The 114,548-nt window shown below is 41.8% G+C and overlaps 2 protein-coding genes and 1 long non-coding RNA gene across 6 annotated transcripts; 2 read left to right on the plus strand and 1 right to left on the minus strand.

Moving 5' to 3' along the window:
• The first annotated feature begins 1,912 nt into the window (after positions 1-1,912).
• On the plus strand, positions 1,913-21,638 carry ELMOD2 (ELMO domain containing 2). 4 transcript variants are annotated; one of them, XM_054990426.1, is made up of 10 exons: positions 1,913-1,992; positions 3,510-3,660; positions 5,144-5,172; positions 6,190-6,287; positions 12,273-12,402; positions 13,486-13,619; positions 13,904-13,972; positions 14,396-14,471; positions 15,864-15,997; positions 16,879-16,978. In XM_054990426.1, exons 2-10 carry the CDS (start codon positions 3,513-3,515, stop codon positions 16,892-16,894), a joined length of 834 nt encoding a protein of 277 aa, XP_054846401.1. In that variant the 5' UTR covers positions 1,913-1,992; positions 3,510-3,512; the 3' UTR covers positions 16,895-16,978. The 4 variants fall into 4 exon arrangements, with proteins under 4 accessions (XP_054846401.1, XP_054846397.1, XP_054846398.1 ...); XM_054990422.1 differs by lacking the exon at positions 14,396-14,471 and having other exon boundaries at positions 16,879-21,638; XM_054990423.1 differs by lacking the exon at positions 14,396-14,471 and having other exon boundaries at positions 1,917-1,929; positions 16,879-21,638.
• A 1,818-nt stretch (positions 21,639-23,456) lies between these two features.
• On the minus strand, positions 23,457-90,549 carry TBC1D9 (TBC1 domain family member 9). The gene is made up of 21 exons (XM_054989989.1): positions 89,803-90,549; positions 69,870-69,980; positions 63,741-63,859; positions 62,390-62,618; positions 59,419-59,680; positions 57,955-58,162; positions 55,452-55,658; positions 51,823-51,993; positions 50,506-50,656; positions 45,531-45,745; positions 44,727-44,844; positions 43,416-43,701; positions 42,337-42,466; positions 40,290-40,388; positions 40,135-40,203; positions 37,821-38,061; positions 35,857-35,922; positions 28,879-28,965; positions 28,041-28,115; positions 26,673-26,773; positions 23,457-25,885 (listed from the first exon to the last, which is right to left on the minus strand). Exons 1-21 carry the CDS (start codon positions 89,927-89,929, stop codon positions 25,184-25,186), a joined length of 3,774 nt encoding a protein of 1,257 aa, XP_054845964.1. The 5' UTR covers positions 89,930-90,549; the 3' UTR covers positions 23,457-25,183.
• LOC129336702 (uncharacterized) lies at positions 74,328-79,881 on the plus strand. The gene is made up of 3 exons (XR_008597736.1): positions 74,328-74,396; positions 79,432-79,503; positions 79,696-79,881. It is a non-coding gene; the product is annotated as an uncharacterized LOC129336702 (long non-coding RNA).
• Positions 90,550-114,548: the final 23,999 nt, after the last annotated feature.

Here is a 114,548-nt window from a genome sequence, read left to right on the forward strand (position 1 = left end):
TTTCAAGAAAAGAGTATGTTAGGCACACAAAGAAAATCCAGAAAATCTGAACTGTCATAAGAAACATCCTGAAGAAACATTGTCCTTGTACCTAAATTACTCAATAAAACAGCTCTCTGTTAAGAACCAAGAATACATGAAAATAAGCTTCAAGGATACTATTTTGCCTGTTACATGAAGTGTATTCTGTAATGCCAACAAATTATTACCTCTGCATTTCCATCTCCTGACTACTTACTCAATCCCTGCCTGTTAAATAAAGTGGTCATTTCTTTTTGAATGTTATAAAGTCTCTAGTGCCATTTCCAACAAAAAGAGGACTTCTGCTTTTCCCCATCAGGTTCCTGGGTTGGGCTAAAAAGCCAAAATTTTATCTGCATGTCAGGGTGGAACAAACAGCCTTTCAAAACCACAAATATTAACTTGCTACTTGGGGCTGCTCAGTCAAAGCAGGGAAACTGAATTTTGATGAAAAAAACTGCTTCACAGTGGGGAGAGTGAAGGGGTGTGTGTCTATCATAATAGGCTATCAGGGAGCACGCAAGCATCTTCCATGAAGATAGTTTTAGGTGAGTAGCTGTGTTAATCTGCAGTAGAATTGCAGAACTTGAGTCCAGTGGCACTTTAGAGACCAACAAGATTTTCACGATAGAATCACAGTGATAGTCACAGTTCCCTTCTTCAGAAACCATATATGGTATCTGAAGAAGGGAGCTTTGACAACCCTGAAAATCTTGTTGGTCTCTAAGGTGCCACTGGATTCAGATCAAGCATCTTGTAGCCAGGTACATCTATACAAACTGTCCCTTTCACGGACCATCACTTCCAAGGTTCAGGAGACACCTTGGTGGAAGGCAAACTCTGACATCTTCTAGGGGGCTTTGTGGCACCTTCAAGCCCAACAGATTTATTGCAGCATCAGCTTTCAAGAACCTGAGCCCAATTATTATTTTATTGATGTCATTCATAGCCACCCTTTCTCACTGAGACTGATGGCGGATTACAATCCATCCTGCCTTCGAGCCGCATACACTGTTCTCTTTCTTCTCACACCTGCGTACAGTACCGTAAACTCAAGGCGGGCTTGAGGGCCAAACAGGTCTCCTCAGTCCTAGTCGACTGGCTCCTCCCTAACTACACCAGCTCCCTCTGAGGCATGAGGGACGAAAGGTGAGCCGACGACAGGCATTTCTATTATGACACAGTCTCTTCAGGGGCGTGTGCGGCCCTCAGCCGGTCTCCTCTTCTTAACAACACTTCCCCTCCTCAGGCGGATTCTCTGCTCCCGCCTTCTTCTCCAGGGGCTGTCCCGCTCCCTGATGATAGGGCGTCAGTCCCATCCCGAGGCCATAAGGGATGCCTCTTCCTCGCCTTGAAGCAAAGCTCGTTCGTGATCTGGGACGGAAACTCTCGTCTGACGGGCGCGCAACCGCCAACCGACGTTCCCTCGCGCCCTTCTCCAACCCTCGTCTTCTCCCCACTCCTCCCTCCGCTCTCCCGATCGCCTCCCGCTGCCAGAACAAAGCATGAGAGGGCTGTAGAGCCTGGATCACCACGCCCCCTTTCTCGGTCCTGCGTAGTTACCTCGGCAACGGCAGCCCTCACGCTTTTTTCCTCGTTGGAAAGCGATAGCTCCGCCTACTGTAGAACCGGCACGCGGGAAGTCACGCCCCCTTGTGACCGTTCGTGACCCTAAAGGCTCTCCGGCAGGCCTTGACCATGGGGACCCTCATCTTCTTCGCCTCCCCTCATGTCATTTCTAATGAGGTGGGCAAACGGGACCGGGGAGAAGAACGAACGAGAGGGAGAGCGAGGGGAGGGAGGAGTCGGCCGTCCCACGCGACAGTTAAATGGCCACCTCCGCGCCACATCACTCACTTCCGGGTGTGGCGGGAGGCGACTTCCTTTGGGGCGGGGGTGCGGCTGAAGGTGAAGCGAGGCTGCTGCCAGTCCTGCTATGGTTTATGGGGCGGATGATGTGACCCAAATCTGGTATCGCGGGCGGGCGGAGGGGAAGGCGGTGCGCGAGCGACTGGGCGCTGCGGCCCGGGTCCCACGTAGAGGGGAGGGGCGGGAGGAAGTGGGGCGGGGAGGGGAAGGCCAAACGTGGTCTCTAGGCACCGGCCTGATATTCGCTTCCGGGATCAGGGACTTTACCCGCGAGTTGTGGTTGTGTATAGCGGTGTTTTACCGCTCGGGCTTGACAGCTTTGTTAAATTCTCATAAAATAACGCCTTCCTGAAACGTTTGCTTTTACGACGTTTAGGCTGTGTGTGTTTTTAAAAAAGCAGCTGAAAGGGGAGCAATAAACTAGAAGTGATATCCTAAATCACGAATTAATCTTGAAGCGTTGCAGATAGCGGTGTTAGTCTATAGAAAAAAATCCAAACGAAACAGGAATGTAATATTCTTTTTTATTAACGAGCCAAAAAAACCCCCACCACATGATATTATGCAATCGTCTTTCTAAGAATTCAGTTAATATGGACTACTTGCTGGCTGTCAGGACTGCAACGATCATTGTCCTTTATAAGACCGTTATGGTACGATTGCCCTGACCTGGATAGCCCAGGTGAGCCTGGTCTCATCAGATTTGAGAAGCTAAGCAGAGTCGGCCTTGGTTAGTAATTTGATGGGAGACCACCAACGAAGATCAGGGTTGCAGAGGCAGGCAATGGCAAACCACCTCTGATAGTCTCTTGCCAGGAAAACCCAGCCAGGGATCGCCATAAGTCGACTATGACTTGAGGGCAGGATTTCTTTTTCAAGATTAAAGTCACAGCAATTCAGAATAACATCAATAGGCTGTTCAGAAAAATTCAACAAAAAGCTAGGATAAATAACTGACTTAGGCTGCCCCCAAAATACCTTAAGTTTGATGCCATGCACAAGTGAGGCACCACTGCAGAGGCCTTTCTAATGGACTTGCATTCACTAGCTGTGGCAGGTGCAGCAATCTCAATCTTCAGACAAGCTCGTACGTGTAGAGGCCCTGTAAACAAGGACCAGCCTATTCTCTGTTAGTCTTTTGCCATGAAAACCCCACCAGGTGTTGCATAAGTTTGCTGTGACTTGAGGGCACCATCATTCCACATGGTACGGTCACCTACAATTCAGTGGTTTTAAGTCCCATTGAGTTGAATGGGAGAGACACGCAGCTGTTGAAAAGTGTTCAGGTTTGGATGAATTGTATCCTTTTGTAATATTGAAGCACAGCTAGTTCTGGGATTTAAGGTTTCCGGAACCAGTGTACTCTACATGAGAATAAGTATTATGAACTTAGTTGGACTAACTTTTTTAGTAACTATATTTTTATATTTTAGTAACTATTTAGTAACTTGTGCATGAAATTGTTGTGAGGATGATAATAACACATTGTAACCACTCTGAGTGAGCATTAAGTTGTCCTGAACGGCGATACATAAATTGAATGTTAGTAGTAGTAGTAGTATGTGAACCAAGTTTTATACAATTTGTTATACGAAGTAATTTTTTTTTATGTTTTATAGAAAATGATTATTATACACTTATGGAACTATATATATAGACACGTCTTTCGATTTTGGCTAAAATGGATCTTGAGACAGATCACTGGAAAATGTGAACTGCAGCGTATTTGTGATGGTTCAAAGAAAAGTGCAGAAAGGACACTCAAAATTGGTAAATATACTTGAAATATAAAGTAATATTTAAGTTTTCATTTTTAAATTTAATTCCTTTATACTCAGGATCTACTAAACCTTGTACCTTTTATGAAGATCTTTTACTTTTTAAATAACATCTGTTTAATTTTTAAATGTGATTGATGCAAATGTGCTAAATAAGTAAACATGGAAAACAACTGACAGTTATAGCTTAACGCAGCCACTTAATGAATGTTAAGTGTTTTAATGTGTGCATCTTAACTATGTACACTACATGGGAATAGTATAAAACTAGAGGTCAGTAGCCAAAGGCTTGGCTGGTTATTTCATGTTAATATAAACACGTTAATAGATTCTGTCCCCCATTCTCCTCTTGATCCTCTCATTCTAACTTTCTCCTTTCATTAATTCCTCTGTACATCCCTCTCACAAGACCTCAGCCCTAGTTTTCTAATCACCTCTACCTCAAGTCCTTTCTCAGACCCTTTGTTCCAGTTTTCTTGTAGTTTTTCTACCCCTTCTTTCCTGTGTCTTGCTATCTTTCTTGCCTTTCTTCAGGATATAAACAGATGAGTCGGTTCCTGTCCCACCCAGTTTGGTGTACTGGTTAAGAGCGGCAGAACACTAATCTGGAGAACTGGGTTTGATTCCCCACTCCTCTGCTTGAAGCCAGCTGAGTGACCTTGGATCAGTCACTCTCTTAGAACTCTATCAGCCTCACACACCTCACAGGGTGATTGTTGAGAGGAAAATTTGTAAACTGCTCTGAGTGGGTGTTAAGTTGTCCTGAGTGGTGGTATATAAATCAAATGTTATTATTACTACCACTACCGCTACGGCATTTCAGCTCAACATTCACCACACAATGGCACTCAAGGGCACTGATTTTCCTCTCCTTCCGTATTCCTCCCATCAGCCCTTGAGATTTTCAAAAAAATCAATACTGAGTGACAGGAGCATCATGGAGGAAACTTCCATAAGATATATGGGTGGAATTTTGTAGTGAATGAGGTGACTTTATCCCCCCTCACAATTTGGTCAGCAACTAATGCAGGAAGCTCTGTTGGTGTATAAGGGGAATTGACAGAGTGAGTGATTGCAGCTCACCGTGCTTCGTAGTGTTTTGTCCATGAGGCTCCTGATACTGCCAGTATCATATTTTGGGAATTTTCCAAGAGATGCTGAGGGAATGGAGAAAGAGAAGATCATAATTGGTGTGTTTTAAATGTCGTCATGTTGATGCTTGGGTAGTGGTATGTATTTATTCTGGATGTAAGTCAGATAGAGAATAGTGTTTTCATGGTTGTGTCTAAATCTGTGTATAAAATAGCACTGTGGAAAAGGATTTGATTGCATTCTTGTCCATTGTTTAATGGGCAAACAGATCATGTAGAGGGTCTTAAATCAAAAGCATAAGCCTATTTACTAATTCACTTTCAATGAACTAAGAAATAAACATTTATGTGAACTGTAGTAACTTGAAAATATTTATTTTGTAGAGTATTCACTGGAATCATCAAAGAGCAAGGTAAGCTATCTTGGATACTATGGTTAAAATACAAGTCCAAGGGTTTGCATGTGTCAAGTGGCATTTGCCTTTTTTTTTTCTCTGAGCAGGACATGGAGTTTGCTATCATAAATTGCTTTTGAAATTCATGGTGTTTTCAAAATTGGTTTGTTAGAACTGTTTGCCAGACACACAAGTGTAAAGCATTGTTGGGCATGCAGAACCCATTGCACAGCTCTTTGCATGTGTCCTAAGAATAAGCATTCTCTTTTGTTTGGGTGTCTTGTGTTTTTCTACAAAGTTATGTTCAAAACTTGGCATTGTTCACAATGTTTCACTAAACTGCCTTGTGGAATTGTGCCAAATTAGATTTCAATCTTAGCTGTGCCAGCATAACCCTTTGATCAATATATCTATTTCTCCATGGCCATATATGTGGATACTTAAGTCAGGCAACTGAAACCATTAACAGACAGGACAGATCTTTTCTACAAACACAGGTTTGCAGAAAAATCTGAATTCTACAACAACAACAACAAAAACGTTAGGGGGTTAAACCCTCCAAAATAATAGAAGCAGTACCTGTTGCTTTAAGAAACAAATGCTGTCAGTGGCTGTTACTAATCAAACATGGAAGTATTGCTGGCCTTCAAGCTTTTGGTTTCTGTCAGTAAAAGGCATGTGTAGAGAGGTGAAAGGGGCAGGGCCCTTTACAGGACTGTTTTGGCCTTTGAGAGAAGATTGTTACAAGCCCTGATCAGTACATTTTCAAGCTTGCCATATGAATTGACTGTTAAGTAGGTCAGATAAATCAATATTTACTTTGGATTTATCACAGAGCCCATGTTCTCTAAGCATATATATATGTTGGCTTGTTCTTATATTATTATTATTATTAAAAGTGTTTGATGGTGACATTTCATCCTTAAGAATCTTCTGACCTTCTCTGAAGCTTTTTGTAGTGGCCACTACAAATAGATGGTATTTCAATGAATTAATCAAAGGAGTACTTAATTCAATTTATGATGTGTTGATCAGGTGTTACAAAGTGCTGTGCATGCTTCTGAAGATGAAGTGAAAAAATATGTAGCGCTCATCATGAAAGAAAAGAAGATTAATATACAAAAGGATACAGGGTATGTCTGCTCCTGTTTCAAAGATACTGTTGTTTGTGACGATGCCTTTTGAAACTATTTTTTTGTACAAACAGATATTTATTGCTTGATAAATCCATCTTTATATAAAAATGCATGTAACTTTGCATACTTTTCTACCAATCTACTTAAGTATGCTTAAAATAAACAGCAGTGTTAGATCAAGTAGCAGAATCAATTATGACAATGATCTAGGGAAAACTATGCAGTGGGGACAGCCAAAACATTAGGGAAATCTGAAGTGCAAATAAAGATGACAGCCATTTATACAGGAATGAAATGACACGAGGAACTAGTGAATTTAGATTATTCAGTCTCTAGCCTTATTTCAAAACAGTTAACATTTTTCAGGTCTGTAGATTCTAATTGTTTGATCTTCTGGGTCCTTCAAATCCCACCATCTATGGTACAAAGCATGACAGCATAGTATAGTGGTTAGAGTGTTGGACAAGGACCTGGGACAACCTGGTTTAAATCCCCAGTCTGCTGTGGAAGCTTGCTGGATGACTTTTGGCCTGTCACACACTCTCAGCCTAACCTACCTCACAGGGTTGTTGTTGTGAGGGTAAGGTGGTTAAGGGGAGAATGTGTCAAGCTGCTTTGAATGCTTATTAGGGACAAAAGAGGGATATAAATATAATAATAAGCTAAGGGATTGCAGAATGGGAGTAATATGCATGCTCAGCTCCCAACAATAATTGAGCTGTGGTGTTTTGTAGCAACTAGAGCCTCCAAGTTAACTTCAAAGGAAGACTTTTATAGAGTGCATTACAGTAGTCTAGTCTCATCATCAATTTATCTTGCTTATATGACTATAGGCCTTAAGCATAGTTAAAGATTATTAAAATCAAATACAAATATATAATCACCAGATAGCAATACATTAAAAATACAAGATCTATAAAATGAAAAGTGAATGATAGTTTACAAAATAAAGGTAAACCTGCATAATTAAAATTCAGCATTCAAATGTAAAGGAGAATCAAAACTTTTACAGATTCTAAGTGCAAATGACAACACAGAATCTCATCTAAAAATAAGTTTGAGATTGATTTTGGCATTTCAGTGAAATTACAGTTGTCAAAAATTTCAGCACTGAGACCATTTTTTTCCAGAACAATGTCTGCCAGTAAATAGGAAATTGCCCACGGCTCCAATGGAAGATGATATTTTAATAAAATGAGAAATATCTAATAGGACCTAAGAGCAGTTAGTTGAGGAAAAACAGTAACAAGTGCACTAAGGTCTCTATCACACCAGACCCACATGCACAAAGTCTAGTCTCTGTGTTGTGGCATAGTTCCAGATGGCCTGATCAGCCGTGTCAAGGTAGGGGACCATCTTCTGGGCTAGACTGAATTAGAAGAAAACGTTTTTTGCTGCTGCATTAGCTTGCTTTTCTAGCATTAATGTTGGATCAAGTATAACCCCTAAGTCAGCAATGTCAGCTGTACCCCACCAAAGGTGGGAGGCACAATGTCCTTCAAGATCTTTACCTTCCCAACTAGCATTGCCTCTGTCTTTCCAGAGTTTAGTTTCCATTTGTTCACTGTTAGTTGTTTAACCAATTGTAGCCAAGTAGCAATTCAGGACTTCTACCATATCACCAGAAGATTTGGATAAGGAGATATAGAGCTGGGTATTATTAGCATATTGGTGACAGCCAACTGCAACACTTCAAATGATTTGGCTTAAGGGTTTTACATAGAGATTGAAGATCATGGGATATAAGATTGTGCCCTTTGGAACCCCACAGGATAGGTCCTACACTGATAATTGGTCTTCAGTGGCATCCTTTTGAGTCAGTATGAGTCTGATTCAGTATCATTCTAATCTAGACATCTCCCAGCTCTCTTCTGGTTGCCCAACTTCTGTCATAAAACAAGAGCCAGGTTCCATCCTAAGGGTGGCAAAAGTTGACAAGGGACAGCTAGAAGTTCACATTCTAAGCTTCCACCACAGCATTTTTTTTGAAATTTTTTTTTGTTACTTACATTAACTAACAATACAAAGGGAAAGAAGGGGGGCAGGGGAAGGAAAGAAAAAAAAAACAGCAACATATAACAACACTACACTACAAATAATGCTTTCCCTTCATACTGCCATTATTAAAAAATTAAAACTTTGTAAGATATTGATGGAGTGGTTGACCTTGCAAAATACAGATTACAATCCAAATTAAGTCTTCCTCCCCGCCCTGGGCCTCAGACGCAGTTCTCTCTGAGCCACTGCAACTGCAGTGCTCGTTCCCTCCCCCCCCCTTCAGACTTCAAATCCTTTTCTTCTTGCTTGGTGTCTTGCTGAAATTCTTGGTTTTTGTCCTCAAAATCCCTTAGCTGATCTGATATTATCTCGTAAGCTTGATCTTTGTAACTAAACCAGATACCTTCCGGAAAAAGCCATTTATACTTTATTCCACGTTCCCTCAGAAGAGCTGCAAACCTTTTATACTTAAATCTCCTTTTCCGAACTAGGAATGGAACGTCCTTCAGTATCTTAACCTTATTACCCAGAAAGTCCAGATCCGCATTGTATGAGTTATATAGGATAGTGTCTCGGATCCTTTTAGATGAAAAATCGATGATGATCTCGCGAGGCAGCTGACGCTTCGTTGCATATTTTGAAGAAGCCCGACGGACTTCCAAAATGGCGCTTTTTACTTCTTCTTTAGTTGCCCTCGCGGGTGTCGCCAATAGTTCCGAGGCCAGATCCTTTAAATCCTCATTTTCCTCCTCTTTAACGTTCTGGAGATGCAAAATTGTCTGTGTTCGTTCCACTTGTAGCCCGATCAGCTGGTTCTCCACCAGCTTTAACTCTTTGTTCGTTGCCCTCATGAGTGACGCATTTTCCCGAGCGGACTTCTCTGCCCCCCCCCGCTACTTCCTTAATGGTTTTCACTTCGCTCTCAATTAAGCCCGCCCTTTGATCTGTTTCATTTAGCTTGTCAACAAAGGGCTTTATGGCTTCGATAACCGACTTCTTCACCAAGTCCTCGAGCGACCCTCCTTTCCCCTGCAGGGCAGCCGAAATTGACTTGCCCAAAGCGGGACTCTGCTTCTTCGCCGCCATTTTAGGGGGGGGGGGGACCGCCGACCAAGTTCTGAAACTCAGCGAGGGGGAAGAAACCCGAGCCTTCTTAGCTTCAGATCCCACCACTCCTTCGCGTGCGCTTGTAATAACAGAAGGGATTCGCTTACTTACAGGCTTCCGCCTAGTTCTGCTCTTTGCCGTTTTCAATGGCCCGGCAGCACTCAAGGTGCCGCCCACGTCTGCCGGCCTCCATAGGAACAAACGGGCAATTTACCCCCTGCATAGATTTCAGGGAGCTCTTCCCGCCGCGTTCCGGACCCTGCCTCCCTCACTGGGAGTCCTGGGGGCTAATCTTCGCAGATCAGCCGCCCGGTCAGGCTGCTCGGGTGCTTCCTCCCGGACCTGCGGAGAGGAGCGTCCGAAATGGCCGAGAAAACGAAACCGAATCCGCTTCCACCACAGCCTTAACAGGGCTGTATTTGAAATCTTAAAATCCCCAGTGTGTTTTGGAATTGGATAGAATCCATGAGGCTCTGTGGGCAGACCATTTTAATTAGGCTGCTTTTCAGCAGGGTGCTGGGGCCACTTTCACCCTTGCCTTGAATAGATAGTGGTCAGACATTGGTTCAAGTTGAATCTCCAGCCATGAAATGAGATCTTCCCTCAAAGGCTCAGTTCAAAAGATTAACTCCAAGATCTGATCTTTTTCATGTGTTGGGCCCATCACAATTTGAGACAGGCCCAAAGCAGTCAGTCTGTAAAATCCTGAGCTGGCCCTGGTGAGAGATCCCACCATGAATGTTGAACTTCCCAGAATGATCAGTCTAGGTGTCTCTAGCACTATGCCTGAGAGCACCTCCGCCAACTAACCCAGGTTACACACTGGGGAACTAGATAAGCAGTAAACAAGCAGTATGCCTAATCTTTGCATAGTTCTTGACACAAGGAGGATACAGTCAGTTTCAGTGATAGTTTGCACTGGGAGTCTGCGGAATTAAAGGATTCATGGAGGATAATAGCCACCCTGCCTCCCTGCCACTGTGCAGGGTTGGTGGAGGCCTCCATAACCAGGTGGAATTTGTTGGGACAGACATACCACATCATTGTATTTCAGCCAGATCTCTTTTATGCAAGCCAGGTCAAATCCCTCTTTCTGTCACATCCTGGAGACATATACAGTTTTTTGCCTTACTCATCTAGTATTGCATAGTATTAGTGCAAAGGTGGGGAAAATAGGATCCTTGTATTGTTAACTGTCAGGATGCTATGGATATTAGATAGGCAGTGAACATCCTTGCTGAATATTGGCCAACTTTGATAAATCCCACACCCATAACTACCATCTTTCACCTGCACTGAAATAGTGCATTCATCAAATGTTGTGCTCCAAGTAAAGATTGCCCCTACTACCACTAATAAATCCCACACATTCAATAAGCCAAAGAGAGAAGCCATCCACAGAGAAGCCATACAAAAGTCCAGGGATACAATAATGATCTGTTGATGATATCATTGCCTTACAGGTATAGTTCTATTTTAGTGTTTCTTCTGGTTTCCAGGTATGTAACTGGTGTCAATTTCTAGTAGCGGCAGGCTCTCTTTCACTCATTGTGTGCGAAGGCCGGTCCCTGGCTTTACATCCCATGCAAAGAGCCATGGGCCAAGATCCCTTGTGCTCTCAACCTCAAGCTTGCCCCAAGAAGCTTGTGCCTTTGTTGCAGACCTCCTTTTAAATGTGTAGCAGCTCCATACTTGTTAAAAACATGAGGAGATACATGGGGTGGTGGTGGTGGACTTGCCTCTCAGCATCCTTTCCCAGTACAAAGAACCTTGTTTACTGCCATGCTGGTCCAAAATCAAAATCAAGAAACAAACTACAGGCCACATAATACCTTTTATTAGGACCAACCAAAATGACACAAAACAGTGTCTGAGCTTTTGAATTTTCCAGATGTCTTCCTCAGGCTGGATGTTATAAAATAGAAAAAGAGGTGGGGAAGAGCAAGAGATGTTTCAGGCCATGATTTTAAAGGCCTTTTCTCATCAGTATCCCTGTTTTCAGTACAGGCAGGTAGAGTAGATATATATTGGTGTTTTCAGTGTCAGGTTGCACTGCAGTTCCTCTTAAGCAAGAAAAAAAGTGTTGTCTCTCCATTGGAATTAAAAATGCCAGTGGTTGATCTTGTATTTCTTTGACACCAAGCAAGATTCACAGATCCCTTGTGTGGCCAGAGCAAAGGGAATTACTTAATAGCCATTGTATTTTGGTGATCAATTTAAAACGTAGCACAAGAGTGTAAAGTCAAACAAAGCCAAACTGAGTAGTTTTATCTTGTATTGTGTGTAAATTCCTATATGCATAGTCTCTTACTAGTAGCTGGGTCTTAGGTCAAAATAATTATATTAGCATAACACCTAGATTTTTTTATTGTTTTATGGTGTTTGGTTGGAGTTTGTGAAGACATTGGAGTCTTCCTAAGTTGATAAGAGTGTAAATTGACAAGATACGTGCAGTAGGTCCAGGCACAATCCCCAGCGTCTCCAGTGAAATGGACCTGATAGTAGGTGCTGTAAAAGACCTCTGCCTGAGATCCTGGAGAGCCTCTACCAGTCACTGAATCTACCAGTGCTGGTCTTGATGGACCAGTGGTCTGATTCGCTATAAGGCAACTTCATAAGTGCCTAAAGAAGGAAAAAATCACAGGAGATTGTTTGATTGTTCCTTCATATACAGGTCAGTTTGTTTTAGGACTGAGCCTATATTACCCTAATCTTTGTCATGGTTCCCGTGGTTTTACAGTAGTGCAAACTTCCTAGCCTGGAAGATCAAAGTGATCATCTACATTTTTCAGAAGCATTAGCAAAATCAATTAAGTTCCATTTTATTGCAGGTCATATCTGCCATGTTTATAGTTATGGGTTTTGCATATATTACAGGTTTGCCTTGAAGCTGCAAATGTGTTTGCTGCAGATTACAGGTTATAAGAAACTTTATTTGGATGTAGAAGATCTGAGAAAATGTCCATATAACTCTAATAACAAAGAACATGAAAAGCAACTAATTGAGGTAAAAATTGTTGTTAGGCTTTAAGTGGCTCATTCAGCAAATTCAAGTTTGTGACTTAAAAGGCATTCTGTGTTCATTATGGTTTATCAGAGTTGCACACTTCAGATTGCAGTTGCCCATGAGGTGCAGCAGTTACTGTGCTTCAAAACTGCTCACCAGTAATAGAAGCTTCTGAATCATGAACAGCAAAGAGAGAGTAAATAGAGAGAAATGTCTGTAATAACAGTTTAGTAAGTGCTCATCTAGTGAAACTGATTAGTATTGGGTTCTGTACGGGAAACACATCATGTAACACATAATTAATTGATGGAATTAATTGCTGCAGGATGTTGAAATGGCTGCTGATGACTTTGAAATAGAGTAGACACTCACGGATGATGAAGCTATAAAGGAATGTCGCTAATGATAATTCAAAGTTAGCACATTCATGTTTAAAGATCATATATTTTTAATTACTGGGAAAATAGAACAGGAACATGACAGTCAAGACCAACCCTGCTTATAAGCTTTGAGACTTTTGCATGGTCATTGTTGGAGAAAAAATGGTAGACCTTGATTTGATCCTGCATGGTGGTACTTAAGTCAGTTGCTGTGGGCAACAGACCAAAAAGTGAATGTGGTCCTGATGGTTCGTACCCTGCATTTGTTGGCAAAACTTACATAATAAATACATTGATTGTAAAGTTGTGTGTTAGTCCAAGCTCTGCATTCAATCTGGTGCTCTCATGTAGCTCTTGAGTGGGCTGCCCTGTTAACCTCAATAGAGGGAACAGATCTAAACCCTTACAGATCTGTTGTTTTCACTTAAATGGGTAGGAAGTCTATGGCAGGCTGGAGAGTGCCCTGCCTATGGTAAACTGCAACATGACTGTTAGGAATGCATTCATTTGGACTCAACCAAAAAAGGGCATTCTTTTTATTATTACGCGTTATGCATGTTGCAGAATGCTTAAGTAATGTAGTTTTTAACAAAAAAAGCATAACATGTTGATTGTATCCTGCTGTTGATTGATACTTAATTGTTGTTCAGAATGAGGATGGGAAAATATTGATAATTCTGTTAACAGAAGCATATTTATACAGCTTTGGAATTTGTTGATGCCCCATGAAAAACTGAAGGCTAGAATCACGAAGCAGTGGTGTGACATTGGTTTCCAAGGTGATGACCCTAAAACAGACTTCAGAGGAATGGGCATGCTGGGATTAGTTAATCTTCTGTAAGTCAAAATACTTTCCCATGGTTTAAAATCAAATGCATCTAGATAATGGAGGGGGGGTATGTTTCTACTGATATAAGTGGGTATTGAGTAGGGAAGTGAAGCATTTAGTTCAGAATACAGCAGTTTTTAAGCCTATTTTCCTATTGTTTATGGAGATTAACTCTATTAATTACAATAATGAACAATGGATTGTATTATGCAGAGGGGATATTCTGAAAAATTAGTAATTTTTATCACTGATGTGATAATTGAAGGAATTTACTTTGTTTTTTATATATCAGATACTTCAGTAAACATTATCCCCATGAGGCGCGTCAAATCCTTACTCGCTCAAATCATCCCACACTGGGGTAAGTTATTCTTACAAAAATAATAAAACAGTCACCAAGATTAACATTTATGGTTGAGGGGGAGGGAACGAGTCCTTTCTGTAGAAGATGCTTTAGTCACAAGTGCTGAGAGGAGCAAAAGAAAGGTCACTCAGGCATATTTTTCATCACATGTAGATTCAGAGATTCTCCTCCAGCAGTTCTCCCTTGCATTTTCTCTCCCTGCTCCACCCCTGTATATTCCTCCCAGTCAGGCCTCAAAACCTATACACAGCCTTGCAGGACAGAGCTCCCTTTTCTTGAGGGTGCTGATATTTCACAGGTAGGGAGGTGTCACCACACTGCAAGTGTGGGCAACAAGAACTGGATTACTTGTGGAAGGAGAGAGAGAAGGCAAAGTAAGTTTCCCCTCTCACTTTGTCAGTTTCTTCCTCTCTGCTGTAGATCTCTTGGTGCTTGGCATGCGCTTCGTGTCCACAGGTTTCTTGGCCAGCTGTCCACAGTCCTGGCTTTGACATTGGTAAGAAGTTGATGAACCTTCGGTTTGTTCTCCCCTCTTAACTTCTCCCCCCCAAGCTCTGACTCTTTTGACTTGCAGCTCAAGGGGTGTCATGCAGCAGTTGGGGATTCAGTGTGGGTTCGGGTCTTCAAAGGCTGAAGGCTGCTCATTGAGAATATTCATCTATGAGCTTTCAGCACGCATTCTCTCAGAGCTGTCCACATATACAAGATAAAAACAGTAAAGTACCTAAACATTAGAATTAAAACTTCTAAAATAATTTTCCATGATTAAATTAAGCATTCAGTGTCCTGATAATCTCTGAGGTTATAACAATTAGTACCTGTGTAGTCTTTATGAGTTTGAAAATAGGCTTGAAAATATGGCAATAACTCAGAAACCAGAGGTAGGGTTCAGCAGGATGTACAGTCATAAAGAAAGAACATTTCCAGAAATTTTAAAACAGCGGATGCAGCTTAGTTTTGTTCCCCCACCCTTAACTCCCCCCCCCCAAATTTAACAAATAGAAATACGAGTATTACTTTCTTATTAAATCTAAACTTACTTTATATATTATGAACAATATATTTTGTATAACTCAGCATGCATGCTTACAATGTTTAGAATATTTATGAAATTTAAAGGTGTAAATTACTTTGGTTTTTGAATTACAAATATAGCCAATATTAGAGATGGAGTACCAAGCATTCTTCATCTGTCTACCTAATACATTTTTTTCTTTCAAGGAGCTCAGGGTGGCAAATGTGGTTCTCTCCCATTTTGTTCTTACAACAACCCTGTGATTTAGAATAGGCTAGCTACTATCCAAAGAAGCATACCTCAGCATCTCTTAGTTTTTGACTGTTTTGAACATGGGGGGAAAAAGGGTTGAAAATAGAAATGACCAATTTTGTTGTGAACTAAAGGAACACTTTATTATCTGGGTTTAGAAACCATATGTATAGAACATCCTTTGTGTATTATGCTGAGATGGTGGTATATTGCTCTGAGACAACAATTACATATACATCATAAAATGAAGGAAAATTGAAATATGATTGTAAATCAAGCTTTCTGCATACCAATTAATTCCAAAATCTGGTACCTGCATTTAAAACTGTTTTTCTTTTATTCACACATGACCACTAACAGTGAGAGAAATACTTTAATTGGCATGTGTTTTGTTTAGATGTAGGAACCTTGGTTAACTGTGATGATATTGTTGAAAGACCAAGGAGCCAAACCATTAAAAAAGGGTTTCATTTAGACTGAGTAGGATTTTTTTCAAAATTGACCTCCTGTTCAAAGCACCATCGTAGGTTGTTCAGTATGACTTTGATGATCTTGGATGTTAATAATAGCTGTCTGCCAAAGAACAATTTCTGTAGCGTTAAGAATGCACATATTTTTCAGATACTCCTATGCAATAGTTGGGATCAATTTGACAGAGATGGCTTACAGCTTATTAAAAAATGGTGCTTTAAAAACTCACTTCTACAACCTGGTTCCTTGTGTGGCACAAATGGATCACTTCCATCAGTTTTACTGTGAGTATTTGTAACTATCCTTTACTAGCTTTTGTGTTCTTGGGAATTGTTCTTCCTGAACTAATTACCGGCCACTAGTTCTCCATGTCTACTAGTAGTTCAGTTGTAGTAGTTCTAGAGATGTTTTAAAAAGGGAATGTAGTATGTTTGATGGAAAACATATTAAAATAGATCCAGAACCAGAAGATGCAATTCCATTCTGACAGCTCAGCTGCAGTATTAAGAACATTTTTCTGAGAGTGATCCCCGTTGACTATAATGGGACTTACTGCCAAGTAGACTTGCTTTGGATTGCTTCCTCAAACATACTACTTTGTAGCTAAATGAAGGCTGAACTCTGAAGGGATTCCTCCCCATCTTCTCTTAATAAAGAAATAGTGTTTGTCATATGCAATGTTCTCAATCTCTTTTTAAATTTATATTCTATGCAAAGTAATCCAGATTAAAATTAGAATGGATTTTCAAAAGTAGTTAGTTTTGGGGGAAAGGGAGTTGTCTTCAAAGGAAAAAAAATCCCAAAAGACATCTGGGTGCATTCAAACACTTGGGTGGGCCAAAAGGAGTTATTTTGATTCCAGCCAGTATATTCAGAGGATCAAGTAAAACTTGTTTTAATAATGTACCTAATATCCTCTTATGGAGCAGACCTCAGACTCCTGCAGCAGTCTCCTTGAAATTTTGCTTAGGTTTCAACAGATCCTTGAGAACAACAGCACAAAGTTGAGGGTTGTTGTGGGAAGGGGGGACTGGAAGAAGTTGCCGCCCATGGCTTCTGAGAATAGAAATGCCCTTAAACTGCACAGTTGTATACAAACCGCTTTTTAAAAAATGTTGCCTACAGAACTGTTTTCTCTCATTAAATGTTGTTTTGGCTTTCACAGGTTATTTGGTGTATGAGTTTGACAAATTTTGGTTTGAAGAAGAACCGGAAAGTATTATGTACTTCAATCAGTACAGAGAAAAATTTCATGAAATAGTTAAAAGACGCCTTCAGGGTTATGATGTAGTTCTTGCCTTATAAAGTGAAAAATAGTGCTCAGACTTTTGAGTACTGTACATAAAAATTATGCACTTGAATGGAATCCTCATTTTTTTAACCAAAAATCTTCATTTAATGATCAAGTTTTATAATTAAAAAAAATCATTTGGGAGTGCTTGGACAATCAACACTTACTTAGGACTACACTCGTTGCTGAAGGAAAGAACTTTTAAACTACAAAAATCTTCACTGAATCATAGGACCTCATAACTTTTGTACACTTCTTCCAGCAGGAAGATGAGACAAGTACTTAGGCTTTGTCGTATTATCTAGTAATAGCTGCTTTTCCAAATATGACTAGTAATCAGTTTACAGCCAGAGACTTTCAGTACTTTTTATAAACAGCTTTGGTTTTAGATTTGTGTTGGGTTCTGTTTTTCTAACATAGGTCATGCTTTTTGTTGTTTTTTTGAGGAAGGGACACACAAGTAAAATTATTTGAATGTGTTAAAATCTTCACTGTGGGTTAGCTGAGATTATTCTGTAATGCTTTCATTAAATTGATTTCATGGAAGTATGTAACTAGATCATGGGATAAAAAAAAACTGTTGGTGAAAGTAGTCTTTGTGTGCCATTAGTAATAATTTCAAGTAAATGTTTTTTTTTGTATTGTACATCTTATTTAGGGCTATGCAACAAAATTCATATTTCAGTTACTGGCCTTTTTTTTGTCTACCAAAACATTCATGACTGGCAGAGAAGCCAGAGAATATCAGAGATCAAAATACTTAAGAGATGACAAACAACTGGCCAGTTAACTGGATTCTTTCTTCTATATATTTCAAATTGTGCATTGAGGAAGGCAACTCAGATGGCCTATTCCTAGACAATAGAGACCATAGGATTTTATATCTATGGTAAATCTACTAATGCTTGTCTAAAATGTGTTAAAACATCTGGTTTGCATCAACTTGTGTTTGGGTGGGGGTTCAAAGCTTAATCTTTAAAGTGCCTTCTGCTGACCACAATTAAACCTTTGGAAATGTGTCTATGTCTGTTGTAGGACAGTTCTGAGTACATAGTGGCTTTTGTTTTAAGAATTGATACTGCAGATTTAGCAAAATACATATAGTTTATCTTGCCGTGATCATTGGCTAGATAACTTTTCAATTGCAATATAATTAAAATCACAGCAAGAAATGGTCTAAAGGAAAATAGGATATCAGACAACTACCTGCAGACATGTTAACACTATAGTCATTACCTACAGCCTGTAGCTTGTAACTAGAACCGGGCATGTTTTTTTTTTTTAAATGGGAAGATCTGATCTAATTTACAGTAAGATTTAATGTCTTAATAAAGTATCTCAAGGTCTTGTTCCTGTGGTGGTAGGGGGTGACTGAGAGAGGAGGATGGGAAATTCACTGTCTCCATCTGTTTCTGTAACCGTTCATTTTTTTAAATAAAAGGCAATTAATTACTACAAAAAATCGTGGAGTGAATTGGAGCGCAACCAGAAGTCCATATGGCCTAGATGCTTCCCTGAAGCTCTGTGGCCTGGACAGCCCTCTCTCTTCTTCACATTATTTTTAGGGTTTTCTATCATGGAGGAAAATAGTTGCTGTATATGAGTCCTGCAGTTGCTGCTTCACTGTATAATTATGTACACAATATCATTCATGTCTGAATACTGCAATAAATGTATTTTTTGCATTATTCGGAGGGACTGTGATCACATATACACTCAAGTGCCCTTTGAAGGGTTTTTAATATCCTGATCAAGAAAGTTGTGGACATTTAAGAAGCAGCAGTTAAGTAAAATATTCCACTGTTATCCAACCTACTGGAACTTGAGGATAGCAGTGCAAGTATGTAGATGTTGTGCCAGAGGAGATGTAAGGGCATGTCTTTGTTGTTAATTCATCACTTTAGTGGTGTACCATGCTGAAGGAAGTTCTACTCAGAAAAAAAGGAAATTTAATTGCTAAATCCTGTGCATCATTTTTTGTGGATTGCAGTATCTATTACTGACCCCAGTGATTTTCTTAGTGTACCTTTTGCATATTTAATTCAGTTTCCATAAGCTACAGGGTATGCTGAATCTGCCCATCTGAGAATACTAGGGTCATAAATCCATTGCGAAGAAGCAAGTTTCTGTCAATGTGATTTAAAAATCTGTAGGAAACGTCAAGATTAGAGATGGGCACGAACCAAAGTTCGGCACAAACTGGGCTGGTTCGTAGTTCGTCAGAGCCCATTTCAGACAAACTGCGATAAACTTCAGGCCGGTTTGTCACTGCAGACAGCCTGGCGCCAATCAGTCAGTTTCCTAGGCCAACGGGGTGGGCTTTCTGCAGACCTATTGACCCAGAAGTGACGTTTTCATGAACCAAATGAACCGGTTCATGAACCGGGGCAGGTTTGTGAAAGTTCGTGGTTTTATGAAACGTGATGAACAACGAACTGCACGGTTCGGTTTTTCCCCAGTTTGTGCCCATCTCTATTCAAGATTATAGGAGTGTTTTCTCTGTCAGAAACATATGAGACTACAACTGTATGAGAAAAATCCATCAATTTCTTAAAGCAGATATGGGTGGAACTGCATACTTTCAATCAGGAAATATTTCAGAAGAATCAGGTGTATGGATCCTGATTCTAAGTTCCAGATTGGATTCCATACCAGAATAAATTTTTAACTTAACATTTTAGTTTCTAGAACAGCTGCAATATTTTGCTATACATAAGACGCTATTTTTGGAACAGGTTAGCTGTTTAAAAATTAAATAATATAAAAACATTTAGTGGGAATAGTTACCAGCAAAGCACCAGATGATGGTCACTAACTTACCCAATTTTACAGTGAGTGATAAGTATCTTTTTTGCCTCACTGGTGCTGTCATAGTTAGAAGTTGTTTGTAACGAGATTTCTCTGGTTTCACAGATACTGTTACATTCTAAATGCTCCATTCCAGCTGGAGTAATGTACATTCCTTAACTTTTGTGTATATATGTATGAGAAGCTATTCTACTTCCTCTGATTTTTTTTTAAATGCAGGGCTGCATTACTTCAGTATGTATTCCTATGTAGATATCTATTGAGGTATACTAATTGAAACCTAATGCTTTTGTTTTAATTCTCTGGTTTCCCAGTCCAGTGTGTTCAGTAGGTATGCTGCTTGTATTTCCTTTAAAGAACACAGCAGTCTAGATTAGTGTTTAAGAGTATGTAAACGATCTATTTTTAGTGCTGTGAAGACATGGACGTTTTTAAAAACATCACTTTGTAAAATGAAGTTTTTGTTAAATATTGCATTGTGACAATCTTATGACAATACACGTGTAACTCTGCATGTTTTTATAAAAGACAACTATTAATTTCATCTTGAATGAAATATAAGAGCTGGCTTACATGTGAGCAGCTGGCTGTTTTCACACACAGTCCTTTACATGGGTAAGTAAAAATATAAAGAAATTAGACTTATAACCAGGTAAACGACAGATGTGACCGTTTCCACAATTTTAACATCTGGAACAGCGCAGCTTTGATAACAATTGGCTGTTTGTGTCTGTGTGCCCTCTCTTGTCTCTTTCATATTCACGTTTCTCTGAGGTAGTTTCAGGTGAATAGCTATGTTGGTCTGCATTAGAAGAGCAAGATTCAGGTCCAGATTCCAGGGTATGAGCTTTTGAGAGTCAAAGCTCCCTTCTTCAGAAGTTTAGATTTTCAAAAGCTTATAATCTGGAAATCTAGTTAGTCTTTAAGGTGCTACTGGAAGTCATTGTTTCTTAGACTTTGTAAACCTGATCATATTAAAGAAATCCAGCTGCTCAAATGAAAGGTTCCTTAGCAGTGTTAAATATTTTAAGCTGCATGTGTTGACAAAAAATGATACAGTAGCTGTAAGAACTGTTAATTTCTTACAGCTGACAGTGTCAAGTTAATGCAGTAGTGTTCAAAGATGTATTCAACTTCAGATATCTATAGTAGCTTTTGACAAAGTGGAGTTGGCAAATGGCACTACAAAAACAATTTATAAATACTGAGTGCTTTTTTATGATGTCCCAATGCTTGATATTGGGGTTATATTGAACATATGAAACTTCTGTATACTGAGTCAGGTCACTGGTCTATTAAAGCCAGTATTGTCTACTCAGACTGCTAGCAGACACCCAGAGGCTCAGTGGGGGGGTCTTCCAAATCTACCTGATTCTTTTAACTAGATATGTTGGGGATTGAACCTGAGATCTTCTGCATACAAAGCAGCTGTTCTGCCACTGAGCCACAGCACTTTCTCACTGCTATTGATATCGTGAAAGGTCGACTCATCTGTCATATGTTCCAAATGTAGAAAAGTAGACCATATGCCTTGAAGATGTCTCTTAAAGCAAGCTTCTTACTTTTCTAAATTATTATGTTTCAATTATAATTACTGTTGGACAAGTGAAATTATATACCTTGACTGTTTATTTCTAGTCTGTATTATTTGCATTTATGTCTCTGAATAATGGTTGTCTTTTGGTTGGTATTTTTGTTACGCTCCTTTATACAAAAGCAGTGAATTGTAAACCTGTATGGGCATAAGATCACTGTCTACTGCTACAAATGTTATGTGCCTGTTATAGTATGGGAGCAATAAAATGTGGTGCTTGCTTGATGAGAAATATGGCAAATATCACGATTAGAAACTCATGGGGAATAAAGTATTGGGGAGGGGGCTAAGCAGAGGTGGCTGATCTCCTGCCTGGAATGCCATGGGGTTGCCGTAAATCAGTAGCGATTTGATGGTTGCTCCTCCTCTACTACCTTTGGTAGGTTATAATTTCACTTTCCTTGTGTACAACCCCCACTTCTATTCTTTAGTTGCCTGAGAACATAAGTAGAGACGGCTAAATCAGAGCAGTGCTCCATCTAGTCCACCATACTGTTTCACTCAGCAGCCAACAAATTTCCCTCTATGGCCAGGCATAAAGGCTGAGACCTTCCCCTGCTACTGTATTGCAGCACTGGTGGTCAGAGGCTTACTGACTCTGTATATGGAGACTGCCTTCAGTCACCATGATTAGTTGCCATTAATCTCACTACCTCTGCTGGCAGTGAATTTCACTATTTAATTACTCGTTCAGTAAATTACCTTTTTCTTATCCATTGAGTGTTCTTGAGTTCTAGTATTATGGGGAAAATAAATTGAAAGTTTATATATACATGTGCAATGTTTGCTATCAAATAACCTCCCCCCCCCTCATTAAACCATCCTCTTCCCTTCCCTCTAACTAAAGGGGAAGAAAACAAAAAGCAGTGGCAAGGGGGGGAAAACCTAAAAATAAAAAAAAGCTTAGAAATAAAACTGGAACAGGGAGGAGGAACATCCAAACAAGTAAGATTTATATTGTGCCTCCACATCCTGTCGGTTAAATGCTATTTTTCCCCCTTCTGTCCCAAACTTCTGTATGTAGTGGAGTGATAATTGTATAGGATAACACATTTTACAGTAACAGTAGCCCTTTAATTCCAAAGTTTCTGGTCTGACATGAGTTCCCACATACAACGGACATGGCTTAAGATCTGGTTGAGAAATGAAAAGATGAGTCCAGGATAATCTGTTTTTCTACCTCCCAACAAAATACTGCAAAAATACTTCAAGTCTATAACATATGAGACAACATCCTTCCAATGTAGCACAGCTCCACAGTTGTTGTCTATAAAATCAATTTTATAGAACCAATTGAGCAGGTGAGTTTGCAGAATTACTTTTTATCATATAAAATGCAATCTCAGGTTCAAAGACTTTGCAGATTTGTCATTCTAGAATCTCACCTCTAGCACTAGAAATGCATTGTTGTATATTCTAAATACATTTTTGTATAGTCTGGTTTTCACTGAGAGAGACCTACCTCCTTATTTATCCCAGGTTTTGCAAACAACAGCACACAGGAATAAATAGTTTCTTAATCTTGCTGCCACAGTATTTTTCCCCTAGAGAGAGAGAGTATCATTTGTTCTTGCCAGCAAATGTTTCACTTGCAGTATTTTGGTCCAATAATGCATGGGCCCACTTCAGTCTTCTTGAATGCTAATACAGATATTGCTAATCAATCCTGGGAATCTCTTGCTTAGCAATGGCATGTATACATAAAGACCTAATACCATCAAGCCAAACCTGCTAAGCCTTAAAGTTACTAGTACCAGTCATATTCCACAGGTAGTCCATAAAGCACTAAAGTCACTTTCTGCAGTTACTTTGTTTTTCCTGCTTTGAGTACTGCTTAAAGTTCAAACATTTCCTCTGTGTGCATATGAGAGGGTTAGAAACATGTTTAAGAACTGAAATATGTTCTCAGGATGACATCTGTGGTGATTTGAATGGCATTCCAATTTCTGTGCTTTGGTAGTAAACCTGTGAATGTAGAAAATACATGGCTCCAGCTTTTGCACTGTGGCAGGAAGATAATTAAAAGCTCAAAATTGAATACAGACTGAACTATCAATTGCAGAGGTAGTTTTTTACTCACTACACACTAGCATGATTTGTTACATAACAACTGAGATTATAGTATGTGGATTGTCACAACAGAAGTTATATCATGAACAACAACCAAAATTTTCCATCTGATATTAGTTTAATGTCTTTTTTTAAAAAACTCTTATTCATGATTACCCTACTGTGGCTAAAACCACTTTGATTGTTTAAATATTTTAAAGAATTAAAGCAATACCTTCAGCTAAAAAAACCCTAGAAAAGTTACATGATCATAAAATACAATAGCATATGTATATTAAAAAAAAAGAGTGATGGAAATATTTCGAAGGCAACAAATAAAGTTCAGGCAGGTAAAAATAAGTCTGACCTAATCAGTTTTGAGTTATGAATCAGCCAAGAAATTTAAAAAATACTGGGCACAATTCAGTTCCATGATGGACATAGTAACCATGTACAGGAAATTTCCATAGGCTTTGTAGAGTACTGTTTCCTCCTCCTTCCTCTATGGAGAGTGTGTGAGGGACAAACAGGTTCTTGTTGAAACTCTGGCAATCCCTGTTGAGTAGGTAGTGTGCCCATGATGGGACAAAATTGTGTGCACTGAGTATTTCTGTAAAAGAAGCAAGGATTCAAAGTGCAGGTGCTCCATTTGTCATTCAACATATCATTCAGTAAATTATTTCATTATACATTATTCATCTATATAATAAAGTGACAGTGTTTTCATTAAGACTTTCAAACATTCAGTTACATTTTCTTGCAGATTTTTTTCAGATTACATTCTTGCTAATAACAGTGCTTAAATTAAGATTTATGCAATTCATCTATGAATATTTAATCTACCATTAGATTTATGATAATGCTTAGAGGTTTACAATTTCAGTGACAGAATTATCTACAGAAAATATGTTTAAAACTCTCACTTTCACTTTAAAAAGGGGTACTCTGAATTGTTTAGGACAGAGCATTGGTTTTGTCAAGGCAGGTCCAAGGCAGTATCTCTGAAGAATGTATTTTAAAAAGTATTAGGAATCACTAGCCTCTTAGAAAAATTATATAAAGAGACATCTATATAATAAAGTCATCCACCAGGGATGCTGCACAGAGCTTATGTCTGAACCCTAAACAAGTTGACAGCATCCCCTTCTACCTTCCCTCCAATCCCTTTATGGGCACGTGGGCTTCAATGCACTCAGGAAGCTCCCTTGCTTGAAAGGACTTCTGCTTTCCCATTCACTTAAATAAAGGGAGCAACTGTGTGCGGACAGAAGAGATACCAACACTCTGCTCCCCCAAGAGAATGGGGAAGACTGTGAAGGAGCTCCATGAGTACACTGCAGCACATGTAGAGCATGTGGCATTTGGAGCTACTTCCAGGTTTTTCCCATGCTTCAGAACTGTTTTAAAAGCATACACAAACATTCACTTCTACATTAAAACCCAACTAATTATCACCATATATCAATTGATAGGAACGCTATTTATACAGACATCACTGACACTGACCCCTCCCCTCCCCCAGTATGTATATTGGCTAGAACAAGCATTCTGTAATATTTTTCACAGAGAAAAAATGCCCATAATTCAAGATAAGTATGGATTTACACCTCAACATGTTCACATCAGCAAGATCTACCATGTTTTGAAAATATCAGGACCTGTGCCTGGCAATAATAAATATGTCATAAAAACCTAAACATTTAAAAAAAAACTCCCTATGAGGCCCACTTAGCCTGACATAGCAGAGATCTCATAGTCACTTGCAGATGTTATGGGCTTCCCCATCATCCTCACATTCTTAGCATTAGTTATCCGTGCCATCATACAGACTGGCTTATCAAAGTACCGGACAAGGGCTGATTCAGTCAAGAGGGAAGCCAAAAATTGCTCAAAGGTGATGGCCCAGTCTCTGTCAATGCTAGTGCTTCCTGGCAGAGAAGTGGTGTTGCTTCGCACCAAAACGGTATCTTCGCTGATGTCTTCACAGTGTAGCTTGTCCTCCTCATGAGAACCTGCACTTAGGACAGAATAGGAAGACATGGAACTGTCATCTTTAGTGTCGTCATCGGAAATAAGCATGGAAGAGCCAGTTCCATTGTCCCTAGGAGAAGAGTCTTCCAGCTTAATGTCTTCCATCTGGGAACCGTCACCACAAATATTCTCTTCATCATCAGCAAGGAAACCCCCTTGGAAAGGATCACGCTGTTCAATGTGATACTGCTGGTTATCTTTCTTCTGGAGCAGAGCATTTTGCATGGCTTTACTGCTGCTCTCAGCCTCTTTTCTAGGCTGCAGACTAAACAGTTTGCCAACCTCACCAATCTCCAACAGCAAACTTGTCACAGCAGCAGTAGCATGGTAAAGATCTTGCTCATTGGGGTCTTCGCTGAACATATTATACATTGTCTTGCACAATTCAATAAACTGCCCCTAGATGCGAAAGACAAATACAATGCTAATGAAAAGCAAGAGAGCAAAACAGTTTATTCTGCAGGAACATTCTTTTTAAGTACTTCAGGAGACAAAGTGCTTCAGCAAACACTGGTGGTTTGGGGATAGGTTAATTGCTTGACAGCACAGCCTGTGAAAGTTGGTACTTGTGTTTAAAAATGAATCTAGAGGTTTTAGATTCTATCTACTGATTGGCCCAATTTAAACAAACTGCTCTCAGGCAAGTTGTGACAAAATAAGGATTTTAATTAAATACTAAATGTTATGTTAAAAGGAATAGAAAACATTCAGGGGAGACAGTGAGCTTAGATGGAGGAAGCTGAACTGAAAAGGGATTGATTATGATGATAGGCCAGCTTGGTATGCTGAGCACCTGGTAAGTAGAAGATTACAAATTCTAAGGCTCCATCACTTTGGCAGAGTTGGTTACACATGGCATTCAATCTAGATGTTACAGTAAAAGCAACAGTAATATTTTGATCCCATGCCCCGCCCCCTCCTTTCACAGGAGGCAAATGCAGGCCCTAGCGAGCCTGGCATACAATTTACAGAATACTAGGCGCTGGATATAGGGTTTTGTTCCACAGACTATGCTTTTGAAAGTGTTTGGTCCCGAGGACAAGTTCTGCAGAGAAATCTTCCTTTGCATGCAGATCACCCTTGCTTGATCATGATGTAAGAAGTTTGTCATAAACACCTAACAAATCTGTTAGTTTACAACTGAATAAAATCTTGAAACTTTTATTTATGAGCCAACAAAACTTACCTGATTTAACTTGGGCAAGTCCTTTGCATTCTTTGCTTTGGATTTATTCTCTTGGCTCCATATTCTAAGGTAGTTTCTGTTGTCTTGAGAAGTCTTCTTACCTATATCATTTTTTTCCACAGAAGAGGGGAAATGATGTAATTGTTACTTCCTCAAAATATTTCCCTCACCACTACATCAAAAAATGATATGAAGGCTTCTGAGAGCCCCCATAGGTATCTGGAAAAGGATTTTCTATTTCCCACACCCATACATTTAAAATAGGGGAGAAGGCCGTTTTTAAGGAAACAGAGGAAGAAAAGCCTCTACAATAATTTATAAGTGTGCTCCTCATGGGTAAATCCAAACTCGGAATACTGAACCAGAAAAAAAATTAGCTATTCCCTGAATACGAAATTGATTCTCTAGTTAAGTTCAGTATTATAGCAGAAATTTGGTAAAATTCAGCCATTGTTTTCTATGAGAAAATCAATCCGGGGGCTATCCAATGGGCTGGGGTGGTGGTGTCATTTTTCAACCAAACGTCAGCAAATTTGCAGAGAACCTACTCCAGTGTCACTCACAGCAACCAGGTACTGGGTCTAGCCAGTGGGGGAAAACCACAAAACAAAACCTTGAGTACCCAGCCATAAGCATAAGGCATTTTCTTGCTTCAGTTTACTTTGTTTTAGGCTAAGTTACAAGAGTGTCCCTTGCTTCAGATTGGTTCTGTTGGACTCTCTCTCCGGGATGAGCTCAGCTTGCACTAGTGAGTGTGCCATGGCAGTCTTGTCCAGTGTGTTTCTACAGTGGGAATCAACTTTGACTTTTTTCCCTACAGGAAAAAATGTGGCTGAGGGCACCTTCATAGAAATGGCCTCCAGGCTCCAATCTTTATGAATCTTGAGGAGTCTTTACAGGACAGACAGGAGTAGGCTAGGCACCCAGAACATTTGGTGAAGTTTGATTTTAAAATGATCCCCTCAGCCCACCAGATAGGCCCCAAATGGACTTCCCCATAGGAAACAATGGCCAAATTTTATCAAATTAATTCCGTATTCAGTATTTTAATTCAGAATAGCAGGATTCCACCAAATCAGCCAAAATTCAGTACTTGAAACCACATTCTGAACCAAACTCTACATTCCTACAATAATCTGTAGCTGCTTATTTTAACGCTTTGATTGACTCAAAAAAGCAAGCGCTATTGAAACTAGTAATTATGACCTCCTAGGGGAGGGATTCTTGCTGTTGTTGAAGCCCAAGATTAGGCAAAATGGGGCACATGGACTGCCTGGCTTATTGGCCTCACCCTACAACTGGTGCCTTGGGAATTTCGTACTCCCAGTCCCTGCCCCATTAATAGCCTTGATAAGATAAAAAACATACCTTTCTCAGTTTTCACACTCACACTAACAAACCCTTCATCTGATCCTTGTTTGCTCTTGCTGTCTACGCCGACAACTAGTAATATTCAGAAAAGTGAAATTAATGTCATTTCAGAAACGTGTATATACACAACAAAAGTACATCTGTGACCACAAGGTAGAAAAAGCTGGTATCAGCCAGGCTCTCTGAGACAAGCACTGCTGGCCACTGAGAACCAACTGAAGAACAGATTCCTCTAGAAGACGACCTCCAAATTCTGTGGAGAATTCTTACACAATATTAGTTGGACCCTTCAGGTTGTTGAAGCGAAAGTTCCAACTTGCTGAATAAAGCCAGAGAAATTCATATCTGCTTTTCACTATTTCTGAAACATCAGTGGTACAGCAAATAAGCCAACACTGGACTCTACCATTTCTCTAGTTATGCAAGATAAAGCAGCACCTAACACTTCCTAGCATAAATCAGACCACAACAGTAATTTTGATATTTATGTTTTACAGCATCTGAATTTTACTTTACAATAAATCCATCTGTTCTCCATAAACTATCTTGAGCAGCTTAATGTGTATGGACCACAACTGTGGGAAAAATGTTAATATCTTTTTTTGTCATAGCTGCCTTGGCAGCCCTTTGGGGGCAGAGAGGTGGGAGTAAAAACTTTATAAATAAATAAAATACAATACTATTAACCTAATGGTACTCGAAGATATCTAATGGAGGCACTGCTCTAGTCATTAGAAGTTAGGTTAGGTTCCCTTTCCCAAGATTCTATTTCTGGGATGTGGGGACAGCAGAAGCTTTGTGAGAGGTACAAAGTAACTCCGATCAAGTCTCATACCATGTGTACACTCTGGAGTGATGTCTTCAAAGAAGTACTGAGTTGCTTCAAAAGCAGAATCTGGCTCTTCCTGATCAGAGGATGGATCTAAGCAAAAAAGATTCAAGTACCCGTATGTGTCAGATCAGTCAATCCATTTGGATCTATTCAATTATGAAAAAAATTATATACACATTTGGGGCACCTACAATAACTAGATGCTGTGAAGAAAACAGGGTTAACATACCTGTAACTTATGTTCATCGAGTTCTTCTGTGCTGACACACATGGGGACTGCGCAGGCGCAGGCCAGCCGCCGGAGAATTTTCTAGAGCTTCCATGGCTCCGAAGGGGCCGTTTGTCGCGCGCCTCAGCGACCGTCTTCCCGCCCAAACGGTCACGTGATCCTCCAGCGACCAACGGCCCCTTCCCTCAGTTCTCCTTTGCCGCCGCTTGACCAACACACTTCAGCCATAACACCTCAAAAACACCAATTTCCGTTACAGCCATCACAGTATTGTGCATTGGAGTTCACAGCGGGGTAGGAGGGAGGGTTGTGTGTCAGCACAGAAGAACTCGATGAACATAAGTTACAGGTATGTTAACCCTGTTTTCATCTTCGTTCTTCTGTGCCTCCACACATGGGAGTGTACCAAGCTTCACACAATAAGGAAGGCGGGGGTGAAGTCCAACACAATTTTATTGAACAAACAAGAACAACAATAAATAGATATGCATATATACATCTATGTAAAAAAAAAAAAACTGTGTAAGGACACATAAATACTCAATATATACATATATACACACCCCCAGGTACATATACACACTTTCACCAAGGGTACCCAGCAGGTACGCCAAGAAAGTCATTCCAAAACTCCCTCAGGAAAAAAGGGAGTGTAAGACAGCCTTGGCCACAGATACATCCTGCTCCGCATTGACATCAACGGCGTAATGCCTGACAAAGGTGTCTGCAGAGGACCATGTGGCTGCTTTACAAATGTTAACCAGGGGCACCCCCCTGAGGAGTGCCGAAGAGGATGCCTGGGACCGCGTGGAGTGGGCTCTGACATGAAGCGGGCAAGCCACCCCTGCCAGCGAATAGGCCTTGCTAATGGCCGCCACAATCCACCTAGACAGGGTCTGTGAGGAAGCCCTGTTACCCTTGTCCTTGGCCCCAAAACATACAAACAGGTGAGGACAGGAGCGGAATTCCTTCGTCCTATCCAGGTAATAGGCTAGGGCCCTCTTCAAGTCTAGGGAATGAAGGGCCTTTTCCCCCTTAGAGGAAGGTTGAGGAAAGAATGCAGGTAGTGAGATATCCTGCGAGAGGTGGAAGGCGGACACCACCTTGGGCAGGAACCCGAGGCAGGGACGCAGGACCACCTTGTTGGGATGAAACACAAGAAAGGGAGGGTCGGACCGTAGTGCAGACAGCTCACTGACCCTTCTGGCCGATGTGACGGCCACCAAGAATGCTACCTTGTAGGATAGCATATCCAAGGGGCATGTAGCCATAGGTTCAAATGGAGACAACATGAGACGTGAGAGCACCAAAGACAGTGACCACTGAGGCACTGGCGCCGACACAGGTGGGTAAAGATTGTACATGCCCTTAAGAACTGGCGGGATCGTGGGTGAGAAAACACCGTAGCCCCCTCAACTCGGGTGTGAGCAGCTGATATCGCTGCCAGGTGGACCTTGAGGGAGGACACCTTCAAGCCCAGGTCACGCAAGTGGCACAAATACTCGAACACAACCCCCAAGGGACTGCTGTCGGGCACCACTCCTCTGGCAAGTGCCCAAAGCTCAAACCTGCGCCACTTGGCCGCATAAGCGCGCCTAGTGGAAGGCCGACGAGCATTCAGGAGGACCCTCTGTACCTCGTCAGTAAAGCCTATCGGGGAGGAACGATCCGCCAAGCCGTTAGGTGCAGCTTCCTGGGATCGTGGTGGACCAGGCTCCCGTTTAGGAGAAGGTCTTGCCGAGGGGGCAGACTCACATACGTCCGTTGGGACATCTGCAGGAGCTTCGGGAACCAAACCTGCCGTGGCCAGAAGGGGGCCACCAGGATGCAGTCCGTCCCGTCCTCCTCTATCTTGCACAGGACCCTGGGAATCAAGGGGAACGGAGGAAACATGTAGTGCAAGCCCTGCGTCCACGTAAACTGGAAGGCATCCCCAATAGAGAGGGGGTCGCTCCCTGCCCTGGAACAGAACGTGTGGGCCTTGGTGGTCGCCGCAGTGGCGAACACGTCTATCACTGGATGACCCCACATCTGGAAGATCGGCCCAACGCACTCTACGTTCAGTTCCCACTCGTGGTCCAGCAAAGGGACCCTGCTGAGGGCATCTGCCCGGGCATTGTCTGACCCAGCCACGTGTATAGCACGGAGCGACACGCCGTTCTTGATAGCCCACTGCCAAGTGAGTGTGGCTTCCCGGCACAGGGCCATGGACACTGTGCCCCCCTGCTGATTCACGTAGTACATGGCAGTCGTGTTGTCCGTCTGCACCAAGACCTGACGATCTCTCAGTAGTGCTGTAAGAGACACAAGTGCGAAACGAATGGCCCTTAGTTCAAGCACATTGATATGGAGGGTCTTTTCCCTGTCAGACCAGACATCCTGCACAGACACATCACCACAGTAAGCCCCCCATCCCAACAGAGAGGCATCAGTGGTAACCGTGATGTCATGGTGTTGATACCCAAAGGGGATTCCTTTAAACAAGTTGTCATCAGACAGCCACCAGTCCAAGGAGGAGAGGATGACCCTCGGGATAGAGAATTTGAGGGACGGAGGGTGCAGCAGAGCATCGTACCTCCGCACAAACCAGTTCTGGAGCGGGCGCATACGCAGCCTAGCAAAAGGCACCACAGAGGTGGCCGCTGCCATATGCCCTAGTAAGCACTGGATAGTGCGCACAGACTGGAAACGGTTCCTTCTAAACATGGACACTAGACCCCTTAGGGACCGAGCCCTCTCCAAAGGGAGCAGAGCCTTACCCTCCACAGAGTCTAAAAGTGCACCAATGTAGGACACTTTGCAGTTGGGCACCAGTTTGGATTTCTCAAAGTTCACCAGGAGCCCCAGGCGTTGGCAAGTGCTAAGTACCAAGTCAATGTCCTGCACCAGCCTAGACTCCGATTCAGCCACGATGAGCCAGTCATCGAGGTACGGAAAGATGGTACAGCCTTCCTCCCGTAGGAAGGAAACCACAGGGGCCACACATTTAGTGAACACTCGTGGGGCAGTGGACAGGCCAAAGGGGAGCACCTTATACCGGAAAACCCTTTGCCGGTAAACAAAGCTCAGGTATTTCCTGTGCTCCTCCCGTATCCCCACGTGAAAGTATGCGTCCTTTAAGTCAAGAACCGCAAACCAATCCCCCTGTTTAAGCAAGGCGATCACAGCCGCCAACGTTACCATTTTGAACTTGGTCACCTTGAGGAAGGCATTAAGGCCCCTCAGATCTAAAATGGGACGTAAGCCCCTATCCTTCTTAGGGACCAGGAAGAACCTAGAGAAGAAACCCTTCACAGAGTCCTCATAGGGCAATTCCTCCACAGCACCCTTGGCCAAGAGCGACACGATCTCCGCATCCAGCTCGGCCATAGTGTTATTGACAGCTGTCAGGGGTGAACTGCATCTAGGCAGCTCAACAAACTCCAGCCCGTATCCCAGTTCAACAATAGTTAAGACCCATGAGTCAGATGTTATTGACTCCCACTCAGAGAGGAGTGGACTAAGTCTGTCCGAAAAGTTCGGGGATACGGCTGGCGCGACCCGTCAGTACTGCCTCCCGGCGCCCTGCTGATCTTTCTGCTGGGCCGGTTGCTGTGCCTGACGAGGCTTGAAGGGCCGACGCCTCCTCTGCTGTTGTGCGGGAGGGTAAGGCCGCTGCTGGTAGGCAGGATACTGCTGGTAGCCCGGCCGCTGTTGCTGGTATCTGCCCTGGTAATGGTAAGGGCCAGACCGGGGAGCGTACCGTGACCTGGAGGAGGGCTTGTCCGCTGGAGCCAGACCCAAAGACCGCGCCGTCTGTCTGTCCTCCTTTTTCTTCTTCAGGGTCTCGTCGGTGGACTTGGAGAACAGCGAGTCCCCTTCAAAGGGCATGCTCTCCACCCTGGAACGCACCTCTTGGGACAGGGCCGTCGACCGCAACCAAGAGTGGCGCCTGAGGACCACCGCCGACGCCATCCCTCTAGCAGCAGTGTCAGCAGCGTGGCTCCCAGCGTTCATCTGCTGCTTAGACAGCCTCACAGCCTCCGTCTGCAGCAGGGACACCACAGCCTTCTGCTCAGGAGGGAGGTCTCGGGTATAGGATGCCAACTTCTCCCAGAGGTACAGCTGGTACCCTGCCATGATGGTCTGGTAGTTGGCAATCCTCAGACCCAGCGAAGCTACAATGTACTGGCGCCTGCCCATGGCATCCAGCTTCTTGCCCTCTTTATCGGCAGGCACCGAGGAGTGACCCGATCGTCGGGGGTTGAACTCCTCTGTGACCAAGGAGGAAGGTGGAGGGTGCTTCACCAACGCCGGCCAGGTGCCCTGCTTGATCTTGTAAAGCTGCTCGATGCGCTTGGATGTTGGAGGTTGATCACAGGGCACCTGCCACACCTTCTCCACAATCTCCTCAATACCCTCGAGCATGGGGAAGCCAACGTACGCCGGATTGTCCCCGTAAATACGTTTGAGGAGCTTGTCCTTGGTCTGGGGGACTGCCGAAGAGATGTCCATCTCGAGAGCCTTGGCCATCCTAGCCATCTGGTCGGCGTAGATGCGGAGGTCCTCGAATGGCGAGTCCGCCGATGGCACTAGCTCCTCAGCCGGCGATGGTTCGGACCAGGACTCCGACTGGTAGCCGCCAAAGCTCCCCACTTCCTCCTCATCGGAACCGAGCTGGGATTCCGGAACCGGGAGCGGAGGGGGAGCCCACGCCGACCTCGATGTCGAAGGCCTCGGTTCCGACACGGAGAAGCCCGCAGGTGCCCCCTCCCATTGGCAACGGTATGGCGAGGGGAGGTAGGAAGCCTGTCGATGCCGGGACGCAGCGGACCGGACTGATCGGACACTGTCCCCGGAACCACGCCGCTCACGACCGACCGGAGGTAGAGACGGACGGGCAGGCGACGGACGGCTCCGACGAGGGGACGGGCTCGGTTCCAGCCTCGGCGACCGAAGGGGAAGCGATGGTCGGCTCCGACGGCGCGGGCTCGGCTCCGGCCCCGACGAGAATTCTGCGGGCACCGTCTCGAAGGCCATCGGATCCGGCACCGGCACGGAGATGTCTTCTGGCTCCGGGGAGCCCAGATGAGGGGAAGGCGTGTGAGGAAGCACGATGACCTCCTCCTGAGGAGCGGGACGCGGCGACCGGTGATGCTTGGTCTTCTTCTTCTTCTTCTTCGCTGGTTCCGAAGAAGACCTCGGAACCGACGCGCTCCTCGCCTTCGAAGGGGACCTCGGCTTCGACCTCTTCGCCTTGATCGGGATCGAACCGGTCGTCGGTTCCGACCGGGGACTCGGTACCAGGACCCTCGGTTCCGAAGCTGGTCTCGGATCCGACCTGGTAGATGACGCGCTACGGGGCGGCCGCACCGGTCCCTGCGCTGGAGAGGCCGCTCTCGACGCCGAGGCACTCGGGGGAAGCGGTTTCGACCCCGACCTCGCGGAGGCCACTGAGCCAGCTCTTGATTGCCGTTCGGCAGAGGGGCTAGGGCCGGCCTTGGACGGACGTAACGGGGTTCCCTCCGACATGACCTTCTGCCACAGCGAGGAATTTAGCCGAGCCTTGCGATCCTGCCGGGCCTTGCTGGTGAAACCCTGGCAGATCCTACAGGCCGAGACATTGTGGGTCTCCCCCAAGCAAAAAAGGCACAAATCATGGCCATCGGATTTGGCCATCTTAGTGCGGCATTTTAGGCAATGCTTGAAGAGAGCCGTAGAGGCCATCTTCAGGGGCACGCGAAAGAAGGGTCAAAAACAGTCCGAGTCAAATTACCGAGTCCACGTCAAAGTCCAAAGCGAGATCCAAAGAATAGTCGAGGTCACGAAGTCCGAAGTCAAAAGCCAAGCAATCAGTTAGAGTAAAGCACGAAGCACAAAAGCACAGAGCAACGAAGCTCACGTTCTCTCCAAGCGGCGGCAAGAAGAGAACTGAGGGAAGGGGCCGTTGGTCGCTGGAGGATCACGTGACCGTTTGGGCGGGAAGACGGTCGCTGAGGCGCGCGACAAACGGCCCCTTCGGAGCCATGGAAGCTCTAGAAAATTCTCCGGCGGCTGGCCTGCGCCTGCGCAGTCCCCATGTGTGGAGGCACAGAAGAACGAAGATGAATACTTACTTAGCACTGGGAAAAACCACTGGTGCTGTGACGATGTGTATGAGCAAATGCACTACACACAATCCTCCAGATCTGCACTATCATAGTTTCTTCTGAAAGAGGCAACACAAAGATGTTTCCGCTTTGGTATATTGCCTGAGGCTGAAACATCCATATATCACCCCTTTCAGAAGAAATGGTGATCATGCATCTTGGGAGGATTTCACATTTGTCCCTTAAGCACTCCCACAGCAACAGGATGGTGTGCTTGTGACACATATCTTTCTGGCATAAGCACAGGATTTTGGCTACACCTCACAGTGATTCCCCACACCTCTCATCTGTTCCTCACTCCTCAAAGTTGCCAACTCTGGGTTAGGTAATTCCTGGAGACTTCAGGGTAAAGCCTTGGGAGGGCAGGTTTCAAGAGGGAAGGGTCCACAGTAGGATATAATGCCATTAAAGTTCACCCTCCGAAGCAGCCATTTTCTCCAGGGGAACTAATCTGTCATTTGGAGATCAACTGTAATTCTGAGAGATCTCTAGGCCCCATCTGGAGTTTGGCAATCCCAAGTATGTGAGAACAGGAACACACACACATTGGTGGTAGCAGACCAAGAAAAGAGCAAATGCCTCACTAGTCTCATTATGAATATCTACAACAGCCCTGCTACTCACCAGGCAAAACATGCATTTTATACAGCAGCTTCAGCTTCTCAGTAAGATCTCCATGGCATGCTGCACCTAGAAGAGGTTACAGCCACTGTATCAACATTACTAACTGATGAAATCTCTGCAACACAATTGTTCAAACATCAGAAAATTAATCTTCAATCAGAATCTTAATAAAGATTCTGTAACTTAAGCCTCTGATGATTGTCTTTTCTTTTAATTGTTTCTGATACTTGCTTTTATGATTTGGACTTCGTATTGCTGCTATTTATTGCTGGGTTTTTAGTATTAATATTGTTTTACGTTATTTATTATCATCATTTGTTTTTACGTATTGTAAGCTATCTTGAATGCTCCGAGGGCAGAAAAGCGGCTTTAAAAATAAAAATATTAGTCCTATTATTTCCATAAATTTCCAACAGAAAGAAAAAATAGAAAAGTAATTTATTGGTTATGTGGCCTCATAATATAATTTAAGATTGCATGACCCAATTGTAAAAAAACTCATATTACAAATGAAGTAGCCTAAAGGGCCCCAAAATTCTTACTTTTAAGAATTTTAAAAATGATATTTGTGTCGATTTCATGATGTGTCACAATTGCATATCTGTCATTTATTTGTAAAATTGCAGCCTACTTTCCATATTTTTAAAAAATACACTGTTTTTGACATTGCTCTGAAACCCGTCTAAGAAAAATACTTCTTTTTTGCTCCCAAGCTCAGCTATACATTTTAGGGATATGCAGATAATTTTTTGTTTCATTTTCATATTTGGTTCATTTTAGTTTTTAAAAAATGATGTGGATTTTTATGATGGAGTTAAAGTTATTAGTTTAGTTTTTGGTTTCCATTGGTTTTGATGAGAAACAAATGTGTCTTCTTTTGTTTTCCATTCAATGGTGAGGACATTCTCAGAGTCTGTATCCTTCACCCATGGGATCTACCATAAATTTCAGATGAGGTTAAAAGTCCATTTTATATGTAATTAAATTTTAGACTTGGAGAAGCAAGCACAGAAAGGTGTAAGAACACAGGCATGCGAGTGAGATTTTTTTCCTTTTTCTGGGCTATGTTTGTTGTCTATTTTCAAACAAAAATACATACAATAAGAGGAACCCTGAAATACTGCAGTATCCTCATCTTGTGCTACAGAGCTTTGTTGATTCCAGCATTTTTCTTCCAGCTAGTATCAGAGCCAGGCTGGGAGTAGGGGCGGGGGGCGGGAAACCACCATGGAATGGCAGAGGCAGAATATGGTTCCCCTTGCTTGTGCATTCTAACTATGTTTTAAAATAAACCTTTTACATGTAAAAAGACAATTGCCCATCTTTTTTTCAACACACCCAAATAAGAAATTAGATTCTCAGATCTCTCCTGAACATATTTAGGAGAGAGAGAGAGAGAGAGAGAGAGAGAGAGAGAGAGAGAGAGCACATAGATATAGTAATATGTTTAAATCTTCATCTCTGCAACATGTACCAACATCATATTCCTGTGCAAATCTTAGACCATATCAGAGCATCATATGAATTAGATAAAATGGACATGGCCCAGGAAAACTTGCTCGTAAGAAACTTCTCACAAAATGTGACCACTTAAAAGTGTCAACAACAAAATATTTGAGCACTATTTCATTGAATCCAATTCAAATGTTACCTGGTTTATGGAATGAAATTTTTAAACTAACCTCAAGTGTCTTCCTTCTTGAAAAAGTAAACTGCTTCCAATACATATAATTGCTTAGAGAAGAAATATATATAGCTCATTTTTCATTATGGCAAATGTGACAGATATAATCACATCAAAGTGATCAGAACACAAATGGTGCAGACTTTTAAAATGCAAAATCCTGCATTCCAAACCATAGATTTCAGAGTTAAAGGATAAGGAAGAGACTTGACCTTGGCAGACCATGCATGAAGGGCTTGGTTTTTTTTTTTTTAAGGCTTGTGTCATACATTCTCCTTACTTAGCCCAGAAACAAATTCCCGAAAGTTGATTAATGAATCTCCATTTTCATCCAATAATCTGAACAAACGTGCAGCCAAAATATCAGAGTGAGTTCCACAGGCCCAAGGAAAAAGGAGAGCAAACATTCCTTTGAACTGCTCAAAGTCAATGCGATACTGTTCTAAATAGGGCAAACTTGGGTCATGGCGGTCAACAGCATTGCTTGTGCCTCCCCAGTAGCAGCTTGTCAGATGCTCCGCCTGAAGAAAACCAAGGCAAAAGCAGTTAATTCTATTACAAGCATCGTTTCAAGTCCAGCAGCAGCACCCATGATTTATGGCACTTCTTGGGTCTTTCAGCTGCTTTTGACCCAGAGGATCACATGATGTGGATCCTTAAATCTGGAGACTGGAGTCATAAATGGACAAGACAGATCTTCCTACATATGAAAAATGCCCCAGGTTTGCAGAAAAATCTGAACTCTAAATCTACATTGGCCAAGTTAAAAAAAACTCGAATATATATTGGGCAGGTTATTATATACATTGGGCAGGTTAAAAAAACCCAAAATGATAAAAGGAGCTCCTGTAGCTTTAAGACTCAATGGTTGTTGCCAGGCAACCATAACAGTGTTCCAGGCTTGGTTTCTGTCAGTACAAGGTAGGAAGAGGGGGCAGGGCCCTTTCCAGTGTTGTATGAGCCTTTGAGGGAGGACTTGCTGGGGCCAGGCCCAGAAGCAACCACCAGATGACTTGATGCCACATATATGACTGGCATGACGCACCCAGGCCCGGCTGCTTGCTATGGTTCAACAGCAGCGCCCCCCCCCCCCCCACACACACTAGTGAATTGTAGTGGTTAAGAGTTTCAGAGTAGGATATGGGAGATCCAGGTTGGAATCACCACTCTGCTGTGGAAGTTCACTGGGTGACTTAGATCTAGTCACATACTCCCAGCCTAACCTACCTCTCTGGTTTGTTGTGAGGATAATAAGGGGGCAAGGAGAAAGATGTAAGCAGCTTTGGGTCCTCAGTGTGGAGAAAGGCATTATGTAAATGAAGCAAATTAATAAATATAGATGAAGATGGACAAGTAAAAGATAAGTTGTTTAGTGGGTTTGAAAGAAAGAAGGACACAAAGCAAGATGAGCATATGGAGGTTGCCAGGAGAACGGAAAGAAGAAACAGTGTGGAGAAGGGGGTACAGAGAAAAGTTAAGTAACCTCCCGAAGTCCTTGCAGATTTGCCACCATGCGACTGAGTCTGACTCAGCCAGCACCACACAACTGGACCATAGAGGGAGAAGCTGGGGAGGGGGAAGGTAAAGATGGGGGCAGACAAAAGTAGGTGGGAAGGAGAGAAGAAAGCAGGAAAACGGGAGAGACTATCAGGGGCAGAGAAGGGAAGTGGACATGGTTGGGGAGGGGGAAATGAGATGTCTCCCGCAAGTCCATCCAGGTTCCCCACTTGTAAATAAATAAATACGGTCCTCTATGTAGAACACCCAAAGTGAAAGACTGCAGACAATGTTTTCCAGTTACAGAATACTATGTCATAAACAGTTGTGGATGTATACTTTTAGACGTGCTAGACTGCAGTTCAGGCTCGCAGTTAGCATGAAGACATGAGGTACACCTGCACCCCCGCCACTACTAAGCAGCAGTCAAGGGAGCGATGGGCAACTGTGGAAATATCTACACAGAAACATTTAACGATTTGCATTGGTAGAAACTGTTTATGAGTGTTTGTATTTGTACAGACTGCTAGATACTCTTATGTTCCAGGCTCTAGGGTTTAAAGGAGGGCTGCATCTCCTATTCAATGTGATGGACCCAGGAAGCAAGCCTAAGCAGGTCTATTCAGAAGTAAGTCCTATGTTATTTAATGTCTTACACCAAGGAAAATGTCCTCAGCATTACAGCCCTTGGGTTTCAACTGTTCACTTTTCTACTACTGGACAGCCTACTTCACAACTGAAACTATAGTGATTTTGCAGGCAAAGAATAAGTGTGCAAGGTTTTATTTGATCAATTATGAACATGAAAAGTATTGGTTCATGGGAATTATATGGTTAGTTTTATTTCCCACAGCACTACATTCACTTTAATTTGGCATTACAATTCCATAGTCACAATACACTTAGCATCCTATGAAATATAAATAGTTGCTCCTGCTTTATAGGTCAAAAGATTCTCTGTCCAGTTACTCAAGCACAGTTTTAAACTTTACCTTCTTCATCAAATGAACAGTTTTTATTTGCTTTTGATAGTAACAAAATAAGTACTTGCAATGCCACTGGACAAATCAGGAACTAAACAGGTATCTCAAATTTACCTTGAAAAGGGCATAGAGTTCCTCGAGCTCATCTATAGTAAAGGAGGTCTCAGTCACTATGGTCCGTACCTTACAAAATATAAAAGGACAAAGAGTTTGGAAAAGACCTGTGCTTCAAAACTCAAAATGGTTGGAAAAGCACTCCAGAAACTTACCACATTACGTTTTGTAGTGTCTTCAAGTGTCTGGATCACCTTCAATCTCTGCTTGAATCTCATTTGTTCAATCAAATCTGCTCGAATGCTTCCAAATTTCTAAAGGGGAAAAGAGGAAAATATCATTCAATTTTTATGCAGAATCTATGTTCTCTAGAGAAGATTTTTATAATGGACAAAGCTTTTGTATCTGGCTATGCTCAGTGAAAGGGAGATGGAGAACAAAAAGTGCAAATTTAGGGATGCAATATCAAGAATATTAGACTCACTTAAGAATCACAGAAATTGGTGGAATTACAGGCTTACCTGTGTGCTTAAATCTGTAAATAGTCAACTTGGATATATCTAAAATTTTTGTATTGCATCCTGCTAAAAATAAAGACACATGCAGACACACAATGCAGGCAGTGCAGACACTGGAAGGGTTGCTTACATTACATTTGTTTATGCCAGTGGAGGTTGGCTGGGTGTCTCACATTAGCAAAGGGTATAATACATTTCCTCAGAGAGCATGGCTATTTGAAGCAAAAATTTTCATGATTTCAGAGACCAGCACAGTGTTCCCATAATCAGGGAAGTCGCTGACAGTTCATTAACATTCCACTCACATGAATATTGCATGTAGTTCTTTACACATAATTAATCTTGCATATGTGCATACACCCATGCCAAACTTAGATCTGCTTTTATAGACGCTTCTGAACAAGACAGATAACATAACACATCTTTTAAACTTATGTCATTATTATTATACAGCTTTTAGCATAAAATGAGGAAGACAGAAGGAAACTAATGTGACACACTTGACAAGGGCCCACACTACTACACATTCTGATCTAACACTTTCTAGGAAGAATCATAGGGCTTGTGTCACACAAGATACGTAAGATCTACAAGCAGTCCGGGCTCATTTTGAGGGAGAATCAGTCTGGCAGTTTCCCCAACAGGTCACGTGTCAGGTGGCCCCACCTACCTGACTTTCGGCCATTTTGGGGCGTTTCGGCCTCGACTGGGGCCAAAACGGCCTGGATCAGGTCGGTGCTGGGCAGGGGAACCTTCCTCTGCCCGGCACCCACCCAATCTGGGCCATTTCGGCCCCGATCCAGGCCCAAAATGGTCACTTTTGGCCCCGTTTCGGCCTGGATTGGGGCTGAAACGGCCCAGATTGGGCCCGAAACAGCCGGGATCCAGGCCCAAACAAGCCCCAAATGGCCACTTTCGGCCCTTTTGGGACCATTTCCACTGGGATCAGAGCCAGAATGGCCAGGATTGGGCCGGTGCCGGGTGGGGGAACCCTCCCCTGCCCAGCACTGATCTGGTCTGTTTCAGTCCTGATCCGGGTCTGAATGGGCCCCAAAGTCCATTTTTGGCCATTTGGGGCTCATTTCAGCCAGGATCAGGGCCAAAACTGCCAGGATTGGGTTGGTGCCCCTGCCTGGCCCCAACCCGAACTGGGCCATTTTGGTCCAAAACCAGGCCAAAACATGCCCAAAATGGCCATTTTGGGCCCTTTCCGGCCTGGATTGGGGCCAAAATGGCTCTAATTGGGCCACTGCCAGGTGGGGGAACACTCCCCCATCTGGCAGCAGCCGAATCCTGGCCATTTCAAGCCTGATCAAATCAATTATGCTAATGACACACTTCTGGTGATGGCAGGGGGCATGGCATACGCTAATGAGTTATGCTAATGAGTTCAGAATGACCCCTGCAAACAGTGAAACATGGGACTAAGTACCGGCCTCTTATGTACCCTTTATTACAAATGAATGCCACCTGTGACTCTGTTCTTCTACATGGCCATAAATGCATTTGCCCCACCTGTGGGATCTAGCTGTTCCCTTTTTGCAGGAGACAAGATGTGCTTGTGTATACCTCATGTCAAATCTGCATGTATGGAGGAGGAGGGTCTTGAAGTAAGGTTCATTCCAGTGCACCTACCTAGCTCCTGTATGCCAAGGATCTGTGCAAACAGGTCCTACAGGAATTTGTTATTGCTTTCCCTCACTCATCTTCTACTGAGAGCTGCTGACATCTTTATCAATAGTACCTCATAAGAAGTTTTGATGAGTCTGAAGATATCCACTTCAGGATAAGGCCCAACATCATCACTGAGCAATGAATGAAGGTGAGGGATTGGTGGCAAAGTGCTGTCCTTATTTGTTACACTGTCCAAATACCTGTGGAAGACAAGAGAAGTCAAATGAAACTCATTCAGGCACATGCAACATGTAACATTAATCCAAGTGTAAAAGTTCTGTACATACCATCTCTCCCCAGATGTTCAGTGTTTAAAAAAATCCAAACTGAAAACTCCGTATTTATACAGTGTAGAGCTCTTCCCAAGAGCCCTCCATATACATTACCTCAGCAATTCTTAGAACCTTATAATGCAGGTGTTTACCATTATGCTCATATTATATGTAGGAGTTGGCTAGAAATAATAGCTTGCCAGTCTACCTACTGGGAGGAGACGAAGGAAGGAAGGAAAGTTGGTGGAATCTGTGGATGGAATTAAGGATGGTATGCCTCTAAGTCACAGCATAAAGTTACAGAACTTGCGCTGGCAGATACCCAGAATCCACAAAATCCAACATTGCTTTTGATCAGGTGTATCAGAAATACATCATTCTCTTCCATTTCTCTCCAATTCTACCATGTGCAAGTTACTACTTTCACTGAACCTGCAATTAAACTCTGCACAATATATAAGCAGCATGGAGGCTATACTGTAATGCACACACTTTGCAAGCATGAGGTAATTCTTAGTATCCCCAGATACAAGTCCTCTATTATCAGAGCTGAGAAAGGTTTGAATAGTCACTGCAAGTCAAGGTTGACAAAGCTATGCCTGACTCAGTATAAGATGGCTCCTTATAATGAAATCAAATAATACTGTGCTGCAAGCAGTATTCTTTTCCAATGCTAGTAGGGAGCCAATTAGTAAGACAGAACCAGATGAGTCAGAATTCTTCATTCAATGGCTACCCTTTCTCTTTATCAAAACCTTTTGACAATTCAGCGTGACTGATTGAAAGGGGAAAGTGCAATGTACTTGCCAAGGGCAGTAACACAAGTGGGATTACACTTACAAGGTGTTTCAGAAATATCAAAGCTTTCAATAAATACCTTCCGAGCACTGTCATAGCTTCACCATCATCTTTACAATTCAGCAGCTTGTCCACATTAGCATCCAGAACAGCCAGCGCTAATTGGAATATCACTTTTATGCCTTCACAGAAGAAACAGTCCACAACCACCACAGCACTTTCAAAGGGCATTACACTAAGGAAGAGTGTGAGGAACCAGGAAAGAGAGATGGTGGAGATGACCCCCAAATCCTGCATACAGTCATAGAGTTGTGGAATGTAATCCCGAGCCAATTCTTCAAACACGCCTTGATCCACCAGGGCACCTGCAGGATATAATCAGTATCGGACAAGTGTGAAATTTGGGCTGATGCCCATTTAGAAATGTATAACCTAAATGGGATGCAAGTTTCTTGACACTCAGAAGTGACAGGGTTCTTTCATTCATCAATTAAATGTCATATCCGCTACAGCTTGTGTGCCTCCCTGCCTTCTGAAGTGAAGAAGGTTCTCACAAAAAAATAAGGGGGTGATTTGAGCTCTCTTTTTCATTTGATCTCATCCAGTTGCTCTCCTTGCTACCACTCCATTCCCATGCCTGGGAAGAACTGCCATCAAAGCTGAGCATTTCCACTTGTCACGCCTCACAGCTCAAGCCTTGACAAGGAACCACAACTCTGCCTTGCGCTTGAGGAGGTGAAACGTTTTCTCCCTTAGTTGACACCTGTACTAGAAATGCTAGTACTGTTTTGTTTTATTAATGATTGGTTAATTAAGTTTTGTATTTTATAGTACGTTTATGTTTATATTCGTTAACTGCCTTGAGTGTTCCTGTTGAATGTTAAAGTCGCCTTGAGATCGTAGGGTGAGTGGTGACTAAGAAATCTAATAAATAAACACACATGCATACATTTTTGCTGTATACATTTCCCTACTCTTGCTGCTTTGTTTGTATAGTTATGTAATAACAATTTCCTGCATTATTTAATAATTCTATGTTTAATACATCAGGCCTTGTTCCAAATTGCTGTAATCTCATATTGATTGCATTGACTGACACCGCATAATCTGCCTTGAGTCTCACTGAGAAAGGTGGACTATAAATAAAACAAATAAAATAATAAATAAATAAATAAATGTCTATTTAATAGACTTGAAATTAAATACAGAAATAATGTGTTCAGATACAATATGAAGCAGTTCCCCAGATACTAAGCAGGGCCCACACCATTCAACTATCATTCAACGTAACTGACTTTAATCTGCAAACTGAACATGACTTCCAGTGGTTTAGAAAACTAGCCCTGAACTGCTCAGTGATTAGAGCTCAGCAAAATATCCTTTAACATACCAACTACTCTTGTGTTGTAGTAATCGGGCAACATGCGCTCGCACAAAGCCACAAGCAGCCAAAAAGCTTCCTCTTCCTTTGCATACAAAAGCAGCACTGATGTAACAATATTCATGGCCTAGGGAAAAGAAGTTTAAACAAGACTATTATCAGAAATCCCAACTTTTCCTTGTCCCCTACATTTTTAGAAAAAAAAGTTGCTTTCAAATACTGAAATGAGCCAAATTGCATAGACAGATGTTTAACAAGACTGTCATGTGCTTAAGAGAAACAGCTTCCCACAACTATTAGTTGATCACATTAGTTCCATATTCAAGCAGCTACAACATTGTTATTATAATATACAAGTTGGATCTACAACAAACAGTTGCATATTCTTATGATGTCTGCATGTGATGTATATGTGACTCCTTCCCTTTCTGTGTCATGTCAGAGACCAGCTCCAACAATTGACTGTTTTAGGGCTACAGGCTGGAGGGCAAGAGTGCCAGGAGGTGGGATAGAAAAAACACTGTCTTTTTTTCATTTATCTTCTCTTGAAACTGTCCTCCCTCTGCTCTATAATGCATTAATGCTCAAACATCCCAGTTCCCCTGAACCCAGTAGTACAGCATCAAACCAGAGGTGTTTTTAATCATCATAAAACTGCACCTTATCTAACCAACATGCATCAGCAGCACAGGTATGCACATGTAACTGATTTTGGAAAATTTGTTCCCAATACAAATAATTCAATTCAACAATAACTCCTGAAATGAAGAAATAAATTTGGGTCCTTAAAATGACACAGGAAATTTCAAATACCTGACAGTATCCTATGTTTGGATTTCTAAATGCATAAGCTGTGAGCACTCTCCTCAGAGCAGCAATGCCCATCTCATTCTGGAACGCAGGGTGCTCTGGAAGAGAGCGGTGCAAATCCCTCTCAATCTCTTCTGTGGCAAGATTATATTTCCCCATGGATTTCTCCACCAAGTCTTCATAATACCCAGCATGGGTGGCCATTTCATTAATAGCTCCTACCAAGGTAAAAAACACATTGATAAAAGAGATGACAGATACAGTTTGTGAACAAAAGAACTGTACAGGTAGTTCTATACATATTAAATAATTTGGGTTTTTTTTAACAGCAGCTCTCCCCCATACTCCGAATGCCACATAGCAAGCAATTTTTGAAGTCTGTGTGTGTGTTCATATATAACAACAACAACAACAACAGTGCTTAGATAACGATCTTCTAGACAGATTAGCGCCTCACCCAGAGCGGTGAACAAGGTCAGTTTTATCATTATCCCCACAATACAGCTGGGGCGCTGGGGCTGAGAGGAGTGGCCTACCCAAGGCCACTTACTGAGCTCATGGCAGTAGTGGGATTCAAACCAGTAGAGTGCTGATTTGCAGCCAAACCATTTAACCACTATGCTACAGTTAGTCATATAGCACAAAGGTTCTCCTCTTCAAAGCCAGATCCTGCTAAACATGCTCAAGTCCCTTAATATCCCCAAAGCGGCTCTTTGGATCTCAGCCACTAGCTATGACAAGCAGAGCGCATTCTCACAAAACCTAGTGTCTCCAAGTTAACTTGTCAGTAGACTTTTGGTTTTCCACACAACTATCTTTTCTTGTAAAATAATGTTTACTGGGCTATATCCCAAAACCAGAGTAAATTTGTGTAAATTTGCTTTAACAGTTTATCTGATATACTATACGTCTTATGTCTTATATGCCCCCGATAGTTTCCTCCCGCCCAAGCAAGCTCAGTGAAAGCTTACCGTGAGCCATAAAGTCCTATTGCTGGCTCCTTGCTTCCTGAAACTGTTAGAGCAAGGTGCTCTTACTGGGCCCCTTAACTTGAAAGAGGTGGGGTATGCCAACCAAGAAGTCTTGTGCACTCTGACCATTTGGGGTGGTCTGTGCAACATTTGTCAGTTTGGAAATATTTAGCGGCTTTAGAACCACATCTTGACTGTCCCATCCTCTAGAGCGACTCTGGGTAAGTTCATCGCCAAGGCTCCACTTTAAACACATAAGAAATGCTGCTTTGAGGCTGTTTGCTGATTTCTATGCGGAAGGAGGGGGGCTGAGTTGATCCATTCTAACTGCCAGCCAGTAACAGCATTGTCGATGTCTTAATGGTTGCTATGCAGGTGGCTCTTCTTTTTCTAGCCCAAGACAGCAGATTTCATCTGGGCAGTTAAATTCTGTTGGGAATTTGCAAGTGTTTCCATTTCAGTCATGAAAGAGTTAAACTATTTGTGTTACTTACTTAATTAGTAAACCTACTTTGCATGTAACCATTAGGATTCCCACCATAGAAAGGGGAGTCTCTAAGCATAATGAAGTAGAATTAGGATTTTCTATTGGGCAACTTGTTTATTGGGGGGGGGGAATTCAGTGATGCTATACATTGAAGTTTTATTGCTCTAGTTCAGTTTTCAGTTGCTGTTTCTCTCTGTCAGTTCACTATCTATACTAGCAACATGTAGTCTGTATAGCATTTATTATTTTCTTCCAAAGTAACCCTGTTTTTATTCTCTTAGTAAGTATTTTTACAGAGCTGCACTGGAGTCTGTGTCAATTCTCATTACTTCCAATGCGCAAATTCTGCATAATCTCTGCTAATTTCTTACAAATTCTCCATGGAAATATGCTGCCTAGGGGTAGCTGGGCAAATGTATCCATACAATTACTCTCCAGGGTTTCACATGTCTTGAAGAAGTTCTTTATTTAAAGTAATTATAGGCCCATTTTCCTCCCTGATATAACAACAACAACATTCGATTTATATACCTCCCTTCAGGACAACTTAATGCCCACTCAGAGTGGTTTACAAAGTATGTCATTATTATCCCCACAACAAACAAACACCCTGCGAGGTGGGTGGGGCTGAGGGAGCTCCAGAGAACTGACTAGCCCAAGGTCACCCAGCTGGCTTTCAGTGGTGGAGTGGGGAATCAAACCGGGCTCCAGATTAGAGTCCTGCGCTCTTAACCACTACACCAAATTGGCTCAAGTAGGTAACAACAAGAAGTTAAAATGGAGCAAAGCAATACAATTAAAAATTTGCACATATACACTGTATCTTGCCCTAATTTGAAAATCAGAAAGTCACACCTAGGGGGTGTGCGCAAAACAAAAACAAAAACATCGGATGATCTGGATCTCAGTTTCAGGGATACCAAAAATTTTTTGTATCCCTAAAATGTGAGTTAAGATTCTCTAATCTGATTAGAGAATCCCAAATTTATCTGGTCATTATTCCCTATGGGAAAAACTATCTGGGGGTGGGGGAGGGGCTCCTTTTTCAAGCAAACTCCACCAAATGTGCAAGGAACGTACTTCTTCCTGTCCACTACCCCCCCCCCCCGCCAAGTTTCAAGAAGATTGGACCCAGGATCCAATTCTATGGGCCCCTGAATAAGCTGCCCCCCAGCCACTCTCCATTGTTTCCTATGAGGGAAACATGTCCAAGGGTTTTCGGGCAAATGCGATCCCTGGCCAAAAGTCAGTCTCAGTGCAAGCCCCACTTTCATGCAAGATGAGGCAACAAAGTCCAGCAGAACCAAAGTGAAGGAGAAGAACCAGTGTTCAACCAAAGAACCCCAATGTCGAACCAGAGAACCCTCATGCACAAGTTAAGAATCCTGAAGCGGGGAGTGTGTGTGAGAGGCTCGCCAGAGCCACAGAATTTAAAAGGCAGTTGACAGTGGCTTGAAGGGCTCTTTTGGAGCTCAGGCAAGGGTGGGTGGGATGGGAATCCACTCTGCAGCCTCTCCCCACCATCTTCATGCCACTCTCCTACTGCGGTATGGAGCTTGCCTCCACTTCATGCCACTGACTTCCCTCTCACTCCACCTCTGCTGCAGCAGCCTGTGGCCAAAGAAATCCAGCCCAGCAGACCTCAGCTCTCTAGATCCGATCTTGGATTCTCCAATGTGATCTAGCATAGCTGGATTATGCAGGCTCAGCATAAATCTGGCTATTTAGTCAGATCACATGAATCCTGGATCACACACTCCTACTGTCACCCAAGTAAAAACAAGAAATTCAGAAATCCCCACATGACCTTCTAAATAATTCCATTTTTAATGTCCTAAAGAATTTCTTCATCCTATCAGGAAGACTATTCTGATGTAGAGTATTATCTCACTCATGGGGGAAACGTTACTTTCAAAAGAGGCACATGGAAATTGGGAGTTTCTTTGTCTGTTCTAATGCAACACAAATCAGCCCTCTGACTGAAGAGAGGCCAGAAGTTTATTTATACCAGGCATCAAGTGAAAACCTTGTATCCCAGCCAAAAATCCCTTCGTGTTACCTTTTAAGGCTTATTTAAAATCAGTCTAATCCCTCTTTAAATGATATAAAAGAATAACAATGATTCAAAACTGCAAGCATACGTCAATGAAATTACAAACAGAAAAGCATACGTGTCATCTCTTATCCTATCTATCTTAAATTTAAAAGATGAAATGCAATTTCTAAGATTCTCATCAAAGCACTTTCAGGAAGATAACACAATGCAAATCTGAGTGACTCAGGGATTTTCAGGGCGTGGCTACCTCATGTGGCTGTATTAAATCCATGAACCTTACATTTATTTATTTTTATTTATTTTATTCGGCTTCAATTCTGCCCTCCCCGCAAGCAGGCTCAGGGCAGATCACACCATTTAAAACACAATACATAATTAAATATGGTTCCATAAAAACACATAAAAGCCGTATAAAATCATATAGTTTGATACAAAAATTGTAAGAGCTTCCCATGGTGGCAGCAGTCACTGCTTAATTAATTTTAAAAATGCGCACAGGGTGGTGGACAGATCTGATAAGGAGGTTTAACTCATTCACCTCCTCCTCCTACACGGCCGGCAGAGGCCTGGCCCAGCCTCAGCCATATGCCTGGCAGAACATCTCTGTCTTATGGGCCTGGTGGAAAGATAACACATTCTGCCGGGCCCTGGTTTCAATGGACAGAGAGTTCCACTAGGTCAGAACCAGGACCAAAAAGGCTCTGGTCAAGGCCAGGTGGACCTCCCCACCTGTTTCTCTGCTGATCAAAGCATCCTCTGGGGTATATATAAGGAGAGGTGGTCCTGCAGATATGCTGGTCCCAGTCCACATAGGGCTTTATAGGTTAATGACTATATTAAAAACCATTAAAACATGACTATATTAAAACTATCTAATATGTTCCTTCTGAAGGCATGATGTAGACACCTCTGAACACTGATTGCCATTTCCCAAGAATAATTGTTTCAAAACTCAGTTCAGCTCATCCCACTCTGAGATTTAGCGTGGGCATGACGACATCTATTCATAACCTACCTTTCTCAAGGACGGGACAGTGATCCATGCTGACACAGCAAGATACAAATAAACAGTTGCCAAAATTCTCAGGGTTGCTGTTCTTTAATCTATACCATTACTCTCCTAACTCATATCATATTTGGTTTATGACTCAAGCAATGGTAGAGAGGTGCTACTACTGACCCAAAAGGAATAGTGTTCTGCAATAAGTGAAACACTTGTTTTGCTCCAGGAAACTCTAGGTGGCTTTCAAATCCTACCTTTTTGCCCACATTAACTGTTTGGAAAAAAGCGTTATGTGGAGCACAACCTTCAATGAGTGGATGGCCCAGTAACAAACATTACAATAATTTGGGGGGTTTGTTTCTATATGGCCAACATTTGGATCTCCCAATTTATACCACTGAAGTAACAAATTCCACAGAAGAAGTTCCAGCCAGAAATCCTTAACTCAACGGTAGACCCACCTGACAGGAGCAGCCAGAGTTCCCCTCTCATGCTTTCAGGAATACCTTTTAGCACCAGGTCTCTTGTTTTTTCAGTACGATACATACAGACACCTTGGCCATATTCAGCAAAATGAATCTTCCAAGCCTGTTCTTTCAAAAACTCTTTTGCCTTAAAAGAGATGAAACAGTGGCTAAGTTCATACATCTTACCAAGCAATGATATCTGCAAACTACAGAAGCCAAACATGGTTTCAACAGGCAAGCCTCAGTTTAGAGCAGCTCCTCTGCTTTTCTTTCCCTTCCTCTCAGCACTCAGGTTCATAATCCACTTCAGTTCCAAGATGCAGCGACCTTTGGAAGTGGGGCCACAGCCATAATTACGGTTTGTTCATTCAGCCATAGTGCCAATCCACACACAGCACATACAATTTTTTCCTGGTTTATCTGCTGACTGTAAACTATGGTCTGTCAATTCACACAGCATTCCAAACCACATAGCTTGATGTGATGACTGAATTGGATAAAAGCTCAGGGGAAAAAATCTGAAGCAATATAAACTTCTCACACAACACGCAGGCACCATGAAAGAAAACATCACAAACTTCACTGTTTCTTATTTTTAGTCTTACTAATGCTCATATTATGACTGAAATCCTATGTGAATGGCAGAATACAGGAAAATTAAAATACAACTGTAAATTAAACATCCTACATTGTCATTTGTGTTTATATCTGTTTTAAAAATGTAAACACATTCCAGCTTTTTATTATGTATATTCCGATACACATAATATTGTGTCCTGTTATCAGAAATCATCAAATCGGAATTTATTAAAAGAAATTTAGGATCTCCTGATCCTGAGAGTGCTCCTGGAAAAGTTCACACTGACAAAATAATTTTAAAATAATTTTGAACACTTTCACAGTCATATAGGTTTTCTCCTGTTGCCAGATAATAATTACAAAGCCATTGCATAAGTGCCAAAGATCTCTGTCTCTAATTCCTTGAACACAGATACCATGAGGAAAATACATGTTAAAATGCATATACTTAAATAAATCAGAAGGCAGGGGGGGAGAAATAAATCAAAAGAGGGCCTATCAGCTAGCTGCACAACATGCTCTATGACACTATCACGTCATATAGATATGTTTGACATGAACGGTGCAGAACTCATACCACAAAGCTTTAGGTAGTACTAAAAACCTTCTCCTGACCTATACGGATTGCACAGGACAAAATTAAGGAATTTAAAGATAAAATACAATTATTTTTAAACAAATGTAGCAAGCACTATTCATTATCTATTTGAGAAGAAAAACAGTGTGACGTACTAATTTGGGGTTGAACTCCTCCGGTGAACGCCGTCGGTACATGGTCATCAGAGCCTGTGTTACAGTTGGGATGCTGTTACCGTTCAGGTTGAACTGTCGTTCTCCATCTGCTTCAGAACTAAGACTTCTTTGAGGGCTTGATGAAATGATACTACTTGCCCTTGAATAGACCTGACAGGGGGAAAAAAATCCCCACCATTTTTAAACTGTTCAGGTGTCAGTGGGAAAAGGGTATGGATCAATTTATTTGAAGTATATGCTAGCATAATAGTACCATTTGGCTGTTAATTGCTGTTCTGATTAAGCTTTAATAACTATGTGGCAGGAAGAAGTTGGGTTTGTGTTGCTTCTCCCGTTGCTTCTCCCTTTCTTCTCTGCAAGCCTTAGTGCTGAGCCACAGTAATTCAAGCTACTGGTAGGGGGAGGGGCAGAAAGGGCAATTAGACTGTAGCACTGCGGCAGAAAAATCCACTTCTCACAACCATTCTGTCATGCAAGACAGAGAAATTTCCTTTTGGGAAAGGTGTTTGTAACCTTTGAAACCTCTCTAAACCAAATTATAGGGCTGCTTAGCTACAGCTTACAATGGCTGAGCCCTATAAAAATCACTAAGAAACAGATTAAGTGCAGCAGACTTTTGGACTGAAGCTATGGCAACAGAAATAAGGTTTATGGAACACAAATTCTGGCATTAAGTAAAACGTAATTCTCTCATAAAATAAATTTCTAAACATTTTTTATCACACCACAATACCTCATCTGATTATGAGAAAGGAAGCACAGACCTTTCAGAAAATAATACATAACTAGGTTATTAAGAATTATGCACCTAAAAATATTCCAAATACAGAAGGGCAATAAAATTAAGTTTGTCCTGCTGGGAGTTTGGCTTCACTATACAGCCGTTTGCAAATCAACATTTTTCTTTTTAGCTTTTATTAAACAAGACTGTCATCTTAATGTGTTCCCAGAAAATTAATTGATAAAAGTGCTTGGCAAAGCAAAGAAGCAGAAATGTTTATATCAGGGGGCTTCTGGAATGATCTCGATTCCTGATGGAAAAAGGGCTGGAGGTGGTGGAGGGGGGAGTAGATTATGGTTCTCTCATGCAAGAGTAGTGCTTAGAAGCACCTCTGGGGAAAACTCAGCAAGATAATGACACTCATAAAGAAGCCACGATTTGCTGCCTTACACATGTATCTCACTGACCCAGAAATGGAAGACTGCTTCAGAGGTCTCTGTGACAATCTCCCATTTCCTCGTAAGTAGAAGAACAACTTTTGGGCCCCTTTAGCCCTGCTTTGCTAATCCCAAGGGGGAGGCAGGATGCCTGTAAGTAAGGACAGCAAATGGAGAAGGTTAAGACATGGCCGTGTGTTTAGCAAGGGGCACCAGAGGGCAAAAGCAGGAATATGCCCTGAGGTCAGAAGAATTGTGCAGGAGTCTAAGAAATAGAACTCCAGATTTCCACTGCTCCTGCCTCATCTGCTGAGAAAGAAAATCAGACATATCAGCAATCACTGGGGAGCCATACAACTGGTCCAATTTGAGAAAGGAGACTGCAACCCAGTTCCAAGAAAGTTCATGGTAGGAATCTTAAACCACTTTCAATTCTGCAATGGACGTCATTCCAGGGACTGTGGATATACATTCTTCCATTTTCAGAACTGCATTCAGTGAGAGCAACATACCCTGTTCTAGAGAGTTCACAAATACTAAAAGGTTTTCTGACTAGTCCTGGAAGATACAGCATGAGCTAGTCTATATTCCATATACTCCTAGTCTGAGTGGTTCAGGCTTTGGAAGCCAATGCAGTTGATTTGAAAGTGAATAAGGGACCCAAGTTTTAGTGAGCATCTTGGCTCGATATATATGGTCACCACATATGTCTGAAAAACTACAGTGGGGGTAGTGGTGTCAGAAATTACACAGGCATATTCTTACAGCTGAAACTCAATGACCATATTGAACCAAAAGGAGGAACAGAAGAATTGACCTTTACAAGATTCTGCCATGCTCAAAAATAGTGAAGTCTAAAGACAAACACTGCATTTAAATGAGTTGAGTTTTGTTTTCAGTTTTATGGTTCAGCGCAATTATGATTTTTTAGCTCATTCTACAAAAGTGCCTAACTTTAAGATTTGGCAAGCTAGAGACTACACTGTACAATCTTCAGTTTCTTTACAGATTGGTAATTTCTCCAAGTTAATTAGAATCCATTTGCAACATAGGCAAGATTACTTTTATATTTAATTATATTGTAATTTTATGTGCACTCCAACATGCTACTTTCCTCCAGTTTCTACTGCAGTCGTACTTCATTTGCAAGCTGGCAAACATTCAACATTCAATACTTGGCATTTTGCTGACACCAGCATCAGGCAATGTTCCAGACAAGATGATATCTTCCAACATGGGAAAATATATCATTTCCCCCCACATTTATTCCTGAAAACAGAAGCTTTATTTCAACAGAAGCAACTTGGGTTTTGAAATCATGGGTTTCAGATGCAACGTGGCAAGTTGCTGGTCAAAACTCTCCTAATCACTGCCATGCCAGATTTTAGATCCAGAGGAGTTAGCCATGTTAGTCTGTAGTAGCAGAAAACAGTCCAGTAGCACCTTTAAGACTAACCAACTTTACTGTAGCATCTTTCAAGAATCACAGTTCTCTTCGTCAGATGCATGGAGGGCAAGAAGAAACTGGTCAGATATATAGGTGGAGAGGGGAGGGGGGAGTAGATGTAAACTGATCCCATTATCAGAAGCTACAGATTGCATCTATTCCCCCCTCCCCTCTCCACCTATATATCTGACCAGTTTCTTCTTACCCTCCATGCATCTGACGAAGAGAACTGTGAGTCTCGAAAGCTTATGCTACAGTAAAGTTGGTTAGTCTTAAAGGTGCTACTGGATTCTTTTCTATGCCAGATTTTGGGTTGTTTTTTTTTAAATGCTTGGGTCATACAACAAGCAACAGCAACCATCAGATCTCTTCTAATGTGTACAACACACTATCTGCTTGATGAACTGAGAAAGCTGGCAAAGCAACCGCTTCTTTATAACAGACATGTGCTTACTTTTAGACTCAGCTTAAAACCAAGGGTCCCCTCTCTCTTTTATCTTCAAAAGACAATGTTAGTAGTAAGCTACGTAGGCTATTTTTGCTGGGCCATAAGACATGCTCAGATTTTGAGAAGCAAACAGTTTCAAACAACCAATGAGTTTATTTTGAGGTAGTTGGGAAATTCTTGGAGATTTGTGAGTTGAGACCAAGGGAGGATGGCATTTGCATAGGTGAGGTACTCTAGCAGGTCATAATGCCATACAGTTCACCCTCCAAAGCTGCCATTTCCCACAGGGCAACTGATCTCTGTAGTCTGGAGATCAGCTGTAATCCTGGGAGATCTCCAGGCCCCGCTTGGAGGTTGGCAGCCCTAGTTATGAAAGGACTGTAATATGTGCCCACCAAAAATGTCTGACTAACCGCTTCAGTAAGCACAAGGCAGCTTGACAGACAAAAAAATTAGGTTTTTTTTTAAATCAAATTTCTTACTTCAGCTCAGGATCTCACAAACACGTTAAACTGAAACTGACATTATGGACAGAAAGGACTGTTTCCTACCCACCTCATCATCTGAACTGTTATAACTTCCACAAATCTCTTTTTCAGAGTATATTTTAGAAGTAGTTTGCTGAAGGAAATCCGAAATTCTCTGTACGAGGAAGTCTCTGTCTTTTAAATTGGCAAAGAGAAAAGTCATTCTGTTTTTTGTGCTGATAGATAATGGACTGGGCAATACACTTGAGCTGTCTGCCTTTTCTACAATGGTCACCTAAGGGGAGGGGGGAGGAGAGAAAAAGAAACAAATAAATGAGTGCACGTGCAACTAGTCATGCTTTTTCAGTATACAACATTGGCAACAGCATAATTTTTATTCTGAAGCCTATAAAATTATCTATTTAAGGCTGGATCAAGTCAGCTTTTCCACTGATTCTTATCCAATTCCCCCTTTTAATATAGCACTCAGTCCATGTGGCTTTTGTACAGGTAGATTCTATGATCCCCAGCTTAGATTTTTTGAAAGTCAAAGGCCTTAACTTTTTACCAGCTGAAAAGCTGATGGCATCCAACCCATACAGTGCATTTACCACTGATGTATTTAGTACTGATTTCCTTTCATACATTCAGTGTCATAAATCTAATAACTAGAGTACAGTCAGTGTATACATTTCCGTACTCAGTTAGAAACCAAGATCATTGCCTCATAAGACCAGCATAAATAACCATGGTCTTTGACAAATCAGTACCTTCCTATTCTACTTGGGTTTATCAGTCTCACACCTGGGATGCTAAATAACCATCCCAAACTCCCAGGTGTGACTGATAAAGGTTCAGCAAAACTGAATGAATCTATTGTGCAAGAACTGAGATTTTCACATACAGTAAACTTAGCTCTTACAACAATATAGTCTAAGACATCTCTGTATTTAAATGAAAAGGATCTTTAGATGAAAAGGATCCTAGCAACAGCAATTTACAAGATGGTAGTGAAAGTTTGTTTTGTTTGGTATGTCCCCAATAACTGTTATTGACTCTACTCCCTGATTTTGGTGGAGTGTGTTTATATGTTTTTATTGAATTACTTTATAATGCTGTTTTAATGTTCAAATGTTTTCATATTTTCATGTTTGTTGTCTCAGGGACCCTATTTGGGTGGAAAAGCAGCATTAAAATAACAAAGATTGGTAAGGATGTGAGGGACACTGCTCTAATTAGTCAATTTCTTAATTCTCAACGCTAGCTTTTCTGCAATCAATTTTCTAAGGGAATGTACATGTTTGTGTCCCTTTATGTGCATTCAAGTAGTTATGATGCCCTGAAATGTAGTACACTGAAAGATCTCTGCCATGAGCATGAACAAGATTGCCAAGAGCTTTAAACCGCTGCTTTCAGATAGTTTTATCAGAAGTAATAAAAATTGCATTAGGTGCTTCAGGATAATAGAGTTTCAATTTACAGAGGCTTTGGTTTTAGTTTGCAGAGGGTTTTTTTTAATTTAATGATCTATGGTCAAGCATTAGTTCAGGGTTTTAATGTTTCATTAGCTGAAAGAGGCAATTTGTTTTTCATTTAACATATCCTGCTAAGTTGTATTCAAAGATCACAAGCTATGTCTCAGTTACTTAAATGATACTGCCTCATTCTTTCTCTCCAATCAGCTTCTTTTAAATTCCTTTCCAACTACTTTTGTCTGACATGCATGAATACCACAATAACAGTACATTGGACATAAAAAGCATTGTAATATTCCTTGGCTTCTCTCACATCCTGACAGAATGTCACATGCCAGGACAAGGGCTGCAGTTTGTTGTGCTTATTTCTCTCAGTGCAAGAAAATAATTTGCATCTTCCTTACCAGAGCAAATTGCCTTCTTGTATGTGGCAACTCAGAGCATGGTAGGTAATGGGATCAAGAAGGAATATGATGTAGAACAGGGACAGTTTCTTGCACCCATACAGTAACAATGTACAGTGATGCTCTTGTATCTAAAGCCAACTCCGCCATATTTGAATTTTTCAGGAATACAGTGGAACTGTATTCAGGCTCATACCCATGGCCTCTTAAGATGATGGGAGACATCCTGGTGATACTGTATTCTGGTTAGGGTCTTCAATAGTCTCTTAAAATATTCCAATCATATACATTGTCTTGACTGATGAGCAAATAATACTGAAAGACTTTAGAATTGAAGGTCTTTTTCCCTCCGAATATCCATTCCACTTCATCATTATTTAATAATGTGTAAGAGCTGATATCCAAATCTTATTGTCCATGTTCCTTTTACCTTTTGTAAAAACTATCTTAGTTTACAAGCCATTAAAGTAAGGATTTGTCTACTCTAATCTTTGCACAGTGTTTAGGAATATCTGCAAACCAAACAACCAAGGAGCCCAATTGTACAGATCCTCATTATTGCACGAAAAATAACATCAATTTTCAGTGAATCATACAACAGTTGTGGGAAAAGATAATGGAATATAATGCTAAAATGGTATTGGGAAGCTAAGATAATGGCAAATAACTTGACGTATACAATAGAATAAAAACGACCAGCCTTTAAACCCACCTCTCGAAGTGGGATGATAAGGCTGCACAAGTTTTCTTCCTTGCTAGTAAAACAGATGTAATTTGTAGATACAAACATCTGGCCCAAAATGTGCATTTTGTTAAATGGAGTCCACAAAGTGCAATCTGTGTGTCCATCAAGTTTTTCATCTTTAGGAAGCCGGAATAATGCACGGTACCTTTCACTCTTTGCTCTGGCATCAAGATCCCTAAAGAGAGCATTTCAGACTATTATTGTATACATTAAAATTACATCATATGTTCTCCCACAGGTTATATGCATGGATTGCAAATCTGCTTTTTGCGTAACAGTTCACTAACATTAACGTTTCGGTAGCACATTTCTAATCGAGTGTTCTATAGTCTTTTGAGTTGGATCCCACAATTCATGAGTGCAAGACAGAAGATCTTTCCAATGTACCCTTCCCTCTAGCAGTCCCAATCAATCAGGAAAGCTGATTCCTGCGGTCATGGCGCTCATATAGACCAAAAATCACATGGGAACTCTCTTCTCTCTCAGCACACACCTTATTTGTACATACAAGACCAGCAACCCCAAGAATCAACTCCTTCAGGTTGGATAAGACTGTTTGAGGGAGAGAAATGAGAGAAAGAACTGTGCAAATCCAACCTTTATATTTGCATCTTCACAGTAATTCTGTATGGGAGATTGCTGATATGATTTCACTGGTGAGACAGTGAGCTGGCAGGTAACAGTTTCCTGAAGATCATCTAGTTTATTGCTGGTAGCTATGAAACTAGATCTAACACTACTGCACCATGCAAGTTATTGATATACACATGGTAGGATTTTCTGTTGTACCGTAGTATTTTATTATGATTGATATTTGCTAATAGGAGCTCTTTCTAGGAAAGTACTTAAGTGCAACATTACCAATTATCCTTTTGCAATAATAAAAATTCGACCATTTGACTATACTACTTCAAAGTTCAATGATGTAAACAACAATCTGCAATCCAGGTATTATGTGCAATGAGAGAAGAAACAAGTCTAAGGCAGTCGCCTGCATTCTGCTGCGTAAATAATCAATATGTCTGGATTGTGTGTGAACTGGCCCGTTTAAAAGCACGGCGTAATTATTTGCACATGGAACTTTATGCCAACAAAAAAGAGACAAGTCACAATTCTAAATCTCAACAAAGGAGGGAAGGAAAGAAAAGCAAACGCAATGAATGTAAGACAAAGCAGTTATAAAGGGAGTTGACAGCAAATCCCCACTAAGCTATGAAGCGTAGCAGGTGTCCTTGGGAAGTCTCTCCCACTCTGTCATTTACACCCACACACCCCCTAACCTAAATCCCAGGTTGGTTGTGAGGGTAGGCCACCCCTCAAGAATTTCATGGAGGAAATGCTGTTGAAAATGTAATAGATAGATACACTCATTTAGGGTTAGTTTCAATTGGGGACTCTTTGAATTAAAAAGAAGTATATAAATATACCTACCGTTTTAAGGCAGACACTTTTTTAGGGGATTTCTTTTTAAGTCTGGGTAGTGACCTATCTTGCTCAAATCCTTCATTATCCAAGAGTTGTCTCATGGCTATATTGGCGAGTTGTTCCATTAGTTTGAATGTTTCATTGATGTTGAGGAAAACTGAAAAGAAATGCTGGCTGGACCTTGTACTAACTTTGATCACATCAGGTAAAAGCAGAGTAGCATTCTTCTCAAGCTGGATAATGTCAACCCACCGGATTACTAGCTTGGCTGACAAAAGAAACAAAGTTTCGATAGAAAAACACTCAGCATTTCAAAAAACAAAAATCATAGACATGCCTATACGTTTATGCACTATTTTAGCTTAATGTCACTTCACCTGACACTGTAGAGTTTGTCAGAAAAGCATATTAATTTATTTATACAATTAACTTATACATTAATTTATACAAATCCCTGCTATAAAATGCAGTGAATGTCACTAGCTCAGATGGCATTAAAAAGGATTCACCGAAGCAGGACCAAGCAACGACTGTTAGCAATATTTACTTAAGAAAGTGCTGTTAGGAGATCTGTTGTTCTCCTAAAAAGGACTCAAGGTGGGTTACAATGATTTTTAAAATGCAAAGGACTAAATCAACTCAAACCTACATGTGAACATAGATTAAAGCAACTTCTACTGGATGATTCGTCTATGTAATTAAGTCTTACACTTCTACCAAAATATTACTTATACAGACCTGTACAGGAAAGCTATTAACTACAAATCAGCAGTGAAAAACACTGGAGCAATTAGATAGAGCTCTAATCTGCTTGTATAATAGCATCCTAAGTAGGCCTTGGTCTGGTGTGTGAAGATATTGCTCCGAAGTGCATTTTGAGAGGCAGTCCTGCAAATAAGTGGGGCCACTGAAAAGCTTTATAGGTCATAACAAACACCAGAACCAAACAGGAAGTCAATGTGGTAACTCTAACACTGGTGTAACGTGTGAATTATAGGTAACTCCAGCTAGTAAATGAGCTGCAGCTCATTTGTTCTCTATCAGCTACCTGACCACAGCTCACTGGCATTGGCTTTGAACAGAGACAGCAAGTCTCTAGCGGCTCAGACAGATAAAAGTTGGCTGTTATCAGCATATTGATGACACCCTATGCCAAATCTATGGACCAAAACTGAAAAGTTAAACATAAATATTAAAAAGTACTAGGGACAATATAGAACCCCGCAGCATTCCACAGAAAGATCTTGATTCGCCAGCTAGTATGGTGAAGTGGTAAGAGTGTCAGACTAGGATCTGAGAGACGCAGGTTCGAATCCTCACTCTGCCACAGAAGCTGTTTGAGTGACTTTGGGGCAATCACATACACTCAGCCTAATCTACTTCATAGGATTGCTGTGAGAGTAAAATGCAGGAGAGGACAATGATGTAAGCTACTCTGGGCCCCCACTGGGGAGAAAAGTGGGGATATAATGAGGTAAATAAAAATAAACTACCATGCTTTGAAGGCATGGCAAGAAAAACTCCAATATATTTTCTCTTAACCTCCTATTCTGAACACATCAATAATATCAATAATATTGAGTGGTTAACTGCCAAAGCTAACAGAAAGGAGACACATCCCTTGCTCATATTTAAATGGTAATCATCCACCAGGGCAACCAGTGCTATCTCTGAGCCTCAGCCAGGCCTAAAGGGTGAAGTACAGATGCGTCATCCAAGAAATTCTGAAATTGTTCTACCACCACTCTCTTTATCAGCTTTCTCAGATGCTATTCGGTAACTGGCCACAGGTTTTATGTTCAAAGTCAGTTTTTTTCCAACAAAGGTTGAATAGCAGTGAGAATACTGTAGAACATTTTGGCCTTTGCTTGTGACCTTCCTGGATACATCTACAAAAATAAGAATTCCCTAAGTTGTTAAATCAACTAGCTGTATTCAATGGTCACTTTCAACCAGGAAAGATGAAATTCTTCCCTATTACCCCTTCCCACTGGAAACTTCCACATTGTTCCTGGATGTTCTCTGAACCCAGGGGTAGCATTCTGCGGGGTGTCATGAGCTGTAGCGAGAGGGGAGAAAATTCCATTCTGCAAAACTGGCAAAATTCCATTCTGCAAATGGAACTCCAAAAACATATCCTATCCCAGTCACACAGCCCAGAATATAGTAACAAAAAAGTGAGTATGAGACAACATCTTAAGTTAATACAAAGTCATTGTGATTACTTCACATGCAACAAGTAGAGCTCAAAATTGATTCAAGAGTTAGGAATGTTTTTAATTATCCGGGTGCCAGGATGCTGGTAAGCTGATGGCTCAACACCAACAACAAAGCATTAATTTCGTTAATGTATGGCTTAGCACTTCTTAGGAAATGATCGTGCAAATGATGAATGCTTTATCTTCACCACCCTCACCATCATTGGGGCAAAAACAGCAGCTGTTTATTTTCAAAATTATCAGTTAAATAAGAACAGTTTGTACGGTGTTTCTGCTACTTTCAGCATTTGATTTCCAAGTTATCAAGTGACTACTAATTACAATGGAGTAATAGCAACAAATTTTAAAAAGGGAATTTATATGTAGCTTTATCACATCATCAGGTTGATTTTCCCTCTATGCGTCCTCCACAAAGTTTTGTTCACTATGACATCGTTTTCAGAGGCAATACTGTGTTTGAGACTCACAGTATGTATTCACAGCAGCCCCCAAATTAAAGCCAACATGTCTCAGAACTGCAGAGGTGGTACTGGTCACCTTGAAAACACATGGACATCTTTCATTATGGGGAGTCGGACACAAAATATGTCTGAATGTTTTATTAGCAGCCTGATGCACGGCAGCAAGCTCTTACACGACAATTGAATCTATATGAGTAGATACTTGGAAAGTCTTTATGTCTACATTAACATTTTCAGAACAGTTCCATCTTAAATATTTGCATCACATCAAAAAACACAGAAGCTACTCATACATACCTTCCCGTCCCATCAGAAAGGAATAAAAACAGAGGTGGTTAATGCTAAGATACATCCAGCCCTGGCGTGGGACTTTCCCTTTCCAATAACTGCAAGAATAGTAATTCACCAGTTTCTCTTCCTCTGGCATTCCAAACAGTTTGTGGAACTTCACTATTGCTTCCTTAAATTTCTCAGTGTCATCATCCTCTTTGATACCGTTGATTTTGTTATATTCTGCAATGATGCCCTGAAGAAGAAGATCACACAATACAGTTTGGCCACCCAAAGTCTATGTGCATACTTTGTACTGCAATACCAACATGGACAATTTTTGGTACGGACTAGCACTGACATGCAACCACAGACTTGCAAAGTGATGGAATTCATTCCTTTAAAATATAAGATGAGAATTTAATGTCTACTGCTATCATTTTTCAATACAGCATAGAGACAAATATAAAAAGATAAAATCTAAATTTCTATATCTAACTCACTTCAGCTTCACAGACGCCTTTGAACTGGGAAGTCCATATGACTAGTATTCAAAGAACCACACAACTCATTCCACACTCACAAAGAAGCTTTGGGCTTAGTTTCATTAGAACAATGGCACCTCACGCTGTACAATAAAGCTACTTCTGAAAATGATGGAAGTTTCAAAATGGCACAGGAGTCTTCCATGACTAGATTTCATCCATCAGAAAACCCATTAGTCCGTTACATGCATTTGGCTGGGGCTAAGCCTTTCCATTAGAGTTTACGTCTCATTCCACCCCAATTGTGGCCACTCCCCCACCCCATCCCACTGAAATGCTGTTCTGCCTTTCCCATCACAGCCAACTTCTCCTCCAATTACTCCCTCTTTCCCTCAATTGTGGATCTGCTGGAGGGGATGGAATGTGATTGCTCACACTCCGTTTTAGCACCACAGGTGCCAGCAGCTTTAAAAGAAGTAAGGAAGAGTTACTACAATATGGCACAGGCCTCTGGACTGAGAGGAGTGCCTAGAGGAAGAAGCAACGCTGAGTGTCCCGCTGCATCTTGGCACTTCTTCCATATAGAAATGCAAGAATCCCCAGTGTCTCCCGCTGGGCTAGGCTATGGGCCTTGGCAGGTGCCCAGCCATACCAGCCCCTGATCCTGGCTCTGCTCTTGGTTGCTCCTGAAATAGGTTTCTGAATCTCAACCTGTCTTTGATTACACTGACACAGCCATTTGACAACGAGATATTTTCCTCAGGTTTGACAAGACTGTATTTTTACTGGAAACAGTACTTTCCTAAAAGCAAAATAAACAAACTGACAGGTCAAGTGTAAGGACAAATTAGGGGTACACGGATGATTAAATGTAAGGACAAGACATGCACTACCTGTATCTTTCCTCTGACAAACGTGTTTATGTCATTTTCATTTTCAAAGATTGAAAGAGTTTGCAGTAAGTTCTGTTCCAGCCATTCCCAGTGCTCAGTTATTTCTTTTCTTGAACAACCTATGACAAGAACAAAATTAACTGTTCGTTCAACGTCTGTGACTTGTTGCCATAAAACTCAAAAATGTTTAATCATTTTTTCTCTGGTGAACGATTCAGGTCCCAGCATGCTCTTGAAAGCTGGTCATAAAGAATGCAGCAAAGAAGAAAAAACAAAAAATTAGAATAGTTTCATCCAAAAGAACTTCAAGTGATCCATGAGCATTAGATCACCAACTTATATTCTAGGACAACTTTTGGAATGCAGAATGGATTTCCTGGATATTTTTAAAACCGTGGCTAAGTCCTGTTAAAATTGTAATCTCTTGACTACTGCTCATAAGAGACAACATGCTGGAACCAATGAGTCCATCTGCTAAGAGAGGAGTCTTCCACTAAACAAACCCAACTCAAATGTGGAAATCCAAGACTTTCTGGATTGCACTGTTTTGGCACCTCAGTATATGGGGAAAAGCACAAACATTTCTGTCTTCATGCTTACACACAATCTTGATATATAAAGAAACAGCTAATAAATAACAATGCATAAAATAAATCAAAAGTCATACAACTAATTGTTCCATAATTAGAAAACGCAGCTGGATTCGAACCCTCTTCTATTAACTATCTCAAAACTAGTAAATATAAACCAAATTATATTTTGTGTAATTTAACCAACTTAACCAAAGTTCATTTAAGTCTTAATATATCTGTTCAATCCCCCAATTTGGCCCAGAAATGGCCTGGATCAGGCCGCTGCCAGATAGGGGAGTGCTCCCCCCCACACCGCAGCGGCCCGTTCCAGGTTGAATTTGGGCCAAATTGGGCCTGAATCAGGCCCCCCTGTAGCATACAGGAGCACTCCTGGAGTGGCCACAGCCAGCGTGATGACATCACTTTCCGGAAGTGGCATCAATGTGCAGGCCTGGGGGCACACATGCAAAGCGCATGTGTGAAGGAGACACCCAAAAGGTAGGTGCCGGGGCCCCCACCTCCTGCCAGGAGTATGGGGGGATCTGGCAACCCTACTACCATTCCAGCCTGCTCAGTGGACTATCGTCTGTTAGATCTCCTGTCAAGGTCTGACAAGAAGACAACAGAAACTGCAGCTACATACATCTCAAGGCCCCTAAAACATCATGATCAAGTCCTGAAACTTCCATGATGGACCAGATTCTGTGGACTTCAACAAAACTCTTATAGTAGGCATAATCAAAATCTCACTAGTGCTAATTTATACTGTGTGAAGATTTTAACCTGAATTGTTTTCATAAGCACATGTTTTTATTGGCCCCAGACTAAGCAAGTCCAACAAGCTGCTGTACTTTATGGACTATTTTACTGTGAATATATCAGTTCAGTAAATATGTGCTTAACTCCCTCCTATTATAATTAATGTGATTTTAAAAATGCTTGACTCCAGCTGGATTATTCTTTTATTTATTTATGTCATTTTATAGTCCGTCTTTTTCACTGAGACTCAAGGTGGATTACATAGTGCGAGATTAGTAGTCAGTATCAAGGATGTATCTATAAACAATGCCATAGGGTAAATAAATACAAGTTTACAAAGACATAGCATTAGCAAGAATCCAATAGAGTTGAAGAAATGCTGAAATAGAGCATAAGCAATTCTAGAACTGACATTAGACAACATATTTGTCAGCTGTTTCTTATCCAGCAGGATCATACTTGAAGCATGCGTAGTACATAGGAGCACATACTTAAAGCAACAGATAGGACATACAGCAACTTAGTGGTGAAGTTGATGGTCCTTAAATCATTAGTGAAGCATCTGAGACCCCTTCCGTACAATACAGCCTTCCTGAGTAAAAAGCCCTTTTGAATATAATTCAGTTTTGCATCATTTGTGGAAAACCAGGAGAGCGGGGGCTCTCCTGACCTCCTTGGGGCAGGCCATTCCAGAGAGTAGGGGCGACCACAGAGAAAGCCCATATACGGGCTGCTGTTCATTTTGCCCATGTGCAGGATGGCACTGGCAGGAGAAGCTGCTGTGGAGGAACACAGGGAGAGAGACAGTCCCATAGGTATGCTAGACCATGGCCATGAAGAGCTTTGTATGTGATAGCCAATACTTTGAACTGAGCATGGTACCTGATAGCCAATGGAGAGAATGCAGGATGGGAGTGATATTCATGCTCCTGCTTGCTCCTGGTAACAGCCAAGACACAGCATTTTGCACCAAATGGAGTATCCTAGGTAACTTTGACGGGAGACCTATGTATAGTGCATTACAATAGTCGAGTCTTGATGCTACCACAGCATGGATCCAGATGGTCAAGTTGACCATGTTGAGGTAGGAAACCATCTTCTAAGCTATAGTGTGGTTGTAGAAAGCATTTTTGTAGCTGCCTTAACTAGCTTTTCTAGTATTAGCACTGGGTCCAGTATAACCTCTAAGCTTTTAACTGAGTCTGCAAGGCTCAGACAAACTCCATCAAAAATGGAGAGTACAATGTCCTTCAAGATCTCTGCCTTCCCAATGAGCATCACTTCCATTTTGTCTGGGGTTCAATTTCAATGTGTTCATTTTCAGCCATTTGACCACAACTGTCAGGCAGCTTTTAGATAATACTGCAACTCTGAATTCATAAAATGTTAGCACATATATTCTGTAGATCACCAGAGTCAGAAGTCATAGGTATATACAATGAGCAAACTCATTATTTCCTGTCCACTAAATTATAAAGCTAACATTATAGAGAACGTATTTACAGGGAACTGCAAGTATAAGCTTCTCTGACACAGTTCTGCTGATGAGGAATGAGATCATTTTGAGCCATTCCAGAGAGGCCTTGCATTTCTACTCTGCACTGTGAATACAAATCATTACTGAAAGCCTACATAATTTAGACAGTGGCAGCAAAGGCTCCTATGTGATCATCATACTGGTCTTTGCTTGAGATTACTCCATGAAAATGTATTGTTATAACTCTGAATGTGACATTAAGGACTCAGTTTTTTCTCTAGCTTCACATACCAACAGAGACCTATAACATTACATGTAGATAATACACTTACATCAAATCATTAGAGGAATGAAAAAAGAAGGCTCATTTTCTGCTGAGCAATAAAAAAATGCTTTTTGTTACCACACTACCACTATCCATCTCTCCTCTGAAGTCATCTTCTAAGTTACTTAACGTTTTTACATTCTTGCTTGCTTGCCATCACTAAAAAAAAGTGCACTTCTATTGTTTGACAAAACGAATAGGGGTAACTGGTGCATGATCAGTCTATGACAATGCATTAATTTCTCTCAAGAATGATTCAGAACGCCATCTCAAAATGAAACCATTATTTAAGACTGCAGGTTGCCATTTCATGCTAGCTTGCTATAGGTAGGGAGTTGTTTATATAGACTCCCTCACCTGCAGCCCAAATTCTACAGCTCAAACTTTAATTATTTTAAGTTTTCTAATAACTGATAAAATAACATGACTGAAACCCAACTGGAACATTAGAAATATTAGACCTATGCAGACATCCCAATCACAAGAGCAATCACCATGCAGGGAGAGAGAGGAGGTACAAACAGGATGGTCCCGACACCTGCCTTCACATGACTGCCAAGGGGTCTAACATGGCATGAACACACAGAGACAGCCCCTCCCCATGGAATGTTGCTGATCATGAACAGACAGTGTGCATACAAGCAGTTCTTCCACACATTCACCCCATGCAGACCACTTGGTGATCACGTGGAGGTAGGGGTGAGGTCAGCACACTCATGCCCCCGCTCTGCACAATGAGTGTTCAAAAGAGCAGGATGTCTGCATAGTGCTACTGGGAGCAGTACAAGCAGCCAGAGATAGCCAAAGCTTTAATCCAATCATGGAGTTTGTTCTGCTGAGAAACAAAATGTCACGAGTAAACTCTGGTTTGTTCAAGATGAGAATGAGTTTGGATTGTTTTCAGGTTTGCATGCTCCACTCCCCCTTGGTCTCTTCTCCTTCTGCACACAGCTGAAACTAAAGACTTACGGGCTTAAAAAAAAATTCTCCCTAGCTGCAATTTATTGCAATGTTCCTTTCGGGACACTTTAACAAATTACTATTTGTTTCTTACCTACAAAGCAGGATTTTAAATCAGGTGGTTTAATATTCCAGTTTGCAAGTAAGAAACAAGCTGCAATATGTTAAAGCACCCCAGCTCAGATGCCATAATAAATTGTGGCTCATTATAAACCAGGATTTTTTTTTAATAAAGATTTTTATTGAGTAGGTTGACATACATATTCCATACTACATAATATAACTGTAATTACCCCTTTATATATATATATATATATATATATATATATATATATATATATATATATATATATATATATATCCCCACCCCTTCCCCCTCCCCCTTTTCTTTTTAGACCCCCAACAGCACTATAACCTCTTTATTTCTTATAATTGTCTCTATTCTAATACGTTTTTATGGTTTGGCAAAAGTACAAGAAGTTTATAGGGGAGAAAAGGCCCATGTGGATTGTTCTGGTTGAAGTTGTAAATCCACATTCTGGGTACAAGGGAGAAGATTGGACAACATACAAAGAACTACTGTGGATGGACAGAGATTCTTTTAAAATAAAGGGCCATGAGGAGTTACCGTTTAGGTATGGATGGTTACAATACCGACAAATCAAAGACTTATTTGAATCTGATAAAAGAAAAGTAGGTTTTAGAAGTAAAAACTCAGAATTGGAAGAGCTTTTATTTGGAGGGGGAATAAAAATAATTTCTAAGATGTACAAACTCCTATTGAAATGGTATACAGAGGATGAGATGGTTAAAACTCAATTGGTGAAATGGGCAGTTAATTTTAATAAAGAAATTACAATGGAGGCATGGGAATATTTGTGGAAAAATACACTGAAAATATCTACATGTGTAAATCTAAGAGAGAATGGGTATAAGATCTAAGAGATCTAAGAGAGAATGGGTATTTAACACCAAAAACATTAGCAAATGTAAGTAATGCCATGTCAAACAAATGCTGGAAATGTAAAAAACATGAAGGTTCTTTTTACCATATGTGGTGGACGTGTGAAAAAGCCAAACTTTTTTGGTCTAGGATTTATGCAGAAATGTCATTAATAATGAAAAGTAAATTGTTGAAGAGCCCTGAACTGCTACTGTTAGGACTGAATATGGAAAAGGTCAAAGAAAGGACAGGAAACTGCTATTTTATATGACGGTGGCAGCAAGATTATTATATGCACAATATTGGAAGCAAGAAGAGATACCAGAAATTGAAGATTGGATTCAAAAACTGTTGTACATGGCGGAGATGGATAAAATGACAAGAAAGTTGAAAGAGCAAAATCCAAGTGAATTTTCGAAGGATTGGGGAAAGTTTAAAGACTATTTGAAAAATAACTGGGACATGAGAGGACAACTGTGGTCTTTGGATAACGACTAAAATGTATAGAGGTATGTATGAACTTTACCTTTAATATTAGGGATAAACCAGGAATACTTTAACAGAGTTTGTACCATATGCGAACAGAGGAGGAAGGAGCACACAAACCCAAGAAATCAGGCCAGATCTTATCATGGCTTTCCCCCCCCCCCATAATATTTGAATGCAATCAGAGTTTGGTCAGTTGAGAAATAAGAAAAAGGCACAAAAGGGGTGGGTTAGGACCATTCAAATGCAATCTTATATCATAGCAAATCTGAATAAGAAAGGGTTACAGAAAATTCATGAGTTTGCACCAAATTCTTGCTCTATAAACCATGGTTAAGAAATCAGCAATGTTAGATCTACTCTAGGCCAGAGACACAAGTTCAAATGGCCATACCAGGTTATAGTAGTTTAAAATGTAGCACAATATTTGATAGAAATAAATGGTCTTCATGTCTTCTCTGTTCTGAAGTAGAGAAGAATGAAATTGTCTTAGCATATGTCTCATAAACTGCCTTTTCTATTCCAGATGAAGAAATACAACATACAGTGCAATACAATAAGCTACAAAACTATCCTCTAGTAAATTGCTCTGAGAGTATATACTCACCACAAGCAATAGTCCAATATATCATAGAGTCAGGGGCCTGATACAGGATTCTATATGGTGCTACTCTCGCACTTGAGTCAAGTACAACATCAAGAGTGCCCACAAGAAGACCTGGAGAAAAAGTAGTTCAGTTAGTTAACCATGCTGATGACTAGTAGGGGACATAACAACTTCAGCATAACAGAACATGGTAAGTCAAGAAAGGTTGAAAATAAAGATAAATTTGAAATATGAGCACAAGTTATGTACAATAGCTAAATTGTTGTCTTAGGATATAGTACTGTTCGACAGATGAAGGACCAAATACAAAAAAATATGCCTGCATCTATTTTACCACACAAGCTAAATAGAATATAAAACAAGCTATTTAAAAATGACACATTTTGTTCTGGTAAGTTAAGAGAATTGTGAATTCTGACCCAGAGCTTAGAAAACCACTCCCTCTGGTCTACGTTAAATAATGGGATTAAATCTGAAGATCAGATACAATATAATTTTAGTTACCATGGGCAGTGTCCAAAGATGCCCTTCAGCATTTGGAAAATATTTTCTATGCCTATTTGATATCCTGTTCAAGGACACTGCATAAGAAAAGTAAAACCAAGGCCTGATTTAAACATGGCAATAGCAGGACAAAAACACTGTTCCACAGAACATTGCACACACCCAAGCATTTCATTTAAACTGGGCTACCCAACCAAATGCAACTATGAATGCTTGTATACACAAATGGCAGCCCAGTCTGCCTTCCTTGCTCATGGATTCCCTTCACTTTATTGAACAAGGGTTGCTTCAGAAGAAATATCAGCAGAGAGCACGCACTTGGAAACAACTACCTCCATTTTATAAGGACACTCAGTTTGGAATCTCCCACCATTCTAAAACTAATTCCATAGTTGCCATTTTGTGGCCAACTGCACCTCACATAGAAGCCATTGAGCACTGGTGCCCATCAATTGTTGTCAAAATCCCTAAGTGCCCACAGGCTCAGCAATCCTGCAAACTCCTGTGCTAAAGAATTTACCTATTACAGCTCAGTGAGAACTTTCCCTTTTACTAGCTGTACAAGTGTTTGCAGAGCAACACTAGTTGCTATTTTTCTTTTGCTCGTAATTCTTCAGATACAGCTCAATGAAAGAGAAGTTGCCCTCACCTGGTCTAGAACTGAATTGTTCCTGCTAGGGGTGAGCACAGGAAAAATTTTGGTTGATTCAGTTCAGTAATACCGAACAGGAAAAAAATTCGGAATTCAGGGAATACCAAATTCATTCTTCAGTTTGGTAATACAGAGAAAACTCAGTAAAATTCAGCCATTGTTTCCTATGGGAAACTCAATTTGGAAATTTCCAGTGGCCTGGGGAGAGGGTCATTTTTTGACCAAATTTCATCAAATTTTCAGGGGACCTACTCTTAACTGTCCTCTAACACACACACACACACACACACGAAATTTTATGAAGATTAGAGTCTGGGGGCCATTTTATGGCCCCTCTATGTAAGTACCTCCAGTCACCTCCAATCTCCATTATTCTCTATGGGGAAAACTATAGGGGCTATCCAGGAGGCTGGAGATGGCATTTTGCAAGCAAAATCCATTGAATTTGCAGCAGACCTATTCCTAATTGTCCTCTAATGACCCCCTAAGTTTCATAAAGCTTGAACCACAAGGGCCATTTTATGGCTCCCCCAAAGAAGGTGCCCCCAGCCATCTCCAATCTCCATTATTCCCTATGAGGAAACACTACAACTAGCCTACCTTAAAAACACTTTTTAAAAGTTCACACTTCACAGCTCTCTCAGGATACCCAAAAAGTACACCCAAACACTACTAGGTTAAGTTAACAAACTGAATGAAGCATCCCCAACAAATACCTCCCCCCTCCAAGAAGAACAACCAACAACAACTGAACACCTGATCAAACCAAACTTTTATGACAACAGAAAACAGAACCCAGCAAAAAACTCCAACCAAACTTCTATAAAGAAAACTCAATAAAAGGGAGGGTAAATGGAAGGAGGCTGTGGCGGAACGGGCGCTGGCTCTCGGACCGGGCAACTGAGCTGCCGTCAATGGCCTGCTAGCCCTGCTATCCGCCTCCCACTGTCTCCGGTGGGCATGGCTCACACTCTCCGTCGCTGCTACCACTCACTGGTTTGTACACCGCCTAACTGAGGGGCAGTGAGACCCCTCCAGCTGAATTTCCATACTGGGAAGTGAATTACCTGATCTTTGGGTGGGGCCCTGGAGAATTGGCAACCCTCCAAGGTCTAGCCTCACTGGTTTCTCCCGGGCTCCTTCCCTTCTTGTAGCGTGCCAAGTTGGGGGATTTTATGTAATCAGAGCACCACACAAGGTTCATTATATTCAAAAAGTATAATTCAATAACTATATACAGAGCACTCGCACACAAAGCAGGTAAAGGCACAACACGTAGGGGTAGACCCATAGGGCAGAAAATTAAACGGAAGAGAACCGCAGTCTGCTTTCCCTACCACACTGTTCCCTACTCTACCTTAAGGGGTTGGTGGTCTCAGGGAAGGTTCACCCTTTCTTTTCTTTCTGCTGCCTCCCAGGCCCTCCACGTTGGGGCCTAGGCACCCTGGTTTCACCCAGCAGCAGAAGCCTCTCCTCATCCAACTCATCATCCAAGATGGGCTGGATCTCTTTTTATAGAGGCTGCCCCACCCCTTATTTTTCCCGCACTTCCTTGGCCCAGGGCAGCTGGGAGCTGTAGTCCAGGAAGAAGGGCATCCCATACCAAGACTCCTGCAGGCCCCTCCCTGGCACTACAGCTCATTAAACCTCATGGGGAACATTTTTTTTCTCTTTAAGACAGATTAACTGCAACCAGCACTCATTTCACCCTTAGTAACCATTTCGTTAGAGGCCAACATAACACTTATTCCAAATGAGGGACAAGATCACACATTGACAAGAAACTACAGGCCAATATCACTATTAAATAATGACTATAAGCTGTTTGCATCTACCTTGGCAGGAAGACTTAAAAGTATCGTACAGGACATTATTCATGAAGACCAAAGTGGATTCCTACCTAAGAGGCATCTAAAGGACAATGTAAGAACAGTATTGAATATTCTGGAATATTTAGAAAAACATAATGAAAGACTTGCTTTGATTTTCCTAGACACTGAGAAGGCCTTTGACAACTTAAACTGGAAATTTTTGTTTATGATAATGGAAGATATGGACTTTGGGGACAATTTTATTAAATGGACTAAGTCAATCTATACAACCCAGACTGCATGGATGGTGCAGTCGTGAATGGAGAGTTAACCAAACCATGTGGAATACAAAGAGGCACAAGACAAGGTTGTCCATTATCACCTTTGTTATTTATACTGATGCTTGACGTTTTGAATAGGGACATAAGATGAGAGAATTCGAGGTGTTAAGATGAAACAGGAGAACTACAAACTGAGAGCCTTTGCAGCTGATTTGGTGTTGATTTTGGAGGACCCTTGGTAAGGAATTGAAACTCTAATGACTAAATTGAAAGAATTTGTTGTAGTGGCTGGTTTTAAGGTTAATAAGCAGAAAACCAAAGTCCTAGCTAAAAATATGAAAATACAAGATCAAATGAAACTTGAGAGCAAAACAGGGTTTAAAGTTGAGAAAAAGGTAAAATACTTGGATATTACTTTGTCAAATATGAGCTGTATGTTATTCCAAAATAACTATATTAAGACTTGTAAAGAAAAGGGATATGCTAAGATGGGATAAAATTCAATTATCGCTGTTGGGAAGAATAGCTACAATTAAAATGAATGTCTTACTTAGAATGTTATTCCTATTATGGTTTTTAAAATGCAAAAAACATTTTAAAAACCTTTTTCTTCTCCCTCGCACCCCTATCCCTCACAGATACTAGGCCAACTCCCTCCCCCCAAAGAGAGAAAAAACTCAATGAGTCTACAATTCTCAAACTAGGCAGCAGCCAGGAATCCACTCCACTTACTGGGAAGCAGGATCCAGTCACAGTCCAAAGCAGGCCAGGAGAGCCCACAGCCAGCAGCAGCAAGCAAGCAGTGTCTCTCCATCTCCAGGCCAGAGCAAAATGGGGGTTGACTGAGGCAAGCCTCCTAATTTAACTCCTTGCAGCAGTTTAAAAAAGACGCTCTCCTTCTTGAGAATCCCATTGGCCTGAGAAGGAGAGTCGCTGCAAGGATTGACCACTCATTCCTCCTCACTTTCCCCTTCTGCCTATGACTCACCCCCTCCCTTCTTCCCCGTCTCATCTGGTTAAAAAAGGCAGGACAGTGTTTCTTTGCTGTTCTTTAGCAAGGATCATTGCTGGCACATTCACCAAAGTTTACTGAATAAATAAGCCCCACCCAGCTCACATGGTAACTGTCGTGAAGATAATAATAACACACTTTGTAAACTGGGCTGTTTCCACATGGCTTACCTTTTGCCGGAACACAGCGTCTTCATGCACGAAATTGTGCCAGGAAGATGCTGTTATCGCACGATTTTGTGCGAGATCTCGCTGTGTTCCGGAAAAGGTAAGCTGTGTGGAAACGGCCCTGCTCTGAGTGGGCATTAAGTTGTCCAGAAGAGCAGTATATAAATCGAATGTTGTTGTTGTTATTGTTGTTATTAATAATACAGATTTAAGTTCAGTAATATCGAATTTTACCAAATCAGGTAAAATTTGGTATTTTTGCTGAATTCCAAACCCGAATTGCACATCCCTAGTTCCTGCCTACTGAATAGAAAAAAAGTTGTTTCATGAGTTTCATGAAAAAAGTTCTATTTCAAAAACCGAAGTTTCATGAGTAGAAATGGCAGTTGAAGCTTTTTACGGCATGAAGTTAAACATTACCTGATAATTGCCTGCAAATCAATCTGATACTAAAGGGACAACTGGAGGGACTTGTTACCTCTCTCTTCTATAGAATGAACCTGTTCATCATTCTCTAGCTAGAAATAATCTCTCAATTTCTCCCCTCCATTCATACCCATTAGCTCACTTCTCCTTTGTTTTAGTCTCAGTCAATAAAAGAGGCACAGCCTCTGCATAGCATTAACATACTGAACTACACTCTACTCCACTCATTTAAAAGCACTGAGTGATAAATAATTGAACACCATGTGAGACTTTGACCTTGCTTGTCACATCCCTTCTTTAGCCTTTATTGAGCAATGAGACAGTACTTTACTGAATATTTTCTCAAGCTCTCCTCAGCAGGTTTCAAAAGTATTCAAATATTTGCTTGGATGTTCCTCTTTCACCACATGTTCCCCCTTTTTTTTTTTTAACTCAAACCACCAGAGGTGAATTTGATACAACTGTCCATAGCACAAAGGAGGAGAAACAGTTCCACAGGGGTAGCTTGTTAGGGCAAAATGTGCAGCCAAAATGACAAACAGACTTGTGGAACCCTAAAGACTAAAAAATATATCAGCAGGTATCTCTATCTCTATCTCTATATTCCCAAGGCTATAGAAAAGTGATTCTTCTGGACTTCTGTGTAGCATTTTGCCCATTTACCTTCTGTTGCTCATAGCCATGTGTGCATGGGTGTGTACCTGCCAACTGAATCCAACAACTTCATGCACTTGATAAAGTAGGCTCTGGCTCATATTGCCACAGTAAAATAGGAACCTCAAGCCTCTGTGTGTTCAGTTCCACCAGAGTAACTCAGGCTGCCTGAGGTTCAGCGTCTCTACACAAGACCTCTTGCACAAGGATGCTCAAGTTTAGGGAGATGAAATGTTAGCCGGAAGCCTAGTTTTAAAAGACAGAGCCAAAGGCTTTGTCAATTTCACATCTCTACAGGAAAGTAGTTTAAAAAGAGATCATCCTCATAGAGTTTGTTAATTTCATCTTAGCCTCCCCAAAGGCTCTGTCAATTTCACCTCCCCTTCACTTTGGCCTGAGGAAGAATTTGGCAGTTGCCCCTTCCATAAGGAAATGAGGTCATTCCAGAAACTGCCAGTTGGCCAACCCTGATTGAATATATCACTCCTTGGTGCCAACAAATGCATTTCCTTGTCCTGCTTTGATATCCTTTCTTTTCATCTCTACATTGCTTTAACAATCTCTACTCCACCCTCAACAACCCATCTGGTGTCTTTTGCATCAGAATTATTTTGTGTGCATCTTTGCTTCTTTCTGTTATAAGGCCTCCCCTACCCATCCTAGCACTCTACTTTATCAATATTGCAAGAACACCTTTAGAACTCTAAAGATTTTTTTTACATCAGTGCATTTTAAAGTTTTGTGAGTGAAAAGGCATTCTTACCTGTAAGAAATGGGGTTAAATGTTGCACACTTTAAAGATTATGTATGGAGGGGAGGAGGTTGCCCTGTGGGTTAAATACTGCTTGACTACATGCATCACATGGCGATGTCTGAGCCTATTTACTGCATTCCACTGGAAAGGTTTCATTCTAATGGCACAGGAGGAGGACAGGAAGAAACAAACACTGACAGAATCAGGACAGGAAGAAATCAGGCTCTCTTCAGTTTTAGTCTGCAGCTGAATTCTAAGGTCAGGTTCCTCTAACCATGTGGCACCACTATAAAGCAAAATAGAGGAACCTATGAAAGCAAGAACAGAAACATAAGCACAGAAACAATGGCACAGGACAATGCCTTTTCAGTTTGTTAAAACCTTTTCAGTTTTGTTAAGAACCCTTTAAAATGGTTTGAGTGTGATTGTTTGCAAACATCCTTCACTTTGAGGAAAATTCACTATGCGTCAGAGAGAGTCCCTATTTTTTTTACTGGTTAGACTTCAACAAATTGTTTGGCTCAAGCTAAAGATTTTACATTCAAGGACAAACAACCTGCCATATCTTGTACTTCCTGAAAAACTGGTTGTGTCACCATGATGTGTCTCCTTGGACTCCAGAATGTGCAAAGGCTGAGAGATACTAATTCCCAGGAAGTCAATGGCAAAAAATAAACAAACAAAAAATAAAACACAGTCCATACTGGTGATGTTCTAAAGTTTGTGACTTTTCTTCAAGTAAATCTAGAATGAACCCAGTTTTCTCACAACACTCTCTTCTATGCCCTACGAGCACATTTACAGTCACACTATTCATGCATAAATCCCATCATAATCAATGGAGTGAATAGCTTATCACCTCAGGAGGCTTTGAGCCTCGGGAATCGTATTACCATAACACTAAAGCTTGCTGAAGTTGCAGCGCATCTCAGTGTTTGTTCATATGCTGAATAATAAATTAGCAGAGAGATAGAAACAAAGCATTCATCTGCTGTTAAGGAGTCAGAGTTCAAACCATAGTTATCCATCAACAGCTAATGCTGAACACAGATGACAGCTTACTCCCTCATAATTTGGCCTAGTCTTTTTAAATTGCTGTGTACAGCTGTGGTGTTCTGCCAGTTTCAACCCTATCACAGATCCCCGTTCTGTTATTTCTCAGCTTTCATTCTGTAGAATTCTCCCTGCTTATTATGTATTGGTCCCATAGCACCCTACCAGCTCCCTCTCATCCTTTATTTCAGAGTTTGATTCCTGGCCCATCTACAACCATATTCCTTGGTAATTTCAACATCTGTATTGATAAACTTTATGATCTAGCGGCTTCCCATCTCCTTTCCTTCAATCTCTGCCTTTGGATGGATTCTGCTGCTCCATCAGCTGCATTCATTCTTGGTTCACTCAGATCTACCCACAGTGATCTATGCCCTAGTTACAAATAGACTGGACTACTGCAGTGCACTCTGCTTGGGGCTACCCTTGAAGATGGTTTGGAAGATGCAGCTAGTGCACTATAAGCTGCCTTGAGAGCCTTTGGCAGAAAGCTGTCTAATAAATGTTTTAATTAAATAATTATTTAAATAAATAAATATTCATGCATACATACACACATACTCTGGGTACTTCCTAGACCTTAAGGACTCAGAGCCTCTATAATGGCTGTTTGTGAACGCCCCCTCTCCCACTCACACTGAAGAATACCCTCTGTCTGACCATCACTTTATCTCATTCCACATTACATGTAGTCTACCTGCCCCATACTCTGCCTCTTGCCCTTTCTGTAACCTGCAGTCAATTCATTTAATGGGTTTCCTGAAAGCTCCCCTCCACCAATTCTACTTACTCGCCAGACTGCAGTTACTTACCTACTGTTCTTAACTCCTGATATACTTCTACCAATTTCCCAGTGCAACATTCATTCCTCTCTGGTTCACACACTTAATCTGGTGTCTCTGCTCAGAGTTCCATGCAGTTCAAATGCCAACTCTTTGTTCACTCCTGAACAACAGAAGAAGAGTTGGGTGATGTTGTCCATTATATATTCATCCTCTTTTTTCTTAACTACCATCTGCCAACTTAAATAACACAACTAAACCGTCCTGATCATCAACTCTAGGAATCCTCAGCATCTCTTTCCCACTTTTGATGCCCTATTAAAACCTGTACCACCGCTTCCTTCCTTCTACCTCTCCACTCGGGCACTGCACTTCTTCAGAACTATCTGTTCTGATTTCTCTCGCACCATTTCCCTCAGTTGTTTAAGTTGTTCCTTTGCCTCCTTTAATCCTTTCCTCTTCCCTGTCCACATCATCTACCCTACCCCTATTCAATCTCTTCACATAATACCTGGATCTAATTCTATCTCAATTTTTGAATGCCACCTCCTCTGCCATTCTTCCTCTCCAACTTCACTCTTGGTATCACTTTCTCTGGCTCTTTCTTCTTTCGCATTTAATTGCTTCACCATTGCCATCTCCATTTCTGTTGGGCTTCCCTTCTCTACATATCATCCCTGATTCGCCACATCTAATCTGATGGCTTTTGGTACTATAGACTGATGACATCCAACTCACTCTTTACTTCCTTCTTTCCTCCAGTTTCTTATCTGATATTTCCACTCAGATGTCTCATCACAGTCTTAAACTCAATTTGTCCAAGACATGACTTCTCATTTTTTTCTCCCAATTTTTCATCTCTTCTATCCTCTCCACATTTATTGACAACATACCATCAACTTCGTAAAACAGGCACAAATCCTTACTTTGCCTTTTGGATATAAGGAGCAAAGAAGAGAGAAGACTGCTGCCAATTTGTTACTTCTCCCTCTACAAAATTCCTTTTAAAAAGATCTTCAGCACCCTCAAATGACCCTGTCCTTCCTGACTGCCTGGTACTACCCGCCCCCCCCCCCCGATCATCTTCATGATGCCACCTCTCTTCCTTCCTTTTCCACAAGGCATCTGGCACAACTTTGTTTCAAAACAGAAGGAAAGTCCAAGTATGTGTAATTGAAATGAAAGCATATTCTTCTCTGTTCATTCTTTTCACTGTTGTCTCCTTAAAGATAAAATATTAGACTGTAAACTTCTCAGGGCAGGAAACCTTTCTATTGTAATCTGTACACAAGGCATGCACACTGATAGCACTCTGTAAAGCAAAACAAGCCCAGCTGAACTCTTCATGCATTTATTGAAGCCTCTAATACTTATACTAGACTACGTATGTTGCCTAGATTAATACAATTTTATGCTATAATCTATGAGTTTCAACAATGAGAATGTTACTTTTGGTTTGTTCACAGTATCCTCAATTACCATCAACAGAGAAACCACGTGCTAGCATACAATAACAACATAAGAACTAGGTCTGAAAGGTAAGATTTGTTCATTAACAGTCTGGCTCTTACACCAATTCAATAATTTTTATTAAACCACCAATTGGCCAACTTTCAGTAATTCAGTACTGTCATTTTACATTTTTGGTTACCACCATTTCTTCAATATCCAAGATCTAGTTTCAAGGGAGACACTTTTTTTTTTAAAGCCACTCTTTCTATTATCCCCAGCAAGAAAAAAAGAGACCAGCTAGATCATCTGCGGAATGGCCTGGCACAGTAACCAAAAGGGGAAGTCCTTACAGCAGAAGCTCAGTTTGGATCACAACAAGACCTCAGCTGTTTTCCCAATATGAGCAGTCATCTTTGAACATGTGTGCAAGCTATTACAATAATAACTACCCAATCTTAAATAAAGCCTTTAGGACTTAATTCTTTAATAATGCATTTCTTCCCCAACACTCTCTATCCAAGGAGTAAGCAGCCCTAACCATGCGCTACCTAGTGTAGTTTTTATTTTTTATTTTTACCAAAACTCCAGGGTCAATCAGTTGAGCCAGCCACAAATGGAAGTTCAAGGGTGGAGCAAGGCACAATTACTTCTAACAAGTCATAATAACCCATACTGATTGATTTTCACAGGCGTTATTCTCAAAACATTCTGCATAGGATGACCAGACACACAACCCAGTATTATCCATGTTCAGTTAAAAGGAAGGCCTTTTATTATAACAGACGCTTATAATTTTTCCAATTTTCGTTTTTTAACATAACAGGATTTTTTATTACATTTTATTTTGTTGAAAATCCTGTTTTGTTAAAAACTGACAGTCTTGTTCCTTGCTCATGTTTCAGAAAATAGTACGTTTGCCCTTGCATGCTATCAAGCTTCTGGGAAATGTGCAAAGCTGTCAGTATGTCTAAGATAATTTCTAATTGATTTAAAAGGTCATAGCAATGCTCTCTCAATTAAAAAATGGATTGAGGTTTTCAGGAAGTGAAGATTTTAAAAAATAAACTGGATTCACAGATTGGTTTGCTTGGGGTTTTCTGTATTTCAAATACAACTTGGTTCCTTAAAGGGGAATACTGTGGGCTTTCTCATCCAAGCTTTTGGGGTGAAAGTCTACGGCAGTGTAATTTAAAAGTCTACGGCAGTGTTACCAATTCCTTACTCACTTTTAGTTCCTTATTTGCAAATCAGACCACAAATACTGATGATACTTAAAAAGCTTTGCAATATGCTTTTTACGAGGCCAGATCAATTACCCCCAAAGTCATGGGTTGATGCCCTGTAAGGGACACTATGCTATTCCCTGGCTCAAAGCTCAATCTTTATTTCATTTATACACCGTCTTTCTCCCCAATGGGCCCCCCAAATGGCTTACATCATTCTCCTCTCCTCTGTTTTATCCTCACAACAACCCTGTGAGGTAGGTTAGGCTGAGTGTGTGACTGGCCCAAAGTCACCAAGCAAGCTTCCATGGCAGAGCAGAGATTTGAACCTGGGTCCCCCAGATGCTAGTCCGACACTCTAACCACTATACCACACTGGTTCCAAAATAGCGCACCCTCTGGACAAAATGAAAATTAAAAAACTGGGGGCAGTTGCACTCCAAAATAAGCTGTAAGTCACCCCACATTATACACGCCCAGACTCTGTGAACTGTGCCTTAGAAGGGACATGGACTGTTTCCTGGCCAAGCATACCTTGCTGTGTTTCATTGATTTCAGTATTTTCCTCCCAGCCTGGCTGACTTCCAGCACTGGAGCCAGGGGAAAATACGCTTCAAACAGCAGAACAGGGATAGCTTGCCCACGTGCTCTGGTTTTATTTAAAAATAGACTCCCTCCTGTTTTACATGAAAGGCAGACTCACACATATGAGGTTTCTCCACGGCCACTCTTAAATACAATAAAGGCATCACAGAGCTCAGACAATAAATTGGTAGATTGTCACAGATCTTGTTCACATCTCATAAGTGCTTTCTGTTTACTACTTCCTTGTTGGGGAGTCTCTGCTTCTATCCCACCTCCTTCCCCAGTCTTAGCAACCCTGTCCAACAGCAGGCACATACGAAGCCTTTCTCCTTCCATCCTCTACTAATGGGGCAGTCTGATACACAGACTGCCTGGCTTGATGGGAAACACTTTTCATGTTGCAGCTTCTACTTGGCTAAGGGCCAGAAGACAAGCCAGCCAGGCCCACCCATCTATCAAACTCCTCTCCAAGTTCCCAACTGAGTTGCCGCCCCAGCCATTGCGAGCTACAACAACAGTGGCAGCACAAGCTGCAAAAATGTGATAGAACAAGCCTGGTTTTCACATTACCTAGCTGTTTCCCCACTGGCTTTTACTGGCTACCACCTCAAGGCTACCTGTCCTCAGGCTAAGTCAGACCAGATTCTTGTTTCCTCTCAGCAGGGAGATTGTATTTAGAGCAGAACAGCATTGCTGGTGGCAGCTGATTCAGGCCATTCAAACTGCACAAGCCTTGGCTTGCATGGCAGCTACCAGGCAGGGCCTCTCTCTGCCTCCAAGCCGCATGTGCTTACACCTGTGCAGCTCCCACAGTAACGCCAAGGCTCCCAAGAGAACGCTTTGGCCAAGCAGGCGCAGAGCAGTAGTGAAAGTAATGGTCACCAATTCACCTACAGTTTTCCTGGTATCTGCTGACTGACTGATCGAAGGCAAGTTCTGTCCTCCTCTATCCCTCTATACATCCTGTAAAATTATCATTATGGACATTTTGTTACAGAAGTAACTAAAGAGCCTGAATAGGAAGCTAAAGCTAAGTAGGAGGCCCTGAATTTGCAAGATTGCTAAGCTGATGGCTCCACTACATACTCAAGAATCTAGAGATATTTATTCTAATGTTTTGCGTCATATAATCTGCAAGCAAGTCGCAGGCACCTAATACACTTACACTGAATGAATCTCAACATTCATTGAAAGAAGTAATTCCCTATTTCTTGTGGTTGCAATCTGATCTTGGTACATCATAATAAAAAACAAGAAAGTAATTTGCCCACCTTATGTTTGAGGAATATGCCTTATCTGCCAATACAGTGCTCAGAAGGAGAGCAGAACTGCATTGCCTTATACTAATATATCTAAAGCCCTGATGCAATAGATCTAGAAAGTCTAAATCAGTAGCTGTGAAAGAGGTGCCCGGTGAAGACTAACAGTACAGTCCTATGCAGAGTCACTCCTGTCTATTCCCATTGAAACTGATGGGCTTAGCCTGGAATCACTGTGCAGAGGACTGCACAGCAACACAGCAACAGCATCAGAGCATTTATCAAGTGGTAAGACACTGAACCTGAGTAGGACCTCAGCAAAAGAGCAAAGCATGTCAAGGGACAGTTAAGGGTAATCTAAGATATTAAATTTTTCTACCAGGGTATCAAAACTAGAAACAAAATAGGAAGTATCTTATAGAACTGTTCGTTATCTTGAAGATTTTAAGCTTGGAAAGTAAAGTTGAATTTGTAATATCTGGCACCTGAATTGTGGCCATACATGATACTTCAGCACTAGAACTGTATGAAAATGGTGGTGAAATACCAGCCTCAACAGTCAGTCACTTAACTGTCATTACAAATGGATAAAACAGAGTTGCTGTTTACCTGTTGAGTAAGATCTTTGCACTTACAAGGGAAAAACGGAGAAGCATCCTTAAAAGGGGAGGGGGGGGCGTTCCCAGCTGATTATTTATGAACACATCAAAAGGAGAGCATTATTCACCTAGTTAGTGGATTTCAGATGCTTGCAACATGGTTGAGGATCTTTGTAAATTCTGTTTGCCTACCCAACATTAAGTACTCTCAACATGCTTACAAAGCAAGAAAAGTAAGCAAGCGATGGAGTTAAGTTCCCTGAAACTACAGTTTTGCTTGCAGCTCTGATGTATGTCAAGAGGAAATTTGAAATGCCAAGTTTTATATTTATCATTTACATGTGTTTACATCTACAAAATCATCAATTCCCCCTCCTGTACAAGCTAGAAGTGACCTTAAAAAGCAAACAAATTGATTCAAAGCAAATTCTATAGCAAGAAAGATTAGGTCATCTGTGCACTGACAATTTCAGTTTCAAGTGCATTAAAATTGGTCCTGTTAATGAAAGCAAGTTCCATTGAGTAAACCAGCCAAATAAACATGCTTCATGCGTCACATTCAGATATGGACGTCTTACTAAAATCTTACAAAAGCAGGAAAGGTCACTTTGGGAGCGCTCTCAAAACTGAAGGGCTACATAAAATCTGCATATTTTATTTGTGCATAATCAACTATATTTGCATAAATCTTTGGATGCCAGGTCATAATAGGTAATAAGCATGTTACTAATTCTGTGATTCTCATGAATGTTTTGATTTTTGTTCTTGCGTATGGTTTTAATTTCAGAAATTAGTTCTTGACTCACTCGTAAATTCACTGATGCATTACATCTACCTGAAATGACTGAGGAGGCAATCCTAAGAACACTTTTCTTGAGTAAACCCTATTGAATAACTCGGTATTTGTTTATGAGTAGACAGGTTTAGGCTTTCTCTTTAACAACCCCAATGTCTCACGAAGTTTTGTTTAGAGCCACCAGTGTACACGATCTTTCTTAGGCAAAAACAAACAAGCAAACAGACAGGAGTCTAAAATCCCAAAAAAAAGATGTGATAACAACCATATGGCAACTGTACATCCAGTTTCCCCTTTATAATATCTACTAAAATTTACTTTGGGCTATACTTTCACAATAGTTTGCTCTTCCCTACTTCTGCACCAATCACATCATTAGCTGTCAATGAAAGCGGTGAAGTGAGGTGGCATAGAACGCTGAGATGTCATACTATGAGGCAGATTCTGGAACACATTGCTGAGGAAAATGAGCACTAAGGCCTGGCATGCATATACAGGAGAATAAGAGGAAGTTGTGGCGAACAGGAGTTAGAATGTTCCAGCAAGCAAAAAAAAAAAAACTAGCACAACAGGGTAAAAGGTGTTACTCTCTCTCTTTTTCTGTGCTAATTTTTCTATTTGCAGGGAGCATTTAACATACAGGAACCTTCTTAAACATGACCCCTCTGTAGTCCTCAACCTCCAGTCTGAAATGGTTGAATCCCTTCTGCTACCTTTTTCTCCGGCATGTGGGAATCAGTTGCTGTCTTTTTGCAGCAGCCACGTTCTTGGTGTCGTGACTTCTTTGGCCCAAACATGTGTATCCAGGCCATGAAGAACTTATCTTGAGAGCCATAAGTGGTCCACACTCAGGCAATGACCATCCCCACACACACACCAATGAGGGTGATTGCCCTAAGCGCTGAAGGCATTTTACATACATTCTTGATAATCTATACCAAAATCCTGTAAGAGAGGCCAGCACCCTCACTACATATTATCAACTGAGGCAGTTGCACCAAAGAATAGCTTGCCTAGAGCTACTCAGGGCTCCTCAAGTAAATATTGAGATTTGAATTGGAAATGGCCTGGTTCATACTATGCTGCATGAGTGAGAGCCAAGAATAAGATAAACAGGTTATGATGAAGTAATTCTAGTTCCTTTATTATGGCTCATCACTTCCCATTACCTCACAAGGCAGCTGATGGGCTCACTTGTGTGTGTGTGAGTGTGGGTATATTTTTGGAAGAATCATCTATCCAACTTGGCTGCTAAAACTCTACAAACACCTCACAGACCAGACATTGTTATGTTTCATGAGTCCATCAATTAACTTCTACAGGGATATACTGATAAGGTCTAAATTTTAAAAGGGAACAAAAAACTTGACTAGAGAAGTAGCTAGTTTACAGAAACAGCTTGAAAATTTCACAAAAAATTAATACAGCAGCCTAGAATTCCAGGCCAGATCACATAAAAAGGATGCGCACATGTTTTTAGGGCAACTCTTAAGCAGCCCATCTCCTTTACCTATATGTTCTAATACTCATGGCCCCTTGCACATGACATACTCCACACAAAGTACAGAAAATGCATCGCACTGACAATAATTCATTCTGCCATGGAAGATTGCTGGGATGTCTACGGCCAGTCACACACAATCAGCCTAACAGGGTCATTATGAAGACAAAATTGAGAAGAGGAGGATTTAAGCTAAACAAACACATACATAAATTTATAGTGTTAACTACTTTTTAGACAATGTTCTCACGTTTCCTGTATTTACATGTTTCTAGAAGACAGCCCAGCAGCAATAAAGAACCATCAAATGTTGCTTCCACACTGAAGATTTGGAATATCCACATGACGTCATTGGTAACTGCCCACTTTCTGGGTTTTCTCCTGCTTTGCTTTGACCTTTACCAAATCTGGTTTGATATAATCTTTTGGGAAAGATTACAGTCAAAGCACATTTGCACACTATGTGGATGAGAAGATGTACATTTTTGATGCCTCTGTCCACATCAGCTCCACTTTCTTTACTGACAAAGAGAACTGTGATTCTTGAAAGCTTATGCTACAGTAAAGTTGGTTAGTCTTAAAGGTGTTACTGGACTCTTCTACTTTGCTACTACAGACTAACAGGACTGACTCCTCTGGATCTATTTTCTTTACTTTAATTCCCTGTTGTCACCAGAGAGATTTTGTTTTGGTTTTTTAAATGGTAATTGCTAGATCATTATAGCATTACAGTGACCTATTGCCATGATCTACTATGCATCTCTGCAACAAAAAGGGCTAGAGACTTTTAAATGAAAGTTTATAATACTGAAATAATGAAACCTATAGTATTATGACTGTGTACTGCCACAACCTACTAGTTCATCTGAATGTCCAGCAATTATTTTTAAAAATTAAACCTGAAAAAAGTCCTCCAATGGCGTGATGAGGAAAGGATGTAGGGAAAATAGTAGCTGATGGAGAAAAGTCCACATAAAAGTCCTCCATGGAAGCTCTGTTGCCAATGTGAATGCTTCTGCATTCATGGTAAGGATGTCAGAGAAATGGAGAATCCCCACAACGTGGATGCAAAAATTAGTTGCATCTGATGAAGCGAGCCGTGGCTCTCGAAAGCTTATGTTACAATAAAGATGGTTCATCTTAAAGGTACTACTGGACACACCAAGGCTGCAACGGACAGCTCCATACTGGTATGATCTAGCTGACCCCACAAACCTTATTTTTGCAAAACAATTCATTCTCTAGTAATGGCTCTCACTTCTCAGGCGTCTGAGAGCTTCCAACAAAACACACGCGCACACACACACACACACACACACACACACACAAACAAACAAACAAGAACTCCACTGATGGTACTTGAAGGCACTTTCAGAATCCAGAGAAACAAAAGGAATGAACAAGAATTTGAAGTACACAGTACAACACTCTTACATGAGTAGGTACTTATATAGCATCATTTTAAAAATGAACCTTATGCTTATGAACACAACTGAATGAGAACAGATTGATTCAAACAAGTGTATGAAAGGTTTCTACACCAACAGAGCAATCTTAAGCAGTGTTACGACATCTCAAACCAATTGATGTAATTCTTGCTTAGGATTGTATTTAAATGCAAACTATGCATAAACATATATGAATCAGAATCAGACTACAGGTCTATCTAATCTACTGGCTACCCTGACTGATAGGAGCTCCTGTGGAGAAAGAGGTCCCCCCCCTCCCGCCTTCTTACCTGTTATCTCCTTTAGTTAGAATGTAAAAGACTCAATCTGTGATCTTTTAAATGCAAAGTGTGTGATCTGCTAGATATGGTTTCTTCTAATCTAATCAACTCCTTGCAATGTTAATTGGAAATTACATGTAGCTGAAAATGAGACACAACCAAGCCCTTTAGACAGCAAGATGGGTTTCACTGAAGTACTACAGGCTTTCCTAAGGCAAAATAATCACTCTCAGGCAAACTGGGTTCTCTTTTAGGTCTCTTTTGGCTTGTAAATTGACATCATGTTCCCAGACTGCCAAGGACAAAAACAGCGCACACACACACACACGCACACACGCACGCACACACGCACGCACACACACGCTTTCTCTAAATGGGTTCCATTGTATTTGAACCTTCAGATAAAACAAATCTTCAACAATAAAACATCCTGTTATGGAGAAGTTATGGACTGAATTCTTGGCCTACAGGAAGATATGAAAAATACTATTTTTTGAAGAAATCTTATGAACATGTTATACAGATCTACCAGGATTTAGTGGCTGATGCTCAACTTAAGAATCAATGTTCAGTTATGGATTTTCTTCATAGCCAAGAGAGGAGCTCTTGCTCTCAATGGAGATCTTATGTTTTCCACAAGACACATTTGGAAAGGCCTGAAACAGCTTCTTGAAGCAGACACATCCACGGTGACCCATTTTTGTTCAAACCCTATTTTACAGGAATCAAGCATTACAATAAGCTATTATGCAGTTCTGTTGCAGTTGTTTGAGTTATGAAAGATCCATGCTGATAATGAGTGTGAGGGGAGGGAAGCAGAAGTTGAAGAGGGGTTATGATTAATTTCTGCGCTTTTCATGCTGGTAATTGCCCAAGGGAAGTATAATACAAATGACAAACCACAATGATTAAAGCAGGAAGGGGGGAGGAACTGAAATGCCACTTTCTGTGAAGAAATCATAATATAGAATGCCAGTGGTTGAAGGAAGAGCCCTACCAAAACACAAAACATTTTCAAGACACTTGAAACAAAATACGCATACACACATGCTGCCCAACAAGGCTGAAATTAATAAAATTGTACTGCAAGCTGTATTAACATTCCTCCAATCCCTTCAATGCTTTTCATGCTTTTAGGGTCATCTCAAACATTAAATATTTGCAGATATCATAGACTTTTGCTTCAGGCCAATACTGAATTATACGATGCATGTCCATTAAAAAAAATAGCCATGCAGATGTGAAAAAACAAATATGATTTTCTTGCCTCAGGTGATATTTCTGATGGTTCCAAGGAAGCAGAAGATGCCTTAGGCTAGCAACTGTCATTGCTGACATGATCACATCTGCTGTGGCTAAGTATTCAAAGATTCTATTAAGCAAGAAGTCTGGGATATCAAATTTAAGATAAGAAGAAAAGACTGACAGAGCAAGTCCTATGCTGCCACTCCCTTGAAATGACTGTATTTAAGACTGTATAAGATCACATTGTTAATGTGGCAGAAGTTTTTTGGAACCCACAAAAGATCCTTCCACAATGCATGTCAGCCTTTCAAACTGTATTTTAACAGCTACCCTACTAGAATTTCAAAATGACTCAACTAGTGGTGATTTACCACTGCTTTCCAAAATGATGTTAATCTCTATTTGAGCATCTCTTAGCATAAAAGTGAGGAGTGCCACACATTCCAGGCACTCAACTTAAGGTTCTAGATTTCAGTATTCATTTGGTCTTTGGATGGCTCTCCATAACCCAACCAAGTACAGATGTGGTCTACTGAAAAAAGGAAGTTAAAATTTAGTTTGGTCCTCACCACATCACTTGTTTATTGCCGTAGGTCACAGAAACATGTTCAGGAAACAATCCCAGTTTGCATGAGCCAAATGGCTAGTCTAATTTTTATCTTGGTGAGAGGTAGAAGCAGACTGCTTCAATGAATAAAGAACTGGACTTGGGAGATTTATAGTCCTACTCGCTGTGTGACCTTAGCAAGTTGCTATATTTTCATTCCCAGTACTGCATCTCTAAACTAAAACAATTAATGACCAACATTCACACCCCTTTTGAGAAATTAGAGAAAGATTGCCAAGTACTAACAGCTACATTGCAGGCAAAGAAGTAAGACCCACTGTTCAATGCATCATACTCCTAAATAAGAATGCACAGGATTGCAGCAATCAAATTCTGTAAGTGTGATGAATATTACTGTAACTCTCCAGCAATACCTGCTTGGAATTTTTACTGAACTCCAGCCTCTGGATGTCCCTGCATGGTGTTGTAGATTTTTAAAAAAACACCAGCATCCAAACCTTTCTTCAGCTTTATTGAGATGCAGACTATGTGACCATCCACATGATAAACTAGCACAGGCATATTCAGACTTTTGACTAGGATTTATTGCCTGACTGGCCTGTGTATACCCAAATTTTACATGTGAAGTGAACAGCGACTGTGGAAAACACAGCTCCTGCACCAAGATATTAGATGTCTGAACCACAAATAACAAAGCAGGATTGGAGTCCTGGCCACTGGACTCAACCGCTGCTATTCTACTGCAGACCACCACAGCTCCCTACCTGGAACAAATAAACACCGCATCCAAGTGGGAAGGATCAACATTGGCCATGTAAGGGGATCTTTCCCAAGGGAGCAGGCACACACACTTTCTCCACATCCACACGCACGTCCTTACCAGCTAGCCCTCCGCTGCCTCCATCTCCTCCGTGCCCCTTTCTCCTCTGCAGGATGAAGTAAGGGTTGGCCCTCTCCGTGATCCACAAGGCGTTTGCCAGCAGCACCTCCTCCGGGTTCACCCACATGCTCCGGCCAAGACAACGGCAGCCCACCGAGCTCGCTTCGGGGTTTGATCTGCTTTAAATCTCGCACAGCCCGGGAGGCGGCTCCCGAGACCCGATCAAGCGCTCAACTAAGCCCCGAACCGCGCCAGAGCTGCCCTGGCCAGCGCTAGAAGCATTGGGAGGGAAAGGGGGCAGCGGCAGCATCCCCGCCGCGACTCTTCAGCCCCGAGCAGCCGCTTTCGGCGGAGAAGAGCAGCCGTCCGCCGAGGCAGGGGACGCGAGGATGAGCGCAGTGGTGACCGCAGGCAGCATCCGCGGTACTCGCGGCGGCCGGGTCCGCCTAGCCTCCCCGCTAGCCTGCAGCAGCGCCGCCTTGCTGCGTTCAAGCCCCTGGAAGGCTCCGGCTGCAGGAAGACGCCCCCGTCGCAAAACCCGAGGCGAAGGGCCCGTCTCCTCAGGCACGCAGCTCGGAAGCACCCCTCGGCTCCGCTTCGCGCCGGGAACGCCGCCCGCACGTAGCACTCGAGCCTACGCGTAAAGGTCGCGCGTTATCAGCGCGCTGGGCTCGGCGGCGCCTCTGCCCAACAGCCCCCGGGCACCACGCGCGGCGAACCCCTGTGGGAACTCGCCCCCTCCGGATTGGCCTCCCGAGAGCCGCTCAGAGCCCCGCGCAGCCACCTAGGACACGCCCCTGCCTGCCTACAGCCCCCCCCCCAGGTGATACGCGCGCCGGCTAATCCATCCGGGCGCTCAGACAATCACCGAGCGCGCTCAGGCGCCGGGAGCTGAGGTGGCCGCGCTCCCTCCTGTCCCCTGCAGAAGCGCGCACAGAGAGGCCTCCCTTTTCTCGGCTGAGGCGGCAACGGGCATCCGTACCGCGATTCCCTGCCCACCGCCCCTCGGAGCGGGCAGAAAACAAACGAAGCTAAAACAGGCTCCAAACGCGCGGAAGCTGGGGCGGGCGGCGGGCAGCGCTAATTGCTGCTGCTGGAAAGAGACACGAAAAAGCCTCCCTCCCACAGCCGTCGGGCGCCAAGGGCGCACGCGCGCTGCCCGTCTCCTTGGCCAGTGTCCCATCGGGCGGGGACGAAGCCGGAGCAAACAGCCTTCGTGTTCCCAGGAGCCAGTCACGCGCCCCACCTGCCCTCGCGTCTGTCTGGTCTCCCTAAGCTCCACCCCCCTCCTTGAGACCCGAGCCTCGGGGTTGTGGCGCTTGGGGGAGCGCTTCGGTGTCGCGGGACTCGGTCTAATTCTAGACCCGAGCAACCTCTGGATCTTAGGGAGGGACCCTGCGGCTTGCAGTTGCTGACTTAGACTTGCTCGGCTCATTCTCTTCAGTGGGACGCTGCTTTCTTTCCCTTTCAAAGGATCATATAAATAATAATAATAACTGCACCTATATACCACTCTTCTAAACAGATTAGTGCCTCACCCAGAACTGTGCACAAGTTAATATTATTATTATCCCCACAATACAGCTGGGGAGCTGGGGCTGAGAGGAGTGGCTTACCCAAGGTCACCTACTGGGGTTATGACAGTAGTGGGATTCGAACCAGTAGAGTGCTGATTTGCAGCTGTGCAACATCATCACACAGCAAAACCTCAGAAGGCAGTGTGGTACACTGATTAGAATATCAGACTAAGATCTGAGACACCCAGGCTCCAGTACCCTCTCTGCCAGGAAAGTTTGCGGGATGACCTTGGGTCAGTCACAAACGCAGCTTAACCTACCTCAACATGTGTATACATTTAGGGTGTGATCCTTTGTACATTTTATTGAATTTTTATCTTCCTACAGCAAAAATGTTCTTCATACATGACAGTGTAGCTAGTGCTTAATGCATCTAACAAAAATGAGCATTAGGCTACGAAAGCTTTTGTAAAGATAAAACTATTAAGTTTTTAAGATGTTATTTAAGAATGCCACAATAAAACTCCAAATTTATGGAACACACTGATTCCCATTACCTTTCTCCATCACATTTGTTTATAGATCAAGTATCCTAGTTCAGGATTCCCCCCCCCCTTTTGACTTTTGTTTTGACAATCTTAGACGGTGCTTGAAAACATAGCATTCCTAAAAATGCACAGTAGGCATTTTCTGTGGTTTTCTTCCTGTTCAGGTACTCTGAATATGAAAGAAAGCTGCCATGTGTTGTTGAACACAGCCCTTTTTGATATTTGTGCTGATTTGTTTGATTTAGGAACAACTGTAAGTGACTTGATTGGTCCTGTTCTAGACTAGGTAATAGTAATAACAATAACAGCAACATTCGATTTAATGCTCACTCAGAGCAGTTTACAAAATATGTTATTATCTCCACAAGAGAACACTGTGAGGTGGGTGGGGCTGAGAGAACTCCTAGAAGTTGTGACTGACCTAACGGTCACCCAGCTGGCTTCAAGTGGAGGAGTAGGGAATCATACCCAGCTCTCCAGATTCAAGTCCTGCGCTCTTAACCACTACACCAAACTGGTAAATGAATGAAATCCTACCCTCAAGTCTTGTCATTGTTATGGTCTCTGACCGCAAATAAATTTATTCAATAAATTCATTCATTCATACCCTCAAGTCGTAGTTGACTTTTGGCGACCCCTGGTGGGGTTTTCATGGCAAGAGACTAACAGAGGTGGTTTACTACCTCAACAAACCTAATCTTTGTTGGAGGTCTCCCATCCAATTACTAACCAAGGCTGACCCTGCTTAGTTTCTGAGATCCAGTGAGCTCAGAATCTGGGCTCTCAAGGGAGGGCTCTAGTATCTCAAGAAAAAATACTTGAGAGTAGTGTGTATCCACTTCACAAAATAGGTCTTTGCTGCTTCCCTCTCTTGCTACAGCCTATTAAACTTTCAGCAATACTCTCCCCTTTATTGTTTAACATCTATATGCGCCCCCTTGCCCAGTTGGTGCGAAGTTTCACACTTGGGTGTCATCAATATGCAGATGACACCCAGTTGTATCTGATGATGGCTGGACGGCCGGGCTCAGCCCCAGATGTCCTGGAACATGTTTTTGCAGCCCTGACTGGTTGGTTGAAGCAGAGTCGGCTGAAACAACCCGACGAAGACGGAGGTCCTGTACTTGAGCCACAGGGGATTAGGTTCGGGATTCCGGCTCCTGGCCCTCGATGGGGCACCATTAGTGCCAGTTCCAAGGGTTAAGAGCCTAGGGGTGATCTTGGATGCCTCCCTGAAAATGGACAACAAAATAGAGCAACACGGTAATGTAATTGTCACAACAGAGAATCTCCCGTGTGGTATTATGTCTTCACAATTGTTTCAATAAAGGATATATTAATTGAGTACTGTTTCACAAATTTGTTTATACAGAGTAAGGGATGTAATAAACAATTTGCCAAAAGCAATTGCACTTTAATAACATCCATGATAGCACTTTGAGCACGGGACACTTTAATGAATTGTTTTTAGAACGCATAAGATGCCTGTATAATTGAGGTCTAGGGAGGTTGCAATATATGGTGTAGTATATGGTTGTGTCAAGAGAAACAAAAGAATATACAAATTGTTTATTACATCCCTTACTCTGTATAAACAAATTTGTGAAACAGTACTCAATTAATATATCCTTTATTGAAACAATTGTGAAGACATAATACCACACGGGAGATTCTCCCTGAAAATGGAGGCATAGGTCACAGCGGTTGTCAGGTTCTCTTTTTTCCATCTGCGGCAGACCAGGCAACTTGTCCCTTACCTGTCAACCCGTGACTTAGCTACAGTGATCCAAGCAACGGTCATCTCTAGGCTAGATTACTGTAACTCGCTCTACGCGGGGCTACCTTTGAGCCTGACCCGGAGATTACAGCTGGTACAAAATGCAGCGATGCGTGTTATTACGAGAGTGCCAAATAAGGCACATATAACACCATTCTTACGTGAGCTGCATTGGTTGCCAGTGGAGTACCGGATCAGATTCAAGGTTCTGGTATTGACCTATAAGGCCCTGTGCGGGCTGGGACCAGCGTATCTACGGGACCATCTCTCCCCGGTATATTCCCCAGAGGACATTCCAATCAGGGGACAAACAGCTGTTGGTGGTCCCTGGCCCCAAGGAGGCCCACCTAGCCTCGACTAGAGCCAGGGCCTTTTCGGTCCTGGCTCCCACCTGGTAGAACGCTCTGTCTGCTGAAATCAGGGCCCGGCAGGACTTACTATCTTTTTGCCAGGTCTGCAAGGCAGAGTAGTTCCGCCAGGCATATGGCTGAGGCTGGGCCTCCGCCAGCCTGGGGGGTGGGAAGGAGAGGGGGGGTGTATAAAACCCTCCCTGTGAAGGCTGTCCACCATCTTGTTTTAAATATGTTGTTTGAATGAATATGAATTTTTAATTGTATTTTAATTGTATTTTTAATATGTTGGTATCCGCCCTGAGCCCGCTTGCGGGGACGGCGGAATACAAATTTGAAATAAATAAAATAAATAAGTGGAAGGGATCTGCAGTGAGAAAGCAGAAGCAGTGGAAATAATCATTCCTTCTTTCACAGAAAAAAATGTTGTCCTGTCAGAGGAACTGCATGGCTGGATGCACACAAACATTAGAGAAATTGTTTATATTTACAGTGCTATTTCTAATGTACATGATTATCAGGAGTGCTGGAGGGAAATGTAAAAAAGAAAATAGTCTGGCAAAAGCATCTGTAGCCAGTTTCACATTGCCCTTTTTTGTGTAGATAGGAATCAAGGCCTGCATTAGCATTTTGAGATATTTTCTACAGACACTACTGTAAGAGAGAGTGCAAGGACAAAGGGTGCGGAATAACATCCCTATAGAAATTAGCATTTTCATAGAAATGAAACCCATATTTTCACCTTCTTCTATATCTCTAAACAATAGACTGTGGTTTTTACTAAAGTGATATTTTTGGGAGCTGTTGCTGGCTGCTAAGATTAGTTTATTTATTTTTACAATTCGGGTGCTGGTGCCTCAAAGAAATAAAAGAAGCTTGAAAACACAGGTGGTGAAGCTGGATCCACTGAATATCTCAGTAGTGTTATCTTGTTTTTATAAGAATTGAAATTGCTATAACCATTCTAGGAAACGTGGGATAAACCAGCAAATACTATATATTTTCAAACACTGTTGTATACGGAATATATTGCTGTCCACATAGCTAAACTAACACTATAATTTTAAGATGGTATTATATTACAAATCTTAAGAGTGCACTGATATATTGAGTTGCTCCAGTCTAAGCCCACTGAAATAAATTGACTTAGGCTGGGGTATCTCTGCTTAGGATTGTACCGATGGCAGCTCATCCAGTTATTTATCACATAACATATTATACCAGTACATCTGCCAAAACTGAGTGTATGGATACACAAATTTAAAGAGGCTGTCTTTTTAAAACACAATCAACTTATATTACACATACAGCACTGTGTTTAAGATGCTGAACTATTTATTCATTTATGCCCCACTTTTCTCCCCAATGGGAACTTAAAAGTGGCTTACATCATTCTCCCACTTTCATTTTATCCTCACAACAACCTTGTGAGGTAGGTTAGACTGAGAATCTGTGAATGGCCCAAGGTCAGTCAGAAAGTTTCGATGGTAAAGTAGAGATTCAAGAAGCTCCCAGATCCTAGTCTGTCACTTTTACCAGTATACCACATTTGCTCTCAAACTATGAAGTAGTAAGCCTTTGGTACATATGAAAACAGAATATATAATTTATGAAATTAGAAATTAGAATAAAGAAAAGTTGTACCTTACAAATGGTTTTTACTAAAGACTTTCTTCAATGAAGTTGCAAAGGACCATAATAGGATTGCCAACTCTGTCCTGGGAAATTCCTGGAGATTGGGGGATGGTATTTGAGGAGGGGAGAATTTGGGGAGATATTTCACCTGGAATGTATGGTATACCATTGAGTTTGCCCTCTGAAGCTGCTGTTTTCTTAAGGGGAGCTGATCTCTGTACTCTCGAGATCAGCTGCAATTCCAGAAGAACTTCGGACCCCACCTGGAGGTTGGCAGCCCTTGGCCATATACATGTATGAAGTGGAATTTCAGTGATTTTAATGTTTAATGTGATTTGAAATGGGTAGACTTCAGTTGGCAGACTGAAGGAGGTTTAGTTTTCTTTGGGCAGTTTATATTTGAAAAGCTGGAGCTTTCTGTTCAACAACCATACATCATCCATCACTCTTCTTTTTCAGTTTCTCAGAGCCAGGGGAAAGGGTCAAGGGACAATAGTTTTTCCTCTCACGCTAAGACAGAAGTTGCTGCTGCAGCAAGAGTTCATTGTGAGATGGTACCTGTGCATTTCTTTTGTTGGTTTTTCTCACTAACAGAAAATGACTGCCAGTTTGAAGGGCCAAGGCTAAATGCCCTAAGTGTAATTGGCATTAAAAAAAAACTATGCTTGATAGTTCTATAGTATAGGCATGCTTCTGCAATGGGGCAGTGGAGGCTTTTAAGGGGCTGCACATTAGTTCAACTGGGGCTTTGTTAGCCATACACTCTCTTCATCTGAGGGAGTCCCTTATTAGTCACTATTTTTCTTTTTTCTCTCTGGTTAATGGAATTTTATGTATCTATTGACCAATCAGGGGCAAAGAAGGAACTATAAGGATGTCTCATTGTCCAATGAACTAATGTACTGGTGTGGAAGGACCTAGTATAAAAGGCTAAGGAAAGCCCTCTGCTGGGAGCAACTTGTTTATAAGACAGACAGCTTGCAGACTGGCTGCTCGGGACAGTAAGGAGGCAGCTTGAGTAGTGGAGCAATGCCTAGTTGCCTTCAGAACTATTCTCTACCACTATGCAGAGTGATAGGCCAGGACCTACCTCACAGGATTGTTGAGAAGATAAAATGGAGGACAGGAGAACAAGGCAAACTACTTTGGGTACCCAATGGAGGAAAGGTGGGGTATAAAGAATCAAAGGTTAAAGAAAAGACTCCACTATTTTGTAAACTCTTATGCTTGGTTTTATTTTTCTAAAGCATCTAAATTTTAAAAAATGAATATTTCTTGAAAAGGAGGAACTTGAATGCAGAGTTAATGTTATGTGAGCTCAAAACCACACCTTGAAAGAGGAAGGCTGTGGAAACTAAGGTAATCCCAAATAAGAAGTTATTTTATATTTCTTCTTTTAAGAAGAGTTCATTTCCTCTAAAAAATTGGAAGGAAGTCTCTGGCAGCACGGCAAAGGCAAGTCACTACCTAGCAGGCTTGCTTTTTTGCTGCTGAGATTGCACTACTGCTTCAATACTAGTATGTAACAGTCTGGTTGTGAAGGGTGATATACAGCCAGGGGTCATTTCGAGGGGGAACACGCAGGAATGCAGTTCCGGCAGTTCCCCAAAGAAGTCACATGTCAGGTGGCCCCGCCCACCTGACTCTCAGCCATTTTGAGCTCGTTTCAGCCTGGATTGGGGCCGAAACGGCCCGGATCTGGCCTCTGACGGGTAGTGGATCACTCTCCCACTCAGCAGTGGCCTGATCCTGACCATTTTGGGCTCCTTTTTGGCCATTTTCAGCCCCCTTTTGTCATTTTGGGCCCAATTTCAGCCCCGAATGGCCAGGATTGGGTCCAAAACAGCCAGGATAGGTGACGTCAGAGGATGTGGCACATGCAAATCAGTTATGCTAATGACACACTTCTGGGGCGGTTAAGGGGCGTGGCATATGCTAATGAGTTATGCTAATGAGTCCCTCCAGCTCTTTTTCTACGAAATGACCCCTGTATACAGCAATGTCAAAATGGATGTTGTATCTTAATTTTCAGTGAGTTTGGGAGGAATAAGTGTGTTTGTGTGGCCTCTCTGCCTCCTAGTTACTAAATATATCTGGCTATTGCTTTGAGAACAAACTTTAATAAAACCCACCCTGATAAAATCAGCTCTTTTGTTGGAATGATTAAAATCTGTCAAATGGCTAAACTTTTGTGTTCTTATTAAATGTGAGAGGTTCAAGAGACTTAACTGCCCTTTTAAATTACAGCCACACCACAAAATTGCTTCTGCAAGTTCAGCCAGCTTTTGCATTGTCATCATTTTCTACTGATACACATTTAGGTTTTGAAAAACACAGAAGGTTTGATCATTAACTGGCCATTCCCATACTTGTTTAATTGGAAGTGCATCATACATGGTCTAATAGCCTTTGTTCCTGAGCAAGTGTGAAGAACGTTAACCTATGCATATGTACTAAAAAGTGTGTTCCAGTGAGGTCAGCGGTGCTGGCTACAACATCAAAGGAACAACTGCCTTGGGATGACATCCCTTCCTCTGTCTCATTACTTCCCCAACACACTTTGGGTGAGTTGTAGTATCATGTTAATAATGTAGTACATTCCTTAGGGAGAGGAGGATTCTGTCTGTGAATATTTTAGTATGAAGATTTGTTATCAATAGTTCTGCACTACAAATAAGCACTTTATTATCAAAGCTGTACTCTTAATTTTAAAGCGCAGGTTAAAAGTCTGGTCAGGCTCAAGGACATTTGATGCAACCTTTTCATTTTTGTTATCAGTCACTGGAAACCTGTCACACGTTTTTATGCAGCTGGACCCTGATTTGTGGACGTGGGCTGTTCTTCCTGGCCTGAGCCCTGTATTCAACTGGAATCTGCTTGGGGTCATTCCTGGAACTGTTCTCAACCCCATCAACTGGTGATAATGGGCATAGCAGGGGTAATGCAGGATTTTTCCTGCCAGGGAAGTCAAGTCAGTATATTTTCAGCGGAAGAGGCATTCTTCAGAAGCCAACGCAAGAGAATCCAAAAACAAAAGCCATGTAATAACATTGTGTTATTTTGGTTGGTCTTCATAGAAGGTACTACATGGCTTTTATCTGGGAGTTTGCTACAAACCAACACAGCAATCAGGGGCAGTCTTTCTCTTTTAACTTATCCCTTACAACTCTTCTCTGAAAGAGCTCCTAAGGTTTTTTTTAAAATCAGCTGCATTGTGTCTCATTGTGGGCTTAAGCTCAGTCTCCGTTGCTGTTTTCCCATTCTGAGCCAGTCCTGCACAGCTGCTAGTTGCCCTGTTGGGACACTAGACAAACTGTATCAGGACCTGTGTGCTTATCCCAAAGGAGAAATAGCTGCTCCATGGGACTGTTTTTTTTTTTAATGTCATGGGGGGCAAGTTCTGGTCTCAGTCCAAACTGTAACCTGTTTCTTTAAAAAAAAAGGCTTGGAGCTCATTCATGAAACTTTCAGTATCATGTTTGATTTATCACTCACTGTTCCGATTTTGTCTCTTTTGGGGCTGGTGTCTTGCTAATACATTAGTGTGAATTTCTGGCACTGTTCTCTCCCAAGTTCCTTCAAGTGCAATACATAGTATGATGTACAATGCAAAGTAATAGTAGATTGGAGTGGTTTAGGCACTGATCCTCGGAATGCGAATTTTCCTGTGTTCATCTCTGCTTGAAATGCAGTAGAGAACAGAAGCATAGACAATCTATGGAACAACTGGTCTTACCAGCTTAATTATATTGTGTCTTCTTCCAAAAGCAGGGCCAGATTGACGGGGGGCAGGGGGGGTAGTCTGCCCCCGGTGCCACCAAAGAGGGGGCGCCAGGCGCAGTTGCCAGCCCCAGGAGCACGCTGCCAGCCCTGGGAGTGCGCCTGGGGAAAGGCGAACGGTGCGGGTGGCCTCCCAGCCACCCACACTGCCTTTTGCATTTCCCGCAGGACAAGAAGTGGCTGGCTTGCAGGAAAGGCAAAAGGCAGTGCGGGTGGCTGGGAGGCTGCCCGCGCCGTTCACCTTTCCCCAGGACAAGGGGCGCACAGCAAGCCGGCCGCCCCTTGTCCTGCAGGGCAGGTGAATGGCGCGGGCAGCCTCCAAGCCACTCGAGCTGTCGCGAGCTCTGCAGCGTGCCGGGACAGCCGGCTTGCTGCGGGGGCGGGGGGGCACCCCAGCATGATGATTTCACGGGAGTGACGTCATCACGCAGCGCCAGGAGCGCACACGCACTATGCGCGCATGCGTAGAGCCTAACTACGGTTGCCCTGGGCACTGGCAACTGTAGATCTGGCCCTGCCCAAAAGATCTTGATGAAGTGTTGAAATATCTAGCCCTTTTGACCACAAGAGATGGGACATCTGTTAAATCCGTTGCCGTTATTATTTCATTAGAAGCAAAAGCAATTTCATTTTTGGCTGTCTGGAAAAAAAAGAGTTACCTGTTTTGCCACTCCAGTACTTGCATCTTAAACATGCCGTTTCATGTCATGTGACCTCTCCAGCCATTTAAGGAATCCAGAACCTTCATTAGTAATCAGCCTGTGCCTTTGGCTAAGCTGACGTATTTCTTTGCTATTTTTAGGGAATGAGTCAGCCACTCTATATTACAGCCACTGATACCGAAGCTTTTTGTAAAGCTCTGCTAAAAACCTGGGAGAATACTGGAGCATGTAGATAAAGCTGGTCAGCACAGTCACTAGGAAGGGAGGGAGGGAGGGCACTGGTGGAAAAGTAGTTTTTGTAATACTTCATTTTGCTCTTATTAAACCCACTACTGATATCGTACAAAAATATAAATTTGGATTTTAGTTCTCATTATTCGAACACTGGGTTCTGGGTCTCTCTTTTTAAACACCAGTTTTCTGTCTGACTATGAGTCTCTCTACATAAGACAACTTATGCAAGTAGGGTCGAGTGAAAGATCTTATGCTTGTTCTCCCATTGTGGATACACATGCACTGCTAGGAAGACAGAGTACACTTGAATATAAGACCACACAGAAAGTAAGTCACTTGAGCATCCTTATGTAAGATGCCTTGTGTAGAGAGACTTGTGTAGAGAGACTCTAAAAGATTACATAAAACAGAAGTTTCATTTTATTGTTTTCTTCTATCCCCTAGTCCCAAGGTCCCCAACCTTATTGAACCTGTGGGCACTCTTGCAGTGGTGATAGCAGCAGGTACTGCCACCACAAAATGCCTTCCATGAGAGGTGGGACAAATTGTAAAATAGCTGCAGTTACAAAATGCTGGGAGGTTCCAACCGTCCTGCAATGGCAGGGGCCACTCATTCCAAATGGGAGCTCCCTGCAGACCCAACAGTGATGCCTCCTGGGATCCTCTGAAGCACCTCCTGCTCCAATGAGATGGAGGACAGCCTGGATTGGCTCTTTGCTCCAGGGAAGATGCAAGGGGGCCCCAGGAAGCACACTGGAGATGCCGTGCTGTGAATCACTGCACTATTTCACATCCTCATGCCACTGTCATTTTTATTCTAACATGACACTTTTAGCATAATATTAATTACAAACAATTCTGTCTTTTCTTGCCTCATACCATATTCTTCTGCACCCCCAATATGCTTTCCGTCCCGCGATTTGATGTATTTTAACTAATTTACAGTGCAGTCTTATGCGGAGGTACTGAATCCTCTGTCCATTGAAGTCGGTGGGCTTAGTGTGGAGTGTTTCTGCATAGGATTGCGCTGCTGATGACTGGAAACTGCTCTAGGGTCTTTAAGGAGTGAAAAGAATTATACAATTTCCCCCCAAACAATTAATAAATATTCCTGTATTAAGGAAGGCTTGCTTGCTCATTTTACTTTTCTGTAATCCACAGTGTTCAGGCCAGTTCTTTTGTTATCAAGAATGTTTACTTCCCATACCCACATCACCTTCTCCCAGGTGTCCTCTTGAGTTCAGCCATGATTGGTTCAGCATGAGCAGTGCTCATGCAGGAGAGGCAACCATGCCGCTACTGAAGTGTAAGTTCTGGCGCTGAGTTCCTGCTCAGAAGCTTCTTAGCTATGTTCTGTGTGCACCACACTGCACTACGCTACACTATTTATTGAGTAAACAGTGAAGAAGACTGCAGGACCAGATTGACCATGTAGCATGAGCAGCCAGGTTGGGCTTTGTAACTCCCAGCCATAGGTGTATTGCCTAGTAAGGAGAAAAGGCACATTTCTGTGAATCAAATCTTTCCCTTTAGTAATGAAATTTAGGTGTACTGTTTTCCATACAGGGTCAGGCTCGTGTGGTTCCCTTTTGCTGCTGGTACAGTAGCAACAGGGCTTTCACATGGCAAGTTTCCTTGCTTTTCCCCTGCTCCCGTCCCCTCCTGGCCATACCCTCATTGTCACCAGGGCCTTTTAAACTGGCAATTGACATTTCATTATAGTGTTATTATATCCAGTTCCTCTGAATCCGTAGCCTTCATTTATTTAAAAAATTAAGTCTCTGTCCCATTTAATTGTGGAGATACACCTTTTCCCTTATATATCTACAATGAAATAAGCTAGAGGCTTACTTTAAAAAAAATGAAAGCTGGGAATTTGGAGAACATGATATTACAATATAGCACTATAAGCATATTATTGTCAATTAAAAACAAAAAGCCTTCCAGTGGCAGGGGGAAACGGTGGCTGAAGGGGACTGGGGCAGGGAAAATAGTGCTGGTATGGTTAGGATTGGGAAGAGCTGGACTTTCCATCCACAGGGTTTCTTCCCTGACTTTGCTGAAAGCTTTCCCAAAACATCACAGCAAAGCAGATTCGCAGAAGATTGCAAGAAAGACGGGTAAAACCTGGAAGGATGAAACACTGTGATGCTGGGAGGACGTGAGGAAACAACCTGCTTCTCAAAAGCATCCACGCCAGGGCAAACAAGGTGCTTGTACATGACCATAGATAGATGCCTTTTCCCTTCAGAGGCAACTTGATGTGAGGCCTTTTGGTAAGCCTGTACACTATTTCAACTGCTGTAGAAAGGGTGTCAGGAGCAGGCAAACAGAACCACAGCACCATCTTAAAGGAGATGAACTAGAGAAAAAAGAATGATCTGTACTAATATTCATTTGGACAGTTTGTGGGGAAACTCTTGATCTCTGGACACTCAGCACAAAGTATTATTAGGATTGTTCACACCATATGCTTAAGGTGATTGTGGCAATGTACAGGTCTCTCAAAGAAATGCTTACCTAGCTTTCTCTTTCAAAATATATGCGATAGTCGTGCATATAGTCCTTTTTAATTACTTTTTGGGAATCATATAGAGAGATCACATTACCATAAGAGAACCAGATCTGCTTAGGCAGGAGACCTCCTGCCCCTCCTGCTGTTATTCGGTCGAACAGCACAAATAAAATGGGGGGAGGGATTGGCATGGCGCCAATGCCACAATGTCATTTCTGCCACAAATCTGAAATGACAGTGAATTGTTGGTGCTATGCAGTTTGTTGTGACTTCACAGGCACATATACCCCATCACAAGAAATTGGATCTACTCACCGATTTTTGGTTATTGAGTAAAACCTCATGTATTCCCAATTTATGTAAAAGGTGACATACACAGTCTCTCTCTTTCTCATCTTTGTTGTCTGTGCAATGTACAGCCAGGAATGTATGTAGCCTGGATGATGCTAATACTGTGTTAGAGCCAGCTGCTGTCACTCAGTTTGGGGGAGAAGAGCCAAGGTTACAGTGTGAGAAAGGCCAGCAACATTCTCACAGGAACATAGCAAGAGGATCCTTTTGCAACTCATAGCAATGAGTCTTGCTAGGAAGCTTTGGTAGGAGGAAGTGACCTGCTGTGGCCTATTGCTGTCAAGAGGCTTCCCCTCTTGCTTAGATGGTCACCTGAAGATTCCAGAGACAGATGATGGTGCACAGATTGGATCCTTGCTTTCCCTTGATTTACTGAGTACTTGAGTCCTCCTGACACCCAGAATGAAAATAGATTATGTCATCGGTATATCTAATTCTCAACATGGATACTTAAATCTGTGGATTGGGGCCATGCTGAGAGAAGGGACATTTTCCTACAAACGTAGGGAACCCCACAAGTTTACAGAAAATCAAAATATTTCCAAAAAAATGGGGTGGTGGTGGTGGTGGTGGTTTACAACACTTCCCCAATGGACAACAAGTAGACATTGCAGCAGGAAGAGAAAAAGTAAAGCATGAGGAGTAGGAAAAGCTGCCACCCCTCCCATTGCTGAGGCAGTGACACATTGGGTGTAAGGGGGAGGATGGGTGAGGAGGAAGTATGGGAACTGCTGGCCCCCGCCCACTGTTGAGGTGGTGATATTGGAGGTGGGCAGGAGAAGAGGAACAAGAGGATTGGGAGTTGTCTGGTGCCCTTGCCATGGTGGACAGCATTGGGCACAGGTGGGAAGAGTGACAGGGAGGGTGGAGGGTGGGTGATTGAAGGGGGCAAAACCCTATTAATTTCAGCTGCCTCAGCCTAGCCAAGTAACTGGGCTGGAAAGGAGCTCTGTCACCTTCTCCGCTATCCCTGCCTACCGCACTTCAGCAGCTAGCTTGGCTGGGGCTGATGGAGGGGAAATGTGGGAACCAGGTTGTGGGGAGGGAATGTGGATGGTGGGATAAACAGTGACTACCCAGAGCAGCAACAGGTTCCTGGAGGAGAAGAAACCTGCTGAGGAAAGGAGATGTGAGTGCTGGCAGTGTTTGGACTGGGTTGGCAGCCAGGAGGCTGAGGGATCTGGCCCAGCTTTAACACTGTAAGCATCCAACACCTGTTTCCCCTCCACCTAGTTCTTCTGTCTGTGCTGGAACTGGTGGCAGTAGGTAGCATAGAGGAGGATGCAGAGGGACATGAAAGGGGGAATTTCCCCCAAGTGTTTCTAACGGGTCCTGCTTGTATAGCTTTAATTTTCAGCAACAAAATGTATGACAATAGAAATCTATTGTTTCCCCATCCCAGAATAGTTTTGGTATACCAAAGGGAGGTGTTTTGAGACTATGATTACACTTGGGGCTGCCAAGAGCCAGCATGGGTCCCAACAGAGATTCCCTCTGGACTCCACCCTCACACCACTTGGGTGCAACTGGAACTTAATAATGTGAAAACAAATCACATGATTTGACCAGCTCTACAGGCCTCCAGGGTAAACAGGACCCTCAGAAATTTGCCCTAGTCCCTTCTTCTTGGCAGTCCTGGTTACTGTAATGCCAAAACAGGCAACATCCAGCCTAACACAAAAGACAATATCTCTGCAACAGACACGCTCTCTGAAGGAACAACATCTTGATCTCCTTTGACAAATAACAGCTACACATTTATTGACTGGAGAAAGAACATGTTGTAGCTGAGAAAGGACTAAGGAGAATGATTGAAAACTTGATTCCCTTCCTTAATCCTATCCATAGAAAAAGAAAAATGTGCCTTAGCCATAAAAGAATGGAACTAAGAAGATTAAACTATTAAGGCATTATTGGAAGCAGTAGCAACCAAGCTACAGTTGTTTTAACTTTGCAAAAGTGGGCCAGTGCTCTGGAGGCAAGAGATACCATTTTGCAACATAAAATTATAAATAAGTTACACTCTTAACTTTGGATCACTTACCTGACAAAAAGATATGAAATTACTGAGAGAGATTCCAAGGCGTGCAACAGATTGATTTGTGAGGTGAAACAGGGCTATGTATGCTACGATCCTTTGTGGTGTTGCAGTACATCCTTTCACGATAATGTGGTGAAAGGCTGTCTTTTTGGGCTGCTGGTCACCATGAGATGGTTGGTGTTACCTGACAGTGTTGACCATCTGCTTCCCCCTGGTGTAGATTCTTGCACACATCACTTGCTATTGTGTATGGACATATCATGATGACTGAAGTCTCTTATGTTCAGGGTCTACTTCACTCATAAGCTGTGCAAGCTAATCACTTGCGGTGCATTCCTAAGCAAAGTAACAACACCCTTCTAAATCCATTGGGTTCAATTGATTTAAAAGTGGGTAACTCTGTTTAGGATTGCACTGTTACAAACTTCTTTGTATGATTGTTTTATCCAACTCTTTCTAGGAGCTCAGGACAGAAAATATGATTATCCTTTCTTTCACTTTTATTCTCACAACTACACAGCAGTTTTCTCCAAAAAGCATGATAATGAAACATTTAAAGCACTAATGTTTTTGCAAAAACTGAAACCATACTGTGCTTAGGACTGTGTACATAGTCTAGTCAAGTCAAGTGTTTGGACAACTTTAGCCAAGGTATTCAATCCCATGCTCAAATGTATATATAATGTACATATACCGAGTCCCTTCAACTACATCAAACTTTAACCCCTTGTAAAGATGCATTGTAATTTCTGAGCTCTCTGTGATGGGGTCTTTTTGGAACTTGTTCTTCTAGCGGTGGGCAAAGAAACAAGGCTCTGAGCTGGGGTGTTCAGGACTTACAAGACAAGGGCTAGAATGGCTGGGCAGTCTGAGTGAACCGCACCAAGAACTTCTGTTTAGGAAGTGTTCTAACACTGTCCTGTGGAAGAAAGCTGTCGCCCGTGAAAGACATGCTGCAGGAAATTAGGAGCAAGTCGTTTCAGACCTTTAAAGCCTTTTATTTTGAAATTGTAACACTTGTGAGTTGGAAATAGAATTGTGTCAGTATTACGTGAGGCAGCTCTCAATACCTGGCTCTACTCGAGAGAGGAAGAGGCCGGGGAGTTTCTGGCCCCTTGGCTCTGTGCCTTCCTAGGTCTCCCAGCTCTGATTCTTACACACAACAGGAATAGAACTCACTCCCATTCATAATATATAGGAAAGGAAAGTGTCCTAGCTGCCTTTCTGTCTGGAAATGATATCATTCCATATTCAACATCACTCACTGTAAAGAATTATAGGTTTTTAACTTCTATATCACATTTCATCACATTTCTGTCCTTGATATTCACCATCCCATACTGATCTAATAGTGCAGGGATATCAGGGGAAAATCATTAAGAAATTATATTGAGACATGCATGCAACAAAACACGTAGTCAGTTCACGGTTTAATATAAGTTCATATTCACTCCTGCCAACATTTTACTGCTACATACGAAAAATAATTTTTCTGTACTTAAGGTTGCTAACTGACCAGGAAAAATGTCCTGTTGTTTTATAATAAAACAACTTTTATAATAAGTTTAATGAATGGAAATGGGCAACTGAAGCTTTTAATGGCATGAAGTTAAATTATATCGTAAAAATCTAAGTAGAACCTGCTATATCAGACTAGTGGTCAATCTAGTCCAGCATCTGGTTTGACACCGCAGCCTAGCAGTAACTCTAGAGGGCTAAACAAACAGAGCACAAAAGAATTTTTGTTCTAATATGCATCATCATATACTGCAAGCTTGGCTACTATACTGCTCGCCTCCAGTTCCAAACAATTATGAACAAATTAAATAGCACACAAACCAATTCTTGAGGGATCTCCCTTCCACTGGAAAAATGGCCCTTTTATTCCTACTTTCTACTTTCTGACATTTAACCAACTTTTATCCATAAGAAGGCCTGTATTCTTATCCCATAATTGCTAAGCTTATTCAGAAGTCTTTGGTGAGGTATCTTGTCAAAAGCCAGTTCAAGTATATCATGGCTACCGGATCACCCTGATCCACTTGATTGTTAACCTGCTCAAAGAACTCCAAAAGATTTGCAGAAGCTGTGCTTATATTCCTTCAGCACGTTTTGTTCAATTAAGCCCTTAATAATTCTCTCTTTACTAACAATTTCTACTAATTTACAAATGTTAGGCAAACTGCCTGTAATTCCCTGGAACTTCTCTGGATCCTTTTTAAAAAATTGGTGAGATGTTTGTTACTTTCAAATCCCCTGGCATTGAGGCCAATTTAGTAACAGGGTACATGTAGTAGATCACCAGTTTAACATTTGAGCTCTTTAAGAATCCTTGGGTGTATGCCATCTGGACCTGCAGACACTAATTCAGTATGTGTAATAGTCCTAGAACTTCAACTCTTGTAGCCTCAGCTCTTCAAACAAGTTTTCCCCAAATCATGTGTTATGTATTGCTTGAGTAGAACGAAGGCTCCTGAGGTCTACAAAGCTGTTGGTGTTTGGTTGCCGGCATGGCCAATCAGAACTGTTGCTTTGTAGTCCAATTGCTGTGCTCAAAAGTAGATACTTGTTCACGCAAACGAAGGATTCTAGCTCCTTACACTGTATTGGTTGTTGTAAAGGTGGCAGTAGTTTCTACAAGTATAAATTGGTTACTGAGTCTTCAGTCTGTCTGCTTCCAGTCTCCAATAAAGATGGTTATTATAATAAAGAGCTGTTAATCTCAATATACAATATTGTGGGTCTGGCGTGGGTATGTGCCCTACATTTTCCTCAGTGACAACAGATACAAAGAATTCCATTTCTCTGTCTTCCTTAAGCAATATTTTTATTAAATTTGTCATCCAGAGGCCCAGCTGCCTCCCTAGGCTGTTTCCTGCTCTTGATATATTTGAATGCTTATTGTTAAACATTGTGGTCATCCGCTCCTCAAATTCTTTTGGCTTGCTTTGTTGTCAACTTACATTTGTTTTTCCAGAACCTGTGCTCCTCTCTGTTCACCTTGATCATGGCAACCTTCAATTTTTTAAAAGAAGCTTTTAACAGCTTCCTTGATTTGAGTTAACTATTCAGGTATCCTTATAGACTCGATATCTAACTTCATCTAATAATTGTGGCAGATCTAAAGATGGCTAGATAGACCATTTTAAAAGACGGCAATACTAACTGTACCACAGAACAGAATCTGTTCTACTGTAGTTTGAAGTAATTAAGATGGGCAACCTTTTAGGACACAGCTGAGGTAAAGCAGACCCTTTGAGTCCTGTAATACAAGGAGCCAACAATTATACTCTCTTCAACCACTAGAGGGCGAAATATACTGAACAGAACACAAAAATTGCTCTCCTATCACAACAAAATTTTCTGAATTCTATTGAAGGGTTGATTGCCAAACTCTGATTTGTTCGCATAATAAATGCTTAGATGGGGGAGTTTGAGATGCTTTCTACATATTTCTGAGTAACAGTTTTAAAAACTTGAAACTGACCATTTATCTGTTCATAAGTCTGGTTTCCTTCCTTCCTTCCTTCCTTCTCACAGAAACTCAAGGTGGGATCACACCATGTAAGTCAATATAATCAACAGCTGGGACAACCAAAAACAATTCCTTAAGTACAGCCTTCCTACCTATGTAAAAAAGCCTTCCTAAATAATGCAGTTTTGCACAGTTTGTGAAAGTCCAGGAGGTTGAGAGCCATTTGAGTCCTAATCTCACCAGGTGAAGGATACAGCAGACAGAGTATGGGAAGTTGTGGATTTTGCCCATTTATAGGGTGACACCTGCAAAAGGCCATGTTCAGATGAGTGAAGATGCCAAGGTGGAGCATGGGGAGAGAGGCAGTTTTGCAGATCTGAGGGACTGAGGCCATGAAGGGCTTTGTATGTGATAGTCAAAACCTTAAATAGAGCCTGGTAACTGATAGGTAGCCAATGGAGTGATTGCAGAATGGGGGTAATATACATACTCCTTCTACCTCGTGATGATTGAGCTGTGGTGTTCTTTACCAACTGGAGTCTCTAAGTTGACTTCGAGGGGAGACCTATGTAGAGTACATTACAGCAGTCTAGTCTCAACATAGCATGGATCTAGGTGGCCAGATTGGCCATGTCAAGGTAGGAGGTGATTTTCCAGGCTAGACTGAGTTGGAAGAAGACATTCTTTGCAAGCTGCATTAACTTGCTTCACTAGCAGCAATGCTAGATCCAGTATAATCCCTAGGTTCTTAAGTAAGTCAGCAAGGGTCAACTGAACCCCACTGAAAATTGGGAGCACAGTGTCCTTCAAGATCGTCATTTTCCTGACCACCATCACTCCCATCTTGTCTGGGTTAATTTTCAATTTGTTTCCTTTCAGCCATTTGACCACAGCATGATATCCAATTCCAATTCCAATATCCAATTCCAAAGCTATGAATGATTTCTCCAAAATACTTTACATACAGGTTGAAAAACATGGGGGATAAGATTGTGCCCCATGGAACCCCACAAGTTAACTCCCATACTGAACACAGCTAGTCCCCAGTGGCAAGACAACCCTTCCATGCGGAATGATTTAAAACAGTCCACTACTGTGGTGGTGATAATTTGCTGCAAAGACAATGGAAAGAGGCTAGGACTTGCTTGTTAACAATAATATATTTTTCCATATTCTGCAGGCTTCAGCTTAAATTTCTTAAAAGAGACGATAATAATGGAACATAAATCAATGGTGTCTGTATATAATAAAGCAATTTGAAATCTCTGCCATGAACTCTAATCCCCCGGGCCACATTTTTGAGCTGCAGTGGTTCTCCCTGTCTGGGATTAATTTCTTACCCATGTGTATTCTTGAAATCCATATGAATTTAGCACATAGTAACATATGTTGAGGAAAATCCTATATGAAAGATACATGCACCCTCTACTGGTGATTTTAATAATCTTGTAGACTGCAAAATCAAAAAACACTTCCTGCTTTCTACTGCCTTTGCATCTGATTTAAATCCAGTCCCAAGAGAACAAACACACACACACACACACACACATCATCCTGTTTAAACTGAGTCACTTCAGCTGCATGCTTGGTGTTAACATGCCAGGAATCGGTGGCCCAGATGAACATAGTGCTAAGATTGTATGTATGCATAGCAGCAGGATTTTTTTTTTTTGTGAACAGAAGAATACTATTCAGGTAAATAAGCACTATCACTATTTTACAATGCATTCAAAAGTATAAGAACAGGTTTGTGTAGAGTCACAGCATGTTATTAATTCCAAGATCAGTAGCTGTGTTGATATGTAGCAGAATAAAACAGGGATCTCGTGGTACCTTACAGACTCCCAAAATATATTCCAATATACGCTTGAACGAGTCAGAGCTCACTTCATCAGATGGAGGCCTACTTGATATGCACTTCATTCATCTGATGCAGTGAGCTCTAACTTATGGAAACCTAAACTGGAATAAATGTTTTTATCCATTGGACTCCTGTTCTATTTCAAACTAGAGGTGTGCCCAGTTCCTCTGCTCGTGATACTTCAAGGTAGTTTGAATACTGAACAACCAGCTCTGCTTAGTGTTGTCATATTTCAAGTGGGGTCTGGAGATCTTCTGGAATTACAACTGATCTTCATATTATACAGATCGGTTCCTCTGGAGAAAATAGCTCCTTTGGAGGGTGGAGTCTAAGTCACTATATCCTGCTGAGGTCCCTCCTCTTCCCAAGCCCGGCCTTCCTAGGCTCCATCCCCCAAATCACCAGGAATTTCTCAGCCTGTAATTGACAACCCTAGCTCTGCCTCCTCACAAGAATTGTAACAACACTGGATGAAGCAACAACCTCAGAGACCATCCTCTCCTGGCAAATTGTACCAAAAATAGATTTATAACAAAGTTAAACCCTGCTTTTCTCCCCAGTGAGGACTCAAAGGGGCTTATCTTATATTTTCCTCACAACAACCCTGTGAGGTAGATCTGGCTGAGAGTGTGACTAGACCAAAGTCAACCAGCAACCTTCCATGGCAGAGTGGGGATTCAAATCTGGATCTCCTTAATGCTAGTCTGACGTTCTAACTACACAGGTTCTGATGGGTCAGGGAAGTGGCTAAACATCCTGTGCTTTTTCACAGGGAGAATATTTTTCGTTGCCAGCACTTTCTTGGCTTCTGTTGAGTAAACTCTTGATTCCGTTGCAAATAGAAGAGGGATGTAGTGGAGCCAGGATGGTCCAATTCCCTTCATTTTTGGCACTGCAAGACCCATCACCATCCTAAAACTGGTGGTCAGTTTTAGGACTCCTAGCTTTAGCTTCGGATGAGTTATGCCTGCCACAGACAACTGGAGCTTCCAATACAAAAAGTGGTGAGTGTTGGGTGGGGGGTGAGGATTGTTTGGGCCCAGATGTTCCCATTCCTTTTATATTTGGTGCTGTAATTCCCACAATCATCTTGAAACCAGTGGCCAATATTAGGCTCCTCGCTTCATTTTTGGTTGAGTTAAGCCCGCCACAGATGATGGATGGACGGATGGAGCCTTTTATTATTTAAAGAATACTTTAGCATGTAAAATCTAGTAAATACGATCTTACACATCATATATTAACTCAGAGCTTTGTTGAGTCAGCAGTGCACATTTATGATTAAACACATAAAGGTAAAATTGTCAATGGACAACTCTAATTACCAACATTTTTTTTTAAAGCAAACAACAAAACCTCAATTGGCTTGACATGTTTTGATTTCTTAGTGGCATAAAACGAGAACAGCAAATTGTCCTCCATCTTCTAGGCTTAAGGGGCAGGCAGAAACTAATCTGGTACAAAATAATACAGAATTCTCTCTTCTCATATTAAAGGAATTATTAAATGCTATGTTCCCCAAAGAACTAGTGAAACATTTTCTATTCTTTAGACTGAAAACAGAGATAGGTATTTGGAGAGGTCAGCAGTTACCTCCGAAAATCTTCCATTTTTTAAAATGCCTAAAGGATTTTTAATTATACCAGTAGTAGAGCCATATACATAGACTCTACTTATCAGAGTATCTTTAAGGGCAAAAGAAATAACGGTTTCATCCCTGTGCTTCTGATTCTACAGCCATCCCATTGTAATATCAGCAAGAAAAAAACAAGGGATGCCTTCCTATAAAGGAAAGGAAGACAGCCATCCCATATGGCATTTAGAACTTTTGACATCTATCAGCACTGCTGTTTGTCTGGCTCTCATTGAACTTAATGGATGCATCAGATGCACAAAGATACCAATCTTCAGTAGTCACTAGTTAGCAGTTAGTGCCCCCCTCTCTCTCTGGATGGATTGGGGTGTAAGGACAGATCCACAAGCTATGGAATTTTCCCAGCTGAAACATGTGACTTTGGGAAGTTGTTAAAGCAGAGCCAAAAAGAAGTTTTTGAAATGAAGTCAGTCTTGCTTTTGTTCAAGTGCAGAAGTACAAATTGAACTGATTTAAGTGTTGCTTGTGAAACCTACTTAATTATGCTGTAGCTTCACTACTAGTCATTTTTGTTTACAGTTGAATGTTTTAATGACCAGAGCAAAAAGCATTAGCTTATGCTTCAGTGCAAGCTCTGTGTCCCATTCATTATATTCTGATCTTTCCAGTATGTAGATTTTCTTTGGGGTTTTTTGATGAAGCCTTGCTTGATGTTTCAAGGAAACAATTCTAGTGTGCTCGAAAAACAAGTCTCTTGGAAATCACCTTTTCACATTGCTCTGTATAAGCAGCTGTTGTCTGGAAGATGTGTCAATGGGAGACAGCAAAAGCTCATATTGCCTATTTTATGCACACTAAATCCTTGCTGTAGGTAAGGAGCTATGCATTAGTGCTCTCGAGCTCAAATTGCTCGTTGTTTCCCTTAACTTCTTTTTCTAACTTACCTTCTACCCCTACCCCCCACCTGGAGTGTTTTTGTGGTGCAGATGTGATGAATCAGGAAAAACTTCAGTACTTTGGGTCTTTACTAGACATGGGCACGAATAGCATTATGAACGCAAAAAAGCCCACGAACAGCCTGTTCGGCTGTTTGCAAACAGGCTGTTCATGAGGCCCCATTCCAAATGAACAGGTGGTCATTGGAAGCCTCGTTCGTTGCTGTTTGTCAAGCCAGACAGGCCCCCACGAACAACAAACAACGAACATGTTCGTGACAGCATCATGTTCGTTAATGTTCGTTGTTCGTGGGCAGCAACGAACCATGAACAGTGTGTTCGGTCCCCCCCCCCCCCATTTGTGCCCATGTCTAGTCTTTACCAGAAATCTCTCATCAGGGATTCCTACTTTGCTTTGAATAGGCTTGTTAGATTAGAAGCACTAAACTTGTGGCTCAGAGCTTTTATTATGAAAATTAAAGTGAGACAAGGCATATTTTGTTGAAAGAACTGAAGATTAAATCCCTTTAGAGCAGAAGTCAGAAAGGGAAGTTTAATTCTCAAAAGATGTGCATTCCTTCTGTTCCTCTTTTCGTTATTTATTTCTAGGCAAAGATGCCAATCTCCCTTGCTTCCACATATATTCCTCTTCAGATATCTGAGACCATTCCCTCCCTCAGGGTCTGTATCGATGATAACTGTGCTGTGCATAGATCACACAGCAGCTTGGCACAGCTACCTGCTGAAGACATTGGTTTGCGAATGTCCCATGACTGTATTTTAAATGAATGCTAAGAACAAGGAGGAGGAGGAGGAGAAGAAAGTGCAGGAACAACTGAGACCTCTCTGCCTGGCTAATAATAAACAAGCACTTTTTATAGGCAACTCCGGGCTTATTGAAGTGGTGACCGCTTCCATGCTTGGAACCCATAAGCCCAGCCTAGGTAAGCAAAAAACTGCTGTTTCACCAACTGGCCTGCATATGTATTAGCTATTGGGATATTTCCCAGCATTGTTGATTAAAACATATGGAAACGTGTGGTTTCCTGTTTCTGACTCATTGGCACGCTCTCTTGTCACATGCACTATAGCTAGCAGGCTGCTTTATCATCAAGCGATGGCTGGTCACATGAGACTTATCTGTCTTGATTGTAAACAAATGCAGCTATTTCCTTCTCAATTTATGCAAAGACTTCAGGGTATAAGGAAAGCCCCCACACTTCTATTATTTCACAATGTGCAAAACAGAATTATTCAGGAGTTTTCTTGTAGAATGAACAAAGCCACAGTATAATTGTTCAGTTCAGGATTATTATTAGGGATAAAATCTTCCCTATACTGACTGTCCTATAGCCTTAAACAGATGTTTGCATGTAGTTTGCTCCCCCACCCTATTCTACAATCCCAGCCCAACGGAATTATTTTGTCTTACTAGTAATCTTTGCTATTTGATGGTAACTGACTGCCCCTC

This window comes from Eublepharis macularius, chromosome 10 (genome assembly GCF_028583425.1).
Source record: "Eublepharis macularius isolate TG4126 chromosome 10, MPM_Emac_v1.0, whole genome shotgun sequence".
NCBI classification, from domain to species: Eukaryota; Metazoa; Chordata; class Lepidosauria; order Squamata; family Eublepharidae; genus Eublepharis; species Eublepharis macularius.

Bases quoted from the DNA above. Each gene is read 5' to 3' on its own strand.
- ELMOD2 (XM_054990422.1), top strand. From the start codon at position 3,513: ATGATTATTATACACTTATGGAACTATATATATAGACACGTCTTTCGA. The intron at 3,661-5,143 runs GTAAATATACTT...TTTATTTTGTAG, and splicing joins AGAAAGGACACTCAAAATTG to AGTATTCACTGGAATCATCA. The intron at 12,403-13,485 runs GTAAAAATTGTT...ATATTTATACAG, and splicing joins ATGAAAAGCAACTAATTGAG to CTTTGGAATTTGTTGATGCC.
- TBC1D9 (XM_054989989.1), bottom strand. From the start codon at position 89,929: ATGTGGGTGAACCCGGAGGAGGTGCTGCTGGCAAACGCCTTGTGGATC. The intron at 40,204-40,289 runs GTAAGTTTCTGG...ATATTTTGTAAG, and splicing joins ACACTACAAAACGTAATGTG to GTACGGACCATAGTGACTGA. The intron at 35,923-37,820 runs GTAAGGAGAATG...AACCTCTTCTAG, and splicing joins GGAATTTGTTTCTGGGCTAA to GTGCAGCATGCCATGGAGAT.